Source organism: Centroberyx affinis, unplaced genomic scaffold (assembly GCF_046629955.1).
Source record: "Centroberyx affinis isolate AG114_WGS23_722 - 3 ecotype Tasmania unplaced genomic scaffold, CSIRO-AGI_Caff_v1 ptg000369l_1, whole genome shotgun sequence".
Lineage (NCBI taxonomy): Eukaryota > Metazoa > Chordata > Actinopteri > Beryciformes > Berycidae > Centroberyx > Centroberyx affinis.
In genome coordinates, this window is record NW_027279040.1 from 1,049,042 (window position 1) to 1,193,220 (window position 144,179).

The following is a 144,179-nucleotide window of genomic DNA, read 5'->3' on the forward strand; positions in this document are numbered from 1 at the left end:
GTAGCTCCATTTATAGGTTTCCAGGAAAGCATTGTATAGCCTTTGTGTCCTTCCATACCTTTAGACATACAGTACAATGCAGAAGCAGAGAGTAATGCATCTGTCCCCTGCTGGCCACAGGCAGCATGACCAACACAGCAGTGAGGATTGCAGAAAATATGAAGGAGAGAAAGATGCACATATTGAAAAAACACATTGTACCTCAAGTTCTTTAGATATCTAGAATATAATACAATACAATTTACTTTCTAAACTACTATAATTTACCTATTTAGTCAATTGAATTAATTTAAGCAAAACAAACATGAAGCATGCTGAATGTAACCCTCTGAAAGCTGTTTCAAGCACGTAATGATACAGCCTATTTGAATATGCTGATCTAGTTCAAAGAGACGTGTGAATTTCATGTGCATTACTTTCATAGTGACATGGGGTGACCCAAGTTAATGATTTGCAAGCAATTCTTCGCATCAATCCCTGTCAAGTCCCCTTGCACACCAGCAGCATGCCATTCGTCAGATGGTTCACATTGTGACCACATGAGGTAATGAGTGCAACTTGGTTCAGCGTACTACACGTGTGCAAACCTATCATGCCCAGCTGAAGCCATAGGTGGTGCTAAGTGCTGTTTACATGCAGGATGGAGAGAACTGATAGATACACAAGTCAGCAGTGGCAAACTGAGATTCTACACTCACCTGCTCCTCCTATCCTTGTGTTTCTCCCAGACGAGGCCCAGCCTGCCACAGGTGTACGGCACTGTGACATTACCTTGCACCTCTATAGTAATATGCATCTGTGTGGATAATTATGTGCATGTTTCAGTGTGTGCAAAGAGAGCAATTTCTATTACTCTGTCTACAGGACAATACTGTTGATCTTACTCTTACTTATAAATGCATACATTACACTCACTCTCACATTTGATTTGATTTGATTTTTGATTTATTAGACAATTAGAGAAACCAGAGCATGGGGAAATCATGTACAGTTTTCAGAAATTGTCAAGGATAACATCATAAAGCTGGTGGAAGCTGATGGAAAGGGGATAAATGGAATTATGGGATGCAGTCATAAAATACCAGGCAAAAAGACAAAATTGGCAGCCCAATACATTCAAGGAATTATACGACACATACAGCCCTACGCACTCTAGAAAACTATACATTATGTTCCAGTTCATAATACAACAACAAAATAAAATTAAAATAAAATTCACAACCAACAATAACACTAAATGTGTTATTGAATGAGGATACAGGGGTGCAGGATAGTGAGATATTCTAATGATGGGGTAACATGGAACCACTTCAAGCAGCGTGGGGCAATCATTTCACGAATTAACCTATGACCTCTGAATATGAAATTAAATGGTGAAATGTCAGAACAAAAAAAAGTGTTTGGATTGGTTATTCAGGATTTTCAGGACATTAATTTTCAGCAAAATTTTGACATAAATGAACATTGTAGAAAAGGTAACAATTTGACTGAGAGGACACATAAGAAATGGATTGGTAGAGGACAATAGCATATAGTGTGCGGCCTTAATGACAGCAAGATGTAGGTCCTTCTGTAACTCATTTCTTTAGTCATGGCATAGCCATTCCTCTGCCACATTTAGAAAACATCTTTCATGGTTACCTAATGCATCTTGTGACACTATGACAAGGTTATCCACGACCCATACATCATGTTAAGTACAGGTAGGCTCAACTGCAGTGCAACAAACAGATGCAAAAACGGTAAATTAGCTGTATGTTTGTCACTGCATGTTCTTTTCAAATGGCCAGTCAACCTCACTGATATCATGGATGAAACTATAGATGGGGCCATTGTAGAAATCACACTTATACTGCAAGCTTACTGCAGTACAGAAAGTCCACATCACACTGCAGATTTCTTTTTGAAGAGGAAATGCATGGAAATTCAAATTTGGTTCCATTTTCAGATGTCAAAGGCGTCATGAATGAACTGGCAGACATTCATTTGAGTGGCGTTTTTTTTTCTTAAAATACAAATAATCAGTTCTTCTTCACATTAGGAAAAGAATAGGCAGCTGTGACTGCTGCATAGCTAAGCAAGATAGATAGATGATGGGTTTCTACAATGGGACTTTGTCATTAAAATTTGGAGAGAGTAAGAGAACTCTGCAGGATGATGTGAAGAAATGAGCACTCAAGTCAAAGAGCAATTTTGACATCATGTACAGTCTAGACTCCTGACTCTATGAACATCTTTCATTTTAATGTGACAAATCCTAGTGGTAGCTGTTCTCTGGCCAACAGTAGCTCTTAATTGTTACTGGGTGGTTTTCTTTGCATCATTCCCTTTGGCTGGCCCAGTAGCACTTCTTCAAGACCTCATAAACCCTTTGAATGCTTGCAAAACATGAACAATAAAATAAATTACACTGTTAATAAATGATGTTGACAGTCATCGGCATTTCAAAAAGTAAGTGTTTTCATTGCAATCACACAGAATCATTATTTCACAAAAATACAAGCTTCATAACAAAATTTCAAGTCCCATAATTCAGCATGAAGGATGAAAATGGGACAAGTTCAAAAGCAGTGTGACAAACAGGGCGCTTTGCAGAGGTGTCGAAAGCTGAATTAGTAGTGAGTGGTGGTGGAGGTGTCGTCATGCGGATGCCTGTCCCCATCGAAGCATTGGAAAGGTGACATCACCATCAATAACGAATGTGGCTCATTGATGACCAGGGGAGGGCTATGCTGTATATAAAAAGGAAAGAGACTTTCCCAAAGCAGACATGAAAGACTGATCAACAAGTTTTTCCCTTGTCTCCCACGTCGAAACAACACTATCTCAACAAAGCCCACTGTACCTTTATTTGGAAGTAAGGACGAAAAGCTCTGGTAAGAATGACATGACACATCAAATCCTCATTTGTTTGTGGCAATCACTGACAAATGTATAGAGTACAGTGTGTAATAGGATGTGCACTGGATCATAAAACCACTGGCCACTTATTGAAGTAATGGAGGGTAATGAAATGAAGTTTCTAACCTCTATTTTTATTTTGCAGTTGATCAACATGTTTTCGTTAAGGTATTTGGAAACAATGGTTTTGATACTCATCCTCTCCAGTTTACACATTGAGTCAAAACCAGTGAGGTAAATTCTGTTTTCAGTTTCAGTCACAAAGTGTCATGAATAAGAGACACTTAAGTCATGTTGTAGATTTTCACTCCTTTCCAGATCAAAAGTTAATTGATTATGACTTGTTTCCTTGAATTGTCAGTGGTATTAAATGTGTTAAATCTTCTATTTGGCCAACAGAAAGAGATCCATCAGTGAAGTCCAGCTTATGCACAATGTTCGGGAACACAAGCAAGTTGGGGAGAGACAGGATTGGCTTCAGGCAAAGTTAAAGGACATTATTGTTGCCACACAGGCTGAACCACAACATGGACAATCACAGAAGATTCTCACAAATCTTTTTCCAAATGATTTTTTGCCTTGCAAGCAACCTATTTGCTGAGACATGGACTTTTAGCTGTTATTATTCTGTGTTTGTCTGTATGTATGCTTTCATATTTATTTATTTAATTAATTAATTAATTATTTATTTTTTATAATTTTATTTATGTTTTATGCTTTTTTGTTTACTTTATTTTGATGTTTACATTCTTGTGGAGTGTTTGACAGTAAGATAAAAACTATAAAAGACAATGGTTTCATCTTATTACACAGGTCATCATGAGAAAGAAAAAGTAGCTCTTTTGTTCTGACTACAGTTAAGTGTGAAACTTCACTGTGTTCATAATGCTATTGCTTCTTTTTGATCTGATTTTTGTAATTACAAAAGCTGTTTACTTACTGTATATTGCAGTGTACAAATAAGGACCAACATAACAGCTAGTCTTACATCTTGTTTCACTTGTGCATCATCTAGGCATCATTTCATATCATTGCGATTTAGTACTGTTATTTGAAATGGAAAAAATAAAAATAAAAAAGAAACGCACAGTGTAGTGTGTAGCCTAGTATTTTTTGATTGCCTGGGGCAAGATTTTTCTCCAGTGGATAGTGTAAATATTCCAATATTTTGGCTGTTTCATAGACTTTTGCCTATTTTAAATGTATGAAATTGGCCAAATATGAAAAAACACAGAATTGTTTTATGTGTAGTGATGTAGCCTGTACATTAACATAATGAAAAGTGAATCCACATGATATGTTTGAATAGAGTTTTTATATGGCAATCTAACGCTTCAGTGTCACTGTGTGTTATCTTTAGGCCACTGAGGTTGCCAGTGACACACTTTTTTTTTTTTTTTTTTTTTTTTTAAACAAACTACCCTTCTCATTCTCATTAAACTCAGCCGTCTATGAACAGTGGCATTTTGGCGTAAGACTAAACTTTATGAGCTTGTTGATACCATGGATGTATTAAACTAGGTTGATACAGGGAGAGAGGAAGCAAAGAGGGGTCTCTCTCGAACTCTCGAAGCATATCCGGAAGGAAGTTGGGATACATTAGACTCGTTTGAGATGAGCAAGTCCTGCACATGGATGTATTAGGTCCTGCACTCCTGCGTAGTTTTGACTTGACCACCGACTTGCTTGATCCGTTGCATGATGGTTAGAAAGGTTGTCCGACTTGCTCCGCCGAGCCACGGGACTGCGCGGGCCACGGGAATCTCGCGGCTTGGTGGCGGCTGCAGTTTTTGGAACGAGGCGCAGTTGTATCACACACCCACAGTGACATGAAGAGACTTAAATTTTTATATCTATTCCAACATGTCACTCCATGAGCAGTCCGTATACCATTTTATTAGAACGCTATGTAATATTTTCCATAAATGCCACCTGTAATGCCTACATTAAAATAAAAATAAGTAACGTGAAGGTCTGGGTTGTTAGAGCACAGTGAGTGTGGGTGGCGGTAATGCACCTTTTAAATTGTTTATCAACCGCCGTTAAACAAAACTGAAGAAGAAGAAAAAGAGCAGCGAGTGTGCAGTCGGAAGTGTTCGGCTTGTTGATTCCTCGCCTGACTGCACTCGGCTACTCTCGTCTAGTTTCCAGGCGTGCAGGTAGTCATCTCAAACGAACCTATTTTTGCAAACATATATCGCGAGAGCCACCAGCGTCAAACATCGATTTCCTTATTAGGAAAGTAAAGAATCGCTCAACCGGCGATTAGACAGATCGATCATCATAAACGACTTCCATTAATCAACTTTGCTTTTTAGACATGTAGCTAGTGTAGCAAGTGGATTACGATCTTTGTTTTTACGTCAGTGCGTGAGCGGCCCGTCACGTCGTTGGACGTCAGCTGGGTGAGTGAATATTTTGAACGGAGATGGCTGGTTAGCTAGCGAATGGGATTTCACTATAGCGGTAACCTTAACTGTATTTAATATTTTAGCTAAATCTACCTAGCAAATGAAACTCATTTATGATTTTTGATATAACTTCAATAGCTACTTAGCAACATTGACAGCTAACGTTACCAGTTTTGTAACCTAACGTTAGCAACACCAGCTAACGTTAGCTAGGTATGCTAACATAGCTAGCTAGTAGTAGGTTGGTTTTGGCAACGTCGTTTATACCAACGTTGGCTGAGATGTTCTGTGGTGTTTACACATCTGTTAACGTTATTTAACGGTAACGACAACGGCGACCATCAAACTTCATCTAGATTCAAGTCGACAGCTAACGTGAACTTAATGACGAACTATTTCGTTAACCGTTAGCGCCGCAGTTCGCAAGGGATTGTTCAAAGCCTTTGAACTGACTTGTTGATTTCGCCATTAACTAGATAATGAACGGTGAAAGATCCAGATTGGACTCCCCTCTGTACGGGTGATGGCAGCACGTCTACAGTCATATGATAGCAACTCCAGTGACACTGAAAACTGGGAACGAAAAACAACAAGCCGACCTCGCAAACTCTGCAAGCATTCGAGGTGAGCCAGCTGAACATCTGATCTGTTAGGAAAAGGTCAAGGGAATATTCACGGAGAGAAGGATGTTAACTATCATCCGACTGATATTGGATTTTAGATCCGTTACACATTTATTACTTTGAATGTGAAATTACATTATGACTGGGATTAAAGTACAGACTGTCAGCTATAATCCAAGGCTATTTCAGTCATATCAGATCAGCAATTGCCCAAAGAAGTGCAGCAGTTTTTGTACATGGTCTTCAGATTGTTATATTAAGTGGTCATTTTCGCATGTTGTCAAAAATAAACGTGTAACTTTTAGAATTTGGCAACTAATAAATACTCCCTGATTGTTATGATGTATAAAATTTGGTGCTTTCCAGGTACTGACTAAATCACATCAACTGAGCATCAAACATATTTAAATGCTTGGTGGCCCTATTTGCTTCACAGCCAGTTGCTACTGGGGTGATTGTATTCAGCTTTACTCGTGATAGGCAAAGCTACAAAGTACCCATATATAGATACATAAGTACAAAGGTTCATAATATATAAGACTCAGCAAACCACGCTGGTGGAGTGGGTGTTTCATTAGCATTCCACAATGATATAGACATGCTGTTGAGGATGTGTTTGCACTCTATAAAACTGACTCAAGCAAGTGAAATACACCTAGTGTGATGTGTTTTTGCGAGTTTGTCTCAGCCGTGGCCAGCAACAGACTGCACCCCAGCAGCCTGGTGTGACCGGAGTGAGACCTTACCAGCTATATTTGATGTCCCTTTATGTCTCCCCAAACAACCTCTGTTACTCCATCTCAGTCCCTCTGTGCAACAGCAATTTGCTTCATTAGATGTTTTTGAGAGATTTACATTTTATCAGTATATTTGCAAAATCATTTTACAGAGATGGTAATTGCTACATAATAACATTTCTTAGGAAAACATTATTACATGTTATACACCTTTTCATTTGCAGGAGCAAATTGTTGGCTTTATGACAACGACAATCCTTTTCATATTTGTGTCAAATGCAAGATACCAGACCTAAAAATATCTGAATGAAACAGCCCTACGTAGGAGAACTTAATTGTCGGCCATACTTAATTTGATAATACTCTGGTGCAATGTGGAGTATGGAACTATACAAGGGTCTGAGTAATCAAACCAGCCTAAAATCATCAGACTCTGGCAACAAGATGCTTCAGCAGCTGTTTCTCCCTTTTAATTTGTGTGTAGAGTTCTTCTGTTGAACACTAACATATGTGGTTTAGAATTTAGGTTTATATGCTTCAGTGGGGCAGACACAGAATGAGACTCCTTTGGGGACAGTGTTGGCAAAATGACTGATGGTTGAATGTCATTTGGACCTTAGTTTTATATATAGAAAACAACAAGCAATTTTATTTACTTTTTAGCCTTGTACAAACTGGCAAGCAGCTCAGTCTGTTCTGGCACTGACGTGTTTTCTGTACCTCTGAGACCCTAGTAGCTGTGGTGATAGAGCTCTCTGCTGGACAGATGCTATATTGCCAATTCTCAACAGTTGCCAGTTGCTTAAGGCTTCATTTTGCCATTATTTGTTTTTATTATTTGGTGCCACATCTGTGAATGTGGCTGTATATAAACAAAATGTCTGTAAACCTTATAATGTTGGTTGGCCCATATCTGTCAGGGCAGGTCATGGTTAAGTGAAAAAGACAGACTACTCCATAAAGACACAAGAACATTTGGCTATGTATCAAAAATAATATGACATTTTTATTTATTGTTTATCTTTTCCTTCAAACATAGCCACCATTATTTCACTGAAGCATTCCTCTATCATTTCTGCATCAGTGCATCAGAGAAAGCCTTTTTGTGCTTGCCAAGACCGAAGCCACTCTAGAGAGTCTTCTGTTACTCTTCCTTGTAGTGTGACAGGTTTGAAGAATCTGTTCGTGGCTTGAAATTACATTTTCAGCTGATTGAGATTTGTTGTCCTTTCCTCTGTGTTCTGGGGATGTAGCTCAAAATAACTGATTTGTTTCATAATGGTGTTTCACATTGCCACTCTTGACATGGCTGCTGTCCCACTGCAAATCAAACACATTGGTGTGGTGCTTGACTGGGGGAGAATGAATGTGTACTTTGTAGTCCTTTCATCTTTAAATGCACGATTCCCACTGTCACCTTTCCCTATCTTTGCTGTTTTTGAGCACACCATCTTTTGTTTGAATTTGCTGTTGCAGATTTAGCTAGCTCACGTGTGTCACTGACAGACTGACAGCTCACACACACGCAGCAAGCAAGACTGAGATAGGAGAGTAAAAATAGATGGCTTAATATAGACAAATTGGGAATATTCAACGTGCTGCACGCAGACATAAAAAAACAACCTTCCTATAGGTGGAAAAAACATTCACTCTGGGTCTGAAATAATTTGTGTTTGGGTCCAGATCCAGTCCACCTATTGAGCACTACTGCCTTATAAGTGATGTAGCCTAGTGCATACAGCTTTTTTTATTATTATACTTAAAAAGAAATGTAGATGCTATGGTAATCTTACTTGGTGATTTATTATCTATTTTATTCATTTTGGCCAGTAATAATGAGAACCATGCATAGTTGTCTACCTGGTTCAAACCAGGGATATTTCCCATATCTCCTGTTTTTTCTTCTTTTTTTAATATAATCTTTTTGCCCTTCTGTGTCCCCATCCGTCCTCCAAATACAATAATCCTGCCAGAATTATTGTCCTGCAGCTGCTGCCCATCATCTGTCGTCTTTTTTTTCTCTTTATGAAATTAATGAATAACTCATTTACAGCTGATTTTCTGCCTTAATTGGTATTTTTGATGAGTCCGTAAATGAGTTCAAAAAGAAGAATTGACTACAGAGGCTTTTGGAATCTCTTTGCATTTCTCCTACATTGCCTCACTCAACTTCTGATTTAGATTTTTGAAGAACATAGATGTGTGAAAATTAGGGCTGAAAGATGTATCATATTTTTATTGTTATCGTGATATGAATTTCCGCAATAAAAGGGCTGCAATAAGTGGAAGAGAGTGTAATACTGTTGCTGTAACTTAATAAAGTGACAACAACTAAATCAGTGTTAATATTACTTGCTTACACAAACAGTATTACACTCTCTTCAGTACAACTGAGCGGCAGTCGGCTGGCAGTGTATTGACCGGAACAACTGGCAAAAGCCAAGCGTTATGGGAAGGGCTAAAATCCTTCTTACAGCTTTTTTGATTTTATCTAAGACAAGGAGAAGATGGTGGGTGGGATGACAAAGCATCTTTTGTGCTTAGGTTTTGGCCTTTAGGCCTATTATTTTCACAAAGTTTGCCGGTTGCACTGATGCTGGAAATTTCTTTCATTACACAGCAAACAGTATTCATTGTTGGGGTCCATACTTTCAGCACATGCAATCAGAGACACATTGAAATAGTATGCCTTAATCTTTGTATTTATCGCATTTCATATCACCATCACAATATCCAAAAAGTTAATTGCACATCGCATATTTTCTACATATCGTGCAGCCCTAGTGCAAATAGATGTGTGTAAACCAGATGACAAAGCTATATGAGACACTGGGTGCATTCCATTTGGTAACGATTTCTCCTCGTCTCCTCGCCTCGCGTCTCTTGCTCGACTCCTCGGTCAAAGGTCACGGAGGAAACGAGGAGAAGATGCGAGGAGGCGAGTGAACCTGGCTTGTCAATTGGAACATCCTCACACCGCCATATTGAACTGACGTGTCAAGCGTTGCGTTGAGGCTCCTCCCACACAGGATGACAGCTGTCTAAATTATTCTAAGGCTCATGTTTTATCCACATAAAAACGTTTAACAAAGTTCAGATTAATGTTTAATTCATCTAAATTATGCCAGCCTCTAGTGAGCCTTGTCTACCTCATGAAGGTAGAACACTTCAAAAAAATCCCTAATGCCTAAAAAGCGTTTCTGTTTCTGTTTTTATTCAGTTTTTTTTGTTATTCTGTCTGCTGTATGCTACATTTTAATTTTGTGAAGCACTTTGCAGCACTGATAAGAAGGTGCTATACAAATTGTCCAACTTTTATCCTTTATGCGACTTGGATTAGACAACGATCATGTGGGCTGTTTGACACTTACTGGCAATGAACCAAAGTGCTTTCTTTTTATTCCTAAATAAATAAATACAATTCCCAAATAACCATAGATCTAGCTGTAAGAGCAAAATGTGCGATTTAAAACAAGGAAATGCTGTTAATGTTTAGTAAGAATTTATTCTCCAGAAGAGAAATTCCATGGCAACACACACAAACACAATTCATAAGCATGATGAACACTGAATGAGAGACACATCAAACAAACGCAGCAAACCAACTGGTGATCCAGAGAAGACACAGAAGTGATTCCAGCAGTGATTCCGGCCTTTATGATGAAAATATGTCCTGTCATGGCAACGGTCATTGCCAAGGTTATGAATATGGTGAGAATGGAAACAGAGGTAGGCTACGCCTAAAAGGCAGAGAAATTTTTATTTATTTTTTTTACATTAAAAAAAATAAATTAAATTGTCTCTAATATAGTTGAAAATCGCTCCGTCTGCTGCTCAGCCCGTGCGTCCTCGGTCACTTCCCGGAGAAACCCCAGCAGCGCTCCCTCTCCTCTTCGCCTCTTGGCTGCCGGGGGAACCGAGGAAGCTGCGGAATTCACACATGGGAGCGGGCAGCAGCATCTGATGGCCCCGGTTGCTCATCAGGGGGACTGGGATCGGGGCTGGATGGGGAGCGCACAGCGGCTGACTCCGGCTGCTGGTCCACACGAGTCTATTAAAGCGGGAGGGAGCGCCGATGGCATCCCGCCGGTAGTCTCATGCATGAGGGAGAACCGGGGCCAGGCCGTAGCCGTTTGCTCCCCATCTTCAGACCCAGAGCCCGGTGCTGCTAACTTGAGGTCCTATTAGAAAGAGACGCGCATGGTAAAAGAGTCGCATGTGTGCATTTATAGGCTATTTCTATATGTCCTAATGAACGGATTTCATTCAGGCTTATTAGATCATGGAATGTCATTTATATTAATGATAAATAACTATAAAATAAAATTCACGTTACTTGCCCCCACTCACCCTCTCTATGCGCTGGAGGATCAGCTGGCGCGTCTCCTCTGTCCCTATAATCACATTCAAGCCTTAAGATCATTTCCTGATGCCTATGTGGGAAAAGTTTGACATCCTACAACTACAACAGATCTGTCAGTATATGAACCTTTAACGTATAACCCTTCATTAACAAATGTTCGTCTAACATTTAAAACCTCTGCTATTTCTGTTTGAAGAATATATAACAAGTTGGGGCTACTTACACCTGTGGATTTTTTTTTCTGCCAATGTCCGCACGTTTTCCGATGGTATGGAGGCGGGCTTGTATCCGCACGTGCCAATGGTTAATTGCCTTCACTCATTATTTCCGCATCGAGGATACACCTGAGTATCCTCCGACCACGCCTTATTGGAGGACGGAGGCGAGGATACTTGAAGGATCCTTCATGCATCTTTTAACCAATTGGAACATCCTTAATGATGGCGGCTCATTTTTGGATGCCGGGTCAGCGAGGAGACGAGGTCGCGAGGACGGAGGAGGAGACACAAGACAATGCACCCGAGGAGACATGAAGGATCCTTCATGCGTTTTTTGACCAATTGGAACATCCTTCATGATGGCGGCTCATTTTTGGATGCCGAGTCACCGAGGAGACGAGGCCGCGAGGACGGAGGAGAGGATGCATTTTGGCCAAATGGAATGCACCCTCTGTTAAAGTATAAGGGGAAATGATCAAAGTCTATCTTGTACTAGTGTGCCGTGGCTAGGCCAACTCAATGGTTAAAATAAATATTAAGAACGTAAAAAGGATTAAAATGCCGACAACGCCACCTAGGAATTGGAAGGAGCCTAGGACTCCATTAAAAAGGCTACACAGGTTCTTTTAAAATCAGGGGTGAGCAGAGTTAAAACCACAACGCAGAGGTAGCTAATTAAAAGGGTTTATTATGATAAAACAAATGTAAAAAGGTAAAAATGTTTAAGAATCCTAAAGTCTAAAAATAAAAAGCAAGCTAAAACATCCCCCTTATCAGTCCATTCAGTCAGTGTCTCTCCGTCGAAGGGATCACCAGTCCACACGAATGCCAGCACACGATGAATGTCGGCAGCCACGAAGCCCTCGGCGGTCTGTCTTCCTCCCCACGCCAACAGCTATGGCCGCCGCGGTCTCCTCTCCGGGGCTCCACTCGTTCGGGGTCCTGAAACAGATAACACCGCCAGTATCCTCCAGACACAACTCTAGCACACCACCTACTTGCCCGGCCCCGCAGCCGGCCCTCTCGGTGTCCGCCGCAAAATACTGGTAACAAATACTCACGGTTTTCCTGGGCGGCAACGTCACGCTACCGACCCAGGCTGGAGTACTCACTTCGAACGGACACGGGCTACTGCGCTTCGGGCTACCAGGGTGGCTCGTCTGCTGGACTGGTGGCTCATCTTCTGGACTGGTGGCTCGTCTTCTGAGCTGCGGGTTCAGCGGGGGACGCCTTCAGTTCTTTGTGGTTCTCCCTCTTTTAATCGCTGCCGTTTCTCACTTCACCAGCGCTCCACACCTGTTGCCAATTTGCTGATTACTTCCTGGGTGGGTCTGTGCCTGTGTGCTTCAGGGCAGTTGGGAAAACACACCACATCCAATAGCATGCAAAACCATAAAAACACACCACTCCAATAAAACAACTGATTAAAAGAATCATTAAAAAAGTCACAGCAAACACAACGAACACACAATCCAAAACATGCCAAAAAGTAATTAAAACATGCATAAAACCCCATCGCACTGACCCCGTCACACTAGGCTACTTGTTGAATCATATTGGCTAAGTTAAAGACTACACAAATTCCATGTGATTGAGGCCAAATGTTGTGGGTAATTCTATCCCCCGTTCAGATGTGTTGTTTTAATCATGTCTTGATTTTTGTCAAGCACAAGTTCTGCACACCACTGGAAAGACTGGGTGTGCCTGTCTGTCAACATATCTTCACAACTCCTCAGTGTAAAGCTATGAAACAAAAGGTTGAATGTTATGCGGAGCCTTGAGAGACAGAGGAATGTTGCAGGAATGTTAAGTATGCTTTTCTGCTCTTCTCTTCAAAAGCAGCAGTCAGGCCCGTGCATCTCGAGTGGAGGCCGACCAGGGGAAGATGAGCCTGCATGGTGCCAGTGGGGGCTGTGACCGTTCACGTGACCGCCGCCGCTCCAGCGATCGCTCCCGGGACTCCTCACATGAGAGAGAAGGCCAGCTCACCCCCTGCATTCGCAACGTCACCTCACCCACCCGCCAACACAACAGTGGTGAGTATGTACTGAAAGAATAGAGGGCTTATATGGAGGTTGACACGTGTCTTTTTCAGATGTCTCTCTTTTTCTATCCTGGCTGTTTTATATTAAGAATTACTAGCGAATGGCAAATTCTCTAATAGACATTAAAGACGGCACCAGCTGTGGTTGCCAGGAGATTTCTGATGCAACTGTAAAAGCCTCTGTATAGAGAGCAAGAATAAGTGTAAATGGATATTCTAATATGATCATGGGTCAAGTCGCGATAGGTGTTGTGTAGCAGCCATTGATGTTGCATAAATGATTGAAAATTTCTATTGATAATGCAGTAATTACTTGTTTCTAATGGGATGTGTGCTCTGTAGCCTATGTGCTAAGTTGGTAGAGAAACCCTCCCTCCATGAGCCTTTGTTCTGTCCGTCTGTGTGTAGACCGTGAACGGGATGGCGGCCCGTCATCCAGGCCCAGTAGCCCACGGCCTCAGAGAGTCTCCCCCAGCGGCTCCAGCAGCAGCGGGGTGGTCAGCAGTCGCAACAGCAGCCTGTCCAGCACAGAAGGCACCTTCAAAAGCCTGGGAGTCGGAGAAATGGTTTTTGTCTATGAGAATCCCAAGGAGGGAGGAGGCGGCGCCAGTGTTGGAACCCGAAGCATTAGGACCTCAGAGAGGGTCACTCTGATTGTTGACAACACACGCTTTGTGGTCGACCCTTCCATCTTCACTGCACAACCCAATACCATGTTGGGCAGGTAGAGCACAAACTTAACATCTTCATTCTTTGTCCTCACTCGGTGTAGCTGAAGTATCCTACTAAACAGTAGTGTATTTGAATATATTTCGCATTGCTATTTTCTGTGATTTGGTGAATAACCCAAAGCTGCCTTCTTTCAGGATGTTTGGATCTGGAAGGGAGCACAACTTCACGCGGCCCAATGAGAAGGGGGAGTACGAGGTGGCTGAGGGCATCAGCTCCACAGTTTTCCGAGCCATTCTGGTCAGTTTCTCTGGGTTACCAAGCCCAACACTCTTTTCTTGTCAATGTCAATCATTTTTTTCAAATAGTAAAAGTGTAGACACACTAGATTCAAATGCTTGTCAACCATCTAATCCTTGCACATCAGCTGTTCACCGTAACCGCATCTGATAGTGTAAGAAAAAATGTTTTTTTTTTTTAATCAAAGCTGATTTTTGTTGCCTCATGAAATCAATACTTAGGCTACATCAGTGTGCATTGTCTCTGGGCTGCTGAGGTGAAAATGGTAGCTGGAATTTGTAACAGTTAAAATGGTTGACAATCAAGCCTCACTCAGGCTGCAGAAACAAGTGTTACCACTTGTTTTACTTTTTTTTTTACAATAATCAAGACAGTATTGGCACATAAAGTATTATTTTGCTTTGGTATAAGATATTCATTTTTCAGTATGCTAACCTGATTTAACTTTGCTTTTTCAACCTTCAAATTTACATGAAGATTGTGTGTTCACCACTGGTATTCAGTGACATATGTTGCATGTATGTAGGCATATTTTGATATGTGTTAGAAGTATCATTATTAGACCAAAGTGAAATAATGCTAAAGAGAAGCATCATTGGCTTTGAGGCTCGGGTAGGTTTAGGCAAGTGATTTTATGTTGATATTTTATGTTATTAGTGAAAGAGTAATGTGGTTTTTAAAATGGCTGTCTTTGGGATTTCTATCTAATTGGCAGGATTACTACAAATCTGGGATAATCCGTTGCCCTGATGGAATCTCCATCCCTGAGTTGCGGGAGGCGTGTGACTATCTGTGCATCTCCTTCGACTACAGCACCATCAAGTGTAGAGACCTTAGTGAGTATCCTCTCTGGGACAGTGTAACAGTTAATGGTAACCTGTTAAAGGTGATGTTGTAAAGAAGAAGAAGCAAGTCAGTTGGAAAATGTGACAGTTCTTTTGAAAAAATAGCCTAAATGGGTTCAATAATATAACCCTTAATCCTTTATCTCATAGTTAATTAAGCATTTCACATCCAAAGTCATAAGGGTAGAGCAACAGCACATTAAACAAGCACGTAATCCTGCAACCAGATTGGTGCAGGTTACCTTATTGGGGCCAATGGGACAAGTGGTAGCCTAAAGTTGGCCTATAATTGTTTAGATTGTGCAGTCACTAATAAAGATGTTCATTAATTGCCCTAATCGACATGTGGACAACATCAATCAGTGTTACCAAACTAAATGGTTCATTTTGGTGTAGGGCTTCTTAGCAATTTTCCACCAATACACTATCTTTTAAATTGGCCATGTCAAGTACCATAATGTAAACATTCTGTGCTTGCTGGGTTCAAGATTCAAACTCTGTTTGAATAGTTTGCCAAACCAGCATCAGAACGCATATAGAGCCCATGTTTTGTACTCCAGTATGGAGCAATTTAGTCCCATGGTGTTCAATTGGTAAATAGCAGTTTTTAGTCACGGTAGCTTGGCAATTATCCCTCTTAAAATCAACTTCCTTAAATCAGTCCTCATATTCATGAAATTTCCTTTAGCTCATAACTGTGGCATTGCAACTTTCAAATAAATCATCCTTTTCATTTGAAGTATCAATGGTAGCATCAAACCTGTTTCCCTCGGGACCCCAAGCTTTGCCCCAGGAAAGTAGTTACTGCAGATGCCAAGTGCCTCAGAGTGAGGAGTCGAATTGGTGTAATTGGTGTGATGTGCCATTCATATTTGAAAAGCTAGTAGAGCCATCTAAAGTCACCAGTCATAGCCACATGCTCCACGGGAATAGATGGATCAAATACAGCACCTGGATTGGAACATCTGAAATAAGTATAAAAACAGAAACATATCCCTCTTGAATACACCACAAACATTGTCATTTAACGCATACGCATTATTGCAGGCTGTTTGCACATCTCATTTCAGTTAAGAAAAATAAGTTGATAGACAAACACAAGCCTTATGATGCTCGGTCTTAATATGGCGATTGAGGTAATCCTGCCTATAATTAGTGCATGGCAACTCTACAAAGGCTCTCAGCCACATCTCGCTTTACTCTCTGCCTGTGTGACCTGCACAGTCTATAAAACATCCCTCTGAACAGTGCATTCTCTTGCTAAGTAAAATGATGGGGCTCTATAAAAAATTGTTAACATATATATTTGTTTTTCAATCTCCCGTGCTCTATTTTGTTCAGCCAATTGCTATAGTGATCTTTAGTGGGCAGCGACTGAGCGACCCGTTTAGGATTCCAGCTAGAGACACCTCCAGCCTAGATAAAACTTCTCCACTTTTTCCCTGACATTGCGACACACTGCCTTGATGAAAGCTGCCACATATGTGGTGGGTAGGCCTAACCTATCAAATCATTAATAATGTGTTTCCTGAGTTGAGTTGTTACTGGAGATGTTCGGGAATTGGTGCGTCTCTGCTAGAAACGTTTGGGTCTCCAGTGATCTTAGGTAGTCATGAATTTCAACTTTGTGGGCACTGAAAGCTTGTTTTGCATGTAAAGCCCCGCCTTAGAATGCAATGGAGCATCAGTAGATCTAGGCCTATATGTGCAGTTAAGCAACATATCACCAACATTTGCTTACAGAAGTAAGCATCTCAATTTTTATTTAGGTGTCACTGCACAGCCATCTTGGCATTAAACAACAGGTGTTTTTAATCAAATGCCAAATATGCTAAATTAATGGCAGCCACAGTCAGTGAGCAGCATTTATGGTAATGTGCCATATTGACAGAAAAATGCATGAAACACTGTGAGTGTGAAACATATTCACTACACACTACACATTTTGCTAACGCTTTCATATGGTTTTGATGTAGAAGCTTTGAACTGCAGCAGCTGCTGCCTCCTCGTCTGTGCTTATTGTCAGCAACATTTGGTCGGTGCAGTGGCAACCTAACTGACAACCTCGTCTCTTCTATTCTCAGGTGCCCTGATGCATGAGTTGTCAAATGATGGAGCACGGCGGCAATTTGAGTTTTACCTGGAGGAGATGGTTCTGCCTTTGATGGTTGCCAGTGCCCAGAGCGGAGAGAGGGAATGTCACATTGTAGTACTTACTGATGATGATGTGGTGGACTGGGACGAAGAATATCCACCACAAATGGGAGAGGAGTACTCACAGAGTGAGGATACACACTTAGTATAGCGTATACACACATACACATGCAGGCCCAGTGTGATATACAAAACACAAATGGATAATAATGAACATTGAGTTTCTATGATTTGTCTTCTCTTTGCAGTCATATACAGCACAAAACTGTACAGATTTTTCAAGTATATTGAGAACCGAGATGTTGCCAAATCCGTTTTAAAGGAGAGAGGATTGAAGAAAATCAGATTGGGCATTGAAGGTAAGTTTGGAGTGTTGAATGGTAAATAGCCAAGCTTTTAATCTCTCTCGACAGAATATTCATTCAAATAATGAGCTCAATGTTACTTAAATGGAGATAGCTTCCATTGAAATGCATATTGCTTAAACAAACAAACATGGTTTTAGGTGGTGATTAAAGCACCACAGCAGGACATCAGAAAAAATGAAACTAAAAGAAAGTACACAATGTATGGGAACCACACTCTATGTCAAAAGTAATGCTTATTTACCTAGAGCATATTAAAAACACAGTGTTTCAGCCTTCACCAGACAACAATCAAGAAAATGCAGCAATATATACACACCAAAGACATTGGGAGAAACACAAAGACGATCGATTTGCTGCTGGCGTTCCTCCTACCTACATAAAGATGCATGGGCACTTAATGGCATATATGGCTGTGGTCTGGTCACATTGCAGTTGATTATGCATCTTATGGGAATAGACCTGTCAGATCACGGGTGTGAAAACTGATTTATTTTCTTTGTAAAATTGCATTGTGCGCAGTTAGCACACTGGTAATTCCCTGAAGGGAGATTGGCTAATGTGGTGGGGTGTTTATCAGGAGTGATTTCACCGGCGATATTTTCCTTCCTTCCTCTTGTGCAATGGTTGTGTTGAAGAGGGGGGCCAGGTGAGGGATCTGAGGATACGATAAGCCAGTGTTTGAGGATAGATAGAAGCTCAGGGGGACATTGGGGGAGTAGGTGGTGAGGAATTGGAATGGAACATGTTGAGGTTTCTTTGGTTTCCCTTCTAGGAGTTCTGATTTTTGTATGTTCTTCAAATTCCTTTCTGCTGCATCAAGCCAGTTGTTGTAATAGCCCTTTTCTCTAAATCTACCATCAATTCCTTTTTTTACAGTGAGTGTAGATATTCTCAGTTGAACAGATCCGTTTGATCTTGTGTAGTTGGTTGTCAGGTAGGCTTTTTTAAGAGCTGGTGGGTGTCAACTATGGGCATGTAAGTAATTGTTTTTGTCAGTTGCCTTACGGTATAGGTTGGTGGAAAGATATGGGCCGTTCTTCATCACTGCCGCATTCACAAATTCATGGTTGGTCTCACTGGAGGTGTCCTGTCATAGAGTTCAGATAATCATGAAACACTGCCAGTGAAGCCAGTGTGTCACTTTTCCATAGCAGGGATACATCATTAGTATATTTCTTCCATATGAGGATGTTGCCAAAGAATGGGATAGTGCAAGGGTAAGAACTAGTTTCATCACAGAGGCCAAAATGATTATGGGGGATCTACTGGTTTTCTTGTGTCTACACGATGTGCTTTTGCTTGACTGTATATTGCTGTTGGACATCAAAGGAGACCAGGAGGAGGCACTACTCTGTCACATTACTAAGGCCATCAATAAGTTTCACCAGTGTCTTTCAAGTAGTAACTAAGGGTTTTAGGTGATCAAGAGACATATTTTCCTTGGCTGAGGACGTGCTTGAGACTATGTGTGTCTTCCCTTTGGAACATCTGAGAAGGGTTTGCGTATTGTTATTAAGGTGTAGAAAGAAGAGATTCTGGGGTGGGAGATTCTTGATGTATCCACTCTTGAACCCTTGATCAGTGGTTCCTTGTTGAACTATCTTGTAGGATCTAACTGCAGAGGAATGTAAAATGTGGTATGTGCCAATTGCCTGCTGCATTCAGCAATGCATTTGTCTTTATCCATCCCAACAATTCTCCTTCCCTTGTCTGGTTTGATGAAATGGTCTGTTGTTTCAGACAAATTGTTAGAGTCTGTTGCGCATCCCTCCTGAAATTAGGCTTTTTCACTTTTTTTCTCACTCCAAATTCACACCATCACTCTTCAACATCCACCAGCAGTATGTTTAGATAGATTGATTGTGGTGTTTGTGTAGGTTGAACAAGCTTTTAGATTTGAAGGGGTTAGGACACCAGTGTGACTGCTAGTATCAGCAAAGAATTTCTTCAGTCTGACTTTCCTGAAAAAAGTGTTTGACCAGGTTGGCAGTGAAGAATGTCAGGAGGGATGGGTGAGCACTTGACAGGTAAGTTAATCACTTGGTTGACCCTGGGGAATATATTCATCTCCTGTCTACGCCGCTTGCCCCTCCTGGTCTTCTTCTGCCACTCCAAGGAGCCCTGAACCTCTGGTTGGTGCTATAAAAAGCCTCGGAGGCTTTTGGTATTTCTATGGTTCAATATTACGGTGCCTCCCAGCATGTTTAGGGCCTGATCTGGCTTTTGGGTTGGAATAGGAGCCAGTATTGATGGCTGGGTTTGCCTATGGGTTTTTGGTGGAGGACAGTTACTAATCTTGTACAGCCAAGAGTATACTTCGCCTGTATAGTGATCTGTTAGATTTCATTGGAACTTTTCCCTTTCCTTTATCCTTTATGTCTAGACTTGTAGCAGTGGTTCGACCTCAAAAACACTGTCCATAGACTAAATTACCCCCAACATCTTTTATTCAAGACAGCGCAGCAGAGGAAAAAGAACACAGGCGTTTCATGTCATGACACACTCAGGAAGGCCTAGAGCCAAAATCGTCTGTGTTCTTTTTTCTCCCCTGCACTATCTTGAATAAAAGATGTGAGAGGTACTTTAGTCTACAGACAGTGTTTTGGAGTGTGAACCACTGCTACAAGTCTCAAATGATCCTTCTTGGTTACACACAAACAAAGTTAACGAAACAGTGGACCTGAGTGTGACCTAGTATTGCTTCTCTCTTAACTCTACCCTTTATATCTATACACACCTCATCTCCCTCCCTTCAGAGATGGGTGGGTGTATAAATATATATTGCTGCATTTTCTTGTTGTCTGATGAAGGCCTCCTTGTTCTGAATTGTTATGTTTTAATAAGCTCCAGTTAAATTACTTTTAATGGAGAGTGTGTGGTGTCTATACATTTCATACTTCTTGACTATTTTTGTGGTTGCACCAGTGCTCCTGTTGTTGGAGGCCAGTTTTTCTCCTCTGTAACTAAAATAAAGTTGACATAATGCTGGCACCTCCATGTTTACATTCTGTCCCTGAGTTTTTCTGAAAGATTTACTCATTGGACTGGAAGGAAAAGAGGTCACAGCAGAAAAGGAAGAACAGGACTACTTCTTCTCTAAGCACTGAAATATCGTATCGTGTACTGATCCCCAGCACTTCGGGGTGTTTTAGGTATTCTAGATCAGCAAAATCTGTTAACTTTAACTGAGCTAATGGTTTGTCCTCGCTGTACCTTGGGCAGGCTACCCTACATATAAAGAGAAAGTCAAAAAACGTCCAGGAGGTCGTCCAGAAGTCATCTACAACTATGTCCAGAGGCCCTTCATCCGCATGTCCTGGGAAAAGGAAGAGGGTAAGAGCCGCCATGTGGACTTCCAGTGCGTCAAGTCCAAGTCCATCACTAACCTGGCGGCGGCGGCGGCAGACATCCCCCAGGACCAGCTGGTGGTGATGCACCCTGGCCCACAAGTGGACGAACTGGACATCCTGCCTAACCACCCACCCAGTGGGAATCACTACAGCAACAACTACAACAACGAGCCAGACCCTGATGCACCCTCGCCTGCTCTCTGAGGACAAACACGTCCTCTTTCAATGCCTCTGCCCCTCTTCTTTCTCCTCTAGTCCCTACTCCCAGCATGCTGCAGCATGGAGCGCCAGGGGCACCATAACCATATTGCCTTGACACCTCCTTTGCAGCCTTAGAGCCTCAAGAACCTGGTTGACTGTAGAAAAAAAAAAAAAAGAATACAAGAGGGACATAAGACTGGCGAAAGGCAGAGTTCTCTCTATTATTTTCATTTTGTTTTTTACTTGACCAAAGGAATTTATTTTTCTGTTTGAAATAAATTCAGTAAAACACTTATTATTAACATTATTATTGTTATTATTTAAAATTTACAATGGTTATTGTACCTTATTTTGATGAGTTTGGCTGTGCACTCTTATGTGGTGTTACTGTCTTTTCTCCCTGGTTTTATTTCACTTAGTGAGAATTTTGACTTGATTCTGGGTGGCCTAACTAGTGAATGTGCTTTGGGGAACAGCACAAGACCGGCTATGGAGAAAATGTGACTTTCTGGCCATTGAGGAAAATCTATTGCTATCACCACTCAGTGTCATGATCTCCAGTTGAACTCCCCTCAGATGTCTTTTGAATCTAGTAACGGGGTGGGCAGTCATTGGCTGGATCTGATATGTGATGTTTCGCTCTTTCCACAGCCACGATATTCAGCAGAACACAGGCTGTTGTGGTCAGAATCTTTTTGTGCAAAGCTTGAAATCATTGTTTAAAAAGAAAAGTTGAAATCATAAAATAAAGACATTAAAACCATGGTTCTTTGTATGTTTGATCACCAGTGTAAAGCCTGTTACTAGTTTAACTACTAGTTCATCTTTATACCAAAGATTACTGAACAATATGATTTTGACAGTGGAGTCAAAGGAAGATATGCAAGATTGTATTAAAAATGTCACCTGTGAATACATTTACCATATACATTCAGATAAAATTCACCATATACTGTATATTCATAAGTATTCTTACACAGTACATGTATGATATATTTATTTAGAAATACTGAACACAGTAGCTCTAATTTGTAGTGTAAAAAGACACCAAAACAATTTGAAATGTCTACAAATGCGCTAGTTTCGACGCCAGTGCGGGTGAACAGACAGAAAAGCTTTTATATTATGCGGCATTTCCACTTCAGCATAATACTGCACACAACAGGACTGTACACCATGGCTCTTCCTGTCCTGGCTTAATTCGGCCATACTGTGAGATCAGCGCAAAAGACCAGTTCGTGGAGTATGAAACACTAATGCAGGTCACACTCGTACACTGAAAACTGTGGACGCTGCATGACCTTGATCCCTGTTACATGTCCAGCTTCACAGGGGCCAGGGCAGGTCGCTGAAGTCCACTGGGCCTCCTAGGCCTGCATCAGCTTCTAGCAAACTCATTATTACAGCCATCGCTGCCTCATCGTTGCTGGGGCTGCTGGATCCCGGCTCATCCATGATGTCTATACTAATGTGGGAATTATCACCTGTGCAGACAGACGCAACAGTAAAAAAGTGTTATCTTGTGCTTGGGGAATAAAAAACAGAAATGTCCTAAAACTGTGAAAATAATGTCTTTCAATGAAATATTGAAAGATAAAAATGATACATACTTAAAATGGAATTGTTGGAGTAAGGATAGCCTATGGAGTCGGGTCCCAGTATTATTCCTCCTGAGGAAACGTCTGGAGGTCCGCCATTTTGGATCTGTGATATGAGTGGAGTTGTGATGAGCTGAGGCGTTCAGGTTCAAAAAGAGGGAATTGTATACATATCTAACATTTGATTCTATCTGAGGTTTTCTAATGCAGAAGAGCAGGAGTGTTAAGAGACTTCATGTGTAGGAGTAGGACTGGTGGAAGGATCCGTTACCTTCTTTCCTCCTGGTGAAGAAGTAACTGAGGGTGGAGTGCTGGTGATGTTGTGTGGACTAGAGCCGCAGCTCGACGGAGAGGAGCCTCGAATCCTGCAAGAGTCACATCAGCAATGTTGTACATTATATCCAACTTCTGCACATAAACAGAAGGGGACTGAGAATGGCACACTGGGTGCAGCAGGTGGGAGATGGTCAAGTTTGTCAAATCTTCTCAAGGGCTCCAGAATTCATAGTGACCCTGTTTAGCCAAGTCCAATTCTAAACATGGAAATTAAAGAATAGTATGGTAATGGTGATGTCAAATTAGTAATATATATCAATGGCACCATGAACACCTAATTTCCTTTGATGTCATCTCTGTGTTAGTAAATTAAGTGCTCATTATGTTGCTCCTATTAGCAAATTATTCAAATCTGCATCACAATATCAATAGTTTATACATAGGCCATTTTCCCATCTGAAAAATAACCTACACAGTAAAACAAATTTGCTTTTAATAACAGACGTGACTTTTTGGCTCCGATTTGCTTTCTGTGGGACTATGGTATACGTTATATTCAGTATTAAGTGAATACTCATTTTAGTATGTAGCCAAAATGTCTTTAACCATATTTCATTGTATTCTGGAAGTCTGTAACTTAGAAACGTCTCACTTTTCATATCTTATTCAAACTTTTTTGAATTTTCGTACATACATATAATCTAGCCAGATTCTTTAGGGCATCCTGAAACACGGGAGACCCAGAGCTAAAAGAGCTCTTCGACTGTCATTCTTCGACTCCACATCCGCTATCAAGCAGTTTATACCCACAAACGAAAGCAGACAGTCTGCATTTCAACCTCACTGACATTTCCCATCAAAAGTAACAGGAGTAGGGAGACAAAACCTCAGTGTGTTGCCAAATAGTGTGGCTTGTGTACTTGAGGAACTTTCTGGCTTTAATATATCATGGCTACAGTATGTCTATCAATACCTGCTTCATTATTATGATTTAATATTCTCAGTATTAGCTGGGAGAGGTGGATGTTGTTACCTCTGGATTTCCATCACTTCCTCTGCAATCATGCGGCCGATCTTTCCAGCTCCTGCCCTCGTACCACCAGGGATTCCAGGCACAGTTTGGATTGCTCGCTTCCCCGCACCTGCAACAACAACAGGCCATGAGATACACATCTATTGCTCTGCAGTGGTGGTTGAGATTAAACACAGACAGCCAAAGGAGAAGGCTGTCTTACCGTCGCCTGGCATCAGTACGCTGTCCATGCTCTGTGGGGAGGCAGCGAGCTGATGGTAGCTATCAGCTCCGTCAACAGCAGAACTGCTTTGATGAGGGGAAAGAGAAAGAAAGAGGAAGCTATCGTGATTGCTCATCATTTCACACCTAAATACTTTCCTTTAGTTTACAGTTCTAGCTTGACATACAGTAGTTATACAGTAGTAGTCATTGTAGTCCCCCATCCTGCATCTACCCTGCACTGGTAATCCAGCTTAAAATTGAAAACAATTTTCCTTTGATTGTTATTGATTATTGGTATAACACAAAACTTGTCTCTCTGCTGATAGCCTAACAGAAAATTTAGATTTTTCCAAACCTCCTCTCTGGTATAAAGCTTCTGTACTGTAAAAAGTGGGATTTCTACAATGACTACATCTATAAAAGTACAAAGCAAATGAAACAGTACAAACGCTAACATTGGACACCAATCCTCTCCATATAAGTAGTAACATACAACTGAAAATACAGTATCATCATGGAAGAAACAGCAAAAGAAAACAATGACCTTGTAACAGAAGGGCAATACTACATGATATTTATGACGAGGTCGTCGTGATTTGTAACAGGAAAAGACAGGTGTACTTACGAGACTACAGTATTGGTCGAGACAATGTACTCCACTTCTTTGGTCCAAGGGTTCATGAAACTGAACCAGCAGCTCCTGAGCACGATGAATGAGCCGTCTTTTATTTTTAACTTGTAGCAGTTCGTATTGATCTTCTCTCTCATCTGCAGCACTGAAAAGAGACAGCGACAGAGGGGAAGTTGGAGTGGTAATGGATGGAGGCCGACTAGACCTCTTATCTGGACTTTTAGCCTTTCTGTGTTTTTGGCGCAGACTTATGAAAGCGTTTATGTACAATTGCAATAACTCAGATGTTGTGATGGCCTTGCTTGAGATACATACCTTGCCTATGGCATTCTGCTAAATGACCAATATCGTCTTGATGAAAATATTCGTAAAACGAAGTTCCAAGCAACTCTTGAGGTAGATAAGCCAAAATGGCTGTAGCCCTGAAAAAGAAAGGAGCAGATTATACACTTGCAAAATTCCTGTTTGTTAACGGTTAGTCATTAAAGATTAGTCATAGTGGAGATTTTTTTCATTCAAAAAACACATTTTAATGTAAGCACTACTAGCTGCAACTTGATTGTGAATCCCCTTGTTGAATTGCAACCAAAATATATATAATTACACCACACCATCAAGACTATCAAGACATTCCACATGTATTAAAGTAGTTTCATTTTTCACAGTGACATGTTGAGGCCCTATTGTTTCTGAGGGCAGTGGTGTGGTACTTTCAGTTTGCATAGTCTGAACTCTTGTCTGCCCTCTGGGCTTCATTTTCACATCCAGTGATAAAATTTCTCTGCTGCTAAATGTGGATGTTGAAAAAAAGAAATGCAATGAGTTGTCATCTTCAATACAGAACCAGACTGCTGACAGCACCCAGCCAAAGAAGCAGCCTCTAGAGTCAAATGGCACTTCTATTATTTCATATTCTGTTTTGTTTGCCTGCAACCCTTCCAAGATTTGGTGGTGCTTAAAAACACTAAACTTGGTGTCATTTTGGTTTTTTTTGTGGCGGTGGGGTGAAAGGACCGCTGCTGTCAAGACATATCTATGTAAAAAAAAACATTAAATTCAATGTTGGTTTTTTTTACTGTGAGTGTCAGCTCTATGTGGAAAATGATATGAAAACTTCAATCAATTTCAGTCCATTTCTGTGGTAAACACTCTCACCTCTGATCTACAAAGACAAACTTCCCATCGATAGCGTGGCGCGACACATACTCTGTGGGCTTCACCCGGATGTCACCGTTTACTGGCTGAGGCACAATGTGGGGATGCAACCGACCGATAGCCACCAGGCAGCTTAAGTTACATCCCTCATTGTCAGGCTCATTATCTTCGTCCAGACCCATCTTAGTGGGAGGCCAGCTCTTCAGGTAGCCAGTGCTGTGAATGGTGCAGAAGCTCTTCCTATCAGCTGCGAATGAAGGAGAAATGTTGTTAAAATGTATTGTAAAAAATGAGTAGGATACTGTGAGCCTTTGATGAAGCAGCACGACACAATAAGCTGGTTCAAGAGAAGCTGGAGGCAGATGAAGAAGAAAGGGGGGGGGGGTACCTTTTTTTTTGGAGCAGGTGGAGGAAAAGTCCTTGTCCTCCACTTTTACCGGGGGTCGGTTGCACTTCATCCTGCAGAAGAACGAGCGTCTGGCTCCTGAACAGAGTCTGGAAGGACCTGGAGTGATGTCTGACTTCACTGGAAGACCAGCTGGAAAACAAACGTACAAAAACCCAAAACAAAATAGTTTAGATCTCAGAAAGATGACCATACTATCACCAGTAAATGTAAGGTAGATTGCATGTATTATTCAGAGTTTATGCTTTTATCTTTATTATAACTTTAATATCAACATCCAACACCATCTTAGTTTCCATCTGTGACATTCTTTTGGCTGCGGTAAAGCCTGCATGCACTCAGCCATACACAGAGACACGCCAGAAAACTTCAATGAGAATCAATGAGGCATCGATGAGAATTACTTTTGGCATCTATGAGTCTCTCTCGCGGCGCGGTGTCTGATGACGACAGCTGCTCCTTGACTTTGGCGATGTCTTTAGGATGCAGGTAATCAAACAGACTCTGGCCAATCAGGTCGTTCTGGAGAGAACAGGCAGGAGTAAGGGATGAGGGTGCAAGATGACACCTTACTACATATTATACACACAATATACACACACACAATACAACACAATATGACATTCTGTGGGAATATTTACTTCATTAGTGATAAATAAGTCACACATTGCGGTAAGGAATACAGCTGTGTTTTCATTTAGTTAACATTAACAAAATATTGAAGAGCACATACTTGGCTAAAGTTTAGGATCTTGTAGACTGACTCAGAAACAAACAGTATCTTCCCTCGATCACAGCCAACAACAAACAGAAAGCCATCGGATGCCTGTGGAGAAAGATGGAGAGGGTTAGAAGAAGAAGAAGAAGAAGAACAGGAGAGACTAAAATAAAGCCTTTTTGCACCTGTCATGGTCACATAGGTGTAAATTATATCACAATCTAATTATTTTGTCCACATAATGGTTATAAAATTTCAGTGGCATTTAAATCTTTTGAAAGGCGGCACAGAGACTTTGTGCAGAGTTTGGCCATTCAGAATGGCGGCTATCATTGCTGTAAGACGCAGCATCATCACCAGAAAGTCAGGCAAGCAAGAAGGCATTCTAACTAGAATCTCAATTCAGATCAGAGAATGTTCAAATTATGAAGGACGCTTTAGGACGCAAGGGTGCCTTGGTGGATTATTATTATAGCAGATGCATGTAATTTGTGCTTGCAGGAGGTATTTGCTCGCACACTGGTCTTTTCGGGCTTGTTTGCACCATAACCTGATTTGCATACATTTCTGAGTAAATAAGATGAAATTGTTGCTTTTAGCTCAAGCAACTGAGGTGCAAAAAATTCCCAAATTGCCCTTGTAATGCAATCTGAGTGAATCTGGACCTGGAATCTGGAGTCATTTGCATACTCAAATCTGAGTATGCTGTCGAGCTAACAGATGATGTGGGGTTTTTTTATATATATATATATTTTAACTTATTCATAATTTGGGACAACTAGAAATCAAGACAAAACTTTTGTTGTCTTTTTTTAGCCAGGTCTTCGAATAACATCCCACTGCAGTTTATATTACTCCAATGGGCTTTGTTAATGGGCAACTGTAATGAAATGAGATGTAAGGAAAGAAAAGAGAGAAAGCCACAAGAAAAAAGATGAATGATGAGGACTGATTTGAAGCAAGTCTAGCAAGTCTAGAATTGCTACTATAGTTAGATAACTGGGTAATTATGCACTTTTTTCAAACCAGCAGCACTGAGCAACATTGTCTGTAGTAGCTCAGAAACTATTGCAAATTATGTCAAGCCACTGTGCGCAGAGTAATGTTTTTTAATAAATAAGCACAACCTGCACTCAAATGAGCCCAAAGCATCAAATGTATGAGATAAGATTACAAAGGCTTGCACTGATATTTATTTGCCTGGCAGATTGCTGTGGAAAAAAACTTTGAGTCATAGAATACGTTTCAGTCTGATAAACAAAGACAACCATGACAGACCTACCCTCAGTATTAAGTGCTTCAGTTCATCATCTGACAGGAAGGCAGGTTTGTAGTTAGCTTCTGTGTAAGGGTTAGCAGCACCTGGTTTTCAGAGAGAGAAAAAAACATTAGACGGCTCTTTTAATAGGAATCATCTTCAATTAGTAACCGTAAAAATCCATCTTCTCTCATTCGCTCACCTCGTAAGGTCTTCATGTGTTGGACCGCCATACGCAGCACTGTGAGTTTGTCCAGTTTGCGGGACATAGCGCTGCATGTAGGCACTAATGATGCCAGCTCGTCTATGAAGCTGTTCATCTTATCCCTACGCCTCTTCTCAATCTGACTGTGAGCCTCCCTGGAACACAAAGAGTAAAGAGATTGTTCATAGTACTACAGCGGTTTCCATACTTGCTTTCATACTAACATGGCATAATACAGAAATCCACATTAATTTCTGCGTGTGAAAAGTATCTTTGGTTACCTGGCATTCTTTATTCGGCCTTGCTGGTCACCACAGTCTCTGTAGAAATAAGATGGGATTCAAAAAGCATGTTAGACTTAACAAATAGAGTTGAATTCAACAGCCTCCTTTAAGAAAGTCACTTTGTTCTTACTTCACTACAGTGAAGCAATAATTGAATCCATGTTTCACAGAAATAAAAACAGTATATCAAGTATTCTGATCTTTAACAGATAGTTTAGATCACTTTACCTTGCAATATGTTTCTCCTTGTACGTGTCTGTGCCATCCCTTTGAGAAGGCACAGCTATGTTAGTAAACAACTTATCACGATTTCAAATCCCAACAAAATTTGTCATGTAATAAATTTTAATATGAAAAAATGAAGATAACTAAGAATAAAATAAACAAAATGGAGTATTTGATCAACATGCTGTAAGAACTGCAATACTGCATTCAATTTGTTTCTGACTGTACCATCTGACACTGGTTATTATTTCAAATCATTTATCCTATAAAAGGGTGCATGCAAAGGTGTCAAACAGTGCAATGTGTCTTTACAGACCTCATCGCCTTTATGTTGGTAAAAGTGAAAGATTTTGTACTAAAGCTCATTGTTTAAACATAGTTCACATCTGATCTGCTGTAGTAGACTACTCTCTACTCACATTCTTCACACTTTTTGTAAACCACATAAGGACAAGTATGTGTATTTAAAAACACATTACATAACAAATCACGTGGTTGTAACCTTAAACTACGATGTCATTAGTCATTACATGTGTTAATGTAGCATCAGCAAATTCTGATAACCAAGTTGCTGAGGTGTGATGTGATGGAATTGGCCTCCATGGGCCACCGGCCAGTCTAGCCACAAGCAACTTTAAGTTTTTACGCAACTATCTTTTTTCTGTTTTTTTTTCTGTTTTTTGTGTGTGAAGCTAGCAGGTCTGATAAATTAGTTCACCTATTGCGGAGCATAAGAGTGCAATAATACCGCTTCCGAGCTAATCTATAAACAAATCCAAACAAAATCCATCACTTCTGTGAAGGCAAGAATATTTGATCTTAAACTCCAAATATTTTATTTCAAGGAGTAGTCATTCCAAATTTTGCAACCAGATCCAGTAAAAAGTCTACATTAGTAAATCTTAATTTGGAATATCCTTATCCCCTCAACAGACTGGTTTTTACTAATAAACAATAAGAAAATTGTTTATTCAAACAACGGAAAATGTAACAAACATCCAAATAAAATACAACAAACCCAAAAAGAAAGAAACATGACATTAACAACATGCTGGTGGCAGTAGGACAGTGTCTAACTGCCATCTGACTTACTGGTACACAGTGCAGCTGCCTTTCCTCTTGCGAGTGTAGTCCATGCTCGCTGTGCCTATGGAGCTGCTGATCAGGCTGGTGGATCCTGGGGACATGAACTCACTCATGGTGGATGAAATGTCCATTCTTTGGTCTGCCATTAGATCATCCATGTGGAGACGACTTGATACAAGTACTGAGGACATGAAGTAAAGCAGTTGAGCACCAGAGAGTGGAATTCAGATTTCTCATCAAGTTAAAAACACCACATGGTGAACAACAGCTGTTTTATGTAACACTCACCTCAAGTTTTCATCGGGGGAGCGACTCTCATCTTATTCGCCCGCTTGCCAGTACTCCCACCTGAGAGACAAGGCAGTTTAGCATCAGTTCATGGGATATATAAGAAAGAGGAAACTGAAGCCCGATCAAGATATGACAAAGCCCTTTAAGCTGAGCGAGTCCGGTAGACAAGATGACTAATCCAGGAGCCTAAAATGATGTAAGGGGATATGCATCTCTGCACTGGAGATCAAAATCAGCCTTGCATAAGGAGGGAAACATTAAAAACATTTACCAATACGCAGGATCTGATGTATTTATCCTGTGCAACATTAAAATAGAGTGAGGAATAACGTAGAAACACAACAGGTCTAAAAGACTTCACAGTAACACTCACTTCTCAGCAAAAGTAGCACCACACCACACCTAAAATACACTGATGTGACTTCTACATTAAAGACCATAGAGTGAAGGGTTGGCTGAACCTGCTAATTAGAAACACAAATCAGATCAGACACAGCAATGGACCAACAGTCATAGGCAAAACGGGCGGACGACCAAAACCACACTATCAAACTATGAACAACAGAAACAGATATAACCAAGGCTGAATCTGCATTCTGTTGTGGTTTAGTACAGCATTATTCAAATTATCCCCAGCAAGCATGAACAACAAAGATGCATACAAAATGTTTACATGCCAAAGGATATTATCTTGGAATACAAAAAAAACAAATCACAGGAAATAATTATGTAACATTAAACATAGAAAATATACATATATCTCATATATGACCAGAAAATCCAGAGATGGAAATATCAGGAAATATCAAGAGTGAACACAGGACCGGAGAGATCACATTCATCACGAGCCCGTGTATCTTATCTTCACATTATCTAAGTCAGTAATGTGACTTTTTGTTGCCTCACTTTTTATCTCCTGGGATAAAACCAATGTTTGCTCCTCCCAACGCAACCGCCTCATGTTACTAAACATGACAATCCTTTTTCTTTTTAGCCGCATTAGAAAATGTTATTAGCCTCATAGATGGCGAGCTTTTCAGGTCTTGAAAAACAGCTGATTGGCATTAAAAATATTGACACTAAAGGTTAATGTGGCGTAGCTTGCTGCTGCTGTAATCAGACCAGAACTAATGCTCCCTTCTGCCTTAAAGTCTTCTTGTCATAATTTGGTTCTTAACTGACCTGTTTTTCCTCCACTGTTTCAGCATTATGTGCCAGCATCGGCTATTTCATCGAATCAAACTGAATTAAAAGTCCCATATTACAGGAATTCAAATCTTCCTCTATCAAGGATGTTTCCTGAAGACACTTGTTAAAATTAGATTTTGTTTGAGTGGTTACATATAAAGTTATTGCATTTTAAAAGTTCCAATTGTTAAAGGCAGTTTCAGACTAACTTCAGTAAACGCATAATTGCTGAAATCCTTCCAATCAGAGCATTTGAAAACAGTATAATATAGGACCTTTAAACCAAGTAATTTCTTGGAAGTGCCAGATACTTTATCACTTCAACCCTCATCGTCACATTCTGACCTGATCTCAGATACATAACATAAATATCAAAGCTAGTCACAGGATAACAAGCTGAGTAATCTAGCGCTTAAAGGGGAATACCACTAAATTTCAGCATTGCAATGTCAGCTGTATACTCTGTGACTGTTCACAGTCACTATAAGTGGCCATTTACTATTGTCTCCCCTACATGAGATAGGTGGTTTCACCCTCTAATTCGTCTTGTCAAACCAATGTAAAGCAAAGCGGATGGATTGAAAGAGATGGACAGTACCCAGGATGATGTTCTGTGACAACAATCCATTTTCTGGATTTGAACAGACAAGATTACCATAAAAATCCTTTCAGATGTAAAACTTCAGACAAATGAAATCCACAAAGTCAGTCCCCCATTAACTGTCAATGGAACAACTGCAGGCTGTATGTCAGCATGACATCACAGATTAGAGTTGTTTATGATTACAAATGCTGATTGGACGATCCATGGCCATGATTATTATTAAGTATTTTTCAAGCATTCAAGTACAGCTCATCATGTACCAAAAAAAGAAAGATAAAAGAAAAACAACCATCAGTCTGCTGATAATTTATGGGAAAATAGAGAGGGTTCACTATTCAGTCTTGTTTTGGGTAAAAGAGGTAACTATTTGTGAATGAAAGAATAAAAGAGATGGCAGTTGAGATGAAATAATCAAGTCTAATAGAACTGGCATATAGGTGAAAGACATGACCTTTCTGGAAATTCGGTGGAGGAATTGGATATAGGTTTGCCATATTTCTTGAAAAATTGTGGGAGGACCATTGGTATCTGCATCAGAGAATTCAAAAACATTTAATAATCTACTACTGAACCTGGATTGTTGTGTTGTTCCATGTGAAAACCTTTTTTTATATGTTAAGAATTTATCTCTCAATCCTTTCTACTATGAGTGAAAGTAGGTCTGCTCCCACGTAATTACTGTGGCTAGAGGATACTATACTGTATAGTGTGCCATCAAGGCACACACACACATCCTGTGCACACATACAAACACACACACACAGACACAGACACACACAAGGGCATTTCAAATCAGAAGCACGTCTATACCCAAGACTGTGTGTGACGATGTCGTTAAGTATGACGGTTGTCTGCCTCATTCACTTCAATAATCCTCAGGCCAAAACTTCTCATGTGGCTGCTCAGAAGTCAAACAGATGACTGTGTGTCACTGATTAAAAACACACACACACACACACACACACACACACACACACACACACACATCAAATCATCTCCAAACCGATGACAATATTTCCCACTGAGGAAATTGCAGACCTTTGTGTTTATATTCTCCCTGGTGGATGTTGGGGAGCGGATACCTCAGAGTGTGTTACCTGATGACTTATTTTCCCAGATGCAGGGAGATAAACAGAATCTGAGGAGGAGAGTGACGGTAATGGAGGAGATGTCAGGCTATGGCACACACACACACACACACACACACACACACACACGCACACACACACGCACACACACAAGCAGCGATTAGTGATTCATTTAGTGATTCATCAACAGGAGCAGAGATGGGAGCTCTGATTAAGTGGCCTCTTTCCTCCATGGCTCAGATGGGCGATCTGTGCTGTGGGCACCGAAATTATATCTGAAGCCATAGCCATGATTTTCTTTCATTGTATGACATGTTACTGCCTGTGCAGATGACACATTTAATTCTCTTGATCTGATTATTTGATGGGCATGAATTCACTGATAAATAAAAACAATTTCATACAATGTGTGTGTATTGTTTGGTGCACACAACATAATAACTGCATTACTTGCAGACAGCTGTGTTGCTTTGCATCTCTTGTACTACAAATGCTACAAACGTTCAAGTGCTTTTATCACTAATGTCCAAGGACAGGCATACCAATGCTAGAGTAAAGCCTGTTTTTCTTTCACTTTTTTAAATAGTAAAATCTAAGATAAATGAAGCCTAAACGAACAGCCGTCAAGCCAAAGAGCCTTTTGTGTCTGGAATTAAAGGCTTACAAATATACAAAAAAAGTGTGGAAGAAGAAAGAGCTCAGAGCTGAATTTTTTTTATTAAAATTACGAGCATTTGTAAGAAAAGAAGCTCATCTTTGATTTTTGTCTTGATTAATGTCTGCAACCACCAGCTCATTATTTTTTATTTTAACTTAACTGATGGTACTTCAGTTGCATGCACCAGCAACTTGTGGCAGCAGACTTTGTATCTTGTGTGTATATTTCACTCTGTGCTCACAGTTTAGCCTTCAGAAGCAGGTCAAAGGTTTGTTCTGTTTACGTCTTTAAACAGCAGTGCTTTTACATATCTACTTTCATTTTGTTTTGCTTGCTGTATATTATTATCACTTTCCTACATTAGGTGACAGACACCACAGTCAGCTTGAGATTTCACCCCCCTCAAGTCACAGAGCAGATCCAGACCTTGATGACACCATTAGAGACTTGGTTCTCTTTTCACAAGAGTGAGACTTGAGTATTTCACGTTCACAAATGCTGTCAAATAGAACATGGGAATAATAGCTACAGCCTTGGTGAATTCTTCAATAGACCTAAACCCAGCAGGTGTAGCCTATCTGTTAGTGGTGAAGATGTGGGGGTGAATACATTTGCACACAGCTGGAGGAAAAATATTTAAGATTCAGTGTTTTGTTTTACAGTGAAATGGTGCATGATTTAATTCCGCGGCTGCTAGGCTAATAGACACCATCCTGCATTACAACGTGTTGTGCATGTTGACAAAGGGGCAACTCGCTTCATGTGACGCTGTCCAGCGGCTTGACTGGAGGAAAGCGACATTTGCACATCGACTGATGGGCTAATTATACTGTAATTTCACCATGGCCGACAACAAGCTCTTACACCCACACTGTGAATAATTCCCTAAAGCTACATTGGTTAAACACTTCGGGGCTATCGTAGGCGTTTTCCTACTAATCAACACTATCAAAATGCAAATATCTACAGGCAATCATTAAGCAGGTATTTATAAAAAATCATATCCACTGTAAAATAAACTGCGGAAAAGGCTTATATATCTTGCCAGATATGACTTGACACAAATAAATAGGCTAAAATCCCCACATTGACATCTCCTGCGGAGTCGTATGAAGTAATGGTAGCCTACACAATGCGTAATATACGAAATGGTAATAGGCTACTTACGTTAGTGTCGCCTGGGCGCAGATAAGGCACAGATAAACAGTCAGATCACAGTATGACCTAGTTTCTCTCCGATGCACCACTAACCCAGATTCTCGACCAATTGGCTGCTTTCAAGATGAAGGCAGCTTCCGGCTGCCTTCAAATCAACTGATTTCGTGTTGTCACTTTCAGCCGATGAGCCAGAGGATGAGACGAGCTGGACCAGTGACTGTGAGGCGGTGTTAACAGAGAGGCGTCTATCTGTGCTTCACCCATTAAAAGCCCATATCCTACATCGTTTGATATTGATTCACGTCATATGTCAACCAGTAGGGTATAGGACAAATATTCCGCAAATAAAAAGATTTGTATAAGGAGAGTTTAAGTGGATTTACACCTCAGTACATCCCTGACTGGAGGTCTGCATGTCTGTCTTTGCATCTAACTCACTATCTGACCAAGAAAATTGGCATTTAAGAGAGGGAAGCACAAGATCAGTGATGATTATTTATATGATCAATAATTATTCTAAAACGTTAGAACACCACAAACGCACCATACCACTAAATACTAGTACTCATTTATTTATTAATTCATGTATTTATTGATTTATTGTTATTATTATTATTATTAGTAGTAGAAGTAGTAGTAGTAGTAGTAGTAGGCTAGTAGTAGTAATATTGTTGTTGTTGTAAGAAGAAAAGAAAAAATAATTAGAGGAGGAAGAGAAAGAATTGAGCACACTCAGGCTATTAAAGTTTCAGAAAGCTGAAAGTCAAGAAAACTCATTGTTTTGTCATTGAATAAAACATTCATTATTGTGCATCCTGAGATGTTGTCCCATTCCTGAGACCATGAACAGAGATCATCTCTTCAACAACTGGTGGCATCATTGCTCTTACCCTCCTCTCACCACCGGCTGGCAGTAGAGTCCAACAAATACAGAATCTACATTTTCCCCCACTATTATACTGTAGTTTACATTTATTTAAACGTCAAGAGGTTTAACATGTATTTCCCACCTTTTTGACTGAAAATCTTTAAGCAAATTAATGTATAAGATTGTAAACAACAAAAATGCTAAATTGAAATTCACACTAGAGAGAAGAAAACAAAGCTAGAAAAATTACCATTCTGAATCCACTGTTCATTCAATTACAATTACTTTTATTGGGAAGAAGATTTACTCTGGTTGGATAATATTAGGTAATGGAGCCAGACTATGACAAATTAACTTTGGTATCTATTGAGATCTATGGATTATTTCTTTGAGACGGTGGCTTTGGTGTATAATGAAATATAATGAGTCTAAGGTGCAATCTTCAGTCCACAGAAGATGCAGGAAAATGTTGGTAATCTACAAGGCATCAAAGAGTTTATGGTAGAGTTTTGAGGTCAGTGGTTGATGGCTGAGGTTGACATATTTGGCCACTTCAACTGTATTTCAAGCTTTGAAGTCGGGCTTGTCAATCCATTAATCTCTTTGTCCGTGTCGTTTCCACTGCCTGGCAGCCTCTCTGTCTCTGGGTCGGGCGCAAGCAGCCCAGAGGCTCCTAAATGCCCAGGCAGACTTCTGTGGATGGTTAACTAATATAGCAAATGTAAGCACATATCCTATTTTGAAAGCTGCTGATCTACCCCCATTTCCTACACAAACAGACACACACACACCACACGCACATACACGTGGGGCACATGTGTGTTATATGCCACAATGGCTGGAAAGTGAAGCAGAGTGGTTGGATGGGCTCAGAGAGTCAGCTGCGTCTAGTCAGATGACAGGTCATGCAAATAGGAACGGCATAAGCTGAGCCATTTGTGTCTTACACTCATATATTCCACTTCTTTCATTTCAATTCATGTATCAGCTACAAAATACTTGCAGAGACTTTCAGAAAATAAGTTTGATATGGGCTGTAGTGCTCTTAAATTACTTACTGTAGCTACTGAAGATGGTTGTACTCAAAGGAAGACGACTTCACTGAAACCCTCAGTACCTCAGTAATTCACAATGTAACGACAATGACTTGGTTTCTGTCTTCATGTCAATAGTCAGTTTGCTCCCTAAGACACAGTTAGCCTGCAGAAGACACAACACAGTCCACAATACAGCTTTGCCATCTTCATAGCATATACTTTACCTTTCAAGGATTTCAAGGATGCTCTTCCCCACAACCGATTTTATATTCCAAACTTTATGGTAATAGAAAGTGGAATCATGCAGAACCGGACCGGGCTTGATGTATATCTGTACACATCAAAAGGCCTTCATTCACTTCTGCTCTGATTGACGTTTTGAGCAAAGAAGTCCCTCCACACTCCTCTCTATGGGAAATGAGTGGAATGTTGTTATTTTGCCGTTGTTGGTTTGAATTTGTAAATGCCATTTGATAGGCAAGACTCATCATTCACCCATGTTTTGTCAAAACCTGGTCCGTAGTTTCCAAGATATCATGCATGTGAATAATACACAGACAGACCCATCCATATAGTCCTCAGTTCTCCAATAGCAGACTAGCAGGATCAAAGGCCGAGCCTAAATAGATCTTGGCTTAAAAAAACATATGCAGCTTCTTGGTGAGCCTTTCTCCAGATGCTTCATAATCATCTTAAACTCACCAAGAAAGATCAGCTGTTTAATTTTGCAACAAATATTTTGATAAATCATTTTTCAGTGAGTTCCAGGGAGCAGAATACACGAAAGCCCTTTTACCTACATCCAGTTCTGCAGTCTGGGAGAGAATGCAAAACCAAGTCCTGTGACTACAGACAATGATTTTCTAAAGACATAGGAGCATAAATAATAAGGCAGACCAATCAACACAAGGTACAATGATGAGTGAAAGCTTTACGGCCGGTAATAAACCTCAATGCTCCATAGTGTCTAAGGCACAAAGATCTTGGGAAGAGTCACATGAATATTAAATATCACAATAATCAAGGACTGTCCTAAAAGTGGTGCCAACCAGTCTTGTTTTAGCTGCAGGGCAAAAACATGACGCAATGGTTTTGTATGTAATCAATGGATTCAGAAGAGTGTTGTAAAAACGATTATTTGGCTTTTTTGCTCTCTTTATCTCCCTCTCTCTGTCAACAGCTGGGCGAGGACGGGCTCTTGTATCTTCTAATTCAATATATTTCAGCCAGAGTGATGTGAACAAGCAACATTATACCTTATTTATTGTAACTTCCACCCATTCAACCCATCTGCTCTTTTTGTTTTTTTGTTTTTTTACAAGATATAGTGTCATTATACCACACACTGACAAGTGTGAAATCAATTGGAAAATAGCTTGTGTTAATGGAGCATTTTCTAAATCCTAAAAAAAACCCTCTAGGATTAAATAACACTCCCATTTTGTGATCTGTTTCTTATCGTTCTTTTTACATTTTACATTTCAATCATTCTGTTAAAGGCTCAGCACTCATACAGGATAGTGTGGGCATAACAGGATATTAGTTAAAAGCAATATGAAATGAGTTTTGGGTCGTGTTTTAAAGAAAATACATAGACTGGAAACTTGCTCAGATGTTTTAGAAGCCCTAATAGTGAATGCTCGATCACCTGAAACAGTCAAAACAGCTTTGTCTGTACATTTAAAATAACACTTCTGTACATGAAGAGTTAGAAAATCTGTAATATGAGCTGGGGCTAAGCCATGTAGGCCTGGATCAACTGAGTTCTGCACCAGGTTCTGCTCTTGATTTACCATTACCTGAAAATCATCATATTCAGTTTACAGCAATTCTGTCTTGTGTATCAACGGGACTCAGTCAGGAGTCTGCCTGCAGCCTTGGTAACACTGTGACATACAATTACTATGGGTTTTTTGTTTATGTTTTAATCACTCAGCGGCCTTCATGTAGCCAAAACCTTGGAAGATGCAAGTCATATTGTTGCTAGTAAAATGCCCTACAGAGTACCAGTGGAACCACACAATGTGAAACCAGATAACAGGCAACCAGACAAAAGGTCAAGTGTCTAAGTGAGACAAAAGTAATTTGAGACGTGTTCTCCCGACGGGCAGCTTTGTCTCTGCTGACCATGCCACAGCAGAAGTTGACAAAGTCAAACATGTCCAGTATTCAGTGCATCCCTTCTTGTCTCTAGAAGGCTCCTTTCATGAAGAGAAAAGTCATTACCTGTTTAGCTAACCTCTAGAGGGACAAACACAAAGATGGCTCTGTGTGCACATATGTTTGGTAACACCCATCAAAATAAAGCCTTGATAGATTCAGTGCTGCACCAGAGTAAAATCCATGAGCGAATCTAATGTCATTAAGAATGTTAACTATCATTATGTGCATTAGGTTTCATCTGGCTATATGGTAAACTGCATGATTTTGCATTAAAAACATTTGGAGAGTCTGTCCTGTTACTGAACACTGATACACTGAACATCCCTATCCTTTAAAACCTTTGTTCAATTTCACTTCAATTGATGAGACTCCTGCTTGTTTCCCCTGAAATGTTTCTTGTGTGTGTGTGTGTGTGTGTGTGTGTGTGTGTGTGTGAAGTGCCTCCTTCCATTAATGATTATTGCTATATAGCCACAGCCTCACAGTGAAAAACATTAAGGAGTTTATTTAACTAAAATGACTGTTGCATGGTTGTGCAATTTTCTACTCACGATGGAAAGCTCAGATCGGAAATTCACCATATGATTATGGATTGAGCTACATAAAATTCAGAAAGAGAACCTACAGCTTTGCTGTTAGAGAACCTTTGGCAAACATTTGTTCAGTGGAAAACCCCATTCCAACTACTGAAAAGAAAAGCTTAATTGTTATCAAGGACCCTAGTGCGCACGATCTGTCTGGCAAGAGTGAGTCATAAGGCAAAAGCAAAAAACCCACAGGATCCTTCTGGGCATACCCAATAAAGTAAACTAACTATACCCACGGGCATGTTGGGATCGGGATTCTTAGAGAAATTCTGTTCAAAGAAACTTTCTTTGGCAACTGGGACCAGCTGATGAGTAAACTCTGTTATTGTCTGCCCATGTCGTGCAGGCAAAACTCTGCTGCTGATTAATTAAAGAGATTGAATCACACGGTTTATCTGATCCAAAACTAGTCAAAACAAAATCTTAAGACCAAATATTCTTGTTCGCAGCTTGATGCTTGTAGTTTTCACACTATTCCACCTGTGTCATAGTTCCTCCTTGATCATTTGATTTCATTTTTCATTTTTTCTTGCAGTTTTTTTGGTCGTAGTTATACATGCTGAAATTGGACTGTGCCGGTATTCCAGTCAGACTGTGCTGGTAATACAACCACAAGAATGTGCAATATTAAAGCTTGGTTATGACGTCTTCAGTGGTCTCTTATCTCTGTCACACCATCAAGCGGCCAGACAGATGAAACAGGCCTTGTCCCACTCTCAGGTAATGGAAATCCAGGTCCTGTGCTCCTGATGAAATCACTTAAGACCCTGTCCTGCACTACTGCTTTCATCAGGCTGATTATGTGGAAGCATAACCTGCTGTGAGACAAGTCTCAAGCCCCTTTTGATGCCTGCTATATGGTGACAAGCGCATTATAAAGGATTTATTAACCTTAATAAGGCATTGTTCTCGCTTTAGATTCAGTAGCTGCAAAAAGCGTAGTTAACTGTTAATAATTGCATAGTTAACTGCTAATAAATGCATAATAAAGTATGTACTAATCTTAATAAAGCAACATAAAAAGCTTAGTAAAGGCTTAACAATGACATAATAGGTAAGTTAGTTAAACTCAATAAATGTGTTTGTAATGCTATTATAAACAATTACTACTAACTTTTATTAGCGTTCTTACGCAGTCTATAAATTGTTAACAAGTTTCTTATAACTGCTTATAAATGTCTTATAATCTAACAATAAACGTGTTTATGATGCTTATATAGTTTTAGTAACACATAATAGTGTTAATAAGCACCTTATAAGGACTTATAAGGGCCTTATTACCTATTAATTAACGCTTATTACAAGGACCTTAATATAAAGAGTTACCAAATATAGTTTTTGACCAAGACTGATCTAACCTGTACAAAATATGATTTTTGAAAACAAACTGATGGATTATTTTAAGTCATATATTAGTCATATTTTAGTAAATATCATAATAAGTCAAAATTGTGTGTATAGAACTGCATATTGCTCTTCCCAGACAAAAACTGTTTTATTTCAGGAATTAAATAAATAATACATATTTTTTTCATGGACTATTTTTGGAAATATATATTGGGGTTTTAACAGGTTTCAAGGGTCCAAGGCTCATGACACTTACTCAGCACATGAATGGAAATACAACCCAACTGCAGTTACATGGCATATCTGAAATCAGAGTAGTATATAATGTGTGTCTTAAAGCTAATGGTTTTCAGACTTCTACAGTGCTCTGGAGAAACATTTGAATCTTCCCACAACCTAACCTTGGGCTTTGAACACATTATATTGACAGTATAAGAATATAACAACAGTTTGGTACGAAATTGCTCAGATCCAAGTGGACCACATTTTTTCTTTCCACATTTTCAGCAATCCCAGTCATCCCTCTGAGTTGTTTCAAGGTCCAGACTTGTGCTGTAGATGACATGAATGCATGAAGTGAGGAAGGCCACAAGCAGCAGCAGCAGAAAACCCAAAGGCTCAAAGAAGGCATGCATTAGATATTTCCCCACAATTGTTAAATGGATTGAAGTGGATGGTGATCTCCTTTCATGGAGTTCAGCTTCTTTCTAGTGCATGGGTTCCCACAGATGTCCAGATGACTGGTTTCCAGGACAACACGTCTTTACCTTTTCACCTCAGAAGAGTCCTCACCTTCCGTGGTCTTAGGGATGTTAGCACTTGAGCGTCAAGAGCACTCTCCTGCTCGCATATATTGATCTGACTGAAATTCTTCCCATTTGCACACCGAGTAGAAAAGCTTTTGAATGAGGAGCAGTATCCCGGCTTATTGTTTCTCAAGCGCTTGTCCTCTTAGGCATAATCTTGAACTAGGCTTCAATATTTTTTTTTTATTTCTGAAAGTGAAGATATGAGGAATAAAGATTAAATGGAACATTGGTAACAGAAGATGAGCACCATTGGTTATGTGTTTTATAAATAGTCATGTTAATAAACTCGCTTCTTCATCCCAGTCTGCAGAGAGACTGCAGCTCCTGAAAGCCCCAACCTTGGCTTCAATTGATTAAGATTCTCTCTGGATTGAAGATAAGATGCTGGGAGGCACTAAGAATCCTACAGCCATGAGGGAGTCTGTCTCTTGACTGGAGGGAGGGGAGAGGGGAGGAGGAGGGAGACAAAACAGAGAAAAAAGAAATGCCCCAATTACAACAATATCATTTTCGATAGCAGAATATGTAAAGGCAGCAGATTGCGTTTGATAATCAAGTAAAACTGATTCACAATTAAATGTGTTGCTCAACATTGCTCGATTTCCTGCAATGCAATTGTATCCCATTTACATGACATATTACCTTTCAACAGGTGTGATTAATGAAAGCTATTTGAAAACTATATATGAAAACTATTTACTTCTGTTAATAATCGTCTCTGCTGTTTTGCATTCACAGCTGTGTTTTTTGGGCTCACTCACAGCTACAATTGGCTTTACAATATGGCCTCTATAGGAGATGATTGTGTTTCTCTGTCAAAAGCCCTCTTTATGACTGGAAGAGCTCAAGTCTTTGTCATCTATGGAGTTATTTGATGAGAAACCAAGAAGGACAAACCCAAACTTCTGTGTTAGTGTGATTTTGTAGGTCCGACTTGATGTTCAGTATAGATCCCACTCTAGAGACATACCAAAATTATTATTGTGGGTCCTAGTTCCTTTTCTATCATAGAATATGGTCCAATAGTGTAAAAACATCTGGGAAAGGGTTATGATTGGGGCTAGGAAGAAGAGGACTTTGATAGAAATGTGCAGACTTTGAGGTTTTATCCACAGTATGGCTTAATCTATACAATAGGCTTTCAGGCCTACAGGCTTGAACCCCTAACACTGCACCCCATCCCCCAGGTGTGACCCCACATCTCTGACTCTCTGTCTCGGGGCTCAGCAGTCAGGGATTTGGATGGAGCCCCACACATTCAGCTGGAATTAGCTGGAAACCAGGACTTGATAAGTTTAGAGTGCTGCTGAGTCGTGCAGCGGATGTGTTGTTGTAAGGAAAGGTCACTAAGCGATACCTTTCGAGGTCAGACATCAGCAGACAGCAGCCACCCTGAGTCTGGCTGTCTGGTCCGTCTTCCTCCACTGATAAGTCCAATATAAATACACACTATCCAGCACCTCTCCCTTCTACTGAGCAATAAAAATGACAAAGGAAATAGCTCATGTTTAGTGTGTTTTGACATTAACTTGTTTAGTGTGTTTTGACATTAACTATCATTCCAACATGATTATCTCATGACAGTTTATACGTGATTAGGTTATTTTTTTCATCAATCTCATATAAACATCAGTTTTCTTGAACCTCACTGGTAAGAGTATTTTTGTGTGATGTGGCAGTTATAATTTCCTGTGTAAATCTGTGTTGATCAAATCTACAAAATCTACTTAGCAGGTGGCAATAAGATAGGCTTGGCTACAGTGCGTTAGAAGGATTTATTAGAATAGATTATTGAAGAAAAAAAAAGAGAAAGAAAATCAAACTATATTGTGTTTTTGTTGTGTGGCTTCCGTGCTCAAACACTAGGATGTGGGAGGAGTGCTCTTCGACAAAAGACTGTGAATCATCAAAAATATACCAATGGGTCTACGCTACATGAAGTTACTTTTGCATTTTTGTCATATACTAAGAGTGCTCCAACTATCACCACTGAAAAGTCCAATGAAGTTTGTATGTTGTATGTTTTTGTATGATGATGAAAAATGAGTAGTTTGTGAGCAGTGACAATCGCTCTTCACAGCAGAGTGGAACAAAGTAAGTGAATACACAACTAACTGACAATTGATTGAATCAGTAATAGATTACAGATCTTTACTGATTAAGAGATAATCAGTAAAGCACTACTTGGTGTCAACTGAGAACAGCTAGTCCTGATTAACAAGCATGCTATATCTTCTATTTGAACAAACAGCAGTGCCTCCATCCTCCCTACCAATTCACCCAGGAGGAGCTGGCTCTCAAATCTACGGGGCTCTGTGATTATGAGAGAGAGAGTAGGAGAGGATAAGAAAGTGCACTTGGGTGTTCATTATATGTAATAATCACTGACGAGAGGCCCCCAAACACGCAACACAATTAAGATGTATTCTCATTGCAGCATAAGAGCTTTCAGCCTGCTCTCCAATGTTGGCCTGAATGAGTGAACTCTGTTGCAGGTTCCAATCTGTCATTTCTAAATACTATTTAAACCAGGGACCGCCCATCTGTGGAAGGCAGAATACTTGAGATCATATTGCAACAATGGCTGTCCCTTCTTCTCCTCTGTCTCCTCATGCTTATGCAGTTTGAATGAAAAAGATTCCACAAAGCCCAAGAGAAAAACTTAAGTCCATTCACATCCAAATAAGTCACCAGATGAATCACTCCCACCAGTGTATGCCATGAGGTATCCCATCTGTATGCAAGCCCTTACCCTCTCCACACTACTTAGCCACTATAGGATAACACCATTCATGTCACTACAACGTGTGTTGTCATCAAGATGCCAGTCTGAAGCTGTGCCATTGACAGTCAATGGGAGCTTGTCTTTGTGGACGCAGACACATGGTTATGTTCAGTTTTTGAGATTTTACACTGAAAATATGCTTATTCAATATAAATGCTAAGTTTTTTTAATGAGAAAATTATATCCAGAAAATCAACCCAGATACTGTCAAAATCTTTTTTGATCTTTGTTTGATTCTTAGAAAAGCATATTTGAATGCTGAAAATCAGTAATTTTCCCTTATAAAATATCATGCATTTTGATGCAACATGGTGGGAAAATATCATAGGACGCAAGTCCAGAGAAGATAGGAGTTTTAAAGGTATACTTTGACATTTTGAATTGCAGCCTCCTTTTTTGTTCATTGGGCCCTTTTCTCACATTGTGAGAAAATGTTATAATTGTCATTCACCTATCTCAAAAATGATCCTTAGTGTTTCTCTTTGAAATAAGCAACCAATGAAATGTAACATTTTGCAGATGTTGTTTTTAATGAGATGCTAGCAAGCTGTATTTTGGTAAACTGAACTACCAACTACAGAAACTTATTCCCCAGTATTCCTCACAAATGGCCCGTGAAAATAACTAGCTAATATTCAGAGTGTTATTTTCTACAGCAAATTTAGAAGAATTTCTCAAATTAATAGCAGAAGTGCAGTCGGAGGAAATATTCAGTTGTGAGGTACCATATGTCTCCCTGCCTCCAGTCTGACACTCTCCAAGTCATAAGGGAAATATCGACATTGAGAGACTTAACATCAACAAATCTCCAGGCGCCGTCTGGATACACAGAATTCTGCGCCCTGCGTGCCTCCAAGGACAGGGAGGAGCAGATAAGACAAACAATGACGTAACATCACCACATATAATGAACTATGATTCATACTGACAGTGAGAGAGAACTGACATCCTTAGTCCTTTCCTGTCTGATGATTATCTATTTTTACTTTTCTGATAAATTATACTAACATATGGTCCTGACTGTATGATCTCCAGTTTACACAAATGAAGATGGTCTTTGGGTCAGTCTACACATACATGCTATCACAGAGCAACAAGAGATAAAAAGTCACTGTTTACATAGTGGAGTGTTCTCTGTTGGTTCCAAAGCACTGATATGGGGAGATTTTCTGTTTTGATTGGTCATATCCTGGTAAAGGTTATGGTCAAAGCATACATCAGACCGGCACATCCGGGAACTTTGGCTTGCAACACGTCCCCGCCCCTTTTTGGGGGAAAACAAATGACACTCGCCATAGACTTTAATGTAAAATAGCAGTACAAAACAAAACCAATAGAAAACCACCAGAATTAAATTTGTTTATAAATGACCCAAAGACACTATGTCAAGTAAATATATGTCCACTCTGCCTGCCATATAACGCACAAGATACATCCAAAAAATTAATTTGATCCATCTTCAGTCACATCCCTTCAGTCTCCCAGCATCAAGCTGGTGCAATAACCCCACTCAATGGCCAGAGGTGTCCTACTCGGACATCTATTTTCCTTATTGAGTCTCCATGTAAGCAAATTACCAGTGAAATATTTTACTTTTCAGTCCTGCTCTACAAATAGTATGCTAGCTAGCAATAGCACTGTGCTCTGACAGCTGACCTAGCTACGTTATGCCTATACGTTAGCCCGGTCAGTCTAGCCTGAGCCCCAACCAGTAACTGTTAGTAGCCTACAAAGAACTCGGGCCCCACTACAACCTATTCTTTATATAATGCAGGTTACAGGCGGCTATGAATTTTTTTTATATCTGACCACGAGACCGGCCCGGAGGGGAAATTCCTACCCGACCCGGCCGCGACCCACCGGGCCGGGCCGGGCCAGTCTCAGGTTCGGGTTCGGGCAGAGAATCAAACCTCTGACTCTGATTGGTAATTATATGCACTTGGTAATCAACAGAATTAAATAATCTAAAAAAGGTTATATGACTGAGTGTGACCCTCTCTCTAGAAATTACCTGTAGCCTATGCCTGTGAAATTACTTGTGATGTGATAAGTGATGTTGTCGTTTTAATTTTAATCATATAGGAATTTACACAGCAAGCAAGATGAAAAATTACAAATCCCTGGAAGCGCACACATTTTTCACGGATGGATGGGTGCAGATGATCCATCATTTGAAACCTGAAGGATCAGACTGTACCATCTTTAAGATCCAGGTCAAGCCATCTTATAGGGTCACAGAGAAGCCTCACAACACCTGGGTTGCTGTCAAAAGTGATGGGAAGATCCTGGCAGCCCATTGTGACTGCATGGCAGGGTAAGACCTAACCAGAAACAAGCTGCCTGATGATGTGGATAACGAATGTGTGCTCCTTGTAATGCCCTGTAATTCTTCTACCTCTGTATATTCTGTATATAACTCTCACATCACTGCGTCCTCATGCTTCCCGCTGTCTTCCCTTCGTATAGCTTGGAGCCATAAATCCCTTCTATCAGGATCTTTCTTAGGACGTTTTTGGATTTATTGTTGGTGCAACCAACTACAAAGCAATTCTTCAGCATAGCGTTATTAATTTAAACTGGCTTGTTTAAAGTGTTTACGCTGTTGCCGTCTATGCGGGACGTGGGATTGTTTTCCCCGAAAAAGGGGCGTGGTGATGAGAGGCTACTCTGAATGACGTATTGCCAGTCTGACGTATAGGCCTACTAATGGAAAATCTGAGTTTACACACCTGCATATTTCAATTTTGCTGGTCTTTGTCAAGGTGTAGTCAACAATATATGCCATATGAATATGGTAAATACTGAATGTTGATTCATGAATGTGTCACAAATAATGTCAACAAACTTTGAGTGTTTCACATAAACCCAATACAAAGAATGTATTGATAAAACTTGACTATGTCTGAAATGAGTGGCAATAGTGACATTCCACTGAAAGCTTTTCTTTCTGTAACACACAACAATGGATTTCTTTAAAATTAATATTTCTATCATGATATGTACAATATTGTATGAGTAGCCTACAGCATCAGCTGTGAGGGTGGGGGGCTGCTGCCTGTGTCATGGAGTGTAAAAAATAGACTTTAAACTGTTTCCAAATATGTGGAATGACTAGTTCATGTGAGCTTTTATTGTGCACAGGGGTGTGGGGCACTGCGCTGTCTGACAAGAGGCAAGTCAAACATGACAATGCTCATTAGAGTGTAAGACCTGCGTTTATATGTTTATCTAGCCATATAGTCTGTATTTAGTTTCAGAGAACCAGTCCTGTTCTGCCCCCACCAATGAAGAAACATACACACTGGTATTATAATGGACAGTTTACATGTCCATGCAGTATTTGCTTGTGCATTAAGCAGGTGTAAATTTTCCAGCAGCCCCAATGTGTTGGTGCTCATGGGATGCTCAAAGCCAAGAGGCCGGGGTCGAGTCTAGATGACAAGCTCGTCACTGAGGGGGAAATATCTGCATTTGACTTCACTCAGCAACATTTTTGAGACTATAACGTTTTACTGGTGTTGGTCTTCCAAGTTACATCTTCTGTTTGTAAAGTGGCACAGGGCAAAGGTGCAAACTGAGCTACAGTTGATATCTGTATGAGACAGAGGCTTCACCGACTCAGGCAGGTTGAAGCTCATCATAAAACAATTCAGAGTCAAATATAAGAGGTTCTTGCTCTTCAGCTTAATAAGAATGAGACTAATCTGTTTTAGTGAACAACAGGGGTTTTGGACAGAGGATCACAGTCTTGTATTTCATAGAAAGGACTTGAGTCAATATACCAAGTCCAGTTTTTTGTCGCTGTCTCTGCCATATAGGAGCAATGCTGAGCGCGGCTGAACAGGTGTTCAGTCTTAAAATGTATCAAACATAATTTCTCCAGAAATATAGCTGCATAATTGGTTGTGTTTCCAATGTCTAATGTATAAGGCTGTACCAGTGGGTTGCAGCACACAGTTGAACTCATCACTCCACTGTGATACCACACAGTATGGTACAGTGCCACACCTAAGGATTTTCTAAACTATTGTCTATTCACAGATTATACTGTACAGTCACCTGATTGGATAGCAATATAAATCTTATTTTGCAGTAAATAGCAGGTACAACATGTTTAATTTATGTCATGGATACTGTTACATTCTCACTGTTGCATTTGTATTGCTGTTGCTTTATTGCTTCCTACCTTGCCCAAAGCTCTTTCTGAGATTTGAAAGCCTGTGAAAGACTCTTGTGTACACATATCGAATGGATATGTGCATAAATATGTGAAGTTACGATGTTAAATATACCTCAGATGCTTGAGCTTAGATGGATGCACTTCACTTGTGAGTGAACACATTAACAACTGCTGCCATGATAATGTTTCACTGCAGCTAAGCGGTGCAGCATAATTGGAAATGTGCTACATCCTCATTGTTTTGATCCTGTTCCAGCCTCCGCTGTACATAGTGTGTGTTTCGGATGGGGAAATAGTGTGTCCCACAAAAGCACTGCAACACGATCCATTCCCATTGTATGTGAAACCAAACTTTCCCATTAAGTGATAAGCAGGGGGACTACAGCAATTGTTCTGGAGCAAGATCTTGTGAGTTTCGCCTGGGGCAGAATCCATTCACTTTTATGGAGAGGAAGATAATTCTGTGAATTTCAGAAACACCCAGACGTCTTCATGGGTTTTTCTGTAACCGATACACCAAGCACGCCCATGAAATCCTCTGTTATGCATGATAAGAGAATATCTATGTGTTGTTGGAAGAGATAACTGAGCCAACATGCTGAGCTGTAAAATGCTTACAGCTGTCCTTTCTTCACTGATGGGTGTGGCCTCATATGACTACTTTAGCATTGTGCATTTTGCTGAAATCACCATTTTCACAATCACAGAGCATCGTTATACCGCATAAACCATTTTTCCTCCTTGAAATTAAAACATGAAAGTAAAACATGTATTTGTACTTTAGTAGTGAACCTAGGATGCATGGAGGCGTGTATCAGCTGAGAATATAATAACAGCCAATTTTGTATCAACATCCTAATGTAATAACTTCCCAATAAATGCTGATAATGCACTGGCAATTATAAATGCACTAAAGATGTTAAAATAATAACAAATAAAAACAATAATGTAATACATTTAAAAATTATTACATATTTGACTGGTCATTAGCATAAATAATGGACTGGTTAGCCATTTTGTAATTAATAATGTTGAAATAACACAAAAATTACATCAGTTTCTATGTAAAACAGCATGTGCAGGCTACTATTTTTCTCAGTTGTTCACATTTATTATATTGAAGTGTCTGGTGGGGACCAGGCCAGAATCTCATCCTCATGTTCCTGAAGCAACGACACCACACCGTGCCAACAGGGATTTCCCATTTGGCAGAGAAGCTAGTGGGCTCTTCCAGGGTTGCTACCCTATCCCTACTGAAAATAGTGGTGTCCCACACTCAACTATGGCATTCTTCATCCGTATCTTTTACCTAATCACACCATTTTTGTATTTATTAGATCAAAGTTTATAGAGACAAGAAAGACTGGGATGACATGCAATAAAGGTCCTGGGCCAGATTTGAACCCAGGACATCATGTTTACATGGTACGCCACCAGGACACCCCACACCATCCCACTTGTGACATCAATGTAACATGTGGCAGGGACTGGGCACAAACCATGACCTCATGCTCCCCAAGAAATGACACTGCCATTGTGCCAACAAAATTAATTAAAATCAAAATAATTTGACAATGAAATATTGATGTAAAAGAAAAAACTCTAAACCACCTCTAAAGAATAATTGCTATATTTTATTGTTAAATGCTCATGCAACAGGGCCAGTTTTACAAATAAGTCTTAACTTGTAGTGACAAATTACTTTTTCTCCTGCTGCAGTATTAGGTGTCAGCCATGCAGGTTCATTTTTCTTCTGGGCTTATGCAGTAACACTCTCACAGTACAGCAGACACACATCTGTTAACATAGACAAAACATTCAGTGAGCTTTTCAGTAACAGAGAAACATTCCTGACATTCTCAACCATTCTCATGTTGACAGTTGAGGACAGAGATTTCCTAAATGGGATCGGGGTGAGGAGAGGAGATTTAGCTGCTGTCTGGTTTACTTTTACTTTTACTTTTCCCAGTCACAGAAACATTAATAACCTTCAGGGTCTCAGTAACCATAGTCCATGTTGAAAAAAGGTAGAATAGAAAATGACCAAAGAAAGAATCGATGGGAGAAGATGTTCCTTTATTCAACATTAATTACACAAGAATTCCACTGAAATCGGCGTTTATGTTGTCTTTCTGCAAAGGTATTTTCCTAAAATTTCTAAAAGTTTTCTTTGTTTCATGAATATTGAGTGATGAGTTCTCAAGATAACAGGAAATTCAATACCATGACATGCACACATACACACACACACACACACACACACACACACACAAGCATACAGTATGAATAGAGAGAGGGAATAACTGCCAAGCATGGGGAAATAATGGACATGGCGTTGGGAAACGAGGTTAATCATGGCAACATTTGTTAATTACTTTTTGGTTGGTAGGGGCCTCCTGAGTTTAGGGTCCCATTTCATTTGAAACAAGTGAACAAGGGCTGATTCCTGCTGGGAACCATCTCAGGACATGGATTTTGGATTTGAAACTTCTATCCTCTCTTGTCTTCACACCCCAAGAAACATTACCTCTAGTCTAGCAACAAAGCACAATATTTGGTATTATTGTGCTTTGTATTGTGGTATATTATTTAGCTTTACTTGAAATGTTGAATTATAGGTCTGCTATGGAGCAGTGCTAGTGATGAGACAATGTGCGTGTGCCTGTGATACTTTGAATCAGCCAAAGAAAATAATTTATTTTGTTGTGGCATGAATCATGATGACTTGTTGATTTGTCTGTCTTCTCTTCTAATGGGAGTGATTGCACAAACATGAATCATTCCCAAAACAATCAATTCTTCATTAATGACTTTGCATGACTCATTCAGATTGTACGTAGATCTCCGCAGCAGCAGTTGTGATACAGTTTTATGAGGTTTGGTACACTGAGATTATCCTAAACTCCAGTAATGGTGAACTAGCTCTCGTCTGGAGGGGGCTAGTGGAGGGTAATGAGCCTGTTGGTGACAGATCTGGGCTGCGTCTGCTCCTAAGGGATGTGACAGCCCTTCAGTATAGGAAAGGGGCTGTACAGTACCCCACAGGCCGGGGTCCGGGGTCAGCACCCAGTCCTGCAGGATTAACACACCTGCCACCAGCACAATGAGGCCTAATGAGCGCACACTGCCGGCCCCGGTCTGTCACCAGCAGGCCAAGTGCTTTCTGAGTGGCTCGCACCTCAGCGCTGTTATTGAACTTTAACTGAAGTCCTGGCTCTCCAGTCAATACCTTCATTAGTGACTTCGTGGCAGAGCGCTTTCTGAAACCGAACAAAGGCTGCAGGAACACAAAGTGACACATTCCAGGGATTAGGGCGCACTGACAGATTGTACCATTAAAAGAGGTGGATTTTTTTCCTGACATGCAAGGAATTTGCTTTGACAATAGAAAAATCATGTATTTAATTTTAATTAATTTGAGGAGGCAGCATTTCTCTCAGTCTGTAGTTTAATGTAGTTTGACATATATTGCCATAAGACAGGTATTTGTGTGTCTAAGACTTTAATTGGAGCAGTTTTTAAAGGTGAAAGTGGTATAGATCATGGTCAGGGCCATTCATGAATTGAACTGAGAATGGTATTGAATTGAAAATGGTAAATTATCATGGTAAATTCCAATTCAGTTCCTGGAGTTGGAATTGAATTGGAATGACAGGAATGAAATTCCACTTCTAAGAGAGATTATCGTGACTTAACATTAAATCAAACATTATGAATCAAATAAAAGACACTTAAACATATCAAATACATTAAATCATAATGTATGTAGCCTATTACGTTTATATGTTATGCATCAAATACCACCTGAAAGGTACCTTTAACATTTTCTGATATTCAGTATTGATAATAATGTATATAACACATATGTGTTTTTTTTTTCAAATTCCAATTCCAATTCCTCACTTGAATTGGAAATGATGAGTTTATTCATGAACTGACTCCATCCCTGGTGTAGATATAACTGGGCAGAATGTCGCAATGCATACAACCCACTGTATGTCTGTATTTGCTTTCCTGTCCTGAGAAAGAAAAACAGTTCAAGTGTTTGGGTTTATATGGAGTGATTGGAGTATATGTTATTATCTCATCCTCAGCTTCCTTTTTAACATCTCAACAAATAAAATAAAATACAAAAAAATGTATTCCTGCACCGATAGATGCTGACTGGTGAAAACCTACTGAGAAGAGGATATTCTTTAGGTTGTCATTTCCTCTCTAATTAGACAGAGAGGAGCATGGGAAGGCTCTCACTGCTCTTTATGGAGCTGATTAAGATGACATAATGATGTAGTGGCCGTGTAGAGACCTCTGGTCCCCGGGCCCCCGCTGTTCCTGCCCCACCACAGGACACCTGTGCCCGGCCTGTGAAGAGCCAGAGTTAGGGAGTCCTGCCGCGCAAAGTGTGCTTCCTTTATCGGCTCCTACTTCCCAACTGTTGGCCTGTGTGACCCCACAGCAGAGCGACTCAGAAGGCAGTGATGCTTCAGTAGCTTTAACCTCCGCTAATCTGACCCATGAACCCCAGGATGACCCCACAACAAAGACTGGGCCATTTTCTTTGTCAGGGCCTTCCATGTTTTTGTTTGTGTGTGCAGAGGGATGTGAGTTGTGCATGTACATTTACACACCAGGGAGTGGTAGCAGAAGAGACAGAGAATGTGGGATATGCTTGTGTGTTGGAAAGCTTGTGATGCAGATATAGAAAAGAGGCAGGATGCAGGAAAATGCTGAAAATTATGACTGACAATGGTGAAAACCCTTTGTCTCCTTAATCAGACCAGCTCGGAGAAATGCTTGAGACTAGGACCCTCCAGATTCCTCCATTTTCTCTCAAGTGGCTCCAGTGTTCTGGGAAAACTCCACATAATCAAAACTTGCCCTATGTAACCTCATTCAGCGGTGTGGGAAACACTCTGCAACAACTGCATCTCTAAAACAAAAAGGAAAAGAATGTGCTCGTTCTTCGCTCAGAGAATATTCGGTATAGGTATTAAATCTCGCTTGCCACATATGGTATAAAGGATTTTTCTCTCAGGTCCGGTGGCTAAATGATGTTAGCAGTGTCAAATGAAAAGAGAGCCGCATGAGAGAGTTGAGCACAGTGGGAAGTGCTGCCGTATATCAAGAGACAGGAAGACAGTTGCCATTCACAGGCCGTGTAATACAGTACTTCCCCTTGTTCCATAATGATGCTGCCCTAAATTCCCTCTGTGACAAAGACACTTAAGATGGCTAATGTGTGTTAGTGTGTGTTGTGTGTGTGTGTGTGTGTGTGTGTGTGTGTGTGTGTGGTGAGGTTCTCCAATGGATAATTCACCAAGAACATCAGGAAGTGAAACCTCTCTCAGTAGTGTTTATAGTGAGCCCCAAAGTGTTTGGACAGCAACACACTTATTCATTTTGACACTATACTCTTGTGAAATCATATGATAATTACAATTAAATGTAAGTGCAATCTGTCCTCTTTGTAGTGAGGCTTCTTTTTTAGCCAAGTCTACTATGGCCCCTTTGTTCAGGGCAGCCAAAAGTGGACAGATTAAGATTATATTTCGTAACGTAGTCATTTTAGTATGAATTCCAAATGTTTTTCTGGTTGATGGGGGATGATCTTTTCATTAATTATGTCATTTCTTAACAAAAATTATAATTATGGAGCCAGAGCAAAAACATTTGTTGTTGTCCAATAACATAGTTTTGGAACAGTTGCACAGAAAAACAGTCGACAGTAGACTGCATGGTCCCAAGGCATTGGGACACAGTTCCACCACATTCCCTCCGAAGACAAAGTTAAACACTTTGAAACTCTTCCCCTGCTGAAGATTTGCGTCATCACTGTGTTTCAGTGTTTGCTCTCAAGAGGTAGAGTCCAAACGTTTTTGGTTTTTTTTACTTACAAATCATGTTACAGACTATGCAAGTTGCTTCATATACCAATGACTGCAAAACCTGCAAATGCAAAACCTATGACTAAGTCTAATATGGTATAAGGTAATATTTTAATATTAATATGTTTGTCCAGTGGACAAACATATTAATTTAGTTCTGCAGCTAAATCTTCATGATTGCTTGTCAAAAGTGATTAGATTTTCTATCATCTCTTTTACCTTTGTTTAATTCTCTCTCTATTTAAAGTATTACAGCTTGACTTTGGCAGTAGCTTGTTACAATCTGCTGACAGAGGATGGAGAGACGTGCCTTGGCTCGGAGGTAGTAATATAATCCCTGCTGTGCAGAGCTGCTGGGACTCAGCAGGTCAACTTGGTCAATTCTCACAGTGGCTTAACCAAACAGATTGATAGATCCATCAGGTCTGGAAACTCACATCTCTTTCCATTGTGGAGAACGATATGCACAAGATTCAGTGGAAGCAGGCAGATGGAAAACAACTTCACCTGTCATAAACAACAGATGTCAAAATGTTGGCGCTTGTCATACCAAGCAAGAAAGTAAAAATATGAGATACTTGGGCAAATAGTGTAATATGTGCAGTATTCAAACATGAAGCAGAGGTCCCTTCTCAACATGGCCAAACTACCTGGGAGAATGACCAACAGTAACATTCGATAGAGTAGATCCAACATGTTTATGCATTTGCCTCTGAACAAGCAAATAATCCCAGTTTACATTTAACCATAATACTAGTCTGTCTGTTATGCTAATTTATGACAGAGACATATATGTTGTATTTTAAAACTGTGTTTGATATTTATTAGTTAATTCCATATCTCTCCTCTGCATTCTTCCTGAAGTTGAAGCGCTGTTACATCCTTATCTATTTAGAGATGGAAATATAATCTTTCTTTACAAGTTAGACCCTCAATTATTCAAAGAAATTCTCATGTGTATTTCTTCCTGAAGGTTTTTCGTTATATGACAACTGACATTATTCTGGCATGCTTGAATTACGTGTTATCACTTGGATATTGTTTTGAAATTAAAGTTTTAACGTGAGGAGAGAAAGTGTATTATTTAAAAAGTCAGTGAGTCTAATGTGTATATGCTCTTGTGACGACAATCATTCTTGAGAAGAATCAGAGTTATTGGTGATCGGTCCAGTACTGTACCTATGTTTTTATAGGTGGTCCTAACTTCCTCTGGCTGATCTTTGTCTGTCCCAGCTATGACTCAGCCGACTGTCACATGTGTTTCCTTCTCACTGAGAGGTGCACAGAGTGTCTCAGTGGCTCCGCTGAAAGCCTCTGCCTTTCATGCGAGTGTTTGCCCTCCCTCTCCCTCCGCCTCCTACTCGCTGTGCCTTTGCTTTCTCTCAGAAAGAACTTGTTTGCACTCAGATCACTTCCTTTTTTGTCTCCTCTAAAGAGAGCTGTCGCCAAGACATCAGCTGCAAAGCAAGACAAAAACAACTCACAGAACACAAACAAATCTCAACCTCTGAGAAGCAGCAGATCTGGGACACATTACTCAACGTGAGCTGCCTGGAGCACTCTCACACAACACTTCTCTGCTATACAACACACTAAAGCTGTGTTGTTGTTGTTCGGTTCCTGTAATTTCCCTTAGTCAAAATCCCAATGAGGTCCCATTCTCTCAGCCTTCTTTCTTTCCTCAAACATTATTAAAACTTATCACATTGGAACGCTTGTCATGGAGTTTCAACAATCAGATCTAAAGAGGGAACATTACCTCACTATCACAAAATGTTCCAGGTCCAATATTGTCCACACATTGGCTGCAATTAACCATCCAATGCCAGGATAAGGAGAGGATGTTGTTGTTCCTCTGCTTAAAACCCAAAGCCTGCTCACAGACCTTGTGGACACAGATAACGTCCCGTTCACCCACCCATTCAGGATGGATCACCAGCCTGCTTGTTTAGTTACACACATATATAAATGGGAAAAAGAGATATTGTCTCAAGGCTGAACTCGTGTTTTGTTCCTCACACAGGGCAGACAAGGCTGGAAACTCTTGTACTCAGGTCACAGTGATTTCCATAAAGAGAGAGGTGCTTGTTTAGGTCTAGATGATCTGTGGGTGTCCACTGTTTGAAAAGTGGTTTGAAAGACCAGAAAAAAAGCAGTGAAACTAAAATGAAAACTGGTGCTTGCAGGGGGAATTGAAGGTAAACCCAACTAAAGGTGTGTTAACACACTCAGACCCAGATTTACTAAAGAACTGCGCTGGACCTCCTGTGTGTAAAAATTGAAGGTTCTCATGTAGGAACATACTGAAGGATTTGGTGTATGTAAAATATGGAACAGAATCAGACACAGAATTGTTGCACTTCTAAGCTGGTTAATATGCATTTGGACATGTGTTAGCTGTACAACACAGAAAGAGAAGAGATTAATCAAATGACTCTCTGCATATGATTCACTAAGCAACAGGGAGTTAATTTACCTTGACTAGATGCTATTTAACCCCTTGATGCCTGTATCTACTAAGACAGACGCATAGCACCTGCAGCTGGTGTCTTTCAGCACCCGATTTACCAATATCTCTCATGCAAATGAGATTGGCACAGTTTGGCACCATGTGGGGACTGATGCCTGTTCAAGCATCTATAAAATGACAGAAGGATTTGAAAACAAATAACAAATACAGGAACAGAGAGACAGGAAGACAGGGAGAAGCTTAGGGCTACTGTCACATTTGGCATACTACTATCATGATTACTTTTAATTTGCCAGTTGTATAGGGTTGCTCTTTTTTTCTTCCACTTGATGTTGTGTTTGAAGTGCAGTCCAGGCCTCAGAGAGTGTTATTCATGTGGTAGATTATAGATTCCTCAGTCGGTGCACATTAGCTGTTTTAAAAGGTTTTTTTTTTCAAGCATCATTTTCTTTTTGACCTCTAGTGAAACTCTCTTGTCAGTAGAACTATGTAATCTTCAGGTTGAGTGGTTAGTGATTTCATCTGCATTTTGTCCCTGTCTAGAACATGCAGCTGATGCCTGTCCGCATCTGTCTCAATGCTATTTTTTGGTGTTGTTGCTTTTTTGCGTAAAGTTTTGAAATGTAACATGCATTATGGATTGTCATTACATTTTTTTTCCCTCAGGCTTCATTTTGTCGGACAAGTAAAACTTTGTAAAATGTAAAATGACTGTTGCAGGACTTCTGGCTCTCAGGGAAGCTTTAAATGTTTCTTTACATGCAAGATGTTTATTAGAAGTCGTATGACTTAGTTTGACATAAATGTATTATATATTTTTAACATTTAAACATTTTTAGCATCTAAACATTTAACTTGTCATAGACCTCAGATAAGACACAAATCACAATTTCCTGTGCTCTACTTCAAAATGTGAATGTTTAAAACCTTGTCCTGACAGTATATGCTGAATAATCAAAACTCAGCACAACAACAATGCCTTGAATCACACTGCTGTTGCCAAGAGCTGCAATTTGTTTGGCTCCAGGCTCTAATTCTGTTCTTAAGCATCTGTGTCCCTTTTTAAATTTGTAACTGTGTCACTTTTGTTTTTGTTTTTCTAATATTTTGACAATCTGAATTTCACATTCAGCATAGTGATTACTTCAATGATCTTGTAAGAATTTTACCGGAGCAACACTGAAATGAAGATGGATGATAATGATGTATGGTGACAAACAGAAAAACACTAAAGAATGGAGTACTTATTAGGGACTGAGTTGAGTTCTCTAAAGTACTTGAGAGTAATTACAAGTGTAAATAGCTTTTTATTGATTTTCTCTGGCCTGTCTCTCTGCTCTCAGTGCTAATTCCTAATGGTCAGTCATTGTATATTTAGATGTTTGGATAACAGATAACTGGATAACTTATTATTATTATTATTATTATAACTTGTTATATGAGACACATTAAACCCAGCTTATCTGATGTTCCCATATTTTGATACAAAGGTACAGTGCATGTACTTTTTACCTTGCATTACTGAAATTAGAACATTTTAAGAGTTAATTTACTGTAGCTTAGATATTATGTTTAGCAGCTTTAATGACATGGAACACTGTCATACAATAGGCAAAGTAAAAATTGAAGGTATAATAAGTGTCATGTCATGACTTGATCACTATCATTGTAATATTAAACAATGCAAAACTCCATCTTGTATAATATGGTACACTAGGGACAGGGCATTACCCCTAATGTTCCTCTATATTCACACATAAGAGGACTTATATAACATTTCCTTTTCCAGTATGCCACTCAGCTGCATTAAGATGTCACAGGAACCGCTTTGTTCAGCCTTTGTCCTCCCTGTGGTTTTGATTTATTCACTCTACATATCAAGCAGGCAGATGACTCCCTCCAGGGCCATGAGACTATACAGGTAGTAATGTATACAGGCCCTTATGTAGTCCTGCCTCTCACTGTGCAATCAGTACAGCACATGGGCAGGTTTATCTAGGGTGGAGTACTTTGGAAAACATGTGCAGTTTCTATTGCTGTTTTATGTGTTTTTATTTGAATAGAGCCAGGCCTAGAAACTTATTTTTCTGACAGGAGATAAAATCAGCAGTAAGCAGTGATATCACTATTTTTTCATTTCAATTGGTACATGTTTATCAATGGCTCCTGTAGTGGGTGATAGAGGTATCATTTATAAAATATTGCACTGATTCTTCAATAAAAAGCTGTGTACAAAAAGGCAAAAACAGGCATACAGAAATTTATTCTCATATGTATAAAATGCTGTGTCTCTATCCTTGGGGATGGAGATGAATTTGGTGAATAATGATCAACGCAGTCCAAATATAGTGTCCACATATAACAGATTACAGATTTTTGATAGATCAGTGGCTACATGCCTGCTGTGTATGGCTTGTCTAGTATGTAATTCCCATGCTTCCACTGTGCAGCGGACTCCAGGTATAATCACACAGTAAAATAAAACTATGAAAAACTCAACTTGACTGTAGCCTAATTATGTAAAAGGTTTAATGTAGAGGATCAGGCTGCTTGGAGCTTATTGATGTGGACAGTAGAGTTGCATGATGATGTTTTGCTTGGCTGCTAAACACAAACATTCATCCTGCAGAGAAAACGGATAAACAGAAAGAGTATAACTCATATATTTACCTGGAACATTCAAATATTAAAATTCGAGAGCGAGAGAGAGAGAGAGAGAGAGAGAGAGAGAGAGAGAGATTGCAAGAGTAGAAAAAAAAAGTGAGAGTAAATTTGGGGAAGTGGAAAAGTAATTCTGAGGCATTCTAGTTCTTTTAATTTCTTGACCTAGTAAAATTACAAAGGTATGCATAATGTTTCTCTGTGCGAAGGTTTAAGTGTTCTTTCCCATTGGGATTATTATACTCATGGTGAAATAATAAAGTCAGTGTAGGAAAGAGTCTGCATGCCAAAACCTGCAGATACACTGAGTACCATACTGTAGCTTCAGCTTGTTATTAATGTTTATAAGGGAGTTTCATACATGTTGTTACAGCCTCTTCATGACTATAGATTTTTGAGCGTTTTATTTGTTTGTTTGTTTTTCCCTCTATGTGACTTCACCTTATTTGTTTGGCATTGTTTCCCTATGGGCAATCTCTTAAGTGTATGTTGGCAAGAAGATGTTATGTAAATGTCCTGCTTTTATCATAGTGGCGATTTGGCATCTGTTTGACATTTTCATCTCGTTGTACCTCTTTACTTGCACCTGCAGAACTCTGTGATGTGTGTTTCATATTGCTGCAAGTGACTCTAACTTCCACAAACATATACTTTTCCTTAATGTAACTTTTATACCAACAAACTCATAACAAAAATGAAAGGGAATGTCAATGAATTAACTCATAAACATGCTTCATAAGAAAGATTTATTGATATGTCACACACCTTCATATAGGCATCAGTGTGCCCATAGAAATCAATGTGAAGCAAACTCTCCTCTTTTCTCACTTCCTAATCAATCCCCCCAACCAAATACCAGAAACCATAAGTGCATATTAACAAAGTGATGAGTTTGATTATTCCTTGGACATGTATAAACGCTCATTACCCCAACGAAAAAGAACTATAGTAATTCTATAATAAGTTTTAGAAGGATATTATACAAATAAAGTCACTATAAACTCACTATTGACACAAGTCCCTATATTATAGGAATATTATAGTGAATTTTCGTTAGGGTAGCCTTAAAATACAAGCGACCTAATTTTGAGACCTGTTGAAATAAACTCTGGTAAATCTGAAGCAAACCAGATCCCTGAGACTGTATAGATACAAACGTTCTTTATTTATGTTTAATAAAAAATGACCACAGTCCCTCCTGGTCAAATCCTAAACCAGTGACTCACACACAGGCTGGCTGTCTGAGTCCTGACTGTGCAAAGAGCTTAAGCCTGTGTCTGAGTCGTCGTCGTTAACACTGTGAGTTTTGGAGAAACCCCTGGCCTGCTCCACCCACCCGCTCTTCGTCTCCAAAGTGCACATCCTCCCTGTCTTAGCAGTCACAGAGTTACATCTCTCCTCACCGGGTGTCCCTTCTTCTATATCCAAAATGTTCACTTTCTCCAGCAAATCCCTTATCTCCTGTTCCCTCGCCCCCCAAATCTCCTGGGTCAGGTTTAAATCGCCCCTAATAGCTTCTAAATCCGTGTTGAGGCGCAGCCCAATGTATAAACTCGTATCAAGCTGCGTTTTGATCCTCTCTTCTTCCAGCTCGTTTTCTGATGAAGTGTCTGCCTCGCTGTCTGACCTCGGGACGGGTGATGCGCTCTCGCCGGTCCTGGGCTCGGTGTCTTTGCAGTGGAGCTCCTCTTGTCTCCGCTTCATCCACCTGTGGTTCAGCTCCTCCTGGATCTGCACGGTGATGTTGTCCACGAGGGCTTCGTGCTCCGACAGCTCCTCCTGTAGTCTCACCACCTCCTCGCATCGCCGCGCATAGTCCTCAAACTTGGCGAGAGTCTCCAACAGTGGTTCTCCCTCATGGCTGCAGGGCGCATCAACAGTCCCAGCAGCATCCACTAAATACGTGTCTTGTACATAATTAATCCCATGCCTCTCCATTCTGTCCAAGTGAACTTTTGCCTCGTACTTTTCAATCTCCGTGTCCAGCTCTTTAATTCTCTGGAGCTGCTGGCGGATCGTGTGATCCTGGGAAACCACAAGGTGAACCAAAGTTTCAATTTTCTCCGCAGAGGACGTCGTGTCTCTGGACGCCGCCTGCGCTCTCTTCTTATTGATCTTTTCCAACTTTCTGAAAGCTTTCCTCACAATCCGCCGCTGTTTCTCCGGGGAGATGAGGCCCATGGGAGCCGCTGCGGGCCCCCTGAAGACACAGGGACTCTGCTTGCTCAGCACCACCCGCGCCTCTGCGCTCCGGGGGCCGTGGTTCGCCAGAGACGCCTCGCTTTTCACCAGCACGAACCTGACATTCTCCTGCTCCTCTCCCCACGCGCCCCACAGGCGTAAAATCTTGGTTTTGTTGGGCAAAATCCTCTCGAAACCTCTCCATTTTTCTACGATGCAATAGGATTGAGACGATCCGGAGAGCATCGCTGCCGAGAGGCTGAGCAGCAAGTTTTGATCGTCCAGAAGCACCTTGACTACATCAGCACAGGTAGTGCGCTTTGACAAGCCGAGCACGAGCTTTTCCTCGCGGCAAACCCACACGGATATCTTACTTTCCTCCGACTCCATCGTTAACTGAAGCTAAACTGTATGTTCTAATGAGTTAAAACGAGAATAAACAGTTCTTGAAATAGAAATAAATCCGCATGTCGAAAATAAAAAGCAACACTCCCCATACTTATTTCAAGCATGGACATGTGTGTGTCCTCTATGTGCAAGAAACATCTCCGTCAAGCTGCTGATAGGGCTGGATGTTGCAGGTCCATGCGTCCCTTGGTTCAGTTCCCTTTCCTGTGGCTGACTCCTCCAAGCAAACACTTTGGTTTTAACTGCGCTGCTTACATGCTGCGCTTTCACAAGACTGCCTTTGCTTTGATCACGTGACTGCTCCTAAAATAGGGCAAGTACCGGTAAAGAAGCCTGCACATTGTGTTGTGTGATGATGTGTTGTGATAGCAAGAGAGGACAGGTAAATATCTTCTGCAGGATACAAAGTGCACAGCATAGTTTATCTTCTGTGGCATCTTGGCAATTAATTGGTGTTATGATGGTGATCATGGCAATGATGCTTATTGTTTCTTGAAAAAATGTCAAATATTATACATTAGATGTCTTGAGAGTTTAGTAGGCGTGAGACTGTAATCAACAAAGATTACAGATGTTTTACTCGAGTGTTTACAAAAATATTCATGGCAATAACAGCATCAATATGATGATGGGCTTTTCATAATTTGCAGATGAGTGGACAATAGAAAATTAAATTCTGAATTAAAGAACTAAAAAAAAATAATTGCACACGTGTATTCCTAATGGCTGAGCTTTTGTGAAGGCGCTGCCTCTTTAGTAATTATAATTTTCATCTTTAGTTCAGATCAAATTAATTAGTACTTTAAGAGGCTTACATGATAATCTCAACCATGATGTCAAGGATGTGACCACATTAAAGAGATGATGATTATACTGATAGTTGCACTTTGACGGCCCCAGGTGGCAGCAGGAAAAGACTGTGATGTTTTTAAATATTTAAATGTGTAGAATGTTTTCCTCAATATATCACTCTCAAATAAATTTTGAAAGCATATTATAATGGCTGTAGAAAAATGAGAGGTCTTTACCTTCTTCTTTACCCTATTTATCATGGTGTTCATACCAGTTAAGAACACATGAAGAAATAGCCCAATATGAGCATCAGTCCAGACTGCAGTTTGCGAGTTTCCAGTTTTCCAAGCATGACGAGCTGTCAGATGTCAACATCCGTCTGTAGTTGGTCTGAATGTAGGAAGGTGGTGTTGGTGTGGGTCTTTGGAGTTTGAATGGCATTGTCTATAGCTGGCCAAACAAAAAAACTAAATGAGTAATTGCTCCAGAGTTTGAATAAAAAATGATTGGTGTGAACATGCCCTACGAGTAGCTGTGCTTGAACCTAAGGGACAGGGGGGTCCTCACCTACCCACTGACTAAGCTTCTGGGGAGCTGGTAGCATAAGTTTCACCTATAATGAGTCAAATTCAGTTTTCTGACTGAATTTGGTGCCACATCACACCTGTGTGCTCTTAGCATCCAGAAGTGTGGTATTCCACCTTTCCACCTCACTCTTGTATCAATACCTCATCCTTTCTAAGTAACCTGACAGCCTCTGTGCCACCGCATTTAAGAAACTCTTCTACATTAAGGAGGCAAATAGGCCGAAACAGACTAATATCCACAGAATTTTCCTCAGTGGGAATGAAAATCCCTCCTGCTGTACACCACAATCAAAGAATAAACTGCTTCTTCCATGCTAACTTCATGAGCTTCCACAATAATCTCAATATACCTTTCCTAAATTGTCTTCTAGCTCCACTAAGCTCAGGCTGCCACTCTTCTCTTTACTAAATAAATGCTGAACCAAAATAAATGCTATCCTAGCTCTGTTTTTCCTATGATTTTCAGCTTTTTTTTTTATAAACCCCTGTAGGTCTTACTAAAGATATGACACAGTGAATAATATATTAAGGTATAGCCTATTCCTCGACTTAAATTCTGTTGTTTCAAAATGAAAAATGCCAAGTGTCAATGCATTTCTCTTCAGGCAGACCCCCTACATCACATAAAATACAGCAAATAAGGGACCAGGCAGGCGGTCAGACCATGGGCAATTTAGACTAATGCAGACTAATGCTTTCAGGTCATCTGTACAGATTCAGTAAGGGTAGTATGAAAAGGTTTTATTGCCTAATCACTGTCAAACAGCTGGTGTAACAGAAGGTTTAGCAGGTAAGGAAATCTTAATGCAATTGCTGTCAATTTAGCAATGTCTCCCTCTGCTGCTGGATTCCATTACTACAGTACTGTGCATTAAAATGTGAAGCAGAGGCATGAACAGGACAGACACACTGAGATAAAGCAAGTGAGAGGCTCCATCTGCTGTTAATCTGGTGTTTGTGCAGTTAACGTTAGTTGGTAAGTTTTGTATACTATAAAATGGTGTCTAAATATATAGTTTATACATTACAGTATGATCCATATTTTTATAAAATACTTCTGGCTGTGTGGATACTCAAGTTGTGCTCATGTCTGGTGCACAGAAATTACTTCAGGTATGAGAAATGCTTTTGTTAAAGTGACAACAAAAAAGAGACAATATTTTCCAGATTTATTTAACTTCAATATTGCATACATACAAAGGATCTAGAAAGCTACAAAATATCTACTATTATCAAGAAGGCATCATAATGTTACGGAGCAAAAACAAGACCATATGCAGAACACATAAACATAGCAGAGTTTCTTTTCTCTCCCTTGCTCCCACACGTTACTGTCATGGATATGAAAAGATATCACACTTCTGTACCAAGCTAAGATATAATTTTGTACAAAGCACCTTTTTACAAAAAAGTCTGCACACAAAACCCAAATGTGTGTATGATACTATCTGAGCTATGTGAAAGATCACTTTAAAGCCAACATCTGAAAATGGTAATGAAAGAAAAAGGTACCAGTACCTACTCTTAGACAAAATTACAAATAACAAGAGCTAAACTGCTGATATGTTTGTGGCATGATTCCTCAACTTAGCCATGTTTTGTGTCCATTTTGTATTCAAATAGTCCACCAGACATTCATGCCATCAAAGGCATCAGTCCTACTGTTTTAGGGTTGAAATTACATGTCAAAATGTACCAGCAGTGCAGCAGTAACATCATTACCATCCTATTGGGCTTGCAATATACAGAAAATGTCATCACAAAACCAAGTACAATTGTATACAAGTACAATAAGAAAACAGGAACATCTCACTAAGTAATCAATAAATGTGAACAGATACACAGGGTAAACATAACAAGAAAAAAAGCCTATTAAAACTCCACAGTGTCCATAGGACTGTGGCAAAATACTGAATGATTGAACTTACTTTGTCTGCATCCACCAGAGACATTGTCTGTAATTATTTAGAAATTCTTAGATTAAGATACTTTCAGATGAATATAGTTTTGTAAGAAACAGTAAATATATGTCTGAGTAGCTATGGTCTTTATGGTGAAAAGTATTAACCTCTATGGCTTCGTCCACACTAGCAGTTTCTAACGTTTGGGAAATGATTCTTTAAATCCAACAAATCTGACTTTCAGCCACTTTGGACCTGGTTTTGGAAACAGTTTGAAAGCCATTTACGATTTTCAGTTGCGTTCTTGTCCGCAGAATTGTTATTGATATGTTGTCCATTAAATTACATCATGTAGACTCCAAAACACTGAATTAGATTTATTCCAAACTTAATTTTAGTATTAGTAGATTTAATTATGGCCTACTCTCAAATCACTTTGCTTTCAATTCAGTAAACAGTGAAAGATTCATAAGTGATATTAGCTCACGTGTCGGGTGCCTGCCTCATTGACAACGTAGCTATGTCTGCATTATATAGTACAGTAACATCATGAACATTCTTGTAACTAATGTTGTGTGGTTTTCAGATCTTGTGAATATGTCGTCACTGGAAAGTTGCAAAAATGCCGAAAATACAAAACAAAAATGTTTCCAAAACCTTGTAAAAACCCTTTAACCCTTTAAACCTGCAAGTGTGTACGAAGCATATGACTTTCAACAGCTGCATTAATTATGAGTTGACATCCTGCATGCAGTCAGTGGCTGTACGTGTCAACAGGTCTTTCAGTCTTTGACCTCAGCAAAGAAATAGGTTTTCTTCAAATACATCAGCTCTGAAATCAAATTACATTGTCATAAGAATGAATATATCATTTATTTTACCAGTAACCAGCTGTCCCCTGCCATCATTACAAACCTTCAAAAAGGCAATGTGGTGATTGGTTTCACTTATGTCTCATTTTTGGTCTAGCAACATTTAATTAATAATTTCTGTCTTTTTGAAGCTGGAAATTTTTTAAACCAAAGGCACTTCCTTGCTACAGTGCAGGACATGACAAAAGATTGACTGTATCTCTGTATTTTTGGTCTTTTACAACAGGAAAGGCAAAGTCAGTTTGTGTATATAGTACACTCTTAGAAAAAGGTTGATATTTTATTAACACTTTTTTAGAGTTAGAAACTCAAAAAATAGAACCTGTATTAATTTATGTGTTAGAACTCTTACAGATGTGAAGAACCCTAGTTAATAAACATTCAATCAGCAAACTTCATGCAGCAGAAGTGTACTACCTTACAAAAAAACCCTTTGTATTTCTAAGAGTGTACCATTTAAAAGCAACGTATAATTTTTCAGAGATGTGGAAATGTTGTACCAAGTTGTATACTGGTGATTTTTTTATCTTTCTCATCCACAAAAAAACTGTTTTTAGACTCAAAACAAAGTATGGGTAATGTTACAATATATTCTAAGGCACTGTACACTTACACTTTGGCAGATTGTATTGTGAATTTCTGACACAATGCAAACATTATAAAGAGTCTTCCCGCAAAGAGATCACAGCTTTAGTGGCATCTTTTGGAGTTCACACAGCTATAGCATGTTTAAGGCTCGGAAATTGGTGTAGGCCACAGAAACATGGGGGAGTGTGAACATAAAGGCAGCAACACTCTGGCTTGGACTTATCACACCGCGATACCCAGAGGGAGGAATATTCTGAGGCTGAAAAATGCATCATTCAGGGGGTCAATGCCACAGCATACTGAACAAGGCCTGCTGTCTAGAAGTGATCTATTGTCTCATGATTATTTAAGTAAAAACCACAGATCTAAAGGAAAAAAAAAAAAAAAAAGTTAGCATCACTAAGGCATGTCCAATAAGGGGAACAAAGTGCTTTGGACAAGCTGAGAGCCCAGTCAGAGTAATTGAAGTAGTGCTTTTCATGGATCTAAAAACCTAAATAATTCTCTTATCGGTTGTCACAGGAGAAAGACTCATTTGCAGCACAGAACTGCTTAGCAGGTGGTAAGACTTGCTAGATCAATGGAACAGATGCAGGTAAAACTTTGTAGTATTTTCACAGTGCATTCATTCTGTTGTTAGTGTCTAAGACTTGGAGTGCTTCAACAGGGATAAACACATTTCCTGAAAGCTGATTTTTTTTTTAGCACTGATTTTGTAATAATCATGTCCACTATCACTTGCCTTCAACTATCTTAGTCTTGTGTTGTGATATTTTTGTTTCTTTGGAACATCTATTGGCTGTGGGTGTATGTTTGTCTACAGTATGTATGCTCACAAGTTATCAACCACAGACATACAAAACACACTCATACATATTACACAGACCACGTCAGGCCGTTGGGAAAAAAGGCCGGTGTCTTTTTTTTTTTTTCTTAGTGTACATGACAAAGCAGAAGAAGACGACACACACGTTTCTGTTTACCAAATTAATCTCAACCAGTAAATTCTTTATGAACGGCCACATGTATATCCAACAGAGATCGACTCAACATATTTTAAATGAGAAATAACTCTTGTATTAAAACATAAAACAACTGTACCGCAATTCACAGCTGCAGTCAAATAACAAACACATACAATTAAAACAAAAAACAAAACAAAATTTATAACAACTGACTTCACCCAATACTATGACCAAAAAGCATTGTAGGTGTGACTTTCAGGTAGAGGCACTGCCACTTGTTTTGAGGTTGGTAAGTCTATGAAAAGAGGGGGGCAGGGGGGGGGGGGGGGGGGTTGGGGGAGGTGCTGGGGCTTTCATTCCTTTACCAGTCTGTAGATATGATGCTGGGCACCGTGCTCACTGTTTGAAACCTCAAACACACACGCCATACATAGCAGAGTCTCCTGGGTGTCCCTATTCGTCACCACCTGCAAGATAAAGAAAACACAGAAAAGCATTACGCTCAATGTAATATTGTGAGCAGAGTTCAAGAGTGGAGGAGAAAACACTTGAAAAGACACTTGCTGCCAGATATGTTTCATTGTGTTATAATCTCAAGGATGATAATTAGTGACTAAATTGTCTAGGATGCATTGCATATGTGTATTGTCCACAGCATTGCATAGAACCATATTTATCATATAAACAATCTTTAAAATAGAGTTTTTACAATTAGGAATTCCTATATTTTAATTTGTAATTCATTTATTTCCTATAATTCCTATATTCATCTATATTGTACCATATTGTATCCTGTACTATTATAATATGCTTTGGCAACACTCAATACTACTTGATTCCTGCCAGTAAAGCTTTTTCTGAATCTGAATCTAAGTAGAAAGGAGTAAAGGTATCGCCATATTTTCAAACCAGCCCACACAGTTGTCAGCCAGAGAAACAGTTGATACATGATAGAGAGAAAAAAACCTAAAGAAACCTGGGCATTATTTTGAGTGCACATACCCACATATGCATCAGACAGAAGGACATTCTATGCCTCTCTTTTTTTTCCTGCTTTCTAGGCAGAAGAGAATGAGACTTTAAGACCCCATGTGATGGCTAATAACAGGGGTTCCTGCCCCCTCTTATCCACCCTCCTCCCCTGCAGATAATGAGGCTCCTCACACTGTGTTTCATCCCCTGTGGAATGTGAGGAATGCAGGACCAGAGAGAGGAAACTCATCTAAGGCCCAGCCAGAACCCCTTTTTTTCAAGCCAGCTGGAGCCACCAGGGCCCAGCGACACACCCGGCAGCAAAGACAGGAGGAATGAGGGTCCTATGGAGCGCCTCGCCTCGCCCGCTTAGAGCCAGCGAGGCGCTGCGCTGGGGCTTATTAGGAGACGGCTGGAAGGAAGAGTGACAGCCAGAGGGGCAGCAGAGGAGCGATGATTACCAATAAGATAGTGAAGTTCTCCAGCACGCTGTTCATCATATATTTCTCTGGCAGATGTTTTAGCTTATGGATGAAGTTGATCATGTATTCACACATAGGAGACCGGCTTATCCTGTAGACGAAACGTCCGTTCTCAAACCGCGCATATTCAGTCTAAAGAAAGAGAACAAAAAGACCGAAAACACATGGAATGAAAAATAGGACATGAAGAAATACACTACAGTGGATTGAAATACTTCTGTATACATATTATTCTGATTGATTGATTGATTCTGATTGTGTTAATACAGTTATTAACAGTTATTCTGATTCACAGAACTGGAACATTTAAATAGTCAACAGTTGAGTCCGTACCTCCACTTTCTCCACTACCTGCTTGCCGAAGGAGCACACCTTTGTCGAACAGGTAATGGTCATATTCTCAGAGCTTTCATACTGGCTAGTCACTCCATAGAAAGCTCCTGTGTCATCCTGAATGTTGCAGTTCAAGTCAGCCTGGGAGCCAGAAAAAAGAAAGAACATTCAGTGAAAGAACATTTCTTTTTAGGGTCCATTTTACGGGATCTAAGACATGAAAGTAGCACAATACACAAAAACATAACACAAAAAAACAAAAGCGGAATACTGTATATTAGAAATGAGCATACTGCCCTCTAGCGAAAAGTGATTTGCAGGACCAATGGAGCAGGTGCATAAAGATGGTGCCAGTTTGTCTGACATGATTTTGCATATCTATCCAACAGTGCAAAGCATCAAAGCGTCAAAATCCACTTGTCAGTTTGGAAAGAGAGGAAGAGACGAAGTAGAAATGTGTCAGGAGATCCAAATTATGTCACACGACTAGACTCTATATCTTTATGCTCCTGGCCTTTTACAGGACGTCAGAATTGGGTTTGCATGTGGTATCTTGGAAAAAAAAAGGCGTTAGATAAATCTCTGAATGAAGTATTTGCTAGTCTGGGTCTCATTACAGAGCTGTCTAGGCTATCCATGTACATCTAATATCAAATGAGAACATCTGAATAAGCATGTAAATGCGTCCATATTGGAAACAAGATTCTAAAGAGGATTAAATGAAGTTATGTTAAAAGGCTGATTTACAAGGCTGAAAGGGTCCGCTCCCGGAGGGCAGCCTTTCTATGCCCAGAACATCCTGTTCATTATGGATACAAAAAGAGGAGACATCCTTCTACAACATTCTCCTCCTTCATTAAGCAAAGCAGTTATACATTCATTATTGTGCAGATTCTGCCTTTCATTTGAAATTTAGATTGGTCGGTCACTTCAAAAGGAATTTGAAGGGACTTGGTCCAAGTGCATACGGCAGTACTTTGTTGACTGCCGCTAGTTAGCATTTTGCATCAGGGAGGAAATACATGCAATGTTTAAACAGCCATTAGGAGTGCAACCAGGTCACTCCATTGTTTTGAGATATTACACTGAATTAGAGAGTGCTTTGATCACAAGCTCTCCTGCTATGCAAGTCCAAATATAGCAGAGTGCATTCTGCAAACATTAAGAGTGCAATCTTCTCTGTGTCGACTGATTACATCCATTCACTGAAGATGAACCTGAACAGACTGGACAGGATTCTGCCGTCGAATGTTTAACAATCTGCCATTAGAAACTGGCTATGATATGCTATAGAGACCAATGTATGTAAAATGTAATCAATTTGAGACACTATTATTTTTTTTATTTTGTTTGAAAAATATCCTTTAATTTTCTTTACCTCCTTTTTCATGCAACTACTATTCAGCAGAAAAAGAGCATGTATTTACAGTACTTAGCGAACATGTGACACTCACCCAGAATTTTATGAGGAAGAAGGAATTCTGGGGGCCCTTGCCAAAAAGCTCCTTCAGTCCTCCTTTCTTTTCAGGGAATTTGTCATAAATCTGACGAATGTCCACCGACTCTAGCAGGGCATCACTGTAGGAATGGTTTGTCTGCCCGATATGCACAAAGAGGTGCTTGTTGTACTGAAAGAATAAACAGAAACACAAAAAAATAGGATTTTTAAAAAGGCTGCAATTCAGATTTGAGGTAAATCTATAGAGTCTGAAATGCCAGAACTACACACAAAGGTACTGCAGGCTTCAAAATGATATAAGAATGATCAGTAATAATCTACTGCTATTCAGAATCGCATCAATGTTAGTCCTCCATTTCAAAAGAGGACACTGAATTTCACTTTGATTTTAAAAGGATTAGTAATGTAAAATAAACAAATAACTGTCATTATAAATACTGATAGTAGCTGAAGGCCACCCAGACAAGTGGTAGCCAGAATTAGACCACTAACAATAGACTCTGATGATGAGACTGCGCAACATTATTCTGGATATCTGCATTTACGGTTGAAGACATCAGCAACATTTCTATTTCATTATGTACAAGGCCTTCTCCTCCACTGAAACCCAGAACAAACTGATTCACCTAACTGTATTGAAATAAGCCAGCCAAGCCAGGCTGCTTCATCCAAAAGCCTATAGCTCATGTTTTGACATTTTTCTTCTTTTTTTTTTTCAGATAGGCTAGAAAACTGAGAAAACACATATCCAATTTCCAGCAAAGATAGGTCTATATCAAGCTTAAAAACAGGCAGAAGTCACACAGTAAAATAATTTATCATCTCAAATAATTTACATACTAATGGTAGATGAGCCTACTGCAGTGGCAAATATGCATTAGAGCAGTTGATCAAAACAAGGACAGCCTACAACCCTGTTCCCTAAAACATTTTTTAATAACATAACCTGGCAACCCAGGGGGCAAGCAGTGGAGACTGATTGTTTAAATATTTCTAATACCAAGTGCGAACACAAATATTTTTCCCTGTGCATCTTTTGTCTTATCTGAAGAACGTATGCAGTCAACCCATTCTAACTTGGAGCCTCATTTTCTATCAGGCGCACTGTTTTTGACCAAGGACATTTTGATAGAATAGACACAGTAAATGGAAACTGTGTTCTGACACACTTCAAACGTATGATGCATAACCAAAAACAGGAGGAATACCAGAAATTCAGGGAATATCCTAACATCATTATCATGGGGCCCTTGCCCTTGCTGCGACCATATCAAATTCTGTCATGAGGGTTATTTCACTTTAGTTCAAGAGCAGTTTCACAGCAATCTCTCTAACATGTGGCCACCAGGGCAATGTAAGAATTCCAAATATTAAGCTAAATATAAGATAAATGGCTGTTGTCATGTGGTATCAATAGCAAAATAAAATTCTCAGGAAAATGTAGACACACATTGACAGATTGCTCCCATCTAAAGCAAACAATAAAAAATGTGAGGCACGGACTTGAGGCTGTTGATTTGTGAGCCTTTTCAAATGATTCAGTGGGTCTGTGGATTGTCTTGCTAAGCCTTAGTCTGTAGTGTAAATATAGTATGGCATATCTTTTAAGGAATTGATTAATATATAGTCATTCATTATTGCTTCAGGTTTTCTTCAGGCTGCGCTTCTCTTGTCTCCATTGAGATTGTTTTGGCCAACTCTCAGCTGACTCTATGCCTGGGAAACTGTCCCTATGGATTTATAAGGGAAGGGACTGGATGATAAGAGCTGGGAATAAAAACGATGAGATAGTGATTTTCCATGGTGCAGCACGGCGCTCCACTTACTGAGTCTGGGTCTCTCTGCTGCTCTAGGAAGGCGGAGAACTCCACCAGTCGGAGTTTCGATGTACCAATGGAGCGGCCCTGCCATGCTGGTGCCGTGGGAGCCTGGGCCGCTGTGGGCTCGTAGCCTGCAGGGACATCAGAAACCTTCAAACAGCTGCACCCTCTCTATGAGCCGTTTCAAGGCACAGTATGAACATGTTCATTTTAAGACAAAATCCTACAGCAAATCAAAGCTTCATGTCATGGGAAAGATGCAGTTTGTAAGTTTTTGGGGAAGTGTTGCTGCGAGTGGAGGTTTGCTTGGACATGTTCTCTTTGACGTTGTTACTAGCTTCCCTACTGATTTTCTAATGGTGAAAAAGCCCAGCTATACACAAACTGCACAACCGAAATGAATTAAGGGACTCTGTGTGAATTACAGCAGCGATTTTTGGTGTCTAACCTTGACAGCAATTTTTTAAGTCTCAGAAATGCAGAACAGTGTTCTCTAACAACAGGATTTGCAAAGGAGTTTCATTGATTGCTCCCTTCTGAATATCATAACATCATAACTTCATGTCCCTTCATAACATTTTAGCAATCATTAGATTCTTAAAATCTAACAAACTGCTTCTTTCATATAAGCTAAAGGAGAAATAAACCTAAATAGCGATCCACTTTCATAAGTTTCAAAATTTAACGTCACTGCTAAAAATCAAGGTTGATGAAACTGATCCGATTTTGGTCTCATACCAGATCCTCAAATCCCAATATACAATTGGCTGCCAGCCCATTGGAAACAACAGAGCAGACAAGGTGGGAAATGTAGGTGGGGTCAAAGTGTAAAGACTCTGCTCCATTATCATAGTAATCTCCCAGGCAAGATAGCTCTCTCTCTATCAGCACATTTGTTTCACTGCAAGAGAATCTGGCATTTGTCATTTGCTGAGATAAAAGGGACAGGAGGCACAACTGGGGCGGTTCTGAAATGTTTTACACTAAGCAGGGAAGTGGTCAAGTGGAGAGGGGGTCGAGCTTGACATAGTTAACCAACATTGTGAGCTCCTTTTGCCTTGTTGTACATAGAAATTATTGTTATCGCACTGGATAAAGAGGTTAGGGTGGAGAGGAGATGTGAAGAGCAAGGTACATGTCAAAGTTTTGAGTAAAACCTAATGGGAGTTGGAGCTCTCAAAGGCAGCGCTGTTGGCTACAGAGATCACCCTTTTAAAATGAACCTTTCTTTGAGTAAGACTAGCATTATGCAGGCATGGCATCTAAAAGCCTGCCACAATGGAAACTGCTATGATGCACTATATGCACAAAGGTGATGTTTTCAGTTTTCAGACTCAGCAAACTATCACAAGAAGTGTTAAGTTCATTTTTGGGGGTGTTTTTTTTCTTTTAAGTTTTTTTTTCTGGTAAAATCTCACTTGAAATGGCTGTTGTGACTGCTGGCTGGATAGGATAGGCTTGCTGGGCGAAAGGCTTAATGCTGAAACAGAGAATGAGGGACCCATCAGAAAAACAATACTTCACACACAGCATAACATATTGAATAGATTAATTGTGACATGCATTAAAGGCTTCTTAAGGCAAATGTGTTCTTTAGCCATTGATTCAGTTATTTTTCTGGAACGTGGCTATAACTTAACTTGTCTTTTTCTGAGAAGAGAACATCATACTCACTCTTGTGAGGATCCTGGCTGACCAGTGGATATCATACCCTGCCAAAACTGGAGAATTAGATAAGTAAATAGACAACAACTAACAAACAACAAAGAACATCCAATCATGTACAGCTGTTAGCAACGAGATCAAAATGGCTCTCAGCACCACGTTCAATAGATGTAGTTATCTTGACTACCATTCCTTTTGATCATGCGCTTATCTGATAGGGGCAGTTGTGCAAAGCTGTGGTGTGTAATGTGATTTGGCCGGGGTGTCAGTGCGGTTGGCCCCCTGGCCGGCCTCGGTGAAGCTGGACAGGGTGGATCAATAGCGGGGTGCCGGTGGGGCTCTTACCCCTGCTCCAGGGAAGGCTGGGCGCGGGATGCCTGGCAGGCCCAGCTTGTTGTGAATAGCAGTCGCAGAGACGATCTGAGCTGAGGACATGGAGGCCATGCTCTGGAGGGCTTTGTCCTTCACAGTCTGGTCCTTTAACAGCAGTCACAAAAGGCTTAGCACTCACAGAGAAGGGGGGTGGGGCATGGTTGCACAAGTAGCAACAACCGCACTCTAAACAACACACTGAAAGCACTACTGACCTCTCTCCCACAATGGTAAACAGCAAGCAGGTTAAAAGAGGATACATCACCATAGCTATTTAAGTGTAGTTTTCAAAAAAGGAATGTGCCAAACAATGAGAATTGAATTCCGATATACAATGGTTAGCGCTGGTATGCACTTAAAAGAAAGTTTGCTTGTTGACTAATCTACCACTAAAATACTTTAATAAAACCTCATTCAGCTGCACTTTTATCAAGGCTGCATTTGCCTGCATGTCAAAACATCCAAACATTGCAAAAGAATTTCTGAAGTAAAACTGAAGGACACAAGTCCCACTTGGTTGAGAGTCTTTTTGCAGCTCCCGTTAGTCCCTCTCTTTTATCATTGAACAAGAGGTTTTAAATTAATAGGGTAAATGTAGGTAAATGCCAGGCTTTGATATTGTTAATCTCTCAATATTAACTTCATTTCAGCTGAATGTTTTCATCTCATGTTCTATCATTAAATGCCAAATATATGGAATAGTGAATTAAAGGGAGCAAAAAAAAGCCTGCAGAAGTACACTAGACATTGTACATTATGTTTTAGACACAATCCTTTGTTAATGTAAATTAGCGTATTTATGTAAAGTCAAGCCCCCTGCTAAATTCAACATTAATATTGCAGTAGAGTGCACTTGGCACTTGGTCTAGCCGTACAGCACTACAAAACCATGCAGACTCATTGGTGGCAGAAGCTGAAGGTAAGCATGCTGGCAATGGCTGCTGGTGGAGCAAAATGAAGCTACAGTATTGACAGTATGATGACACACGGAGATGCCAACACTGGGAAACACTGGGCAGCAGCTATGGCAGAAGCACAGATGCTAAACTAGCAGCTGAAGGAGGATGCAGGTCCTGGTTGAAGCAGGGCCAGGAGCACACACAGAAAATAAATAAATACTTACCATGCTTGTAACCTAAATACAAACAAACAAGGTTTAATTGTAAATGTGCAATTCATCTGCTGTGAGGCTAAGTACTTCAGCATCTGTAACAGTCTGTGTTATGCATAAACATAGAGTCTCATACAGTTACACCCACAAACATCAGGTAATAATCATTCTACTGTATTTTGATTTGTGAACGTCCCACCACCTTCACACAATACAACAAACAAAGATTGATAATGAATACTTAATAACAAAGGGATTATGAAATTTGGATTTGCAAATGAGTCAGATATACCGAGTGACAGTGGCAAATGTCTTGCCCTCTATCATAATCTGATCAGTGGTCGGCTATCATTCAAGACAACACATGAGAACAGTAACATAATGATTGTAATTTCACTCAAAATGCCACAGACAAGAGAAGTAGCAGCGGTTTTTCATCGATACCCCCTAAAATGAAGGGGGCACTTGTATTTCTCTTTGCCACTGAACTCTAATTTGCTTTAGATGAGAATAGACAGAGATTCATACAAAAGCTGTCTGTTTTTACTCAGACAGCCGCCTGTGCCCCTGAAAGACCAGGCATTCATGGCTAGCTGCCTGGCTGACTCTTTCTGTCTCTCTCAACACACACACACACACACACACACACACACACACACACACACACACACACACAAACACACACACACACACACGCACACATGCACACACGCACACACATTAATGAGGGGCCATTAATCCTTGCTGAATACTGGGAGTGGAGGAAAGTGTGAAAGTCAAAAAGTATAGTCGCCTCCCCATGAAAGGAAGAAAATGGCATATGGGTGAAGGTAAAAGTGTCCTTTGATATACAAGCATTACCTTATAAAAATGCCTTAAATTACAGGTCAATATAATTCAAGATTACTTCTTTCACAATGGTTTTTCCCATTTTAATCTGTCATTTTGAAAGGGTTTCTTCTGTGATTTTAACAGATTTCGCTATTGCTGAAATAACTGACGAGAATGTTCTGAAATGACGACATCTGAACCGGGGGGAAGGAAAGCAACTGACAGCCATGTCATTGTGAGAGCCTGGAGTTATCAACAGATTGAAGGGAGAACAAGAAAGCAGAGAGGGTATTTCAGAAACAGCCAGCTTCACGGCCATTCTCCACTCTGAATGCACACCACAGAGCCTTTGACAGCGGGGAAAAGTTGGATTACATTGTCAAAGGAAGTAGAGGTGTAAACCCCTCTTCATTTTTTAAATATAGACCCCTTTCAACATGCCCTTTTAACAATGTCTGCCTGGTAAGAGATGTAAGCAGACTGATGACCTCTGACCTTCAGCTCTCAGCCACTCACCAACAGCCAATGCATCTTGCCAGCATGCTTCCCAACATAGGCACACAGTACCATCCTTTGATTTTGGTTTCACATTATTATTCCAAATAGGCATAGAATAATAAAAAAGAAATCTACAAACTATCAGTACCATTTGCTTTGAAGTGTTTGATATTAATTCATACAGTTTATGTTGTTGATGTTTGATTGCAAAATGTATGATGTACTGTGTTGCTGTCTTATTATTGTTGTTATCACAGTATTGTTGTTTTCAAATTATGACCACAACAACAGAACTTGTTTACTTAGTTTTACACTAAATCATGAGTATGATGTGCAGTTGTTCTCAAAGCAAAGGCACTTACTGAATGATGAATAAACGTAGATGAAAACAAGTAGGCAGCGACAGTAATTTAGCGTGTTTAAGTATGGGTAAGTGATAGAAAACGGGGGGGGGGGGGGGGTTAGAAATTCTAGACTATGATTAGCAGAGACTATGATAAGCAGAGAATTTGGGTTAGGGGAAATCAGAGCACCAGGCATTCACTCTGTCACCACGGGAAACAGGAAGTAAGACGCACAGCAACCACAAGCCCAAAAGCAGAAAAGCGCATACCTTTAGCTTGGAATGAAACTCACGAGATTTCCTTCTGGCAAGAACCTGAATGTGACTAGACACCTGCGGGGTAGGGGAGGGGAGGAAAACAAAGGAACAGCCTGTAACCATGGCAATGAAAAGCCCCCTGCAACTGGGCAAAGCCAGACGTACCTTAATGGCAGCTTGGATTTCTCGAACTTTCTTTCTTGCTAAGACCTGTATGTGACTAGACACCTCCATTAAAAAAAAAGGAGAAAAGGAAAAAAAACAAGAAAAACCAAAAAGTACAAAGTGGATTACACATCTCTTTGTTGAAAACACTTCAGGGAGATATGCTCTATAACAGAAGCATCTCCAAACCATACACCAAGCTTACAGCCAATAAAGCATTATGCTGTCTGTTGTCGTCACTTAAGTGAACTGATTAAGGAGGATGCAGGCCCCTTTAGCACACATTAAGAGCGCGCAGATGTGATCTGCTGTGTACTGAATGAGAATTGGCTAGTCTAGTATCCTTAAGGGAGCTGGGTAAGGCATTTCACCAGCCAAGTTTGCCTTGAACGTTCACACAGTCCAAAAATATTTCATGTTCTCAATCTGAAATATTCAGCAGTGCAAATTGCAGTTTGAAGAGATCAGGTCATGACAGTGCATGTTGTGCGGGCAGATTTCCTTTGTCCTCTGGTATTAATCAGGCAGATCACACCCTAGGTGAGTGTGCTAACAGGAGTGGAGTGGGTTAATGGGAATAGCGTCATCCCTGTCACTATAGCACTATGGTGGTCAAGCACTTATTCTGCAGGTAAGCATTTAGAAAAGATCCATATTCTTCATATTCTAACACATGCATCACTATTGATCTTTACACATAAATAACACAGCCATTAAACATTTTGTATCATACATTTAAAGTGACCGCAACAGCAGAACCAGACCTATGTTAAACTGTATTGTTGTAGGTAAACAACTCTCTCTGGCTGTACTGATTCCCCACTGAGGGGGAGAGTCACACAGACAGAAACCACATGGCCTTTCTGGTCCAGACTGATCAATTCACACACAGTGATCGAATGTCACTCTAGACTCAGGCTTGTTTATCGTTGCCGTCCAAGTCAGTGGTCATATTGGGAATTTCCTGCTCTGGGAGGAGATCAGAGGACCTCATACTGTTAGTAAAGCATCATCAAAGCTACTGCTCACTGTTGGGCAATTTGAATGCAAGAATCAACTCTATCCCTCAATTTATTGAAAAACTATAAATCCTATGAGCCACATGTGTAATAAGAACTGATATTTTTTGTTAACCAGCACAACTGTACTTCTGAAGAACCGTGTATTTTTTCAGAAAGCTTAAGCACAATTCTGTACATTTTTCAGATTATTATTTAAGAAGTTTGGTATGTTATAGTAATTATAGACAGGTGTAACAGCGCAAAGTATTATAATCTATTTTGTCACAGTTTGATTTGGAAATCTGGGTGCCAAGTCCCTGGTAAGAGTGGTATGCAGTGTGCCCGCACTGTGTTGCAGAGGACATATACCACTCCAGGATGCACTCTGCAGCACTGACTGCACTGACTACTCTGCTGTCTCTGTGATCAGAGATGGTACCAATCTATTTAGGCCTCCACCTGCCCATAAATAAAAGCTTCTACTGCAGCCAAGTGTGCAATCTCAATAATTCAGTCACATGAAAGAATACTTGCACTTTTAAGTGGCCGCTCTCTTTGCACATGCATAGTTATTGGTGCCTTTGTATTTATTGTGTGCAAATATCTGTTTCATTGTAGAAAACAAAAACAAAAGGCTACATTTTAAGTAAAAAGATGGCATCTGTTCAAAGCTTTTAAAAGGGGAGAATCAAAGGATTGCAAACTATAGCCACCTCCTGTATACATCTTTGACAACTACAGTCCTGTTTTTACATGCACTGTACCTAAGTGCATCTGAGGGTGACAATTTTGAGAACCCCATAATCCAGGGACACAACAGTGAGAGGGGTGTTGTCAGCCTCAGACGACCCCTCCGCACGTCTTATATCCAGGGCTCTATCTTATAGCTTTCCACTGTGTGTGTGTGTGTGTGTGTGTGTGCACGCAATTCTCTGACTAGGTTTGTTTCTCTCCTGCAGAAGCAAAGGCACCAGTCTTAGCACATTCATATCTGGTAGCCCTCTGACATTCATGCAGTACAGACATTGCTTCTCTTACCTGTTTCCGAGTCCTCGTCTTTCCGGTCCGAAGCTTGATGTATCTGGCTATCAGCTCATTTCGACCTGCATGAACAGGAAATAGGAGAGAAATATATTTAATTTAAAATAGCCAAAACAATGTTCTTTTATAAATTACTCTATGCAGGATCCTACATTATTGATTTTTATATTTTCCCATTGCTGAAAGAATGTAAAATGTAGCAGGGCAGTGAGAAGTTAATTTATGTTGTCAAGCTCCAGAAAAATTTCAAACAAAGGTACATTATGTGTCACAGTAAAATGTGAAATTGGTCAGAATTTCAGTTATTTGGATAATGGTGACTCAGCTGGATAACGTTTTTTTTTTTTTCTTTTACCACAAGTCCCAACCAGAGTCACAATAAGGACAACACAACAAGTAAATTCAGCATTACTCTTCATGGCACTGAATCAAATAAAAAATGAATGCAATTGTATAAAATCACTGACCAGCTCAAAGATATCTTTGCTATATTGAATCGATAACTACGGCACATATCAATAATTCATTTTGAATCAGTTTACAAAAGGAGAGATCCACAAAAGAAAAATATCTTTCTGCGACGTAAACAGGAGAACAATTCCCAAACGGTTTACAGGAATTCCAACAACAACTGCTTGTTAATTTTGCCAGAATATAGACTGTTTTTGATAGCAATGATTTTGATTTAAATAATTACTGGCAATCATCACTTTATCAGTCAAATTCTCAGAGATGCCATGCTCATGAATTTTACCTATAATAATAATTACGATAATAATTTTGAGTAATGAATTGTGAATAGTCATCATTCTAATATGGGCTGTAACCCCAAAACCCTGTGTGGCTTTCATAACTGTAATTTTTCAAAGTAATACATACATATACAATATATGAAATCTGTGAGTGAAACTTCTATAACCACATTTCAAGTGCATGCATATCACAAAGCATGTACATCTCAACAAATAAGCAAACCAGATCCAGTTTTCTTGTGAGAACCATGTTACATTAGCATGAAAAACCTCAGCACAGCCTTTCAAATTAATCTAATTCAATCCCATTCTCTTCAAAGCCCAATGCTTTGAAAGGAAACAGACCTAGTCATTCATACTATTAGAGGAAATAATGGCAACCGAATATATTGGTTTAAAACAGTGCAGCTCTCACTAAATTATAATTAAAGCATAGCTTTGTAGAGATTTCCAATTAACAGCGGCTCCAAACATTCTTCTGCCCTCAGCTCTGCTCTAATTGCTGTAGCGATGCACATGACCCCTGCTTAGTCTTTTCATATGGTAATAACATGCCGCCAACCCCAAACTATTACACAAATTATAGGTAAGGAGGCACTCTAATTATGTGTCCAGCTGTAGCCAACCAATGCCATGGATCTGCTTTACGCCTCTATGTAATGCACCAAGTCCTCAACATAATGAAACATTTTTTACTTTCACTTCATTCTCAATTAAAGGCCTTGCTTCTATGTTTCACTTGGGGATCACAATACACTGTATGTGTGCTAATGAGCGGTATCTTAGGTAATCAGAAAAAAAGGCATTTCCTCTCAAAGGCATGGATCACATAATGTGACAACAGAGCGGCTGAGTAAATATGTGAGGTATAAAGGAGCATAGCAGAGATGTCAGTTAGATCCACAGGCGAGAGAAGAGCCGTGAGTGATGTGCTGTCTGCCCGTTGTTTGTGTAATGGAAACATAAAGGCAGCTAGCCTGAAGCCTCTGCCTGCTGTGGGAGCAGGGCTTGTGCTCTGCTCAGGTGTGCCAAATGAAGAGGGGGCTGGTCTGGGTACAGCTGCTTGAATTACAGCCCACCACCACCGCCGTCGTCGCCCCGCCCCCCGCCGACCAGCCCTCCACCTCTGTTCCTGCTTCTGTTTCACACTTCTTTTTCTGTGAAGCTAAAGGTCTCTGAATGCATGGGGCATTTCCACATTAACAATTCCATTCAAAAGGAGATTCATTGAAATAATAGGAAAATCATCTTAGTTTCAGATGGGATCATTTTTCAGGCTAACATGGTATTTTATAGGTGCTTGGCTAGGGCTGGGCGATATGGTTGAAATCAATATCATGATAATCATAAGGATTTTTCTCGATATCAATATATATCACGATATGGTTCATGTATGCAAAATCACGTTAAATAATCAAATTAATGTTCATCTCATTGAACTGAATGGTAATGTTAGGTGTGATGTCAAACAAAACAGAAATATTCAAATAATATTCCTACCATACCTCATTTTATCAGAGTTTTTAAGTAAAATTTGCTTGTCATCATCAATTTAGACAGCAGAAATGTGTGTCACGATATTAAAATATCTTCATATCATCACAATATGATTCCACTGAAAGACGATAAACGATAATATTGAATTATCGCCCAGCCCTATGCTTGGCCAACAAATGGTAAAAGCTTACTGTAAGAGTTTAACTATAACGCAGCATATACACACATTTTACACACAAGCACAGGCAATGTTTTCTGTACCTGCAACACCTGTCTGTGTGTGTGTCTGCCACACCTTGACATCTGTTGTGCATGGGGGGTGGGGGGGCGGTTAGGTGTAGTTTGTTAAATGTGGGGCCCCAGGGGGAGTTTTGACCCCGAGGCTCTTCTCACACTGAACATTTAGGTGAGGCCAGCCTGGGTGAACCCAGTCATGTGACCCCGCAGGACAAATAAACAACATCTGGGGATTTACAATTCCAGCCTGGTCGCCCAGTGTGCCTGCAGTGTAAACTTTACCAGATGAAGCTGGGGCCTTCACTATTTTCAATAATTCACACACTGTGTACACATAACATGACAATACAGGCATTCATGCAAATGCCTGATTCCTAGATCAAAGCACACAAATGGCCAGCTGAAAGCTTGCTTACTGTTGAATAATTCATTCTTTTCACCAGGCTGGAAAAAAGCTCAGTGGGTCCTGGCCAGCCTGCATTCTTTCTTCTTGCCTGTGTTTGCACAGCAAAACATTTGCAGAAAAAAATGTGACTGTCCACATTCAGGACTAAAAATGCTCTAGACACAACCCCACATCTCCCATCTGAAATGCATTAGGTGCAATATTGATCCACAACTATATACAGTAATAATGTTCCACAAACTTCTGAGAATTAATACCCTTTGTGGCAGAATAAAAAAGTTACCTCTGTAGAGGTTGGAGATATGGGGTGAATGTATGTGGATGTTGATATGTTTTTATCATTTCAAATGCCAATTCTGATTTGCCTTGACAATTTGGGTTGATGTTGATTATCTAAAGATTTTCAAAACTGGTAATCAAACTATTCTCTAACCCTTTTCAGGTAGAAAAGCCAGCAAAAATATTAACTTTGCACTTGGTACAGTATGTCAGGCTTTCAAAAGTGAGCTGAAAAGGGACAAAGATAGATAAGGTCTTAAATGGAAGATTGATCTTAATGAAAACATTTCAGTTGATGATTGGTCAAAAATCCAGAAGGCCATGCTTAACACACTGGCAAAATTATTACAGTGTAACTAGCAAATTTGCACATGCAAAATTGGAGCTGACTGTGAGACAAGTTCAGTAAAGTTCATGGTACTTGAACAAAATGTAATGAGTTCAGAGGCGCTTTGTTTTCCTATATATGGGAATGCAGGGAAATAATGGATTTCTGGAAAGAGTTGAATCATATCTAGTCACACCTGTTAATCTTCCTCTTGAGCCAGAGATTCTAGTATTTAATTTGATCAACGCTCACTTCAAAAGGCTTTACACATTTTAGACGTGTAAGAGAAAGTCAAGGGATCAGCAGTTTCACATTCTAGATGCACACACTGATGGTAATTTTCACACTGGGAAGAGCATTTAAAGTGGGAAACGCCTGGAGGTCATTTTCACTTAATATACTGGCTTCAGAGAGATAAATCTACATTTAGCAAAAGTATACATGTTTTGGGCTCATTAGCTTTGCGATATGAAAACATTTGGCAATGCCTGAGGCTCTACATTAATACCTAACACTACTCCCATCTTCTGCCATTTTTTGCTGGGTTTGCTGTGCCATTGGCTGTGTTCACACACACGCACAGCTAGAAAAGCTTGTGCACTCAGTCGTTTTTATCAAATCAATTAACAATGAAGATTGCTCCTCATCTTACGCAACCAAAAGCACACAGAATTGCCGGAACAGACGTTCTAGCCTTAGTGTCACCAACACTGCTGACTGCTGACATTCATTTAATATCTAACACTGTTTGATGGCAGCTAGATAGCAGGCCAGGTCTACCAAACAACAGCAATCAAGATTATTGTCCCAGAAGTGATCCTAGACGATGTCTGCAGCCAGGTGGAGCCATGAGCACCATCAGTGCCTACTGAGGGTTTGTGATCGCTAATGTGATATGAAAAGTAAGCTCATGGCCGACACTACAATCACTAACATGGCTTGGACAATCTGGCATTAGATCAAAATGTGATAACAGCATATGTGCCAGACCTCTTTCAGTGCCTCCAAAACAATGCCACTATTATGTATCAACTAACGTATTCAAACAGAACAGTATCCAACAACACTCCAACAGCAGCCCACAGAGAATAGTACCACACACAAACACAGCGCATTCACAGGTTAGAAATTACTACTTTTGAATATTCTAGTTTCAGTTTCTGTTTCCAGCCTGTGAGATCCATCTCTTTCATTATGAACATGCTGCACATGAAAAAGGCAAGGAGATTTGTTTATTTGCATTATGAAAAAAAATAAATAAATACACTTTTGACAGCCTGATTAAGCAATAGATGAAACAAATTCTGCAACAAAATCTGCCTTTGTTGTGACACTCCAGCATTGATAACAGAAATTAAAAAATGTATTCAATGTCAGTTTGGAACATTTTGGAGTCTGTTCCAAAATAGTAGTTGTGATTTCTTATAAAAGTTTTAAAGTAACAACTTTAGTGGTCTCTATTGTGAAAATGTGACTTCACTGGAGGAGACAGGAGGGGATGGTGCCGTGCTTGAGACAATGTTGTTGCAATTCCTACTGGTCGCTGATAGAGGTTCAGAAAGGTCATGGATTACTTATTGCCCCTTTAACGATGTATTAATATTATCAGTAGTGAAATGAAAAACATAAAAATCACAAAATCTATGAATTAAGCTCTTTGAGAGAAAGTTGAATACTGTTTGAAATGCAGCATTGGTAGGACTCCAATAGGAATTGCAGGAAATAATTTGGGCAAAGCTGAAGATCTGAACTTTGAATTTTGGCAGATTATTTGAATTCTCTGTCCTTTGTGCCTTTTTTTTCAGCTAAGTCCGCCTTCTCGTTTAAAGTGTAGTTTTATTATCATTATTAGTGTTGAAAGAGAGCTACTCTGCTACAGTTGAGTCGATCCCTGCTGGTTGAGTCGAGCCTTGCAGTTGCGGCGGCGGCGGCGACGGCTGGAGAGCAGCGAGAGAATTAACTCTTTAAGGGGTGTTCTTGTTGTCACTCAAAGCAGCAGGAAAAGGATTAGATATTTATAGTGTGAGCCCCAAGAGCAGTCATGCTGCTCTGCAGCTGGAGGAGCGTGTGCTCCTTCCACCTGGCCACAGTTAACTCTCCCCTGAATCTCAATGACCCCGGAGGTTCTGGGGCATTTGAATGGCACTCCAACAGCCCACAAAGACTTGGTAGCTCAACTTTTCCCCTGCTCGTCCCCCTAGCAGCTGATTCCTCATTCAGTCAGAAATCCAATTTGGCCTTCAGCATCCTTTCTCCAAGGAACCTGGGACAGGCTCCCTCTGTTGTGAATAACAATACCCTCTCCGTGGCAGAGTGTACTGTCGCAGTCCACTCAGGACCAACCTCAGAAACACCACACCCACATAAAACACCCCAGGAGACCTATGGTGCCTAAATCAGCATTCTATACATCTGTGCATTAAACTGTGCAACTATAAGAACATATACAAATTTAACCTTATTACAAAATAAAGCACATTCTTTTTTACATAAGTTAGAGAGAGAGAGAGAGAGACAGAGAGAGAGAGAGAGTAGTTGTTGCCCAACCTGGCTGCAAAGCCCCCCCTCTCAGTCCTTCCCTGGACTGATGGGGTTTGCACAGCTGCTGTGTCTGCTTGTTCCCATCTATTCTGCCTCTCCTCAGCCCCCCAACCCAGCCGCCACCTCCTCCTCCTCCTCCCCCTCCTCCTCCCAGAAAACTAGGGATGGGTCATAAAAACTGAATATTCAAATATTTGTTTGCGGAGATCAACGTTGACTTCTGTAGTCTGGCTGTTAATTTTTTTTTGTAAATGCTGAGATATGTCACTGAAACAACTTTAACAGAGTGGAACTAGCTACAGTATGTTGTGTTCAAGCTGATTAAGAGCTATGGCTGTAGACCAGCCACTAGATGGCTTCTTGTGTCATATAAGAATAAAAACCTCCACGCTCTCTCTGCCATTGTTTTGTACTCATCCTCTGGTCGCTGCTTTCAGTAGCAATTATGTCATTATCAATGCCAAACAAAAGCCCAGTGTGAGCAAACTTCAAGAAAGTAAAGGACAATTTGATTCAGTGTAAGGTATGTGGAACTGTGCCGTTGTGTGATGGCTCCATGGCAACAATGCTGAATCATCTAAAAAAGCATCCAGCTATTTCTATTAGCGGGGAAGATGGACCGAGCCAAACTTGCATGACACCATTTATACAAGCTCCTCAGAACGGTGACAGAGGCTGAGCTGAGAGAATCTCTGCCTTCATTGCCAGTGGTGCAGAGATCAGAAAGTAATGATTATTTTTGTCCATAATCTACTTTAACCTTTCTAAACATGCACGGAATATTCAAATATTCATTTAGACTCCACACTGAATAGTCGACCATGAGAAAATGGACTTATGAGCATCCCTACCTGAAACCTGTCCTCTGTGCCTGCTGCTTGCTGCTTTGAGCAAAGAAGAAAAAAGTCGACACCACAGCGTGTTTATTTCTGTTCCACAATTTCCTTGAGGCTTTTTCTAATAGTATTCCATCAAATTCATGATTATTATTCAGTGCTCATTTCCCTCTCATTTAATTATGAGGTTTTCTGTGGGTTCGTCAGATACACAATGTCATGACTCTTAAGAGCGACCATGATTTAAATTGTGCAACCTGGAAATTAAATTTGGGCGCATTGTTCTGCCTATAATAATTGTCTTGGTGCGACTTTGTTTTGAGTAACTTCTTTAGAGCAAGGATGTCAACACCCCTCCTGTGATCTGTTCTGTTCTAGCCAATCAAATGCCAACTTGACTCTGTTAACCTCAAAGCTGTTCTTTTAATTGGCTAAAATGAAATCCCCTTCCTAAGCTTTCCTCTCACAAGACGTACTCTCACACACAACGCTCCTTTCTAGCCGGCTACTTTTTTAATGGTCAATATTGTTTTTATAACAGCAATTCCCCCAATCACCGTATTGATGTTAGGAGGCTTGGAGTCGCGCATCAGAGAGATGTAAATCCACACTTTGTTTTAGCGCTGTGCCAGTGCAACAGAAAGGAGCTTTTGGCCCTATTGCATCCCATTCAGTCTGACAGAACCTCCTACTGTGAAAACAAAAGCAAAACTGATTCTATGCTTCAAACTGCTCAAATGTCATGGTCTGTGCTCGACAGTAACTTGACATTTTTCAGTTGGAAGAGATGTAAAATTGCCCAACACTCGGTGAATAAGGTGAATATGAGTGCAATGCCACTTCAATACAATGCAGATTGCCCTACTCACCAGTTTGATTCGACTCAGCAGTCAGGATTTTCTATGATACCCAAGTTGCCAAGAAGTGTGGCGAGCATGGAAGCCATTTCAACACCTGACGGTAAAAGTTATGTATTTTATATTGAGGTTGGGAGCATCAGTGCAACCAAGTAAGAAAGTTAAAGGAAAAATCCACCCTCATTTTTTTGGTGTACCCACTTTCCGTCAACCAGCCTACTTCAGTTAATGATATCCTACATTTCCCAGAATGCCTTTTGACAACCCAGAGAAAACGGGCATTCAGCCTGTGGGTTAAACTTGTAGGTGGAGAGAGCAACAGCGATGGTGATAGCAGTAAGAGCAAGAGAGCGAGAGTTTTCCCAGCTGAGAGAAAGTGAGAGTCGTGCCCTCTTACTCAAAACGCAACATGTCTTATGGCTGCATTGCATTATGGTCTGTTGAGATTACTGTCAGTGGAGAAATTGGCCTCTCTTCCTTTTTTATGATGGATTTCTGCCTGTATGATTGTTGGTACAAAATGGTGAGTCTACAAAGAAGCCCTTTCTCTTCAATTCTGAGGGACTGATACCAAAACCTGACCTTTGCTGTTGATGTTTTGGGTAGTTGAAGAATTTTCTGCTATAACATTTCCTGCTGGAAATATCTGGATGTGACTAGCTTTTTGAACAGTGTTAAAGTGTTTTAGCTTGTATTTTTCCTTTAATAGATCATGTTAATCCTTTAATAGTCATTTAAAAATATCTACATGTATTTTTAAAACATATCTTGACTGCCACACATCTTAAATGTGCCAAAATTATTGGGGCATAATGATTGTTATATAAATATATCATCCTACAGTATCCGGATACACAGATGAATAAGAAAAGAGAATCCAGCTTTGAGGGACATAAAAAGATGATGAGGTTATCCTACATGTCCTTCAGCAATGTTTTTATCCGTACAAGGTGGTGCTCCACTTTTACCTGCTATTTCATCTGTCCATTAATAAATAAGCTTTACAATATTATAAGTATAGGAATATTCGGGTGGCGATTATCAGGCAAATTCATACTATAGATTAATTTTGTGTGTTTTTGATTTACATAATTTTCCTAAATGAAGCAGTGTACCATCTCTACTGGCATGCAAACACAAAGGCTCGATATGAATACAGCACCAAAGCCTTACGCACCCACATAACATAAACACTGAGGCTAATTTAAGTAATGGCATATTAAACATTTTAACTGCCTTGGTTATGTCCTTTGAGTGGCAAGAACAATACTTTGCCGCTTCGCTCTAGGTTTTTTTTTCTTTCTTCTTTTTAAAAGCGTCCATTTCCTGTAACAGCACTTTTGTTTAACGCAGGAACAACCACAGTCACATCTGGCCCAGCGCTCTGCCATGATGTCAGTGGATGTGAGACAGCGCCGGCCTGGCCGAGAGTCAGTTCGACTAGGCAGACTGCCTAGTCGAACACGCAGCAGATCGCTTCATGTGGCTTCCACCGCTCTGCTCTTTCTGCAGGGCATGGGAGGGCAGTGAACCCCTGCCCCGCCCGTTAAGACTCATCTATCATTAATCCTCCTTTCAGTTGCTTTCTTCAACTGACACTTATCATTACAATATGACATAAATTGGAAATGCTAAAGCATAACAGGCTTGAAGATGTATTTAGTTATTATCAAAACACAATAGTTATGACCTTGTAAAATTGGGAGAACCAAAGAGTAAAAGCACATTTCACATTTTCACCTTTCACACTCAAAATTAATGAATGAATTATTGAATGAAAAATCCAATAGAGTGGTTCTTTCCAGAGAGACTAATGCCTCCTGCTTTGCTCTGACATCTGTGTATGTTGATTACTTGAATGTAATCACTAAGATATTTCCTGCTAGATCTGAATTTTAAGGTCACTATATGGCCAATTAGGGAAAATAAAGACATCTGATGTCCTTTAATCAGTATTGTGAAAGCATCACATTAAATCCCAAACAATGTTACTACTTTCTAAACTAACCGACTAACCGCTAATAACTTTGACAGCTCATAATGACTTTTACTCTCACGCAAGCAATCATTTTGTTAGATTCTTTGTAAATTTTTTTCAACTGTATTATTTCAATTGTATTATTTGGAGGAAAACATTTCATTTACAGTACTATAATCCTTTCCGTTTGGTTTCTTCTCCCTGAATCTTATGTAGGCCAGAGCCCAGATTGTGTGTGTGTGTGTGTGTGTGTGTGTGTGCAGTAGTGGGCCCACACAATGGCCCTAGCTTTCCTGTCATCCGTGATAGATGACTCAAGGGTCTCAGGCAGACATTAGCATCACAATAGACTAAACCAACAATATGAAGGCATTCAGCAGGAGGGTCCCTCGTCCCAGGTTTTGGGAATAGCAGGCAGGGGCAGGAAGCCTTTTACTCACAATATCAATGGGGAACCACCACTTGCCAAGTGGAGGAGAACCTGTGACTTGTGGCTTGGAAGGAAAATGACGGTGCCCTTTTTTTTTTTTAAGGAGGGGGCAATCCATGATGTCAGTTTGTCATCATGTTAGCCCAGGTTGGGCGGCTGACATCTAAGTTCTGTGTGATAAATTTCACTGGCATGGATCATGCGTAAGTGCTGCGGTGAAAACACAATCGGTCAGTGATGTAAGCATGAACACTTCCAACTAAAAATAAAGGGCTGGAGCGGGCCAGATCCTGCAGGTGTTTCCCGAAGGAAGGTGAAGCACCAACATCTCCGTTCGGTGATAATCAGGGTCAGGGCTGCTAGGAGTTCGGGCCACACAGCAGTGAAATCCATTGTGAAAGACAGAGGATAATGTCTGCTGATCGTAACATCTGACTCCAGGCCACCAGCCGCCTATTACGGGTGGCTTAACTTCCTGTATTGTGGGGCCCTCACTTTGGAAGCGTGGGTCCTTAAGAAAGACTTCAAGGCCAAAGTCGCATGCGTGCAGCCATGATGATCACACACACACACTAGGGCTATTCTCACAGACACAATAGTAATCCCTCCCACTACACACACACACACACACACACACTCACACACACACACACACACAGACACACACGCACATACACACAATTTTAAACCATCTCAATGCCTGCTGGTTGAAACAGAAAAGTTCAAGCCCATACATCTTTCCAATAAACTGTCACTGCATTTATTATGTGTTTTTGGGCAGTCCCCAATTTCCTTCTGCTCTCTCTCTCTCTCTCTCTCTCTCTCTCTCTCTCTCTCTCTCTCTCACACACACACACACACACACACACACACACACACACACACACACACCACACACACACCTCAACGTGACAACCACTTGTGTATTCCTGGAAATTCACATACTTTAACTTTTCATTGTTGCAGTGTGTGTGGCAATGCAGTTTTAATTAGCTTTTTTACTTTGTGGAACTTCATACTGTTTTTTTACTATGGTGGAAGTTTTTAATTATGTTAACAACGTTTTTTTTTTTTTAAAGAACATGCTGTGTAATTTATGCAGCGCAGTCTCTTTAATGTCTCATAAAAACCTCACTGGCTCTTTCAGTTCTGGCCTCACTGTACTTGGGTATTCCTACTAAATCCATATGCTACAACTGTATCCAGACAAAGCCCACCAATAAGTTAATTTATGTTAGCCAAAGACTCAGAATTTCATAAGCAAAGACCAAAGAAAAATCACTCAGTGGGTTTTAATCTGTTTCATCTGAATCCACTGTATAACTGTGTATTATTTGATCCTATGTGATTTTAAAACGTTTCTTTTTTATGAAAATGACAGTATAGAATAGGAGGTTTATTTTATCAATTCGAACAGATAGCTCTTTCCCAATCCCCTTTGGTCTCTCCTCATAGTACTTGAGTGGTTAAGAAAATAGAAGCAGTTCCCTCTGGTGATTAGAGAGCTTCTTCCTTGCTTTAGCTATATCTGTGCTCAAATACAACATAGGACAAACACTGCTGCAGGACCCGAATCCGATTCTCTGAATGATTCTCATTCTGCTGTAAAGCATCCTACAATATCTGCATGACATGCAAAGACCTAGGTGTAAGCATTCAGTTGTAATAGACCATCACTCTTATCTTCCAGAAAGTGGTTGGCTAAATAAGCTTTGCTTAGTTTCTTGACACATTCAAGTCAACTGAACAAACATCAAAGCTGTTTAGACTTTAAACTTAATTAATGATTCTGAGTTTCACTCAGGGTCTGGAAATCCAACCATTGATAAATTAAGTTCTCCTTATAATGCTGTGTGCAATTGTAATTAACAGCTCTTTAAAAATCCATTTTTTCTCTGGACACCAAAAGAAATCAATACTTAGCTTAAAATGACCTTATTGAGCTGGATAAAAGGCTTTATTGCAGGGGCTGGGTCAGGAGCGGTTGAGATAATGTGTTAGCTGAACAGTGGGGGATTAAAGGTGAGGTGTTCTCTCAAAATCTTACAAGACATCAGAAAGCAGCAGGTCACTAACCTGAGCCTTCCTGGAGACACAGAGAGCATTACAGCAGCCAACCTCTGTTGAACTGTGCCTGTGTTCAGACAGGGGTAAGGAGGCAAAGGCAGCCTCTTTATCACTCAGCAGGTCCAGTCCATCCTATTTCCTCTCTCCCTGGTCTACCCTTCTCAGACGAGGCTAGAGCTGAACACGCTCGTTCCGACTCGGTGCAATACACTCACAGGGGACCAATTTGCGCAGCCAGCCCTTGTCTGAATCACTCTATCAATTAGGAGCCACTGAGTTTATCATCACATACATTACTGTAGAGGCCAGCCTGGTCATTGTGTTGAGGTGTGCCTCTCAGGAGAGGGGAAGGGATGAAATAAATGACCAGGGAGTCAAGCCACAGTTGGACAGGCTGCTGGACTAATCTGAGAGGACGGCTGTAATTATGAGTCTCCTGAGGAACTGGCTGTGTGGCAAGTCCAATGTGTGAACATGACGCTGACAGTCAGGAAGGTGCACTCCCCCCCTTCTTCTCCACAACAAAGTAAGACACAGAGTCAAATCAATATTTTCAATCTCTCAGGATCAATTCGGCATCTGAGCACAAAGGAAGACATGTTGGCAGTGACCAATATGTATAAATGAAAAGTCAAACTTTGTGGTCATGATGTGCTCCTCTGTCTCACCATTCTCTTGTTATCATAAGCACGAGCAGAAGGGTCTTTTCTCAAGGTTGTAATTGAATCCAACGTCGACCAGAGAAAAGATCACAAAATAGTAAAGCCGCTGCATTGTCAATGGTGAAAATAACCCTGATACAGTCGCAACATAATAAACACGGCCAATGAGCGCATTCTGGTCTCTGTTATAGTCTACATTCCACTGATGCTGATAGGAATGATCGTATGGAATACTAGGGTAAGACCACAATGTGGCATTGAGTAATTTTATGGCTACAAAATAATCTTCAGTCTGCTCTTTGTTTCCAGATATGCTGTTGTGAGTTGAGAGCCTTTCTCTTTTCCATGGGCAGCGTAGGAAGAGAGGACATCAACAGTGTCTGTTAGCGCTGGAGTGTAGTCCCAGTGCTCTGGATGATAGAATAATACAGTCATTCAGATGCCATTCTTATGTTGATTACACAAAATGGTTCCATCAGTATGAAATGACCTCATCAGTATAAAAGTGTTTCATCAATGGAATATGATGTCATCAGTATGAAACGGATGATTTCCTGAACAGAGCATGAAAGTGACACTGCATCTTTAAGAAGCCCAGAGTTCCACTGTGTTTTAGTCAAACAAAAGCAGCCAATTGGGAACGTGCAACCTGAAACCAGAAGCTGGGCTCTGAGGGCCTCACACAGACCTCAGAGCCGGGACACACCCCAAACACTCCAGATTCAGGCAGAGGACTATAGCCTGCTATCCAACCATTCAGTGCAAACAGTTCCACACAGAGTCAGAAAATGTGGTCAAATCACACACACAGACTCACTGATCATTGTGTCTGGCCTCCTTCCAAAGCAGTTAAAAGCATTAAAAATTGGAAATTAACTTCTAAAATTTTAACATAATTGAAAATGTAAAATAATCTGTGCAAGACATATTTACATTTCCAGATTTTTAGGGTGATACAGAATACCATTTGATTGTGCCAGAGGTAATTTTCAGGGATCTAAAGTTCTCTAAATAAATAACTAGAATTACTAAATAGCCCAGGACAGACTGAAGCACTCAAGCCGCAGGGCCAGAAAAAACAAAAATTGAAGTAAACCAAACAATGCAGCTAATTTTGCATTGCAAAATGCTTCCCAACTCTCAAACAATTCAAACCAGTGGAAATGATTTGTAAGGACTGTAGTTCATTTCAACACACCATATGTATTTTTTCAGCAAAATTCAAAAGCACGACACACCATCTCTGGCTCGCATGTTGTGTCAGCAAGAAAGTCAACTCTTTTGCACTATTAAAGCCCCTGCCAATAAAATGTCATCACAACCTGGTCAACAAATAACATGAGCCATGTGCAGCGTGAAACCCCAACAACTGGAGGCAGTGGGCAGGAGACTGGAATCTCAGGCAAGTGGCAACATGTTCTGCCTGGTCACTACAACATGGACACAAGTTAGAAGTGAAATCTGCCCCCTGAACAGACCGCCGTGAAATAATATGCACTTCAAAATCAATTCTGCTGCTCAGCAACAGGGGAGCTCTAAATGTAGATCCATTCCTAGGCTGAGTTTCATTAATTCTGCATTCTCACTGCCACAGAAACACAAATGGGTGATAGGCCAAAGACATGTAGGGATCGAATCAAGTATGGTTCCACAACTATGGTGAATTCAGCAATCTATCATCTGGATTTTTGTCTCACCCGCCGTCCAAACATTCTGACTGGCATATTAGAGCCATGTGTGTCTCTCCTCCTCCCTCCTCTCTCTTGCCAGGGGTGCAAAACAACAGGTGCAGACAAGCTCCAGCAGGACTGTCAGCAAAGAGCTTTGTTTAAAGTGACAGTATAAAGACCGCATGAAAAAGGTACCCTCTTCGAATTTTACAAGTTAGGCTGTCATGTGCCTTTGAGCCCTTAATAATGCATCAGCGCAGCCTCTTTGAAAGTCAAACTCAATTTAAAAGAAACAAACAACTGAAGGCTTTGTCCCCAGCACAAAATTAAACAGAATGATTGGGGCACAGTCGCACTATTGGAGAGACAGGAAGAGAGAAAGAGAGACACATCCATAGTGGCCCATGATGAGTAAATAACTGAACCTCACAACCTCAACCTTTAAATACCGAATCCTTATTCAGCATGACCTCTTACTTCCCTTATCATTCCAGCATCAATACTGTTTACACTTACTTACTTACTTACTTACTTACTTTAGACTTACTCCTATTGGCGAAGCAAGATATAAAATAATTGGACTTTTTTTCCCTACCATGTGTGTGAAAACACGGCAGTGTTACACTGACAATGGCACAGGAACAAATGAGGGATTATTCTGGAGGTGTGTGATGTCTCTCCTGCACTGAAGTTCCTCACACTCCATTCTGAGTGAATGCAGGTGACTCAGGGAGCCTGAGCTGATCCCAGAATTCCTCATTATCCGCCCAGCAGGGAGGCTCAGGTCCGCTCGCTCTGTCTCGGAGCATGCTCGGCCCAGTGAGACGAGCCCCAGAGGAGCACAGTGCTGGGCCATTGGGGGCAAGCCAGGTCTGCTCATTATATCTAACTCATCCTTGGCATCTCTGCAAACCAAGTGCCACTTAGTTCCCACAGGAGGGGTCTAGGCTGGATCACTGATGAGATGGCAGAGCAAACAGCAGAGTGGTAATAGGAAAAGCTTTACATCAAAAGACACGTGAGGACAGACGCATGCATGGGCTGAATCCCATCCAGTGTCCAGCAGCCAGCCTACAAGGTGAATATAATAGCCTACTGGGACGGCACTGATTTGGTCACTGTGCTGAATATTTCTAAGCTAACTGGATGCATTGTGATGATTGTTGCTGCTGATCAGAGCCAGATTAGACCCAATCACATAGGCATAAAGAGTGCCTCCAAATTCCCATGAGAGGTGATTATGTCACTAGTTGTTTCATCGATCATAACTGTTAGAAAGGGCTTTCAAGGTTATGTATCAAACACAACTGAGGGGCTGGATATGTATTTACATATTTATTTGTCAGTACTAAGTAAAAATATCAGTTCTGGCCTTTTTTTCTACAGTAACAGGGAAAAATTCACCCATGTCATTTAGCTTGCGGGGCAAGTGCAAATACATAACACAATGAATAAACATACAATTTGAGTGAAGCGTGATGTTTCATTTATCAACCCTATTTCTGGGATAAATGAATGCAGCCTTGCACAGCAGGTGAATTATGTAAGTGCAGAGTCTCAGGCCCTTGGCTAGGGGCCAGTGCCCCCCATTTCCCTTTACTTTTTAAGATACTCTCCCAAGTAACCTCAGGGGCCGTGGCAAGTGCTGGGCAATGCCTACTATGCAGCTGTAGTGTCTTCCATCCCCATCATAATTAGCCTCACAGAATGGGCACAGTGCCAGTCTACATTAGTCTCAGGACATCAGAAAACACTTCAGGTAAACACCACAATACGCTAAGATGCAGAAATTAGACATTGTTTTGTACCGCAAGACAGTTGCTATAGAGACTGTTGCTAATTAACTGCACTCTGCCCCAGGATAACAAAGGGCTTAAGGGCACTCAGGGCGGTTCCTCTTGTGATGAACTATGTGTATGGAACACTATGCCATCCCCAGGGTCTCTCCACTACAAAATACCTGTCTCCTTTTACCCAACTTACATCTCAGATGCCACGAGAGGTTTTGTGTGTTGTCTGTCTGTGTCTGTTATAAACCCTATGGACCTGGATTACTAGGCCATGTCAGCCTCACCCTGGTTGGTTGAGCCCTTGCCCTCTTAAAAGACAAATCACAGTCATGTTTTAGACAAATCAATCCCTTGTATCAGCATGGAGGACCACTTCATGGGTTTCTCATCATCTCTGATGGTATTTGAAAGAGATGCCCTGCTAGCAAGGAGCACCTCACTAATGGAAATCTGAGGCATGCAGTAAGGAACACACATTCGCGTGGTAAACAAAGCAAGCTTTCACAAAAACAAGCAAGCTTTGTTTTTAGGGGGAAATGCACCCAGGATAGGGCTTGCATGTGTAAGTAATATATTTACAGTTGAGTCCTCTAAATAGCAAAGTTGGCTTTATGCGGGTCTAACTGTGGAGGTATCAAATTCTTTATGATTATTTTTTCAATTTCTTGCAACAATGCAACAGGCATCTTATACCGCAACAGCTCACAGTAAGGAGGGTAGGTGTGAGATTCCTGGGTGAGATGAAGAGGCTCGATTGTGAGATTCCTATTGGTTCTCCTGTCAGACACAGTGGCTCCTAAGAGGCAATATTAGTGAAGTTTAACACTAAACAACCCAAGAATCCAGATCACTGAGCATTGCTATGTAAAAATTTAATTTCTCCAACACTCTAAATGCCTTCCATAGCTTTACCTAAGTATTATATATTTAAATACATTTTTCTCCACGCAAAACACTTCCATTCATGTCAGAACAATGGACTACATAGAGCTGGTACCCAGAAGTGTGTATCTCTTCCTCTCCTTCAGTGTGCTTTATAACAATTATATAGCTATTACATAAATCCACTGAGAGAATGAGCACCATCAAAACTCTATTGACTATTGTCACACATATGATTATTCACATGCCCTCAGAACAATAGTGTGGTGAGGATAATGAAGACTTTCTCTACAAGGGTAGAGGCGTTAGATGGGAAACAACACAGGAAGCGCTGTTTGGATTAACAGATCTGTAAGACTGCCTTCACATAATACTCACACAGTACTAATAATCATACAGACAGAAGGCCCAACTTACTACACAAGAACAACATGTAGAACAAACACAGAGCGTTTTCTTTGTTTATGTGACTTGCACATGTTGACCCACACATCTCGCAGCCATTACTCCAGAGGAGAAGACACAATGCCAAGGAATAAGGCAATGGACAACTGTGTGAAATGCAACCGACTTTTGTGTGAGATTTGTTCACAAAAACCTTGAAGTTGTGTATGAGTACTATGCTTCGGAGGAATAAGGCGAGAGAGGAGACGAGTCGCATTCCAAGCATTCCATGAAGGATTTGGAGGACTGAGTTCATTATGATTTTTTAACATCTAGTTTAATCTTAATCATACTAGCCATTGCCTTTTTGTCTTTTAGTGATTTTACAGAAAATAGTTTCATACCATTTAGTCTAGAACTTTACAGTGAATCTAGACACTCAACACTGTACTGCTGGATAGTCCTGATGCCTGATGAAGTTCCCTATTATTTACAACACCTGTGGCTATACATGTACAGTACAATACATAGTAACTATCCATCCTAATAAACATATATACTACCATCTCAAATTAAATGTTTCATGAATAAAATTTACTTTGGATAGGATCTGTTCACATTTTATCACATTCATATTTCTTTTTACTGACCCTAATCTCTTTTGGTATACAGTATGTGCTCAAGATGAATTGACTCAAACTATTCAAAGTAAAACGCTGCCCAATTTTTCTTCAAGAAAGACCCACGGCACCTTTAATGCCTCAGTGGCTTTGGGGGATTGTCACAGTTCATGGTATGATGGGATTGGCACTGGGACCCAGCAACAGCTGCAGAGCTGAGCAACAAGCCCTTTCCCCAGAAAAAGCACTCATACATTAGACTGGTTTCAATCTGTTCCCTGCTACACAGTCCCACCAAACTCTGTTGGGTCAAGAGAGAGGACTGCATCCCCTGCTTCTGCCTTTACTCTCCAAAAAACAGTAGTAGTTTCCTCTTCCTTGTCTTTCAGTAGCTCTTTCCAACGGTTGAACACTGGCACTCAACTCTGTTTTCATTAGAGAGAAAGGCGTAGCAATCACATTTTGCCATGCCCCCTGCATTATGTTTACAGACCCTTTCCGTTTTCACACCTGAAGAGATCCACAAGCATTTTACTGTGAGTGGCTAACAGTTCTGATTCAGTCAGACTAGGAAAGACTAGTCCAAGGATTGGGCTGCTGGCAAGAAAATATGCAACAAGATAACCAGCACATTTGGCAGTACAGACCTCTGTTCAATCCCACATCTCTTCAGCAGGTCAAGGTACATTCAAAACGCCCAATAACAAAACCAAAAAAAAGATAGCAATAAACAATTCTGTGTGCACTTACTTTTAAAGGTCAGTGTTAACAAACAACAGGCTTCTTAAAAATGAATCACTATCCTAATGTCTCTATCATATTCCCGTTACAGTAACTAGGCCTATCCATTCTTTCAAGGTTTGTATTGACATAAAACATGCTTTATCGTGTTTAAGGTGCATTAAGTAATCTATGACTTTCATCAACCTCTGTCGGTGACTGAGGAATTGCAAAAACATCGACAGGTCTCTGGCACAGTTTACAGCGGCCTGTAACTGGCATGAATAATAAAGTAACATTGTCAGAACAGAAACAAGCAAGCTAAGAATTAGAGCAGAGATCCAAAAGAATAGTCTTGTAAAGTCTTGAAAAATACTGTAATCATAAGTCTGCTTTGTCATTTACTTTTTTGGCTTGAAAACAAAATTTCTTACGATGCTGGTTGCTTATTTGTAGCACCGTCCTCCATTGTTGAGCAGCTGAATCGAGTAGATGGGAGGGTGGGGGGGTTGACTTGAAATTCCAGTGGCTGGGGAGTTTTTGTTCCAAAGAGAGTATTGGCAAGATATCTCAGCACATGGCCAAGTACTCAAGTTATTGGTATTGATCAACAACCCTACCAGACTCCCACAGATATACTATGGTCATTTTTGTCCTATGGGAGTATCTTAATAATTGCACCTTCAAATAACACTTCGAAACCTTTGAAAGATGCACTATACTTGAAGGTGCTACTATTTTCATAAAATATATTATGTCAAATGAGTTCTGCACTACATTTTTGAGCCTGTAAGCTTGTTTTATTACACAACACCCCACATTGTTCCACATGAAATCATGATGCAGATAATTGTGGCTCCTATTTTGAACAATGATAGTTTGTTGCAATAATTAGAATCTATCAAATGATTTGATAGTAACATATTAATAAGAAACTCTCACATAATATTTTTAAAGAAAATATATATCTAGTATGTGCCAGGCTGTATTTCCATCGGCTCCATAACTTTATAAAAATAATATTTTAATATTTTTGAACATTTGCATCATATTGAGGATGTCCACTGCACAACAGCGAGGCTTGTACTTTGTGTTGATCATTTAAAACTCTCTAGGAAACCTAATCGTCATGCTCTAATCCAGAGCAGAGGGACTGTGAGTCAGGTTTTTTGGCACTCTCAGTCTGCATGGAGAGGAGGGAAGGGAAGGAAGGGGCAGTGGGGAGGGTCCTGTTGTCTGAGGCCACGTCTTTGTAGTGGCAGCTGAGGGGCTTCACTGCAACTCTTAGAATTTACATTTTGTTTGGCCGGAGGGGTCACATGACAGCTGCAAGCAAACGCCCTGAGGGGCTTTCTGCTTTCACTTGACACTGACAGGCTGTGAGACGGTCCAACACCACAGAGAGAAAATATTCCCTCTTTCCATGACATCACCCAGCCAGGAATGGGGGAAGTGGAGGGAGGAGAGGGGGCACAGCTGGTGGCAGCCGCAGTGCCATCTGCTACTGACTAATAGTTCATGCTGCTTTACTTATAGACTTGTACTTGTGTGAGTAGTGGTTGTATGGCCACCATCAGAGAGCCAGGAGGGGCCTGTATATCTTAGGTTAATTTGTGATTGGCGGTCTCACACATATTATACTGGTTCACTAATTTATTAATGCACTTTTCCTATTTAAGCTTCTTTACTTTTCACGTGTTACAAAGACATGCATACAAACAAAAAAAGATGAAACACACAGACACACTCACAGGCACACACTCTGTCTGTACTCACCATACATCTTTCCCTCGTCAGAGAGGATGATCTTCCTGCGCCCACATGGAGGGTAGATGGCCAGGGCCTCCTGGAAGCTCTGTTCAATGTCAGGGCTCCACACCCCTTCTGCATCATTGTCCATGGGCTTGTCTGCCGAATCACTCATCCTCTCCATGTCCTCGGCAGGGCTCTCGCTGCCGCTCCAGCTGCTGGGATCAATTGTGGCGGTTGGGCTCTCCAAGCTAAGGCCTGGAGCAGACTAGGGAGAGACCTGGAATTCCCAATAAACAAACAGAACCAACCCCGTCAGTCTCCACAGCAGAACAGCAGAGACATCTGCCTCCACAAAAAAAACACAGAACACACTGCTGCCGCTGCCCAATTGAGAGCACAATATGGAGGTACGCAGCCAAACAAGCTAAGATGTCGCCAAGCATGTTGTTGACTTGATTTACCAAGGATGTTATTGGTTTAAATAATTAAACATTTTCTCTTATGGACTTGTGGCACTTTCTGGTTATCATACTTTTATGAAACTCTCTAGGAACACAATCAGGAACACAATCAGTTCAAGTAAAGGAAGATAAATTCAACAAGTTACAGAGAAAATAGTTTTTACTATGGGCAACAGGAGACTGAGGGCTCTATTTTCGTGAATCAATGGCACACGGTGCAAAGCACAGTCAAAGGCACATGGCGTGAGCGCACAGGACATGGCGACTGATTGTTGGTACTTTCGTGGCCAGAGGCGCGTGGCACAACTGTGACGCAGTTGGAAACGGGGTGTGATTAGGAGGAATACATTATCAGTAGGTGTGACAGGGGCTGGAATCAGTCATGGCCAATCAAATCACCTCTTCTCCTTCCATTTAAAAGCAATGCACTCTGTGCCACGGCCCCTGACAATTTGGTGAGGGAAGGGAACAGTCCGGAGCGGATGCACCACAACAGCTTCTCCCAAGAGGAAACTGACATCCTTGTGCGGGAGGTGCAGAATCACCACGAGTGAATATATGGCACCTTAAATTAAATTAGCTTTGGGGGAGATGACACATTTGGTTACTTTGTTGTTCTGGTCCTAGGAGTGTCGTTGCCCAATGTAGGAAGAAGGGCCAAACAGAAGTTGGCGGTGAACCGCAGGGACAGAGGGGGGGAGCATCCACCAGCCAGTCCCTGACGTCTATAGAGGATGCGACCACCTCCATAATCCCCACTCCGTGCGTCATGGCGCATACTGATAGTTCTTTGTTGGATGACAATAATTTTCGCCGCTGCCATATGTGTATATAGTTTGAATGAAAATTTTTATTTTCTCCTGCTTAAGGGATTTACATAAAAGTGAAATTGGCTAACAAATCATCCACAAAAGGGTTTGGTTAGCTTTTGAATACAATCTGTTCATGCGTGCATCGCTTGGTAAAGCCACACAAAAAACGATTGCGCCTTGCGCTTTTGACCTGGTCTGAGCAGGCGGGTGGTGCAAGCGCAAATCCTTGACGCCAGAATTGCACTGCGCTGCTCGATCGCTGCTGACACACCCCCCTACTGTGCCTAGCATCCCACTTAGTCAAGTTCATGGCGTGTTACCAAAATTCTAAATTCGCAGCTGAGAAAAAACCTGTGTGCGGCCAACGAAAATGCCACTTCACCAGTGCAAAGCCCCGCCAATGTGCCATCACAAAAATAGAGCCCTGAATGTTTCCCAGTACTTGCCACACGGCACAACAACTGGACACAGCAGGCAGAAATACATTTTAAAAACCGATGAAGGCTGATCTTATGAAACTGCATGCTAAATTTTCTGACTGAAGTTTTCTCTCTAATTTCCCAGAGGGGAATAGGCAAGATAACGACTGGATACGGGATCCATTTGGAGTGGAGATTCACAGCATCACGTTACCAAGTAACAAGGAATGTCAGCTGGTGGAGCTCTCGTTTGACCGCTCACTGAAGAAGACATTCTCTGAGGTGAGCCTCCCACACTTCTGGTGGAGAATTAGGAGAGAGAATCCTTCCCTTTCCTCTCATGCAATCAAAAGTCACTCTACCCTTCAGCACAACATGTCTACTCTATGTTAGAATGGCTTCTCAGCTATGGTCCAGCTCAAGACCAAACACAAAACAGACTGGAAATTCAACATGATCTCACAGTTGCTTTGTCTACTGTCACCCAAGAATTTGAGGCACTTTTAAAAATGAAAGCGCAACTTCAGTTTTCCCATCCATTCTTATGTCCTGCTGTGATATTCATGTAGCTGCTCCTATGAGTACTGTTGACACGTCACATTTATTTTCAAAGACATCTTATTAATGGTCACCCTATACTGTATTATAGGATGCAATCTCACCTACAGTTTGTTTTCTTTGGTTTGAACCATAGTGGAAAAGTTTACTTTGTTGCATTTTTGTGTTTGTGTTTGTTTAGGTTCACACTGCCCAATTACAAGTGAACCAGGCCTTGTAAACAAAAGTCACATGGACTCACAAGTAGCTTGTTTACTGGACAGAGTTTTGGTAACCAATTATCCCATGAGGTCAGAGATTTTGGCGGCAGTGTGTGTGTGTGTCCCTTTAGTGTGGTCTGCGCTCTTTGCCATAATTTACCTTCTCTGGTGCTCATACCAGTTAAGAACACACAAAGAAATAGCTGAATATGAGCATGAGTCCAGACTGCGGTTTGCCCCCGATTCATTTTATTATGCTAGGCTTTCCAAGCAAGAGTAATTGCTGAGTATCAGACGTCAACATCTGTCTCCTTATACCCATAGAACCGTTGCGTTTCGGGGTCGTTTTCTGTAGTTGGTTTGGTTTATCGTTTGCTTGGAAGAGGACCCAGACCCGCATTTTGTGACTTGTCTTGGTGTGGTTATTCGGTGTGTACTTGAGTTGAAATGGCATTGTCCTCCTCTGCCCAAACAAACCAAACTAAAGGAGTAAATGCTCCAGAGTTCAAATAAATTGCTCTAAACATACTTGGTGTGAGCGCATCCATATTGTGTGTCCCTAAATCAAGAAGGTTGAAATGGTTTTTCACAGATGGAATATCCCTTTAGTGTGGTCATTGGTGGCTGTCTATCTGATGCGAGTCAATATTATGCTTGACAATTTTTTCCCTGACGTACAGAAATTATTTGCTCTGTACTAAACAGTTGTTGTTTTTTAAATCGTTTGATGTTTTTATTTTGTTGATGACTTCTGCTTTGACTCTTTGCATCAGAGAGTCCACATTGGCATTTTGTGCAACAATGGTGGCAAGCACACACACACACACAACCTGTAAGCACACACACACACACAACCTGCACACAGCTCTATTACAGAGATACACATTACCATTGCACTTTAATATATTCCTGTTCATCTTGTCATACCAATTCCTCAAAAACAAATGCTTGCTACATGGCCATTCATAGTTTCTACAAAATTGTAAAAGCAACACCTGTCTGACAACTTATATTTTCTGTTAGTTGACTTTTATACTTTCACACAAAAGTCAAAAGTTTCAGCTCCACTTTGACTGAGTCGAAAGAAAATGGTACTTTGTGCAGGTCTCAGACAAGAAAAATGCATTTTAAAAACATTTTGTGGCAGATTATGAGGTGCAAAATGTCAAGAGAACTTGTTTAAGCAACTGTACTTTGCTGGCGAGCCTTATTACAGAATCACAGAGCTGTCAGTAGTGACATCTAGTTAGGCAAGTGATATATCCACCTGAGAAGGATTTATGAAGATGTCTGATAATTGTCCTGTCATTTATGGCAGGCAAATACTGTTTTGGCTGTGTTGGGTAGCCTCTTTGGTACAAAAATAATAAAGTAATTTATTATTCACTTCACTCAAACTCTCAAGATTGAAGAGAGGTATGCCAACAATAGACTACTTATTATAACTGAATACATTAAAAATCAATACTTTTATCAAATGAATGCTGGTACCTCCAACAAAAAAATATTAGTGGCACTAGAGGAGCCGTAATCTTTAGCCATTTCCATGTTACAGCCTTCAAACCTCTGTTGTCTTTACCCCCAATTCCCTACTTTTATGTTTTGCTTCCATAAAAAAAAACTTTGCCAACACTTCACTCACTGAGGCTTCTCCCCATACCTAATCTCTTCCTTCTTTCTCCAGACAACGGCTTCCTCTCTGAGCAAGATTCTATTCAAGCAGCACAAGCTGTCAGGAAGTGGGAATAGTAGCATATGTTTCTTCTAGCATGTCAGTTCATGAGGGGGAAAGGGGGGATGGGAGCAAGCTGTTGGAAAAAAAAACTCCCAGAGAGCAGAGAGAGCTTTTACTGAATTCCGTTTTTGTGTGCTGACTGCTGACACTGCAGAACTAACTCACAAACTGATGAGGGAGGGGAAAAATTCCCATTTCAACCACTAAAAGGCTGGGACTCTTTCTAGATGTGCTCCCCTCATCCCAACTGAATAATGAACTACACTGGTAATCACTTCCAGCTTACACTTTCACAGCAAGATGCAAGACAGAGTTCTAGAAAATATTTGGTCTGAATTTGAACAGTGTTTGTAAGAAGTAGCGTTGAAAAATGTATCCTTTGACTTTGGAGATATGTTTTTCCCCTATTTTTTTTTTCTTTCTTAAATTTTGAATGAAGCTTTATTATGCCAAGTCCACTAAAGCTTTACTTAAAACTTTTTAAAAACACCAATTCTCCCACAAACCCTCTACCAAACCTACCAAAGGACAGTAACACTGTACATCTATTCACATGCCCATTTATACATAACTACAGCTACATCAAAAGTTAAGTTATTTCTCATTGTCTTGTCTTGTCATTGTCTATTTTCAGTGAGCAGCAAAGCATATGCATTTTTCAATTTTTTTTTTTTTTTTTTTTGCAGGAATGGAATTGGTTTATAATTATTGTGTACATCCATTGCCATTATCGCTTCATGTGACATAATCCTAGCTAAATCATATCATTTATGAAAATACACATTTCTATTTAAACCATATAAAACTTGCAGTGATATTTTAAGAGTTCTTTAGTGACTCTGTGGCTCTGACCATCACAGCAGCTTGATTCTTACGCACTGTTTCCTCTTCTCTTTCACAGGTGGTTTCCTCACACGTCACACCAGGAAATGAATACTGTTACGGTGATGCATGCAATGAATTATTGAACCCTCCGCCCCACCCTCTGTCCTATCTGACAACAAAACACACAACTGGGAACTACACTTCCACCATTATATAACTGCTGTTTCAGAGAAATATTGTGCTTGTAATGCCGTATTGGTAAATACAGGAATATGGGGGGAAAAAAAGCTATGTTTTCATTTTAGTTTTAGAGAATGAAAGGGAAATGCATAAAAAAAATAGGTTAAACCCCCAGGATTGAGCAGTTTACCTTTAAGAGAGGGCAATGCAACTGCAAATTAAACGTATCTAGGCAAACCCAAAATCTGTCTCTTTTCGGTCTGACGATGCTACTCAAAAACATCTGCTGGAGCATTAATCTGAGTGAGAGGAGTGGCGATACAGACTCAAAGCCATGTAATTACAGAGACTTGAAAAGACTGGGACAGTGCAAAGGATTAAATGCTCCCGTCTTTGCTAGTGGAAAAATCAGCACTGTACAGGTTAAAAGCACTAAAATATTCAGACAGGCATTCATGTTTGTGTCATTTATCACCATAGGCCTACTTAGTTTGATTTTAACAAATTAATAAGAAAGATTCGGGGGCTATGTTGAGGATTTCTTCCGTCCGAAAGGCTTTGGGGAAAGCACTCCCTGTCTGTAGCCAGTATTAATGAGCTTAACCTTGCGCTGCCATTACAACAATGTATTATGGCAATGTATGTGACGATTAACCTGAACATGAGTTAGAGAACATCTGGTGGGAAAAAACAGAAGAAAAAAAAAATCAATAATCTTGAAGCAGCATGTTTCAAATCACTCCGCACTCATTCACTCTGAAAGAGATAAACTTTAATAATTTACCTCTACATGTATTATTTCATAAGCAATATTTCTCAAGAGGGCACTTCTCTAAAACCAGATCAAATGTGTCTTCAGGATGCTGATTGTTTCCTGCAATATCTGAGGGGAAATGAGACCAGATTAAGGGGGAAAATCAATCAAATTAAAAGGACGGTGCGGTAAAACCTCAAACCTGACAACACTGGATAGACTGACCTTTCAACTTCCTTTACATTTTCTGAGAGTAACAGCCATTAGTTTTGTGTATTATGAGATAGTTAACCAATATGCAATATTCTCTGACATGCAGGTATCAGGGTACTCCTTTAAGGGCTCCCAATCAGGCGTTAACATGAGGATGGACAGTAATTCAGTATTATCATTTTATCATCTGTCAATAGAATCATATTGTGAAGAAGTAAAGACATTGACTCATGATACACAATTCAGTGTATCAGCAAATACCAATCAAAATACTAATCAAAATCTCTTGTCAAAATGTCTCAAAATGAGATCTGAAACAAATTTGGGAATATTATCGTACAGACCAGGTGGATTCTGTGTGACCCACAACATCCATTCAACAAAGATGTCTTGAAGCAGGAAACTGAATGGGATTAAGGGATTAAGGGTTAAGGGATTTTAAGTAAATTCAATGAATATGTTGACTTTGCCAACTATCTTGACAACGAATTTGCCACAGGTTTGCTTTTACATCAAGATTCTGTGCTACTTTGTTAGCTATTGTTATTCTGTTTTGGTCATTATGTGTAAAATATGTTGTCAAGCAAATGCATTCCAACACTCATTTCTCCTGATTACTGTAAAGGTATCAGTGCTCAGAACCTATAAATGATAATCAAACAATATGGACCACACATCAACAAGCAGTTGTGCAGAGTACAGACGCAAAGATGTCTAATAAATTTCTAGTGTGTGCCTGTGTGTGCCTCTGTGTGTGCATGCATGTGAGCGTTTGTGTGATTGTTATGCTTTTAGCTATAACAGAGTGATAATCAAAAAATAAGATATTCTAAAGATGGGGAGATTATGTAGCCTAATAAAGATAGTGAATAAGATGTCAACAAAAAAAGGAATGATGAAGTCAATAAAAGTGGACTGACGATCAAAAAATAGTATAATGAAAAGAGATGGAATGCTGTACTAAAAATACAGGATGTAATGTCAAATTGTTTCCATTCAATCCAGTTGCTGTAGCCTTTGATGTGGACCTGCTTGGGTAATTTGGCCTCCAGCTCTGCTCGTGTCTCAATGATATCTAAGGATGGTTTTGTACATTTACATGTTTTTGTCCAAAGACTGGTTGAGTGTGCCTGTTTCCATCTGCTCCACTGTTGTCTGGCTAGTGTTTCACATCCGAGGATGATGCAAATCAAATATGGCCGGTATGTGAATGAAGCGAATGCTCTCACTGCATCGTCATTTTTCCCTCATCTTGATGGCAGTAAAGAGATGATTAACATTTCCAAATGTTTATAGACTGTTATTTGTGACAACTTTAGATTAGGGGCTGGAAATAGCTTTATTAATGAGTAGCAAACAATTTATGAATACATTTACACATATTTACTAACCCTAACACATTCATGAAGGGTTAGAAACTTAGGAAACATGAAAGCTTACAAATGGCTTAAAAGCCATCATAGGCCTACATGTTGGTACATGATGAATATTCACAACTTTAGCTTGGTGGTGAGCTGTGTGACTGTTTGTATGACAGATGTTTAAAGAATGTACTAACTACTCATTTATAATACATGAGTAAAACATGAGTACAGTCTAGTGCAACAATTTAACATTCGTAAATGATTTATGACGGTTATGAATAGTAAAATTAATGGTAGCCTACTGGGTTCCTAACGAAGGTATGTAAGTCTAATTAACATTAGATAATGATGTCAAAATTATGTACTAGCAATGGTGTTCTTCACTTATGAATCAACTAAAAATATTTAACTGTCCTTACTAATGATGTATTACTCAGTTACAAATATTTATATGTAACTTGTTATTGTTATTTAATTTGTCATTAAGTCATAGTTTTTAAAGCTTATAATCCATTGTTATTTTGTTACTAAAAATTCCAATTAAAAAGATTTCAATACAGCAAAATTCTTTGGGTAAATGGAAGCTTTTTGAACTATGTAAACATTTTCAGTATGTGGCAACCTGACGAATACCCTATATGGCCTAAATACATACAGTATTTACATCAGTACATGAAAAGCTTTTACTGTTTAAGAATTACATTATATTGCTGTCGTAAAATGAAATGTCAACGTCTGATATCTGTAAGACACTATGTCCTGTGCTGCAGTGCCAGCTCTACTTTGGCCTAAATGGGTCATAGATATACTGTATATATACTATATATATACAGTATATATAGAGAGAGAGATTTTTTTTTGCAAAGAATGTACTGTTTTGCAGAGAGAAAAGTTATCTCCACATCACAGAACACTATCTCCCTCTTTAATTTATTCTACTCCTCTTCCTAGATTCCACACTGTCAAAACTAAAATGTTGTTTATAAAATGTCAAACTATCACAAGCCCAATGTGGGAAAAATGAATGAAAGGAAAACTCACACACACATAAATACTGCAGGCTGAAAGCCATATCCAACGTCTATACATTGGTTCCTTTGCATCCCATGACATCAACCGGATGCTTTTGCGCTGTGCGATGTGTGAATAGCCAAGTTGTCTATTGAACTGGTCTCTTAGTGCCTCAGTATCTGTGGACTAATTATGACTGCCAGAGGAAGGCATGAATGTCACCTGTAGAAACACTTGAGTCTTACAGATAATTGCATACTCCTGTCTTTGCAGGGTGTACACCATGGAAATGGTCTTATTTGTGAGATGCGGGGTAGAGGAGGCCTGCAATGCAACAAGTGAATGTGGTAGCTAGGCAGGGGAGTAGCTGTGACATGGCATTATGGGAAATTACACTTATCGTCAGATTACATAAACCACTCGCCAAGCTGGAATCCAGCTCCTTAAATTAAGAGAACCCATTTCACCCATCAGACAGAGCAAGGTAATGAAATAGCAGATGAGAGGTCTCAAATGTAATTTTCCATGTGGAGTTCTTTTGTGCCGTTATCTCAGAGGGTGCAATAATGATTCTGTAAATGACTTTTGTGCACCCCATAATGGCCCACAGTAGTTAAGGCCACGCTGTGGAAAACTATAATTACCATGTGATTACAAAACTCAATGTTTTCAGCGTGTTGTAAAGACATATCCTGGCCTTTGCATAATTATTACAGCAATGTCAAAAGTATTCCACTTCGAGCAACACGTAACCAATTATGCACATTTACAATGACAGACATTATTGAAATTCCATTTAGTTTATGTCATTAAAACAAATTAATTATCTCTGGAATAGCGTGTTTATGGAATTAAGAGCAGATAGCACATCTTTGATTGAGAACCTTGAGATACAGTTACAGGGTATAGAGAATACCCAAAATAAAATCAAAGAAAAATCTATGGAGATATCCTTTGAATTTAGTTAATTTAAATGGCAGCCCCACTCAGGGTAAAGTTCAGGGCATGCAGCTACTATCTAAACTAATTAAAATCTTGTAGACAAGTGGAGGGATGAATATGAGCCTCAGTCTTCACTAAAAACATTTTTGGTGCACATACTTAACATACTGCAATTCCATCAAAGACAGGAAATTATAGCGTGGAGGACAGGGAATATACTAATCACCATAGCCATAAATTAAGCATTTTCAAGCAGCCCGTATCATTAAACTACATAAGAATTTCTTGCCGTACACAAGACAAAACCATTGATCTATTTCGTATTGGATTTTCCTCTAGGTTTCATGAATAAATCTACAAGGTGTGGAGTACTGATGAATGAATGAACAAGCTTTTCAATACCAATTTCCAAAGGTCCATTGGAGTAGCTAGAAAGCTTACTAATGCTCCCTCTGTTATTGGCAATGGCCTAGTGTTTATTTCATGCCTCTTTAAACCAGCAGGCTTAGGTGCAGTGAATCCGTCTGATATCATCCCACTCAAATCTGAGGCCTGGATCCCGCCACACAGCAACCATCAGGCCACTCTGGGATCAATCTTTGTTTGCCAGTGAATGGGATTGATTTACAGGTGCTGTCAAAGCAGCCCTCTCTACCTGCCTCAGACTCAGAAACAGGTACCAACAACATGACCTGGACAACACATCAGATATGCCTGCAGCCCAGTAAAGAGGCATCGCTAAAGGTCTTCCACTCGGAACATCGGGGGCAAAATAAACTATAAAACTAAGATGCAAAATCTCTCATTCTGTTGATAGATGCTGTCCTCAGGCGTCTGAATTTTTTTTTTTCTAAAAATAAAAATACAATTTGCCATCCAAACATGAAATGTAATGAAAGCTCGGGAGACATTCTCCTTTCAAAAAATTTGCAGTGCATTCCAGACTGCGTACACCCATGTCACACTGGTGTGGAGCGAAAGCGGAACACATAAAGCTCAGGAAATTAAAGCTGTAAATAAAGGTCCGTCAGATAAAGGATCTCCTGACAGTTATGAGAGCAGAGCAGGCTGAGGGCTGGCCGCTGGCTCATTCAGGACGCGTGCGGATGGGCATGAAAAAACAAATCACAGTGATGAGCATGAAGGCCACCATTTGCATTTGGCTCTGCCAATCCACGCTGACTCTCGTCTCTTTTTTCCTGTCCTCTAGTCATCCTTCCTCCCCTTATATACTGCTTTATTTCTTCTCATCCAAATTTTCCTCTCCTTTCTTCTTCCCTTGTGCAAGTCCTGCATATCAGACTGGACATCCATCTGTCACAAAGCAGCTTCCTCAGATGTGGTAGCAGCAGGAAAGTTGAGTGCAATTTATTTGTAGAAAATAATTTGTTTGCTTTTCATTGTGTGGATGATTTCCTCTGGGTTTTTAATGTTTATTAGTAAGTTGCAAGGTTATTGTATGGAGAAAATTCCTCGTGGACCCAGCAAAGCGGGTAGATATTGAGTCACCTTCCTGAACAGACTCACTATATCAACTCAAAACAATCAAGACCTATCCTCTATTGAACAGGCAGGATGAAAAAATATGGCATTATGAAAATATATCCTGAGCATTACTGTTGGAATTATCTTATTAACACTAACAATTAAAGGAATTCAATTTAACTACACAAAGTTCTGAATATGTACGTCTCCCAAGCAACTCTCGATTCCTATGGTGTTTGGATAAATAAGAATCTACTACAAAGTCTTTCCTATATCCGTTGCATGAGCCTTTCTGATTAAGTGTGCTCTGCAGACTAATCACAAAACCAACTGAAACCTATCAAATCCCTGATACTCACTACACAGCTCAAACACACATTATAAATCATTCTTGGGGCCCCTGTTCGGCGTGCCTCCATTTTTTCAATATAGATTACCAAATACAGTAGAAATCAATCACATGGATTTTGTAAGTTAGTCAATGCTTCAAAAAGTATGTCTGCACAAACAGTACAACAATTCTGTGCTCAAACAAATTTGCAGGGGCTCAGGTAATTTACCTATCTGTCCCTCTACGACAGCATGCTTTGTTTACCTGTATTGGCAAGCTATAATAACACAGCAGACAGATCCTTTTGATGTCAGCGGTTAAAAGCAGGACATCAAGACAAATATGTGGAAATTAATTAAAAACCCCTGTGACTTGCACATATGGTAACAGCCCTCTCCACAATGCTGGCCTACACTGTGAGATGTTCTTGAATATGTCTAAGTTCATTGGCATGATAATCAAAACTGAAGTCTGACTAAAGCCAAATGTAAAATGTTGTGCTTAATGTAGCCTTACAAATTTTACCAAATGCCCCTGTGGAGAGGCCAAGTGGAGCCTGGTAGACATAGGCCCTCCCTGTGTGAGCAGGCGAGGTGAATGAGAGGATACAAAGATTCTGCAGTAAAGTAACAATGAGTTGGCTATTTTAATGATTTATGGTTCATCAAAAAATCAGAGAATTTGCAATCAATGCACTTATCGTGTGAAGATGAACAAGACAGTCATTTCGACTTGTATAGCCTACTGTAATTTGAGTTTTATGCCATTCAACCGATAATTTTAGAGAACAGAATAGAAGAGGTCCAAGGCTGATGACATATTTTTGTGGGTAACTTAGCTGCAGATCAGTAATTTAGTTACACACTATGCCTGGACAGCATGTGTGGCCAATGTTGCTCCCTTCCAAACATTCGGGAATGACATTGGATTTAATCCATGTTTTTGTTGGAATATTTTTCCTCCAGGACCCAGAGATTGGCTACTCTGAAAAGTCAATCACCTTGATTTAATCTGCTGCCTTTATATAAAGCAAGATGGAGCTGGATATGCTACCAATAAATACAACTTGTCTGAATATTTTGAAAGCTTGAAACTGCAAACAGTGTTTCTCCTGATAAAGATTACATATGCCCAAAAAACAAATCAATGAAAGATGTATTGTTCATTGACAGAGCAGCTAACCTGTTTAGAGGATGTAAACATGACACACCCAACATTCACTGTTGAACATGCCTACTATTATAGGCCTACTATATAAACAGATAACTAAGTTAAGAAAATAAAGCTGTGCATTGCTTTGGATTCCAAGCTAATTCACTGGACACAGGCTGCATATTAATGTTGGGAGCGAAGCCTCCAGTCTATCTGTGCCTCGGCTGAATCCAGGGCACCTTCAGGGCAGAGCGAGGCTGCCTGATCTGTGTCGGCCATGATAACAATACAGCAGCCATTGATGAAAGGTCCTGTGGGGATTTATTACAAGCAATGGCTAGGGAATACGGTGCCAGAGAGACTGGCTAACCCACATTTGAATACAGGCCACAAATTATAAACAGTTTCAGTAAATGAAGTGACTGTGTGCCTTTGTTCCATGGGCGTACATCTTCCTTTCGCTAGTGGGAAGCTGAGCGCTCTAAACCACTGCCGCTACTATGGCCAGCGAGGGAAAGGAAGTTGTTGAAGCCTGGATTTCCTGCTTTCACTGTGGCCAAGAACTCAAATGTTTATAGTGGTTTCAGAAACTGACTCATCTAATGATTCATGGATTATATATTGCTTTTCATCTGTGTCTGATCATGAGGCAGCCCATTTATTTGTCTTTTTACACAAATAAGAATTGGGGGCAAAATGGATGGTAGAGAAAGTACATGTCACAATGTCCCAATAACTTCTGAATCACTGCACTGTAATAATAGGTGATTAAGACATTATTTTGTCTAGATTATTTTTTTCCCTGTGAAACTGACTGAGCCTGACTGATGGTATGAATTATAAGGCTATAATAGCAAAGCGCTGATTCAGGGGTTTCATTACACTATAAGACTTCAAAGGGTCAGAAAGGCTCCAACATTTTCACAGAAACTGCAGAGTTTCTGTGAAACTCTGCAGTAGAAAGGCTCCGCTCGATCACTACTTTCTTTAGAATGAAGAGGCAAAAATGTATATAGCTGAAGCAAAATGGGAGTAGACTTATACATAGCCTGTTTTCCATAATTATGAATATGGAGAAAGAAATGGTGTTGCACTCACTAAGGTGGCTGACGAGGCCAAAGTGCACTTGGTAGCTGGCAGTCATTTTATGGCTGCAGTACTGAGGCAGATTTACTTAGATGACGTCAGTGGCTTTGAGCCAGCTTTTCCTTTTTGGTGGCACTCTCCACTGGCCTCACTGGGGCCTTGCTCAAACTGCTGAGCAGCAGCCCATACTCTAAAATTCCCTTTCTAGACCAGGGTTTACCTCAGGGCACACACAGTCTGGAAGCCTGCAGGAGTGTCCTCTTTTTTTAAGCATGCTTTGACCGAGAACACCGATGTTTTGATGTGCTTCTACCCCTGCAAAATGTCACATCTAATTACGCAATTAATGACCCCGTGTCCAGATTAAATTGCAGATCACAGATTTTTTACTAACTCATGCATTTGTAACAAAAAAGAATATTGCATATTATCATTTTAATTGAATTGTGGAATACATTGTGCGTTCACATTCCCATGAGGAATTTCATAGAGCCTTACCACACAGGAAATAGAAAATATTCCTCAGATGCATGTGCAGTTGTGCTTTCAGTCAGGTAAAGCCTTTATTTCTAACATCTGTTTCCCCTCCATAAAGAATGCAACAAATGTAGACATGGTGAACGAGACAAGCTTCATCTCTGACAGGAAAAAACATCTGAGCCATGAAAACATTAATCCATGTGTTAACAGAGGTGCAACCCAGTAACCAAAAACCAAAACACAGACCTGGAGACATGTTTTGATTCTGAAACTGCCTCACATGTCTCTTGATCTATGAGCCCACAGTAGGTGACAGCTAAACACGAGTTTTGACTGCATTCTGGAGCGGAAAAAGGACTGTTCAGATTTATAACGACAGAGTAAGCAGAACCCATTGCTAACTTTCATGCAGCAGCTAGCCAATTCCTCTTAACAATTCCAGTTACTGAGGATTCCCTTATCCAAACATTTTAAAATGCATATTTAACTGTAGCTTTTTAGATAAAAAAAGACAGTAAAAAAAAATTACAGTTCTATTCACACCAGAGTGACCACAAAAAACATTTGTGGATCTATTTAACACTAACACTAGCAGAATTAAAATAAAATGTTATTATTTTGAAAGTGAAGGCACCCTGAAGAAGATTTACATTACTGCTCTACAGTACTTCATTACTTTATGCATCCAGTGTGCTGTTTATTTAGTTAGTTGTTGGGCATCCCCTTTCTTAACCATTGTAGCAATATTTAAACTGACAACTGACTGACAGATATTTAGATATCTGATAGGAAGCATCCAACTTTGTACATTTTTTTTTATTTTGTTCTTCTGTGAGCATGCACTTATTTTGGCCATCAAATGTTCAAATCCTTGCTTTGCCACAAAATCACTGCAATCATGAGGCCATCCCATGTATTTACAGGGAGCAGACCACCACTGTTCAAAAGATCACTTGAAGTTGTTGTCTCTCACCTGTTGCAGGGAGCACACCGTACACACATGCTTCCCTTCACAACTCACATTTTCACTCAAGCAAGCCAACCTGCATCTCCATCTCTCTCACTCTTGCCTCTCGCACATCTCTTAATGTGCTGTGCATCAGCATGGGCGGGTATATAGAGGTTGTACTTACATCTATTCTAATGGTGATACTATGAATCGCTAAAGGCTCTTTATATATATGCTCATTAGGGCGACAGTCTGGATGTATTTTGTGGAACGAGGAGTCTTCATTCTAACACTTCAGCATCAATAAGAGGAATCAAAAATCCTATTCCTTATCAATCTGGGACATTGTGGCTATATGGAGCCAGCTCCAAAATAAATCTCTGTTTCAGGCTCCATCCCTGAACTCTACTATTTGATAAATGCAGTAATTACACCTCTATGTGTCTTAAGTACAACCTGGTCATACACTCTCATTAATGCACCAGTACAAAAACTACAAATATTGCATGTAATTGGACAAAGTAATTGACTTCCATGCACAAATGCACATAAAAGAGTTCCTGACTTCAAATGAAGCATTTTAAAATACTATGTTATAGATAAAGTAAGGTGATAGGTATCTGAAGTATACAAGTGCCATATGGCGCCATGATCGCAAGAGCCATTGCTGGTACAACAATAGCATAGCCTTGATGCCGTATGTGGGAAGCAAAGTTTGATAAAGGACGGTTAGCATGATTTTTTTTGCATTGTAAAAGCAAGAGCAAACATTGATATTTGCACTGTTGCATTATGGGAGCACAAAATGAGCAAAGGAGTTGTGAGTGAGTCCGACAGCATTGTCCTCTGCAAGTCAACAACCCTCACACACTCTCAGTATAGACAACTGGAGAAAAGACGAGTCTCATTTTGCTCCAAGAAGTAACACAATCCACCTCAGCAAGGCACATTATTCTGTCTACATTTCACAACTGAAAGGCCACATTTTTCTTTACTCCTGCCCTGAAACCTCAACAAGGCAGGGGGGAAAAATGTAAAAATTGCAAAAACAATGGATAAAAGATGTCTGAATTTACAATTACACTTTAATGTAGCTTAAATATTATCAGATATGAGTATGTCCAAAACAGCACAATCCCTTATCTTTCACATAAGTCTCTGCATCTGGTTGAATTTCACTTCTTTACATCATATTACATTAATTTTATTTTAAAAGCCAATTTCATAAGTCAGTGTAAAATATTGTATTATGTGTTGCATATGACTAATTCTATGGATTAAGAAAAATATAGGATAACATATAGGATAACATATATCATAACATATGCACAGATATAACTGTAGTCGTAGCTGTGAAAATCAACATGTCTGTCTTGGTCTCTCAAACAAGCTGTAGGTGACAGTTAAGAATCTGATAATATTTGTCAACATTGCGATTAAGCAGGAGGATTGATAGGAACTCACAATCCCAGTTTCAAAAGTAGAGACTCACAAGGTCAAACAAAAACAACATCCTATTCTTGCATTTGAAAATGTTATGCAGGCTGCCATCCAACAGGTCTACTAGTTGCATAAGCTGAAAACAAAGCATCTATTTCTACCTCCTATTTTTTTTTTTTTTCACTCCAGCAAGCAGATTTACTTCTTAACATTGTAACGTGTCGGCGTTATGTCTGACTGCAGTCAACCTGTTTATTGTAAATGATAATAGCCATTTTAGAGGATTTGGTGAAAACTATTGTGTCGCTCTGACCTCTTTTTCCCACACAGAGCTACACTAAAATGTGAGACAATAATTAACTGCAACAAAGGACATCTTTTACATTATGAAATTATTATTGTTTTCATAAAATAATTCTATTCTCCACCACTCGCAAAAACCAGCCTCTTTCCCATAAAAATGGAAAGGAGTGGGGAGCCTATTTGACACGGCCAACAACTTGTAGTAATAGTGATGAAAAGTGGATTTTGTTCAAGCACCTCCTTTCTTTTTTTTTTAAGGATTTGCAGGTCATTTTTTTCCCCTATCACTCAGTGGACTCACTTCTCCTGCTGAGCTGAGCGAACACCAACTGTCCCTGAATTCAATTTATTTACCAGGCAATTAGTCATTCCCCTCAAGCTGGTAATGAAATATGATTGAAGCAATGAGACATCAAAATCAGCATGGCTAGACAGCTGAAGAGATGGTCGAGTTTGCCGAGGCAAGAAAACTTACTGCTGGAGAACCCAAGGTACAATGAACAAAGTGGTATCAAGATTTTTTTGTTTTTTTTGTTATAATCCTCAGCAAACTGTAATAATAGAAGAAGGACAAAAACAATCTTGACTGAATCACAGCTGCATATCAGAGCTGTGGCCTGGCTGACACGAGTGGGCTGTTTGTTTTAAAGCAAGGCAAATCTGACAATTAAAACATTAAGTGCAAATTTCCAGTCAAGTGTCAGAGCAAAGTGGAGACAGCAGCCCAAGGTCTTAACCCACACACACAGACTCACTCTCACTGCTTGCTGCAATAGGATTCCCACCCATATGCTCGCTGTACAAGCTAATGAGAGCTTTTGGCCTAATTCTCACCCTTCACACACAAATACCTAGTGGCATTTTTTTCTCTCCACACTCCAGACTGATGGGAGTCAAATCGTCGGGGGCAAAACTGAGTTAAAAAAACTTTGTGACAAACCGATGGCTGCCACAGCTGGCCTTGCCGATTAGACTAGCTACTTCAGTTTTAGCTGAGCAGGCATTTCCCGAAAAAAAAGGAGAGAGAGAGACGGATATGGGAAAACAATGAAGGAAATCCCAAATAAAAGCTTCGTAAACTAGCTTATAAGCTAAGCAGATGTACGTCTACTTACACCTCGGTCTTGTCTCTAAGATCAAGGCTTATACTTCCCATTACAGTCGCGTTTCAAAAACGAGGGAATCGCAAAAAAAAAAAAAAAATCAATTGGAGGCTACTTTTCTTCCTCAACGCTGGGTCGATATCCATAGTCTTCAGTTGAGACAGGACTAGGCCTTGATAACATAATTATTTGTAAAATCCCGCAGCAATGCAAGAACCCGAGACCCATAAATGTGCAATTTGCGGCGTTGTTTTCGTCAATGTGGTCGTTTATTAACAGATTCGTGGACATAATTCATCTTAAAACAGGCGAGATTTAATCCATCCCGCAACATTAAACAATAAAGGAGTTTGGGGCTAACCTTTCTCTGCTTGAATCGCTTTTTTTGTAAGAGTACAACATGGAGAGGTGTAGCCTGCTGTGGCAAATATAACAACAACAGGAAAAAAAACATACTTACACAAAACTTCGATGGCGATTAAAAAAATGCACCGTCAAATGTGTTGAAGCAACAAGTCTTTCAACACAATGTTTTCGAGGTGGTCCGAAAATGCTCCGGTGAAATCTCCAACTCCCGGCTGATCCAACTACGGAGAGGAAAACAGCAACGTTTTTAACCGTCATCTTGTCCAAAAATTGTTATTTGTGCAATGTTTTTTTTAACGTTTTGGTATATCCTGAATCCCGCTGGGAGTTTCTGAGCTCCTGGCACAGGGCATACTGCATTATAGGCTTAATAGGGGCGTATGGTCAGGCTTCTTCTCCAAAAATGTAAAAAATGTCAAAGATTTTCGTGCTATGTCAATGCAATAGGCTACAACACTGAGTGGACAAAGTGAGCACCCTGTTGCAACAGCGACAAGAATCGGCCATCTATCTCAGCGATGGAAATACTTAACCATATTTACCGCTGTGGGCTAAACTGTATAGACCTGGATAAAGTCAGCATTTTTAATTCAACGCAGCTGCCCAGTATTTCCAAAAGAATAAACTAAAAACCTGCTCTAACAGAAGTCTGCAATCAGTTTGCATATCATTAACTACATTGAAACTTACCTCAAACACCTCCGTTACTGATATATCATATTTAAAAAAAAAAAAATCTCCCCCTCTTTTTTAATGTGATATTATTGAATTTCTTTAAAATAAAAAATAAAATAAAAAACTATGTCAAGTTATTCTAGTGTTTCTGGGCCAGCCAGGAAGGTGTAGGTGAATCGCTAGCGCACTGACAGAGATGCGAAGAATGCTCGGAATGAGAAGAGGAATGAAATGAACGCAAAGAGCGAGTTTGCGTCGGGGCGGAGCGAGAGGTGGCGTCATCCCCAACCCAGCAGCCAGCCTGGACAGCGGGGACAAGGGGCAAAAAAATCTCGAGTATTGCTGCGTTCACGGACCCCGCGCAGGTCCCGACTTCCGAGCACTGGAGTCGTAAATTCCCACTTCTGTGTTTTTTTTTGTGCTCGGAAATGATGCTGTAGTAAAAGGGTCCCAACTGTAATTTTATTCACATTGTATTAGTATCAGCTTATACTTGCATGATTGCTGTATAACCGATCTGTTTTAATGTTTTACTGTGACTGTACATTTATTTTATCTCCTGTGAAGCACCTTGATATTTCGTAGGTTTGATTTTAGAGTAATATAGCCTAATTCATTATTATTATTATCATTATTATTATTATTATAGCAAAATTGAAACCGGGGGGAAAAACTGTTTATTTAGTAGCTTTTGTTTAGCTTTAGAAATCAGCTGGCACTAATTTGCCCTGCAGCGATAGAGTGAAGAAAAGGAAATGTGCATCAGGCATGTGGTTGATGTTTTAATTAAATTATTTGTTAAAGATGACAACTAACAAAGAGTGAAAATAGCAACCTACACGATTACGAATATTTCACATAATTACCAAACAATAACATGTCAATTGTTGACACGGTTTCCAAGTTGTTGTCTGTCATTTTTCCCCTCAAGACACGCCCCCTATAAATCACATCTTTGAGTATCACTGAAAATTACGGCTTGCCCAGTCATATATACCACTTTGTCGACTCATTTATGTGCGCTCAATTTATAATTGCGATATTTCCGGCAGCACATGAAGGCAGCAGATGACTTCACAGGACACGGCGAATTCAAATGGCAGAGAGGAGGGGAATTCTTTTGTTAAAACCAGGCCTACATGCAGAGATTGACTGTGGAGAAACTTAGTGAAGAGTCGGTTTATAATCATCAGCCCTCCCAGTGATGCATGTGTAAATAAAAAGGGTAAACTGTGACTTCCAATCAGTTATCATCATACGGCAAACAGGCACCAATAGGCCTACAAACAAAATCTATATTTTCAGAAAAGCATTTTCCCTTAATAAGATCCTCTCTCCATGTAACTTATACGACTTTGATACTTACCATGATGCATCAATTTATGCCACTTTTATACTTTTATGTCAGCCTAAAATGGTCTATAATCTCTGTTCTGCAAATAATAAGGTTGGCAAACTGAGTTTATCCTCCACTACATCCCTAAGCCTACCACAAAATTTTGGGATTTCTCACATTTTCATGCAACAATGATTATTTAAATGTAAATGCAAAGTTTATAAGCCACCAGTTAAAGGACACACACCAGATGTCATTTAGTCTTTGTCACACCGTGTTCATGGACCCACTGTGTGCTCAAATTGCACAAGTGTTCAATCAAATAGGAGAAAAAAGTCCTTATTATTATTGTACCAAATGTTGTAGAAAGCACAGTTGGGCAGACATAACTATTACAACTGAGAGTTCAACAGTTATAAACACAGAGCCCAGTCAAAGACACAACTGTGTTTGGTCCTGTCTGAACAAGTCATCCATTAGAAGCCAGTGTTTTGACACCAATCCTTCAAAAGAAAGGGATCTATGAAGACGAACGACTGGCCTTCTGAGGACATCCATCAACACCTGTAACACCTGTCTGTGCATGTTCAGCTGAGACAGAAAGGGAGGGAGCTGCATGATTCAACTGTTCTTTTTTCTTAGAATACAGGATTGTCTTTCAGTAACATTTCATTTTGCTATTTTGTTTCACTTGTCTCTTCTTAATTCCATAATCTCTTGGATATGCTCTACATGGTATAGCTTAGCAGTCACTGCTTTCAAAGCAGCTCTTATCTTATCACCCTCTCTATTCTCCTGGGTGTTGCCTGTTCCCTCAATAACAAATTATTAATCATCAAAAGGCAGCTGTATCTATGCAAATGCAACAAAGACCTCTGTAGTGAGCAATCCCTGCTTTTCTGCAGAGATGAATGCAGCACTATGTAACACCAGCTCGGCACCTTAGAAGTCACAGTGGTGATTCATCAGCTGACAGTGTTTCAGAGCTACTTGTTAAACATGAGCTTGGTGTACCCAGAGAGCTCACCAAGGGATCCCAGCATAAATAGTAAACTGTAAAATAGTTCAATGCATTACATCAGAGCTTCATGTAGATTGCATGCGTGATAGACAGAATTGAGAAAATGTGATCATATGAAAAGGTTTCCGTGTTGGCGCACGCAGGTGGGGTTGCATTTTGTAGGTTACTGAGCCACATGATTACAGCTAAATTATGGATATATGAATACCTGCCACTCTTATCTTGGTGTGCACAGAGCAGTTAGAGCTTTCTGTCATTCCTGCATGTGGTGAGGGGGAGAAGCAGCGTTCATAGCCACTGAACTGTTCACCCCCCAAAAAATAGCTCACCCACTCACCAAACCCACTCCACAGTACCACGCTATTCATGCACAGCCTTCACACTCTCTTGTAACAGGGCGCGGCCACATAAGCAGCAGAGCGGTATGAGCAGTATAGGTGGCAACCGAGAGAAGAGAAGACAGACAACTATGAATGAATGAATGAATGAATGACAGAACAGGAACTTCATATGTTTGAATGCATGTACCACTCCTTACAGGTGATTAAATATATTCTCCTCTGTCAGCCAACACATGGGAAATAAGGGTTTCCATTAGACAGCTTTTTTTTTTTTTACTTTAGAACATAAAAAAAAAAAGTAGACTTCAAGAGCCAAAGTCAAGCAAGCCAGAGAGTGAGATGAAACCTTGTTCAGGTGTGGTAAAGATAATTTTGTACAAATCAAGTCTGTTCTCTATATCTAATTAATAAACCTGTACCTCTTCACATCTTAGCTGTGATTTAAACCCCCTGTAATCTTCCTTGTACGCAAATTAGTTTTGATGAAATCACACGGCAAGTCATCTTACTTCTGGGTATTTCATCTATTCTTCATGGGGTTATCAGTAGGCCCATAACCCCACTAGGAGGTCCAGCAGTAAATTCTGGCACCTAGAATGACTCCTTTCTATACTTCTTTGATCAGACCTACACTGGCACTACACTATGCCTACACTTAGGCTTACACTCTGAACAACAGTATTTTCCAAACTGAACAAAAATAGACTGATGGAACTTCTGACCTTTCTGTCTTGAAACGGCCCTAAAAGTAGTTCAGGAATAACATTGTATTAACAAGCATCAGAGTCTTTTCTCTCTGTATCACAGGCTATTTTCTCAAGTGCTTCTAAACAACTTTTATCGTCTAATGTTAGCCCTGACAAATACCTACCTTCCTCACTTAACTAGTTGTGGATGTGGCTACAAATCCGCAGCAGCCATACTTCCACAGGATGTACCTTGGCTGTTCAGCTTTGCCTGCTAGTTCAGAATATCTAAGCTTCTTCTTTCCATATGCCTCATCTACTTTTCCCATGGCACAATGAGTAACCCACTAAGTTCAACACCAGGCCACATCTTAGGATGGTGCTGCCTATCTCTGGTACAACTGTAAACTATTGACCTTCTGTATGTCTGCTTGCATTTCCCAATCTCTCACTTCCCCCAGCGCCCTAACTTTTGGCTACTCCATATGTATTTTCCTCATGATTTGTTCTCCTTCTTCGTACGTAGCTGATGCACAGGCTTCTCTTTCCTAACAAGTAAAGAATTGATTTCTGTTCATCTGCTCTCAACTGCTGGTGCCGGCCACTTCAACACTTTGTTATCCCTTCAAGTGTATCGACCTGGGGAAAGACTAACTTTGCATTCAGACAGAATATGTCTATCCAGTGGTGTGTCCAAACACAGGAGACATGCGGTCTGCATGTAGTCACTGGTTGCAGCATGGCAGCATGTAGTAGGTTGCTCCGATTTTGAATCTAATCCTAGGTTCTTAGATATTCCACAGTTATATAAGCTTATTTTTCTTCAGACTTGTCCACTTTAACTATTGTCCAAGGCACCGAGGAAGTGTCACACCAAGAACCTGTCAGGAGTCTGTTTGGACCTTTTGTTCCTCTCTGGGACACATGGTGGTCCTACAGGTGTCTTAAAGCAGTAGGGTTTTAGATAATCAGTTACTCTCACCTCAATATCAAATAAGTTAATGTTTTTCGATTGTGAATGTAAAAATGCACCTGAAATATTTTATCCCCAAAAACCATCTCAGACCCAACTATTCCAAAAACACCTCTCTGGATGAAAACAGATGAAAGCAGAACAATACCTCCTAAAACCCCTTTATTATGAAAACCCTTTTTTTCCCCTTTATTTTCTTGGTGCAGAAGCCTCTACTGTGTCAACATTCTTACTATCTTCAGTTGAGAAAAAACATGCAAGGGGACGCTCTCTAGTAAACACGTTTGGGAGCTTGGGGACAGCATAGATATTTACAGATTAATTATTAAATACATGCTTCAGAGAACACAAATCTGCGGTTCTGAACCACTGAAGCTAAGGTTTGTCCGCTACAAAGGTGTCCCAAGAGATGCGTGTCCTCTTTGCTGACTCCTGGGTTGATAAGGCCTTGTTGGTCTACGCTATGGCATTGCTTTGATTTGAAGCCCGTTGTTCCCTGCTCTAAGCCTCTGAGGGAGGCCATGGTGCAATAGAATTAGCCTGGCTTAGTTCATTTGACTCCAGATCTGCCCTGCCTCTGCCATTGCCTGGCCTGGTCTGGTCTGGCTTAGCCTGGCCTGCAACCTCTTCTAATCAGATAGCCCTGCAAGGCCAGGTGCTTCCCTGGCTCTCTACTTCCACTGCTCAGCCAGCCACACTGATTGGCTTTATTCAGAGATAAGAGAAGGGCTAGTGAGGACCACTTACTAGCTAAATGAATAGGAGTGGGGGAGGCCTCATTTCAATCAAAAGACATTCTGCTTATATGATACATTTTATCAGTGTTTATATGTTTGTTCTCCATATGTTTATTATAAGCAAGCTGTGCCTGAATAAACAATAAACCAAACTTGTTCACTTACTGTATGTACTCATGATCAACAATAATTTGGAGGATTCCATTTTATTTTGAATCAGTGGGTTTCAGAAAAGATGTTTGACACATGCAAAAATACAAGTGCAGCAGTATGAATTCATAGTTATTCTGTATGTTCTAGGTATTTAAATACTCCACTTTTCAACATAACCAAGTATTCATCTAATTGACTGTTGTGTCTGTTGTATTAATTGTTTGCTTGCCATGCTCATTGTTAGCCATAATACACAGTACCTCTCATTCTTATTAAACCGGTGAAATGTCTCAAACCAAAGTGTCCGAAAATGCCCCCTTGTGGCCACTTGGAAACATGATTTTGTTGCTGTAATTCTCTCCAGTGTGAGCTGTGAATAGAGTTCAGCTGCTCAGACCCCAATTCTAACCTTAACTAAGAGTTGGAAAACTGCCAAAATATATTGTAATACTTTTTCTCTGACATAATATCCAAACAACATGGAAAACATCATATTCTTTCAGTGGGGACAATTATGTGATCCATTTTCAAGTAGTTTACAATTTAATTTTGTCTGTAAGATGCTCCACTCATTCTATAACAGGAATCAGTTGAGGAACTAAATATATTTCCTTATCTTCATAAGTCATTCCATGGTATTGTAACTATGAATTAATAACACAGACGGCCCCAAAGAACTGATTAAAATGAGTATATTACTCTTCACACTGACTTCCAGTTGAATTCAGAACGTTGTTAATAACTAAACTTTTGTCTATGAACATAAGCACAGCCATATGTCTACAGGCAAAACTCTTCTGATTGTTACTTAGTCTGGATTATAACCTAAAGATGACTGGGCATTTGCCATTATGGCCGATGGTCTCTGGTAGGCTACACCTTGCTAGTAGACACAAACTGTAGCTTCCTTTAAGGGAATAGGAAATTTAGATCTGTGATTTTTTTACTTTTGTGTTCTCTTGTTTCCATTGGGCACATATGAAATTCATCTAAATGTGAAAAAAAGTGGAAATTGTAATATGAAGAAAAGTAAAAGATCAAACTGTCTTTTCCTTACCTCAGTTCTCCAAATTTAAATCATATTACATGCTAAATGAAGACAGAAATGGCACTGCTTTGCTCCCTTTGAATGCTTTGTCATATGGAGTCATTTATGCATAATGCCAAAAGGACTTTAATTTAGATTTATTTGCTAAATAAATTGAAGTTATCAACTTCTTTGTCAGAACTGACATAGGTATGACATGAACAGCTAATGAAAGGTTCTACATAAGGATGGTTAACAAGATAGTCTGTGATATGAAAATCCCTGAAATATTAAAATAATTTAATATCCACTTTTCTATGTATTTCTTTATTCCATGTAATTCAATTGCTGATGAAGTCATTTCAACTCAATCTCATTTTAAATGTATCTATGTTAATCTATTTCTTTCTGCTGTGAAAATATTTTTTCTGTATCATGGCCTGATGCATTTTCTGAGCTGCTGAGTGCCAACACAGGTCCTTCATCAGGTCCATTACAGACATATTTGGTGGGAATTTTGTCCTAATTCATCACTGCCATAGGTGTCAAGTGTATCTGAAATCCAATGTAGCCCACAAAAAACACCATGTGAAGTGTTATATGTTTTGAAACGGTACTCCATCATGCCATAACACTGTACAACCTTTGATGAAGAGTCTCCCATTCCTCCTCTTTTCGTTATATTAAGACAAAATGGAGCAACTTTTCAAGTGACACTGACTGCACAGGTTGCATAGCTTCTCCTCAGCTGAAGGGGTTGTTGTAGATTTATGGCTGTTTGCAACACATTCTGTGAGAGACTTGAATCTTTTGGCATCAGAGATTTTCAAGTCCTCGGGACCAATCGGGACAAATAGTGATTTGAACAATATTTTCCATTTAAAATTGTTTTAATTCTCACTCTTTGCCAACAAACCTGATATCATCTATATATTTTGTGTGCATGATTCTGTAATTCAGAAAACATGGGTATAGCTGGCAATGTGCAGTCCACTAGGATAAAATTGGGATACAGCTTGATGACCAAACTTTTTCAGAATTGAAGTCTTGCAGAAATGGTACTGATGAGCCGTGGCGGTCATTTTTCTTTCCAACATTGCCAGGAAATTGGTTTTCTTCCATATATGCTGAACTGATTATTCAACGATTGAAAATATGTTGATACCTATGTTTTGATGGCCAAGTAATGCAGTAATGCTAAGGAAACAAATACAATGAAATTGTGGTTTTAAGAGAATCGAGAACATTGCTTTTTCACCATAAGCCCTGATTGTCATAGATAATAAAATGGTAATATTCTTGGTTCTCTTAAAATCCCAGTTTCTGGCAATGACGGTAGTATTTTTGCGATGGCTCCAATTCTGAATACGTTCAAGGCATATTCTTGGTTCTCTTAAAATCCCAGTTTCTGGCAATGACGGTAGTATTTTTGCGATGGCTCCAATTCTGAATACGTTCAAGGCATCGAACTGTACATGTAAACCAATATTTGGTGTGTTTACGTTAATCTGAATGATTCATGCACCTTTTGCCTGGATTCAAATACAAATATTTGATGCATATGTTAACATTTTCCACTGTTTCCTTTGCTGAAATTATGCTATGTTGTGTCTCATTGGGAGTGAAGGTGATAGGATATGATATGAAGTGATGCATTATGTTATTAGCCAGCAGAAAGTAAGTTGAACCAAGTGTTTCCACACTATTTTGTTTCCTCAGATATCCTAGAAGTTCACTTTGTGATAAATTTTGCTCTGTGGCCAACTGCCTGTCCAAAATTCTTGGCAAAGCGCAGCACCTACCTATTTGCCAATTGCTGTTATTGTGTTTCCACTGTTTCCTGCAGTTTTAGTCCGACAAACAACAGTTCTCACAGAGAGAATGTAAACATGGAGATATTTTCATCTGGATTATCCGTTTCCCATTTACATTTAGTTCTAAGCTTTAAACTATTTCTGTTTTCTTCTTTGATTATGAGATTATGTCATAACATATGAATGAACAAATCATACAAAGGCTCCTTTTCAAATAGAATATTGTACAATCTATTGACAACTAATTTAATGCTGGTGCTGACAAAAGTACATCAAAACTTAGACACAAACAATTCATTTAAATGTTTTTTTATATCAAGTATACCGTATATACAAATCTTTGCTGTGGAGTTAAAGTATGATATCCTTTTTTTGGGGGGGAGAGTTTCACATTTTCTGCAATGACAAAAATGTGAGAAATGCCAAACCCAATTCACAGTATAATCAAGTGAAGAACCTCACCACAAATAATGAATAACAGGATACAACTGAAACGATCAAAATAAACAGAATGGCAATTTCATTCTTTTGTGGTCTCCTCTCTGTATGTATGTCATCTACAGGTTCAGCCCTCTCTCTCTTTCTATCTTTCTATCTCTCTATCTCTCTATCTCTCTCTCTATCTATCTATCTATCTATCTATCCCTTTCTCTCTCCCTACACTCTCAACCAGGAGACTAGTCTCCAAGCAACAGCTGAGGTTTTGATGTCTAAATGTTTGTGCACTAAATGTTTCTTTAATCTAATTCCGTGATGCAGTGAAGATATGGATCAATGCTAGCTGCCCTTGATGGTCGTCCTGGTGCTCAGAGGCATGCCACTGTATCAATCCTACACAACAAAAGACCAGACCACTTGATAATTTTGTCATTGTCTCATTGTAGAGTGAATCACATCATATTTATATGGAGGGACATGTCCATTTTGTTTCTGGAAGACCACTGTTACTCTTGGTTTCACTCCCTAACTAGATGTTGAGGTTACACAGGTCAACTCAACCTAGCACCACCTGGCACAAAGAATGATAAAAAAAAAAATAACAGTGATTTGTTGCGGGTATACTTAGAGGGATAGGGCATATATTTTTGTGACCAAAGAACGAAAGTCTGTAGACGTTCTTAAATTAAATGTTTGTAAGTGCTCATCAAAAACAAACAAACATGTATGTTTTGAGACTAAAAACGTATGTAAGATAAGATAAGATAAGATATCACTTTATTAATCCACTTGGGGAAAGGTATTACTGTAAAGGCAAAGCCAGGAACCTGTATGTTGATATACTAAATGTGATTAAGGGCACTTTCACACCAAATATTTGGATCTGTTTAATCAAACTTGGGTTAGGGTTAGTATGCACACCAAATAACTGCACAGAGAGCCTGAAAATGGTTCTCTTCCAAGTGAAATGTGGTGCAGTTTGTCAGGAGTGAGAACATAATCTGAGCTAACTAAAAGAAACAACCAACTAGCATAGGGGCTCTGACGGAAAAAGCCCAGTCACCTTCAGTTTTCAGCCTGGATCTAGGGACAGCTCATAAGGGGTCAAAAGGTCCAAGATGTAACTTGGGGCTAGACCTTTTTGAGCCTTAAAAAGTAACAGTAAGATCCTAAAATCAATCTTAAGGTTAACAGAAGCCAGTGCAGGGAAGAAGTCTGGCTGCATCGTTTTGCACCAGTCGCAGAGGTTTGAGGGAGTTCTTGTTTACACAGGAAGAGAGGGAGTTGCAGTAGTCAAGATGAAATAAAGGCTTGGATTACCTTTTCCAGATCAGCTGGGGAGAGGAAAGGTCTAATTTTGGGAGTGTTTTTCAGCTGTAGAAAATATGACTGAACAACCCTCTTTACCTGAGAGTCAAAACTAAGCTCATTTACTTGCAGAAAGTTTTGGGACATCAAGCACTTAATATCCAACAGGTTATTCTTAAGGCTATTTAGGCTGCTCGAGTTGCCTGGGTTTATACATAAAGTTGTTAGTTATCAGCGTAACAATGAAAATTGATATTATATTTACAAATGATGTCACCAAGAGGGCGCTTATAACAACAAAGAGCGTAGGATTGACCCTTGGGGAACGCCACAATTGAGGTGTGCCAAGACAGAGGAGGCGTTGCCAATCACAAAGGAACATTTTCTATCATAAAGATATGATTTAAAGAAATTAAGAGCACTATTAGTGAGCCGACCCAATTCTGCACGAAGGTCTAACAGAATTAAGAGCGAGCAGTCACTGTCAGCAGCAATGAGGAAGTTGTTTGTTACCCTGAGAAGAGCAAACTCTGAAATTTTGATTGAAATTTTTCAAAGACGTTGTTGGAATTCATAAATGACAGTAGCTGTAAAGAAATAATCTTTTCTAGGACCTTGGCCAAGAAGGGCAGTTTGGATATAGGTCTGTAATTATTATGACAGTGAGGTATTTATGATACATAAAATGTGTGGGCCGAATATATATAAGGTCCTCTTTGAAGAATTTAGTGGGAATAATGTCCAAGGGACAAGATGAGGATTTCATATGATTAATGGTATCTGCTAGAGTGGGAAAGGAATTCGGCTCAAAGCTGCTGAGAGCGGGCAAAGGGCATACTGTTGGGACTGATGCGTCACAGCTACATGGGTTCAATCTGGTGTCTGTTCTCAATTTTTTTAATAAAATGAGCCAAAAATTCCTCACACCGTTCTGTGGAAGCCACAATAATGTCGCTAGAGGAGAGGGTAATGACAGAGTTTATTACATTAAAAAAGACCCTGGAACTATGGGAGACATAAGCAGGCAGATGTTAACATCTGATAGGCAGCAGTTACTCATGCTTGGAAAGCCTAGCATAACAAAATGAACCGAGGGCAAACCGCAGTCCAGACTCATATTCAACTATTTCTTTATGTGTTCTTAACTTGTATGAACAACAGAGAAGGTAAATCACAGCAAAGTCCAAGTCCATCATGCTTAGCTGAAGTTACAGGGACTGGAATCAGATTTGTTTTGACATTTGATCCCCTGAAGTATCGGGTGTACAAAGGGTACATTCACTAATGCCTCTGCTGCCCAGAGTCTGTCCTGCACACTGGCCTTGTACTTGTCTCTCAGGCTGAGAGATTGGGAGCTCAATCCAATAACATCAAACTCCCCCTCAAAAAGAAAGACAAACAGAGAAAGTTTATCAGAAAAAGTAGTGGGAAGGAGCAACTGGGAAGGAGTTTGACAAATGTGTATGGGACTGGCGCTGAGTGTGACACCTCCACTGCTATGAGGACAGAACGCAGATGGGAATATGGACAGAACTATGAGAGAAGACCAAGGTGGTGGTGGAAAGTACAAAACGAGTTGCATAAGAGATGAGCAGGAACCATGGCTTGTATGTTTGAGTGGGGATAAATGATTGGAAAATTGTCAATGGGGAGGAGTCAGGTTGTCTGTTTTTGTGCATGGGAGAAGAGGTATGGGAATATCCTTTGTAGAGGTGCACAAGTCTGTGCAAAATGTGAGAAATAGGACACTTGATCAAAGTTCTCCTCACAAAACTGTTCAAAAAACATCAGGTTTGACTTTTCCTGAGCTAAGTTACCACCCTATTTGGTGTTTTAGCACAGTTTACAGTTTTTCTCAATTGCTTTGGCTCATTTCTTGAAACAGTGTTCTCAAAGCTCATTCTCAAAGCTCTAGGTGCATTTGTCAAAATAGCTTATATGGTACAGCACAACACCATAGCTCACCTGCAAAAGGTCATAACTCACCCAAAACATTTAACTCATGCTTCAAAACAAAGTTATTGTCTCATATTAAAAGTCAATTTCCTCAAAATGAAAAGTTCCTTTGGCACTGTGTAAACAATGGTGGTCAAAATGTTTAGATGTTTTGTCAGTATGGCAGTGGACCCTGGAAATGTTCCTTATATCCACATTTCAGTCTTGTCCTATTTTTTCATTGACACTGAATGTTTACTGTACTAGAATGTTATTTTTGTCTAGCTTACTGAATGCTATTGTGTATCAAACTGAATACTATTCAGATGCCGATTTCAACAGTACAAGGTTTTACATTACACATTGCACTCACATTTCTATGGAAATTGTTACCGTATTTTTATTTACGTAAAGTAACTGTCTTACACCACAGTAAACAGAAAACTTACACAGCACAATATACTGTAACAGTTTACTGTACTTTATGTTAAAGTTCCCTACAAATCTCATTATCTATCTGCCAACTCAGTTGCCTATTCAACAGAAGGTATTGCCAGTAGGACACAGCCATTAAAAACAGATTATCGCATAACCAATGTTTAAAATGTGATTATAACCAGATGTGCATGCAGATTGTATCTGAGGCAGAGGATTTTGTGATATCACACAAACGCATGTTTTTAGAGCAGAGCTTTATGTCCTGCCATCAAAAAGAATCAGTGCAGCATCACTCTTCTCCCCTCTGGCAAAAATAGTTGGACCGATAATGAAAAATATCCAAAGGAAAAGTTTCTTCACAGCTAGTTGTCTCAGCTATTACTTCAACCGTATTTCATTGCAATGAAACCTCAAATTAAACAAAAACTATCAAATACAAAAGGCATGGTAAAAAAAAAAAGTCATGGCTGCACAGTAGGAACACAGTTTAAAACAATCTCAGTAGTGAAACACAAAACAGAACAATGAGAATAGTAACAAATACTGAACTGTGCACATTCAAAAGCAGTAAGTGCACTGTTAATAATAGGGAAGACAGATAACAATAGATAAGAGATTCCTGCTCAGAGGCCTTCGTACAGATCAATAATGAGCAGATACAAGTTCCTGAACCTCTAATAGGCATTAACTACTCATCCCCAGTGTCAGTTCTTCCAAGCTCACCATTTTTTTGTGGGTGTTTTTCTTAACTGCTGCCAGACCTGCTGTTTTCCTATATTAAGGCAAGAGAGGACTGTGGTTGTAGCATGTGCAGGGAGGCTTATTTGATATGATGAATAGAGTGATATAGAAGGGTAGTTACAGGAGGGTAATTACACCTAATGGCTGGAAATGCTCCTGTTCAAGACATCTTTGCGCATGATGTCTGATTATGGATGGTCATTTTCAGCTTTCTGATGAAAAAGCACAGCTCTTAGGTCCTGGGTTTTACTGATGATAGTGGTTCAGAACAATAGGCTATTGAAAAGCATTGTCACAATTCTTAAATGTCAGAGCCTAAGGCTGGGAAAAAATCCAAGGCTCAATTTGTAGCAATAGCAGCGTCCTCAACCAAAACTATGGTGGAGTAAAGAGCATTCAATATGACTCTGTGAACTGGAATGACTGCATTTTACCAAGGATGGACCACAAGAAAAACTAAGCATACAGGTAATGAAAACCTGTGGTTGTGAGTACGCCCTGCAAGTCAGAGATTGATATCCTTCTCAGTCATCGCTGTGCTCCATTAAGTCACTTCACATAGTAAGCTAAATTCCTATCAATTATTTTAAAGTACCAGGCAGTGTCATCACACTTATGATCCCCTGTAATGATCAGTGTGATTTTGGTACACATAGAAAAAATTGCCAGGCAAAGTTTGTTCAAAGCTAGCTAAGTTTGCAGCCATATATTATCATATTAAGTACAAGTAGAGCGTCATGTAGAACGTATAAATGATTTGATTTTGGTTATAAGATTGGCAAAACCAACTTTATCTTCAGTGCACCAGTTTTTATATAAAAATTATGCACAAACTCAAATGTGCATGTGCACATACTCAGAGTAAAAGAGTGAGACAGAGAGATTGAAAATGATAGCTGAATTACGTTAAAACATTCTGATGAAAAGGATGCTTGCAATTTTCAAGAGAAAAACTCCCTTAATCAAAACTACACTTCAACCTCAGCAGTAAAAGAAAGTGTAATGACCTTGAAATTATTGTTCATGAGGCAATCCATTTACTGTATCTGCACACTTCATTCTTACAAGCACAATTTGCCATTTATTGAATATAGTTTATGTATTACAGTTTGCATTGATTTTCTAAGTACAAAAACACATCTTATAAAACTTAAAAAAGGAGACTTATAAAACAGTTAGTGTGTAATAATATCAACAACAGAAACACTAAATCAAATAAGAAAATTATGCCGTATATATAAAAACTTCCAAAAACAATAATTTCTCTGGTGACTCATGTTTGATCATGACAGTGTTTGAAAATGCAAAAGATATTGAGAATATATTAAACTTAATAAATCATAACACTTACTACCTATCAACTATCAACATTAGCTAATAAGGTAACAAGATAGAAGTCATGTAATGTGATGTCAGTAAACTGCACACAGCATGCTCATGTTTTACAGCCTGGCTGGTCTGTGATGCTTCATACCAAAGGAGCGAGAGAGGCAAAAGATCTAACGTTGGTGAGTCCAACGCTGCTCACTGCTGCTAGGAGACAGTTTGTATTTTGCTCTTAAGTTTTGATTCGTCACTTCCTGTGGGGGGAGAAGATTTCATTTGGGCAAATAGGGCAAATCAACGGACTCTCAATTAGGAAGGATGGGACACTCTTTCCTATTGCAGCCCCTCTTTGTGATTTAGGCTGATAAGATGGTATATTCACACAAAAAGCTTGCCAAGTGCAGTTTAAAGTCCATTTAACTAAAATGAAAGCAGATCACTCAGTAATAATTCAATACTGATGGCAACAGAATAAACTGCAAGAAGGGAGTAGTTTCAAATGACATCATTGTGTTTTGAAACCAAGAAAAGCTGTGAAACCAAGAAGAAAACTGGTGTGTGCAGAAGGTAAACCCAACAGGGAAGTAAAATGTAAGGCTAGCTCATTAGACACATCATGAGCCACGTATTGTGTGTTAGTATGTGCTATTGCTTGCACAGGTGATCAAATGTTACTTGGACACTTGGCATGAGCAAAATTACAAGGCTTGGTTTTATTTACAACCAAGTTTTATTTTCAAATACAATACAAACAATACTATAAAAGTCTGGGAATAATCCTGGACATGACAGCATTATCCTCAGGCACTTAATAGTAATTGTTTTAAAACACTATTAAAATTCTCTAAAACACCAAAAAGGTTTGTAACAAGTTTGCAAACGGGTGTGCAAGCTCTTCAATTAGCAGAAAGATATCTTGAAACCCAGAGACGCCCCATGGCGAATAAGCTAAGGTATCAGGGAGGGAGGCCCGCTCACAATGGGCATAACAGAAGATTATCCCAGGCAGAACAAGTCACCCTCAAGTCACAAACAGGGTGAGTTGACTTCTCTTTTCTGCAAGCAACCTGGTCACAAGCCATTTTATGTGATTTAAGGAGAACCACACCAGCTAATCTCTGCTGTGCATCTTTTCAGGAAGTTGAGATGAGTTTACCCTAAAGATCAAACCAGAATACATAAGAGCTTCTTACATTCCAGCACTTGACTCAGAGGGGCAACAGAAACACCTGACACTGTGAATGGACAGCAACTGCCCCAGATACAGGTGCACACCTATATTGACATGGGGTGATTTGATCCCAAGGGTGTTTCATAATCACAGCAATATACTATTGGATGTATTTTAATGTGAATGCAAAGGACCAACCTACTGCAGATGTCCAAACTAGGAGATGACTTGACTTTTCTTAAAGATTTGATCCCTGACAAAAACACCACAACACATGATTTCAGTCTTTGGTTGGAATGAAAACCTGCACACTGTTGGGTCACGATGGCACATGGTTGAATACCACTGCAATAAACCCATCAGACCTGACATTGTTAAACCACTGTTTATCAATGTCAAAGTAGTTCTAAAAATATGTTTTCATCATTTGTTTATGTAACTGTAGTCCAGTCACGGCCAAATGACATTGATTGGCACTTCTAATACTTAATGCCTGTTACTGTTTTGTCCGTTTCTAACTGTACAAGCTGGCATAATTTTCTCTTTCTTCCACAGCTACTTGTTGACAAGAGGCATATCTGAGTTACAGCACTGCCCAATGATACAAGGCTTTAGGAGGCGGGAGGCCTGTCTGATTGCTGGGAACAGAGATCAAATTGATTTTGTACTCCAATATATGTGTATTTTTAAATTGGAATATGCATATGTAAACCTGTTTATAATCTGTGGAATGTTTAATATTTGTGGGGAAAAAGGAACGAGGCACGACAGACAGGGACATGTCCAATAATTTATTGCTAGCTGCTAGCTGTCGAATAATGGATACATTTTCATTAACTCGCTCAGGAAAAAAACACAGAAACAGTGCAGTATTACAGTTGTAATAGGAACTGCAATTTGGTGTCGATTTTTGCTTTGAAGGAGATGAAAACCAATTGAAGAAGTCGTCCCTCTCTCTGCTTTATCCAAAGTTAAGAAAACCAGCTTTCTGACGGGAAGCATGACAGTAGCAAGTGTGTCTAATGTTTAAATTGCAGTCACATGAAGTTCAAATTTAATTTTTCAAAATATTCATGTCTCAAGTCTTTTCAACACTGAACACACAGTATATGGTTCACACTCAATATTTATTCTTGACAACTGAAAATATGAAAATCTTAAGCCTGACATGACTTAACTCATTTAGCCCTGCCCATTAAGTTTTGAGACTTTCTAATGGTGCAATATGTATTATGATGTCTTAACTTTAAATCACCTAATACTGTAACTAATATTGCCCTGATGTTACATGCCATGGAGGTATTTGTCCAATGAAAATGACAAGTTAACCTCCCAATATGTAGTAGTGTTGGAGGCTTGGTCCAAAATCCCAGTTAAATTCAGCTTGTGTGCTGGCACATACAGTAGCCTAGCTGCGGATTTAGCTGATAAAGTGATCTGGGGGCTGGATTTCAGGGTGACAGAGACTTGATGGGTTACACAAAACCTAACACTGGTAAGTTCAAATGAGAAAGCTAAAAATTAAACAAATAAAGACTTTGTTTAAACCTGGAGAATATTAATTGAACACAGATGGCCTAATCAGGAGGGCCAGACAGGAACATAAACAAAGAGATTTGGAGCGGTGGGGCTGCAGTTTTGTCCCACGGCCGGTGCAATCAAACATAGAGCCGAGGCCCGAATAGGGGCTTGGTGGACATGTGCCCAGCAGCACCGTCACTGCCTTGTCTTCTCAGTCCAATCTTCCCTAGCAGAGGCAGAGGCACGCTTGAGCAGCTGCTGCCCCTCACAGCACAACAGCCCAAGGCCCCCTCCTTCTTATCTGCAGAGCTGATTTGCACCCGTTGGAGGACTATTAATCAGCTACGGCTCCGTAAAACAGTGCTGGGCTGGCAGGACGAGGCTCCCACCTCTCCTCCCCTCCTTTTGGACCCTGCTGACTAAATCTGCCCATCAGCATGGGGCGCCAACTCTTCACATTGGCCCCCCAAGGACTTGGCGTGGTCAACCTTTCGTTCTACTTTAACAGGAAACCAAGAGAAGCCATTTCATTCCCTCATCAGCTCCTCAGCGGTTCTAACTGCCTCAATCCCCAGTGGACATATTTACTGACTGATGATTTGTAAACAGATTTTCACAGATGTTATGTGCGTCACCTCCTAATCTTCCAATAACCAAATGCACAGAAGAGTACAATTAATCTCACTCACAGTAGAGGCAGGTTTTGGATTCTTCTATACTTGCATACAACAATCAAAGAACACTTTTATTACACCATTAGCTACACCTCCCACTTCCTTAAAAGCTGTCATCTCATATACTTCCTCAGCAAGTCATCATGCCATAGTTATCATTGGAAGATTTTTAGTAGTTTTATGGCACATGACATGCAGACCAAGCATGACTTTGCTTTGTGTCACTTTGCTCTATCAAAAGTCGTTGCTTTGTGGGTTTCATTGGGTGTGTTTTGCGTCTGAGCAAATTCTGTTTGTTTAACATTGTTATGGAGACCTATTTTGTTTTTCATTACTTTCTTTATTTAATTTTGACCATATCTAATCCATTAGCATACATATGGAAAATGGAATCTTGATATTGTGCTTTACTCCAACAAGCTAGTAGCTATGGCTATTTGGATCTGATACCAAGGATAAAGTTAGCAGCTAAAGTATTTTAGGCTACATCCTAAGGCCTAATCTCGCATAGCCACACCTCGTCACAAGGGGACACGGTGGGCTGTCATCATAATTCAAACCAATCAAATTTCACCAGGGGACTGGTGCTGACTTGTCTACATCTTGAGGCCGTTCAAGTTATTGGAGCAGCAGTGCTACCAAGTAAAAAAGCCCTGAAGTAGCATCGCTGTTCAATAGTACTGAGGGCAAATAGGACACAGTCAATACATGAAGTATGATGCAAAAAATATCTTGACATGCATTCACTAGCACAGATAATGGACCTGAACCTGAATAGACATGATAAGGTAGTCAATTAGGACAGAGACATTTCAGAAAGGGGCATCAACAAATGGAGAAAGGCAATAATGTTTTACTTGCAATAGCTGGGGGAAATAAAGAAGAAAAATTAGGGAAAATAGTGGACAAGCAAAGCTATAAATAATCACTTGTGTTCAGAGAATTGTCCCTGTGGACAACAACACAGTGAATTAAAATGGGCGTTGATAAGCAGAAATTCTCATTTCTTGTCCATCAAGATTGGCAATACCTTTCTTTATCAATGCCAGTTGAAGGTTACACAAAGGATAAACACAAAACAATGAAGTTGTCATTATTGGTGTGAATTTGAATCTCAGTTTTGTGTGGAAATATGAAAATAAAAGCCCTTTGAAACATGGATTTCAGAGATGTTCCAAATATTATTATCCCCATAAGCCCCATAAGGGAGGATATGAAAGCAAAAAAACGGCATCACCTGTGCTTTGATCACAATCAAAAATGAATCCTATTGATTTCCTCAAGTACTTTTAACATGATCTATAAAAAGAAAGTGCAACTCCACACAGTTATAAACATGTTATACCATATATTGGTAGAATGATGAAAATGGCTTATTCAAACCCTGTCAAAATAAACACAAGAATTAAAAGGAAATATAGTAGGAATGGTGAGTTTTGCGGAATTGGTGTTATCTCCCACTACTTGAGACATGGATTTCTTTCTGGGAGAATATTTTGAAAAATTTATATTTTGCTCTTTTCAGCCATCATAAAGCGCACTCTGGAAACTGTATGCTTATTAAATTATTCCTTAGTGTTATGATATGCCTGTTTACAGTAGTTCTACTTGTACTTTTAAAGTCCAGGGGCCTGATGTAAAAACTAACCTATGTGCAAAAAGAATGTGTGACCATCTCTCCACACAAAGTTTGTGATTTAGAAAAAGCAAACTCAACATGAGAGTGTGTGTAGGCCCTCCTGCTGTGCTGCACACTGGGTGTGAGACATTGCAACACCAAACAGTGAGTGTAGGATTATGGGCTTTTCAATCCATTGTAGGCTTACTCGTAATTGAACTAATTTAGTGTGATCATTATTAACATGTTCAAACAGAGTTTTGACATTTAGGGTTGGAAAAATGTGTGGGGCTTCAACGCACAATAGGTTGACCTGTATCATATGATGCTTGAGTAGTAAGTACCAAGTAGACCTAAAGGATTGAAGTCAGAGAGAGAATGACTGCTGTTCCCATATTAACTCTGTCATGCAAGTTACCTGTATTTAAAATGCTGTTTAAAGTAATAATCTGTGAGATTTTCATCTAAATAAATGTCAATTTTTCTATTTTCTATCTCTATCACCCAATGATGTAACACAGTAGTGATTTAAGCTATACCCAGTTCATGAAAGCATTTCTTTTATTTGCTACATTTGCTCTTCTACACCCTTTAGCACGTAACTCTTTTCAGGAAGAAATCCTCTGGCCCACAGGATGTGATGAGTTTTATCTTACTGGAAGCAGCAACAGCGGTTTATTTGTAATAAACAGAGGAAGAACTGGGTATTTAGCATGAGCAGCGATAGCCACCATGGCTGAACAAACAGAAAAAAAACGCCACCTACAGAAAATCAAACATCATCAACTGAAAAACTACAGAAAAAGAATCAGATCAATTGCTCAGAGGAAGGCAAGCATTCTATAAAGGAAAGGGACTGTTTTTTTCTTTTGGACTGCTAGCTTTAGCTGTCATGTAGTTGCCACAGTCAACATTGAGTATAGTGGGCCAGTGCCTAAATTGAGCTGCAGCTTGTTGTTGCTAACCAATGTTTACTAGCCCAACTAGATAACCTTCTAATAACTAGAATTCTAACTATCGCTGGCTTATTAGCCAACAAGCAGAGGGCTTGGCTGTAACATTACTTGGTGAAATCCAATTCATAGCTAGTTTGCTGTGGCCGTGTGATATTTGTGGTCCTAGTTGCTAGTAACTTTGTCTTCAAACTCTGTACAAGCGCTGTATGTATTGATGGCAAGCCAATACGACTTTGTTATACTGTTTTCACTCCAGTGTGTCAAGAATCAATCAGATCTTGTAAAATCACAAATGTAGTCTACCTCTTGTGACGTGAAACCACGTTTTCCAGCTGACCTGCCAAGCCTCTTTCACATACTAGACATCTGCAAGTCCAAACCAGCCATTCTGTCTCTTATTCCACCATATTCTGATAGATGTTCTCCAAAAACATCTACAGAAGACTTCCAACAAGCACTCCCAGACCTGTGGAGCGTATCGGAGCTTTTTCAGACCTGTGGAATGTATCAGTTTAGACGCCTGCCAACTTAAAAAAAAACCAAATCCAATATGAATATCTTATAGTGTGACTACTTCAAGGTGTTCAAAGTTATCTCACTGGAAATCACAAGGAGGATCACTTTACAAAATTGCAGTTTGTAAGATGAAAACAGTATATTTTTTGCTTCTGATTGGACACACAATCCCCCCCCATCCCCCAATATTGTCTGTGTGTGTAAATTACAACATGTAAATTAGGCTACAATAATTTCTTTGTTAATGGGAGCCAAAATTACATAGAAGAGCTGGCTTTAAATTCTGAGAAATTACCACATATTGGTGGGCCAATCATTCTGTGATTGGAATTTAAATCCATCCATCACAGTAGTGGTGGCACTTGTGATTTGGAGTGTAATTGTAATTAGTGGATAATCATAATCTGAGAGTCCGCAGTTTACTCTATACACCTAAGCATTATCAATTTCCAGGGGCCATCCAAGCACTTGCAGGATACAGCTAACTTGCTAGCAGTACCCAGAGGGCCAGGAAGGGAACATGTCTGAAGCCAAGCTGAAGAGATTGACTCATGTATTACTTCTCACTGACTATATGAAGTAAAATTTGATTTTTTCATTTGGAGGATTTTGTGAGGTTTTAACACTGCCATGTTTGTACACCCCGATTCACTTTAAAAAAAAAATGCAATTAAAAAATCTTTGATGAAATATATTATGTGCTGAGTGCCAGTTAAATGCACAAGCTGCAGAATATGATTTGTTCAAGGATCCTCAACAACATGCTTTCGGTTAATTTTAAAATGTATGAAATGTATGATGACTCAAGAAATTGTTATTGAATACTTTTTTGAGGACATTTTTTGAATAGTTTGCAGCGATTAAACATCAAAAGGGCTTTGAGAGTTTGTTCACATCACATTTTGGAAGTGACCAAACACCGGGGATTTCTAAATGTCCTCCAGACTATGCAACAACACCAGTAACAATACAGTGTTTCATGCTCTTGTTTGGGATTCTATGAAAATTCATTTAAATAATTTTTATATTTGCAGTCTTAACTATTGATATGAATATTATCTCTCACACCTTAGAATAAGGACAACAGGCCTTTCCTGGCCCTGTGGTTGTCATTAAAGGAGACATTTGCCATGTTGCTGCTGTCCAGTCAGACAGACTGAGGCAGAACCCTAATGCAGACAGGGAGGAGCCTCTCTGGCCTACAGCACAGCAGACCAAGGACAGCTTTGTCCAGCACTGGGTTTCACTCATCTGGCCAGCAGAGCCCTAAATGTATTTCTCAGCAGACCGATGTTCTGTTATTTTGCATGACATAGATATGCTTTGAGTGGCCTTTATCTAAGGCTTTAGAAGTTACAGAATCACATTGGCTGCCATTAGTCCTTTACTTACATTTGCCAATATAAAGCAGATAGCTTGCTTATCAGCAGCCACATCAATTCTTCTGTAATGCTTCGTTATGTGTGTGCCTGTTTCCACTGGCATTTTTACCATGTTTCCTGAATGTTATGTAGTGGTAGAGTGGTTTGTTCTTAAATTAGTTCAGTACAACTGATGAGTACATGCTTTTAACATGCATCTTTAAGCCAGCCACAAAAATATTAAATTTATAGGAAATAATCAGAGTTCACATGAAGGGCAAAAAATCACCCTAGAACAAAATGAAAGCTGTTCATTTCACTTTCTGTTGTGAAGATAATGATTTTCTGCTCAGAGGAACAATGCAGATGTTCAACTGGAATATAAATTTTACTCTGACAGCCTGTGATGTATTTCCTCCAGATTCGTTTTTTACTATTTAGGAGGATGATTTTTGTGAAAGTGCTAAAATAATGATGTTACATTTTTAGATTCATCTCCTCCCAGCTTTTCTATTTTCATCATCCCTCACAGCTTCTGTAATTTCAATGCAATTTCAGCCTCTGATTGCTGTTTTGCTTGAATGTTAATCATTGTTACTGTATAACCTGTTTGCTAGTCTTTTTCCATTAAGATAAGGTCATTTAAAAGAAAACCTGAAAAAGTTATAAGGGTCAGTAAACAGGCACACATGGCACTTACAGGTACGCACAGACAACAAAGTCCAGTGACAGACCAAGGCCACTTGACATTTTTTGTGCTGGCTGAAAAATATTCTGTGCTATCCATTACTGTGCTGTTATGAATGAGAACATTTGTCTGAAATTAGTCACAGCACTAGTTTCTACTGCTGTCCGGGGATACATTTTTACTCAAAAAATTGACACAGTTAATGAGGGCAAGAGATTTATGATCTCTGTGTTATATTCTCTGCGTTTCTCCATTTCCTCGGGGGGTTGCTTTGATTTTTCCTGTATACTGGAGGATTCTATTGTGCAGGAAGGAGCAATACTCTGGGCTAGTGTGCCTCCACATTTACTGCACTGCCATACAATTGGAATTTGGACACAGGAAAAAATATTACTTGACAAATATAATAAAATACTTAATATTAGGTTAAGATGTGCTTAAATTAGCTCTCAAAATTGACAAAAAATATTTAGGAGAGATGTGCCCATCATGTTGCAACTAAAATCAGCCTGATATCAATACAGCTGTCCTTGTAAGTCGTGATCAGATGACAATCAGGTGTGCAACAAAGTGGATTAAATGACAGCTGTCAGGTGCCACGGAGCACATTGTCTCCTTCAAAGCACAGGCAAGTAATCAAATGAATATTATTTCTCCCTCCTGTAAGCTTCTGACACATTGTGAATAGACGAATGTGTGAACAAAACACAAATAACTTCAGAGCAGACTAATGCAGCACACATTGGGGGTTTATTCGAGCTGGAATAATGCCAGCTGTGTTATTGTTCTGTCCTACCTGTAACTGTTTACTGACATTTTCAAGCTTGTGTCATTTGCAGTGATGTAACAGCATTCACTATGATTACAGTTATTTCCAATACATAATTTCTCTCCAAATTCTGTTAACTGGCCAGACTTGTAAATATTAGACACTTCAAAATGGGTGTCTGTTTTGAGCGGAGACTGTGGGTGGGAGAGGGGAAACAACTGAAAGATAAGGGAGGTGTGGGCTATATTTCTTATGTGAAGTATGAATGTGCAGTCAGTGTTTCTGCGTCTCTCCATGAAGAAAGCTCAAAGGAACGCAACGTAATGTGTTACAAAGTAATCTCTTCTGTTCTAGAACCCTAGAATCTGGGAATCTAGAATGCCCTCCTCCCCCTCCTCATTCCACACACACA

The 144,179-nt window shown here is 39.9% G+C and overlaps 4 protein-coding genes across 7 annotated transcripts; 1 reads left to right on the plus strand and 3 right to left on the minus strand.

Moving 5' to 3' along the window:
* Positions 1–5,072: 5,072 nt before the first annotated feature.
* Positions 5,073–21,942, plus strand: btbd10b (BTB (POZ) domain containing 10b). 4 transcript variants are annotated; one of them, XM_071515803.1, is made up of 9 exons: positions 5,073–5,306; positions 5,789–5,936; positions 13,093–13,289; positions 13,706–14,021; positions 14,164–14,266; positions 14,982–15,102; positions 17,196–17,393; positions 17,514–17,624; positions 20,856–21,942. In XM_071515803.1, the coding sequence occupies exons 2-9, from the start codon at positions 5,836–5,838 to the stop codon at positions 21,185–21,187; spliced, it is 1,479 nt and encodes a 492-aa protein (XP_071371904.1). In that variant the 5' UTR covers positions 5,073–5,306; positions 5,789–5,835; the 3' UTR covers positions 21,188–21,942. The 4 variants fall into 4 exon arrangements, with proteins under 4 accessions (XP_071371904.1, XP_071371908.1, XP_071371903.1 ...); XM_071515802.1 differs by having other exon boundaries at positions 5,301–5,367; XM_071515804.1 differs by having other exon boundaries at positions 5,301–5,367; positions 13,096–13,289.
* Positions 21,943–22,510: 568 nt separating this feature from the next.
* Positions 22,511–30,616, minus strand: bmal1b (basic helix-loop-helix ARNT like 1b). The gene is made up of 17 exons (XM_071515786.1): positions 30,552–30,616; positions 30,270–30,444; positions 29,181–29,219; positions 28,950–28,988; positions 28,666–28,823; positions 28,488–28,567; positions 27,221–27,313; positions 26,892–27,009; positions 26,470–26,619; positions 26,082–26,328; positions 25,242–25,348; positions 24,921–25,071; positions 24,294–24,379; positions 24,092–24,200; positions 23,054–23,147; positions 22,795–22,888; positions 22,511–22,668 (listed from the first exon to the last, which is right to left on the minus strand). The coding sequence occupies exons 2-17, from the start codon at positions 30,419–30,421 to the stop codon at positions 22,511–22,513; spliced, it is 1,875 nt and encodes a 624-aa protein (XP_071371887.1). The 5' UTR covers positions 30,422–30,444; positions 30,552–30,616.
* Positions 30,617–61,251: 30,635 nt separating this feature from the next.
* rassf10b (Ras association domain family member 10b) lies at positions 61,252–62,613 on the minus strand. The gene has a single exon (XM_071515848.1). It carries the CDS (start codon positions 62,611–62,613, stop codon positions 61,252–61,254), a length of 1,362 nt encoding a protein of 453 aa, XP_071371949.1.
* A 6,052-nt stretch (positions 62,614–68,665) lies between these two features.
* tead1b (TEA domain family member 1b) lies at positions 68,666–119,701 on the minus strand. The gene is made up of 12 exons (XM_071515808.1): positions 119,639–119,701; positions 101,400–101,652; positions 80,685–80,749; positions 78,493–78,555; positions 75,413–75,544; positions 75,077–75,123; positions 74,821–74,882; positions 73,409–73,533; positions 71,578–71,751; positions 70,124–70,264; positions 69,770–69,922; positions 68,666–68,803 (listed from the first exon to the last, which is right to left on the minus strand). The coding sequence occupies exons 2-12, from the start codon at positions 101,554–101,556 to the stop codon at positions 68,690–68,692; spliced, it is 1,233 nt and encodes a 410-aa protein (XP_071371909.1). The 5' UTR covers positions 101,557–101,652; positions 119,639–119,701; the 3' UTR covers positions 68,666–68,689.
* Positions 119,702–144,179: the final 24,478 nt, after the last annotated feature.

Coding starts and splice junctions, on each gene's coding strand:
- btbd10b (XM_071515803.1), top strand. CDS start 5,836: ATGGCAGCACGTCTACAGTCATATGATAGCAACTCCAGTGACACTGAA. Junction 5,937..13,092: donor AAACTCTGCAAGCATTCGAG/GTGAGCCAGCTG, acceptor TCTCTTCAAAAG/CAGCAGTCAGGCCCGTGCAT. Junction 13,290..13,705: donor CACCCGCCAACACAACAGTG/GTGAGTATGTAC, acceptor GTCTGTGTGTAG/ACCGTGAACGGGATGGCGGC.
- bmal1b (XM_071515786.1), bottom strand. CDS start 30,421: ATGGATGATCTAATGGCAGACCAAAGAATGGACATTTCATCCACCATG. Junction 28,568..28,665: donor ACACATGAAGACCTTACGAG/GTGAGCGAATGA, acceptor TCTGAAAACCAG/GTGCTGCTAACCCTTACACA. Junction 24,201..24,293: donor CGTACTGATGCCAGGCGACG/GTAAGACAGCCT, acceptor TTGTTGTTGCAG/GTGCGGGGAAGCGAGCAATC.
- rassf10b (XM_071515848.1), bottom strand. CDS start 62,613: ATGGAGTCGGAGGAAAGTAAGATATCCGTGTGGGTTTGCCGCGAGGAA.
- tead1b (XM_071515808.1), bottom strand. CDS start 101,556: ATGGAGAGGATGAGTGATTCGGCAGACAAGCCCATGGACAATGATGCA. Junction 71,752..73,408: donor AGCAGAGAGACCCAGACTCA/GTAAGTGGAGCG, acceptor TTATTCTTTCAG/TACAACAAGCACCTCTTTGT. Junction 70,265..71,577: donor TCTTCCTCATAAAATTCTGG/GTGAGTGTCACA, acceptor TCTGGCTCCCAG/GCTGACTTGAACTGCAACAT.